The sequence below is a fragment of the Fundulus heteroclitus genome, chromosome 11 (genome assembly GCF_011125445.2).
Source record: "Fundulus heteroclitus isolate FHET01 chromosome 11, MU-UCD_Fhet_4.1, whole genome shotgun sequence".
NCBI lineage: Eukaryota > Metazoa > Chordata > Actinopteri > Cyprinodontiformes > Fundulidae > Fundulus > Fundulus heteroclitus.
The window spans coordinates 30196205-30340383 of record NC_046371.1 but is presented as its reverse complement, the minus strand read 5'-3'; the positions used below and the strand labels follow the sequence as shown (position 1 = coordinate 30340383).

At 40.7% G+C, this 144179-nt stretch overlaps 6 protein-coding genes across 8 annotated transcripts in view; 4 read left to right on the top strand and 2 right to left on the bottom strand.

Annotated features, from left to right (window-relative positions):
- The window catches only part of gabrb4 (gamma-aminobutyric acid type A receptor subunit beta4), a 116772-nt gene extending 91675 nt beyond the window's left edge, over positions 1 to 25097 (top strand). For both annotated transcript variants that reach the window (XM_036143366.1, XM_036143365.1), the window contains 6 exons: positions 12201 to 12283; positions 18911 to 19048; positions 19777 to 19929; positions 22597 to 22853; positions 23504 to 23593; positions 23905 to 25097. In XM_036143366.1, coding sequence (XP_035999259.1) covers positions 12201 to 12283; positions 18911 to 19048; positions 19777 to 19929; positions 22597 to 22853; positions 23504 to 23593; positions 23905 to 24258 — 1075 coding nt within the window. In that variant the 3' untranslated portion in view covers positions 24259 to 25097. The remainder of the gene's footprint in view (positions 1 to 12200; positions 12284 to 18910; positions 19049 to 19776; positions 19930 to 22596; positions 22854 to 23503; positions 23594 to 23904) is intronic.
- A 34373-nt stretch (positions 25098 to 59470) lies between these two features.
- Positions 59471 to 70333, bottom strand: tmlhe (trimethyllysine hydroxylase, epsilon). Of its 2 annotated transcripts, XM_036143364.1 has the most exons (8): positions 69944 to 70333; positions 69685 to 69861; positions 65535 to 65814; positions 65288 to 65407; positions 64651 to 64887; positions 64428 to 64566; positions 64145 to 64317; positions 59471 to 59784 (listed from the first exon to the last, which is right to left on the bottom strand). In XM_036143364.1, exons 1-7 carry the CDS (start codon positions 70089 to 70091, stop codon positions 64186 to 64188), a joined length of 1233 nt encoding a protein of 410 aa, XP_035999257.1. In that variant the 5' UTR covers positions 70092 to 70333; the 3' UTR covers positions 59471 to 59784; positions 64145 to 64185. The 2 variants fall into 2 exon arrangements, with proteins under 2 accessions (XP_035999257.1, XP_035999256.1); XM_036143363.1 differs by lacking the exon at positions 59471 to 59784 and having other exon boundaries at positions 64106 to 64317.
- Positions 70334 to 78114: 7781 nt separating this feature from the next.
- On the top strand, positions 78115 to 90244 carry mpp1 (membrane protein, palmitoylated 1). The gene is made up of 12 exons (XM_012871249.3): positions 78115 to 78476; positions 82524 to 82652; positions 82744 to 82822; positions 84556 to 84641; positions 84739 to 84807; positions 86947 to 87143; positions 87237 to 87340; positions 87418 to 87498; positions 87965 to 88045; positions 88144 to 88346; positions 88960 to 89034; positions 89505 to 90244. Exons 1-12 carry the CDS (start codon positions 78354 to 78356, stop codon positions 89679 to 89681), a joined length of 1404 nt encoding a protein of 467 aa, XP_012726703.1. The 5' UTR covers positions 78115 to 78353; the 3' UTR covers positions 89682 to 90244.
- A 3748-nt stretch (positions 90245 to 93992) lies between these two features.
- Positions 93993 to 104926, top strand: vamp2 (vesicle-associated membrane protein 2). The gene is made up of 5 exons (XM_012871262.3): positions 93993 to 94353; positions 99446 to 99551; positions 99748 to 99906; positions 100109 to 100160; positions 100252 to 104926. Coding segments are annotated over exons 1-5 (336 nt in total). The 5' UTR covers positions 93993 to 94351; the 3' UTR covers positions 100269 to 104926.
- A 4539-nt stretch (positions 104927 to 109465) lies between these two features.
- On the top strand, positions 109466 to 122719 carry pcolcea (procollagen C-endopeptidase enhancer a). Its single transcript, XM_012871269.3, has 9 exons — positions 109466 to 109629; positions 117594 to 117702; positions 117777 to 118035; positions 118772 to 118896; positions 119725 to 119861; positions 119940 to 120232; positions 120315 to 120392; positions 122092 to 122262; positions 122368 to 122719. The coding sequence occupies exons 1-9, from the start codon at positions 109541 to 109543 to the stop codon at positions 122496 to 122498; spliced, it is 1392 nt and encodes a 463-aa protein (XP_012726723.2). The 5' UTR covers positions 109466 to 109540; the 3' UTR covers positions 122499 to 122719.
- A 5172-nt stretch (positions 122720 to 127891) lies between these two features.
- Positions 127892 to 132374, bottom strand: tmem88a (transmembrane protein 88 a). Its single transcript, XM_012871202.3, has 3 exons — positions 131946 to 132374; positions 129591 to 129917; positions 127892 to 128692 (listed from the first exon to the last, which is right to left on the bottom strand). Exons 2-3 carry the CDS (start codon positions 129897 to 129899, stop codon positions 128405 to 128407), a joined length of 597 nt encoding a protein of 198 aa, XP_012726656.1. The 5' UTR covers positions 129900 to 129917; positions 131946 to 132374; the 3' UTR covers positions 127892 to 128404.
- Between the last annotated feature and the right edge of the window lie 11805 nt (positions 132375 to 144179).

The following is a 144179-nucleotide window of genomic DNA, read 5'->3' as shown; positions in this document are numbered from 1 at the left end:
TAGCAGAACTGGGTGGGGGGTGGGTTGTGGTACTTTGCATGTGCAGAACAATTTCAGTTTTAGCTTCCCTGTTAACAGTACAGCGCATCCACACCTGGCCAACATCCCTATTCCATCACTCAACAAAAAAGTTGATCAGCATTGTCGCCACGTACAGGCAGGAACATGTTTATACTCTTTGAACTTTTTCACATTTTTTTCATGGTTGCGTTTTATGTGGATTTTATGTGATAGATGGACACAAAGTAGTGCATACATGTGGAGTTGTTGGAAGAGAACAGTACACAGTTTTCAACATTTTTTTTGCATGTAAAAATCCAAAATGTGTGGCGTACATTCTTATTCAGCCCCCATTACTCTGATATCCCAAAATGGAGTGTGGTGCAACTAGTAGCTTTTAGAATCCATATCTCAGTACAAACCCAGCTGTTATGTCAAGGCCTTGGAGATTTGTTGGAGAATATTAGTCAAACAGCCTTATGAAGACCAAAGAACACAATGATGATTCCCAAATGGAACTTTCATGCAATACACCGTCCCCAAAGTAATTTATGTTCATAGTAGCATTATGAGTTGTGGATGCTTTTGCCCAGTAGAGGCAATGAAACTCATCAGAAATGATGGCACAATTGATCAAGTTAAATCAAGGGAAATCTGAGAAAAAATCATTTAAAGTCTGCAAAGGTCTTCTGGTAAAGGTTGGAGCTTCACCTTCCAGCAAACATTAAGAGCCACAGTGGAATAGTTTCAATCCAAGTTTATTCCTAGTTAGAATAACCCATTCCAAGTCCTGGACAAATCTGACAATGTATGACAGGGCTTGAATATTGCTCACCAGCCCATCTGACTGAGTTTGAGCCCATCTAGTGGACACATACCCCAACACATGCTGCTGTAATAAGTGCAGTGATAAGTAGAACACACACCACACTTTTCAGATGTCTTATTGCTAAAAACTTCATCCTTTTAATTCCACTTTATAACTGTGCCTTACTTTGTGCTGGCCAGACACATATAGCACAGCAATGCTTGTGGCTGCAACATGAACCAATTTTTAATAGCAGTGATACTCGTTTAACTGTCGTGTTAGCGTGTAGGCATTCTGCCACGATCATCAAAAATGTATTATTAGCTAAAATGACCACTTTTCTCTAATTGCATGTTATAGAATAGAAAGCATTGGCTTTATAAATAGACCGGCTATAGTTGCAGCAGAAACCAAGTGTAAGATATAATTATGTCGACAGGCTTTATGGGATGGAAAAATCCATCCCTCCTTAAATGATATTATGTTAGCTTCATGTAGATACCTGGGTGAAATTGATAAACTATCTATTATTCTTCATCTAATTAATCATAAATTGCAGTCCTGAATGTTTGTAGATATGAAAAACGACAAAATATAGTGCAATCAGTTGCTTTGGAGCAACTGTATTATTTGAAACAGACCGCCTCAACATTGCAGTTCAGCAAGCAGCGAATCTAGTTACATGAGATCAGCAGTTCCTATATATTATATTTGAGTTGTGAAGGGTTTTCTGTTTCTTAAAGGATTCCAGGAAATTAGTTTCCAGGGGATAAAAACAAGCTCTATATTAATGAGTAAATATCAAGAAGTTTAAACAGAACTCATTTCTGGTGATTGTTTCTCTGCAGTGATGGCGCACGGCAGATGACATCAAGCCCTTGGATCTGTCCTCCAGACCATTTTTTTGCACTGTTCTGTAATTAGCGGCAGCTCATAATCTACATCCAGTGGTGTACCAGGACCTTTTACAAGCCTCCTGCAAGCATATAATTAAAGCGCTTTGTTAAAATGTTTGACTTTGCTTGAGGGTTGTATGCAGATTCTTTTTTTTTTATTATCCAGAACAAAAGGCATATGTAACAATAGATGTTTGTAGCTTCAGTCTGGTTCATTTACATTTTGTGGGACTCAACTTTGACTATTTCACACAGTGTGGGATACATTTTAAGGCCGACTATTTAAATAAGTTCTCTCTGCACTGATGTGTCTGTGCACGGCAGAATGCAGACCGAGGACAATCACACCCACAATGAATCTCTTTGTGTGGTTCTTTGTTCAGTCACTGTGCAATGTTCTTGTTCGTTCGCTCATCTTTATTTTTAGCCTTTACATATCTAAAGACTCTTTATTGTGATTTTAACATGAGTTGTCCTGATCAACTATTTTTACTAGCCACAAAAAGCACAGTATATCAATTAAATATGAGAACTTCCAATTTATTTAACCTTTGTTTATACAGGTATTGTTATTGAGATCCAAAATCTCATTTTTAAAAGAGACATTTTTTTTAAAAACTACAAAGAAAATACAGTTTTACAAACACAGTAACAATACAAGTAATTAAAACATTCAACTCAATTAAATAAGATGATAAAATATGACTTAAAAACAAGAGCAAGCTGCAAAACACAATTTCTCTCTTTCTTTTTTTTTTTAAAAGAAATGATGATTCACATGGAAATAGTTTCCGATCCTGCTGTAGAGTATTCCATGTTTATGGGCAAAGTACGAAAATGATAAGTCCAAGATAATAATGGAGCAGGAAATTACAAGGCACATCAGCTTAAAAGTTAACAAAAGCAAATCTACCATTCCAGCTATTTTACAATTCAACAGGAGAAACAGTTCAAAATCCCCAAGAGATCAGCATTGGTTAAATTCTTCTACGTTCAGCTATATTCATTAGAACATGATCCAAACTAGTGCTGCACTGTAGCACTGTTGCGTTGTAGCAAGAAGGTCCTGGGTTCAACCCCTGGGTTCAGGCGGAGTCTGCATGTTCTCCCCGTGCATGCATGGGTTGTCTCTGGGTTAATTGGTCTCTAAATTGCCCTTAGCTGTGACAGTTTGGGCATGGTTGTTTTGTCCTGTGTGTCTGTATGTTGTCCTGTGATGGACTGACGAACACCCACTGGAGAGAGGCATTAGCCCTCGCTACCCTGCAAGGAAAAGCGTCTGTGGAAAATAATTAATCTAAACTATATTAAATGTTCTCAAAAGAAATATAATAAACCATTCTGGACCATATTACCACCACTCTTCAATAAGCTAACAAATGAACAGAAATCCGATTCTAAAGTACAATACAAGATGAATACAGCTGACATAGCAGCGATTCTTAAAATAAAGACCCGATGTAACCTTCTAGCTACTGTCCACTCTCCTTAATAAATACATATCTGAAAATCATTACCAAACCACTTAGAGCACAGATGAAGAAAAAAAAAAAAAAAAACGTTTCTGCACTAATTCACCCAGACCACTGGCTTGATTCAAAAATGACACCCAATTGACTGCACATATAAATTATTTAAATTAATTAATACATCTAAACTAAAACTGTAGTAGTTTCATTGGATGCAGAGAAAGCCTTTGACAAACTAAAGGGACCATTTTTACTCAAGATATTACAGAACATTGATTTGGAGAATTGTTCATTGGATGTATGAAACACTGTATATCTTACAGAGGGCCACAATACGTGCCAATGAAGTAATGTCATCTAGTTTCATACTCCACAGAGGAACCAGACAAGCATGCTCTCTTTTCTCCTGTTTAACAGCCCTTTTCATTAAACCACTTTAGCAATAAAGAAAATGATTAAAATGGAAGGAATTTGGGATAGACATATCAAACATAAAATCTGTTTGTATGCAGATGATAATGTGTTATTCTTACAAAATCTATATAATTCCCTTCAAGAAACTTCACCTGTTCTAGACATCAGCAACCAAAAAACTCTTCATCATTCTCAGCTGCAGAATCCCTGCTTCAACAACCCTCTGTTTGCTGAGCAGTGTTGCAAAACTCGAAAATTTCCCTGATAAATACAAAGAGCCACTCTTCGTTTCTTTATCACCAAGAAAACAATTGTTGTTAATTGGAAATCAAAGAAATTGTTACATATTAACATTTGGACTTTCTCACTGAATAAATTGATCTGAAAGACATCATTACTTTATCTATCAATGTTTGTAACACATTTTTAGAACCCGTTAAACTGAATGTAAACCTAAATGCCCTGTACAGTCAATAAAGCAAAGATGAATGTTTACATAGAAAAAAACGAATCCCGTACTTTTACGCACCGTTTTACTGCTATTGTTTTTAATCAGTTAATTAATTTATTGATTAAGTACCCTTAATAACCCTTTTTCAAAATCAGTTGGTGGAAAATGCCTGCAGATAATAGATTATTTCCTTCTCTCTCTCTCTTTTTCTCTCTCTCTCTCTCTCTCTCTCTCTCTCTCTCTCTCTCTCTCTCTCTCTCTCTCTCTCTCTCTCTCTCTCTCTCTCTCTCTGTTGACCAGTAAATTATATGTTCTTTTTACATTAGGAAACAAAAGATAAAACAAAGGATAAGAAGGGAAATCAAATTATGTATAATATAAATGCATGGTGGGAATTGTATCCAACTCTACTATTCATTTTTTAATGCATCACATAAGATGAGGGGTCCCATACGTTTAGCAACCTTTCAATGGCAACAAAATAACAGTACAGAGATGTCTGTGTTGGCCAATATAGTTGAGTAGTTGCCTCCGAATTGGGGGAAGGGCCAGGGTGTACCAACGGGTATCTTTGCTTCACCCTCTGCACCAAATAAGGCTTCCTCCGGAACCGACAGTCTCAAGTGGTTAAAGCATTTAATAACCACCCCCTCACCCCCACTATTAATGCACTTATTTATTTATTTATTTACCTCTACTTGTTCATTTATTTTTGCTACTCTGTAGCAATTACTTTGTAATTCTTATTTTTATTTTATATTTCCTATAATGATTTTTTTGGTCATTATTGCTTCAATTAAGGATGCTTTTTTCTGTCCTTGTTGTTGTAGTAGTAACCTAACCCTCACCCATAGTTTATTCCTGACTCTCCAAGCAACACACAAACCGAGCTTTTACATAGAAAATGAACTTCACTGGACCCTTTAACTTACTTGCAAACTTTTGCTTCTCATTTTGTCTGTTCGCCTCTTATTGGCCTTGGTTACCTCCCAATAAAAAAACTAATTTTTTTTTGTGGGACTCAACTTTGACTGTTTCACACAGTGTGTGATGCATTTTAAGGTCAGCTGTACAATGTCCCCGCTGCACTGATGAGTCTGTGCACGGCAGAATGCAAACCGAGGACAGTCATACCCACAATGAAACTCTTTGTGCGTTTCTTTGTTCCGTCACTATGAAATGTGCTAGTTCTTTTGTTTACCTTTATTTCTAGGCTCACCTTATCTAAAGGCAGACTCTTTATTGTGATTTTAACATCAGTTGCCTTAATCAAGCAGCTTTATTTTTGCATCCTTTTCAAATTTGAGCTGACATTCTCTCTTTTTCACAACTCTGTTCTACTTTTTTTATCTAACTGATCTGGCACTGAATAGTAATATTCTATAGTTTCTGTTTTTTTCCAGCAGTGTGTTTAGATTTATCTAACTGGCTCCAAAAGAAGACAAATTTACTCCACTGCTGTAAAATAACAGTTAAAAGCAATATCTTTCTGGGAGCCTGAAGGACTGCGTGTATTAAAACATGTGCAAACCAATTAGCGTATGCAATGCTTATATTTATACCAGGTGCAAAGCAGTTTGCGTGTGTAAAAAGAGAAAAGCAGGTGCAAATGTTTTTCCGTGTGTGCCGTTATGCAAGACAATTTGTAGGAGAATGATACGCAAATGGGAATTCTTAGCATCCTCAAAGGGATTATTGTCATAGAGACAGCAAGCTCACCTTTTATTCTACTACTCTATCTGTAATGCTATCACCAACGGCCGCAGGAAAGTTTTCAGTGAACAAAGGTTGGAGAAGATCGGCTCTGCTGTTAATTTGACATGGGTATTGTCATTGAAACACAAACCAATAGAATAATAATAAACAGGGGTATTTTAATGTCTATGTGTAAATCTGATTTGTCAGGTGTAATATTTTATTAACCTCAGAAAAGCTAAATATTAAGTTTTGTCTTTTGTTTTGTCGTTATGTAGTCAAACAGTATTTGCAGAACGTTTGAAAAGTGTGTTTTTCCTTTTATATTTTATAATAATAATTAATATGTTGTGATTTGGAGGTGTTTGGTTATGGTTTTGATTTAGATTCATGTTTTCCTTCTCTGTTATGTTCCAAGGGTCTTGCCATTCTCAGTTGTCAGTTTTGTCGTTGGGGTTTTGCCAGAAAAATAACTTCTTGTTTTAGAATTGTTAGATGCTTTTCCTTGCTACTGCATTTCTTCACTTTTCCCCTTCTAGTTAATTCTAGTTAAGTAAAAATCAGCTCCATTCATGGTTATTTCGGTCTGTCACTCTCTTCCATAGTCCCAGCCAATTTACTTAATTCAATCCACCTGTGCTGTGCTCATTATCTAGTATTTATGTCACCTGGGACTCTTTTTACCTTTTTTATACCTACCACCCACAGTCATGTTCTGCCAGATCGCCTGAAAGTCTTATGTGTGTAGACATCCAGCATTTAGTGCATCACCTGTTTTGACCAGTTTCTGTTTTTGGACTCCCTGTTTACCGTGGCCTTGTGGGATACCTAGCCCTTCTTATTTCTGGACATGACTTTGGGCTGCAGTCTGACCACGATTCTTGCCCAGCCTCTTTGTTCTTGTCTGCCTTCTTCTGCTTGTCTCTGTCATCATCATCATCTGGTCAACCTGTCTCAGGAATATCCTATCTTCTGTTATCACCTGTCTATGTAATATCATCTCTGCAATAAGCCGTTTAAAGATGCAAGACTATGTTCTGGGTCGAATACCGCGTTCAATTTGTATCAGTCAGAACATAATATTGTCTTCACTAAAATAAAAAGTTAAATAGCAGAATGCCTGTGCAAATTCTCAGTTTTTTGGGTCACTGCAACAGCAAATGGGCATAAATGGGAAGCAACTGGGCTTTCGCTCAGTTCTTTCTGAAAACCTTTCTACACCTATCCAGGAGTCTTTGTTAATTCTGATGGCTCACTGTTATTTTTAAAGGACATGGAGGCCCATCCTCCTAGGCACATTCTAAGTCAGATGCAAATCAATGCCCACCCGTCACTGTCCTGGGTCATTAGAAGCTATTGCTTGGTGTCAGTGGAGTACTTGGTCAACTGAATCATGGCGAGACTGCTGATGTTATCTCTTCAGAATGTGTTGGAGGGCTGAGCTGTAAACACTGGGGAGTTGGAATAGCAATATCCCCCCTCTGTTTAGTGATGACTTTTCTCTTTTGACCAACATGGCTTCTTTCACCTCTCTTTCAAACCATCTGTTCTCCCTGTCCAAAATCTGGACATCACTGTCTTCAAAAGTGTGCCTTATGTTCTTGAGATTCAAGTGGACTGCTGAATCTTGCCCTAAGCTGCTGGCCCTCCTGTGCTGTCCCATGCGTTCATGTAGTTGTTGTTTAGATTGTCCAATGTAGGAGTCAGAGCAGTCCTCGCTGCATTGGACTGCATATACAACGCCGCTCAGCTGTGGTTCGGGTGTTCTGTCTTCAGGATTAACCAGCCTTTCTCTGAGAGTGTTGTTACGTCTAAAATTTACTGGCATGTTGTGTTTGGAGAAAATTCTTCTGAGTTTCTCAGAAACTCCTGACACATGTTAAATGACAGTGTTCTTGTTTTCTCTGTTTCCTCTGTGTTCCATTCATTAATCGTAAATGAACATAAAGGAGCGCAAATTTTGGAATGTTGAGTGTGAAAAAGTTTTAACCTTTTTATATGAAAAATATGTAGGAATACAGATAGATGGAAGAGCAATGATGTGCAGATAGGTATAATCACCAGATAGCGTCTCCAAATCTGAAATTCCTTCATTACCCTAACATGTCTTTAAAAATATTGTTCTTGTGATCTGAGCCTTTATCTAAACTTATCAAAACAAATGATCATTAGGTGTTTGAGAACAACATTTAATATCAGTTAAACAAGTCCAGCGGTGTTAAAATGGTGGAGCTAGTAGTGCTACCTTGCCTGTGAAAAGACTCCTCTGACTCATCATTAGCAGACCGACGGAGCCTGTTTGATAGTGTACTGAGTCCTGAGAGTATTAGGAGCTTTGTTGAGCTAAGCTCTCACCAGATTGTGTTTTCTTTCTTTCTATTCCAGACTCGGCTCTCGTTTGTTCCTCTGTTTGTGAAGCCAAGTGCCTCTGATAGTACAATGATCTTCTTTGGTAGGGAAGCAACCACATAGAGATAAGTACAGGAGTAGACTGTGTGGGATTCAAACATATTGATAACACATAACAAAAAGTTCCCTGTCTATGATGTTATTTTTTTTTTATCAGGGTGCGATCTAAAGTTTCTTTTTAAATAATTGTTTTATGTTGGCTTAATGCTTGGTCAGAAATACCAGGAGTTTGCCTCTTGTGTAAAGTCTCTTGAATTTATCGAGCCAATATCCTAAATCACTTTTTCCTGCCTTTGTTAGGACTTAATATGTGTTAGTATATTTATGTGTTGTTTTTCATGAGACACATAAACAAATCACTCAAATAAGCTGAAATATTCAAAGAAATATGTGTCCTAAGCGTCAGACTGCTGTTCAGGTTTTAGGCTGCAGATCATCTCTGGTGGGACTGTAATTTGCTGACCTACATCTGCTGACAAGTCCAAACCCCAAACCCTCTCTGTGAGCCGTCCCAACTTGTGTCTGCTCAAGTGATGACTCTCTGCTGACTTGTTAACTGCCACATATAAAGTCAGTTTTATTTCTGGTGGGCTTTTGCCAAGGGATCAGGAATTCATCTCTGTCCGTTGCTTCAGGCAGCTGTCTTCCATACCGCTGCCGTCTTTCTCCTGCCTCGCTATATGAGGATACGAGGATTTGGGCCTTCAATCAACAGGGTGATGGTGTTTGAAATCATACACAAGGTCCTTCAGGGTTTAGGTTGAGTCCTGTTTTTTTTCCCTCTGGAGCTGCGTTTGTAGAGAGATTTGTGTCTTTACCACAGACAGTCTGTTTCATTTTAAGTGTATTTTCTTATCTGCACTGTATTGTACAAAATCATGACAAACAAGGATCTAGAAAGAGAATATTGGGAAATCTACCACACAACCAGACTGTGACGGCAGTTGAAAAAAAATTCTGATGAGTAGTGTTACAGATAGCAGTACGACTGAAAAACCTCAATGCAGAACTGAAAGTATTATTTTTTTACTGCACAACAATTGTTAACATGGCCTTTACAACATTTTCTGTCTTTGTGTGTGTTAGCTTGAAGTAACATTACCATGACAAGTTTTGTTTACCCTAAAGATGCCCATCTAAATGAAATGTTTCACATCATTAAACAAATTTTGATATCAGACAAAAAAAAAAAACCTGATGATGTAATTCAAATTTTAATTTTCAAATGGCAATCCAGTTGATTAAGGGAAACTTATTTTACAATGTGAAAAATTAATTGTCTCCTAAACCTAATAATTGGACGAGCCACCCATGATGCTGGAGATGATTATGCTGCAGCAGCAAGCTGTGCAGCCTGCCATCTTCCATCTACCATCTAACAGGGGTTACCATTAAAGTTTTATTTCAAGGTGGCACAGTGTGACACGTTCAAGTCCTGCATGATTCTGGAAACTGCACAGTGTGTGTCGGGGCGTAGAAATGGCTCTGTAACCTTTTCCAGACAAATTTGTACCAGCAGTGGGGCACACCCTGTGTGAGTCGCCTGTCCAATTCATTCAGTTAAGCCCATTTATAACTAATAAAGCAAACACTTTGTCAAACACAGTTGGGTGTTTATTTGGATTTGCATAGGTGTTGACTGCATCTACAGTAATTATACATTTGAGATTTTCTTTCAGATATTACATTGGATTCTTATCTCTATTTAAACAGATTATACTGACTGACACAGTGTTGTGGGAAGAAAAACATTTAACACTTTTATTGTAGGTTTCTGCTGTTTGTTTCTGGTAACCAAACCTTTGAAAATAAGAATTTTAGTTGTTGACTCACTAACATTACATATATATATATATATATATATATATATATATATATATATATATATATATATATATATATATATGTCATTCCAAGGCACTTTGCAAACATGTGTAATTCATACATAATTTGCATACAGTCTAGTTCTGTTGAAGTTGATTTGATTCAGATTGTTCACTTTAGTGAACAATCTTTGTACAACGTTTTTATCTAGCACATTTAGGTATTCCGGTGGATTTGGCACTTTTTGAAAGCCCCTAAAATGATAACTCAAGAATCAAGAGGCTTTTTTTTCCTTATGTGTTAGCATAGTGACATTTTTGATTAGGCAGACAATGCATTTACATTTGCTATCTTTATAATCTATTATCTAGGACTCCACGGTATTAGGAAAACATTGTTGATACGATTGCTGAATATTGCGATGACAATCCCAAATGCATCTAAGCAGTACTTTGCGATCCGGTTTTGCAAACCTTGATTTTGCAATGACAACTGTCATCTGATATATTGTATGGAAGATATTTCTTTTTAATCACACAGGGGCTTCTTTGTTATATCCCCAGTTAAATATTTGGTGCTAATTGATAAGGTTATCATTACAACAAAGAACATTTTGCTTAAACTAAGATCTTTTTTGTAGTCAAGTCAAAACTGATTCAAAAGCCTATCCGGCCCCTCATGCTGTCAGAGTCCCACACATGCCATCTCTCCGCTAACATGTTAAATTATATCTATCCTTCCTTCCAACAATTGGCCTGAAACCCTGATTGCCAAGTGACCCTTCTTATTAGTATAATCAGCCTTTATCTCGTCATGATGTGTAACAATAGTAGCTCTCAGCAGGGAAACACTGAGAGGCAGCAGGAGAGTGCAGTGCAGTAGAGCAGAACAGAATGCAGTTTGAGCAGCTTTGTGCTTGTGCAGCAGAATGCAGCTCATACCTGTCACACTTTTTTTGTTCATGCATTATTGTCTTTTGTCTTCATAGAGCATTTTTCTCATCATGGTCACAGAAGGCGTACATGCCTCTGCGTAAATCTGCCCGAATCGGTTTCAGCGGAACATATTTTGTTTTCCAATTACCTGCAGACAGAACTCTGGGCAAGCCACCGTGAACAATTTACCGACTCTGTATTCGAGCAATATATTTCCAAGGCAAACAGCTTATTATCTCCTGCATAAGTAATTCTAGGTATTGTACATGGCTGTGTACATTTGCTTACTGCAGCTCTGCAAAACCTTACAACCTTGCATTTGTGGCTAGCATGATTGATAATAAAACGCAAAACAAGTTGCTCCCTTTAAGGAGTGCCACTTTGTAAATTTATTTTTTTTAAATCACCTGTGCAAACGAAAAGGATGTGTGCTGTATCAAAACTTGGGCTCGGAACACGATGCTGGGGTTTTGACACGCGCACGATGAGAGTAAAATATAAGGGCTTTTTTGGGGTGGGGTGGGGCATAATTCATTCTTAAAGCAACTGCAAGAGCGGGCAGAAAGGTAATGAAAGCCAGTATGATGAACACATAGCAGCTGGCATCAACAGCAAAAATGTAATTGCTAAAATGTGCTGTACGGGTAAATGTCTCAGCTAAATGCAAAGGACCCCTATATGTGTAATTTGTAGCAAAAGCTGTTTTTTTCCCGGGCGGCTGGAAATTATTACTGACACTAATAAACTGCTATGCATACATCTTTTCTAACGCTACCTTGCAGAAAGCCGCTACTTGACAGTGGTAATAAATAACAGCTGTCAAGAATAAAAACTGAAGCAAAGCAATGTGAGATTTAAAGCGGTATATTTCCAGACGTTTTAAAAAAAATGCAAAATATTTGTCGTATGGACGAGAATTTAGAAATGTACAGATTATATATTTTTTTTATTTAAAGAGAAGAGAGGTGAGATCTCCTCTGACATGTTGATATCGGTGATGTCTCTTGGATTTAATGGACTTTAAAATAATGAAAACGTTTCCCAGCAACTCAAATCCATTCAAGGCTCTGTGATCATATTTCTATAGGCATTGAAGCTTACATGACCTGTTCCACTGCTGCAGAGACCTCTTTTTTTTTTTTCAACAAACAACATCAAAATCATTACCTTTGAGTCACATATGCACTGGTGTTTTTCTGGGTTTATGTTGCTGAAGATTTGTTTCTCCCTGCACCAAAAGGTGATATAATCACACTGTACATTGACCCGTGTCTTCATGTCTTTCTGCTCTGTCCTTAGAATAACAACTACTGCTGCCTGCATGATGGACTTAAGGAGGTACCCTCTTGATGAGCAGAACTGCACTCTGGAAATCGAAAGCTGTGAGTTTTGTAAATGAATGCATATCTCGCTTAACATTTTATCGCTTTGACCAAATTGATTTCTGCTTTCATTAACCCCTGAAAGCACATGACGTGATCAGGATGAAGCCATTCATTTCTGGCTGATCAATACCTTGAAGTCATTCTACGGTTTCAGGACATCAGTACATCCGTGTTTTGTTCATATGTGTCAGAAAATTTAAGGAAGAGATTCTTAAAATAGCTGGCATGTTTTCAAATGTGCAACATGCAGTGTATTAGATTTTACACAAGAAGTTCACATTGCCTGCGTGCAGACATTGATCCTCGCTGGGCGACTGACGACAATTTGGGGTCTTTGGACAGAATTCATAGCATTAAGCATCACTGATCATCTTGGATCAAAATGTGTTTTTCTACTTGTTGTATTAGTTACAAAATGCAAATGTTTTCATGCACCTTAACCCTTTCACATTTTGCCAGGTTACGGCCATGCGCTTCAATTTATTTAATTAGGATTTGATGTGATCAACCGACACAAAAGTGGTACATGATTGTTATCCATCCATCTATCCATTTTCCGAACCGCTTTATCCCTCATGGGGTCGCGGGGGTTGCTGGTGCCTATCTCCAACGTTCACTGGGCGAGAGGCGGGGTTCACCCTGGACAGGTCGCCAGTCTGTCGCAGATGATTGTTATGAGGAAAGAAAAAAAAAACACTACACTGGCTTTAATTTGGTTTCACGAATTAGAAACTTAAGAAGTGTGGTGAGCATTTGTTTGCTCTGGATACTGGTTTATTCTCTGCTGGACGGTGAATCTCTTCTCTATTCTTAAATGTTTTGTGGCGACCAACAAGTTTTGTTTTCAGTATTTCCTTGCATTTAGCACCTCCCATAAACTCTGAGCTTCTCTGTCCCACTTAAGAAACTCATCTTCAGAACATCATATTGCCCACAGCATGTTTAAAACAGGGAAAAGTCTGAGCAGTGTTTGGTTTTCGCATACAGGTCAGTTATTTCCAACCTGGTCTGCTTCAGCTCGGGAATCTTCTGCCACACGTTTGCTAGACTCTCCTGCATTACTTGTGGCCAACTGGACACAGGACTTATTTTTGCTCTCTTCCAGCCATGGCCTTGTTCTTCTCAAGTTTCCATAAAGGCCAAATTTATGGGCTGCATCACCTTTGGTTGCAATGTCCACAGATTTGTACGCACTTGGCTCTCTGTATCTGCAGCTCCTCCAGAGTTTCTTGGCTGGTTCTCTGAATAATGCTCTCCTCTCCCAGTCTTTCCGAGGGCTTCGCAGAACAGCTGTATTCATGATGAGATAAAACCACAAAGAATTTGACTGTTTACTAGGGGTGTCACAATACACATCATACCAAAACTATGTGTGCAGCCTTGTTGGATCAGTATCTTTATGTGCAAAACTATGTGATGCAATATTCTGTGGTGTAACTTTAAAAAGCACCACCAAAACAAAACACAGAGGACTCCCATCTATCACTAAGCTCTGCTGTTTGGGAACATTAAGGTTCCTCATGCAGCTACAGTTGGAGAGAGAAAGCTGGACCAAACTAAAACCTATGTCAGCGTACACACCTTCAAACAGCATTAGCAATAGCTCCCTCTACACTTGACAAAATTACTCACCTGAAACAACGTAAAGCGTTAGCATCACTGTTACTGGAGAAAAAAAAACAGCTAAAGTCCAAATCCGGCTGCCCGCATCATTCAACCAGCCCTGAAATACTTCACAACATATGGGATCCGACAACACATTGGTATTTTTGAGTTCCTCTGATCAGAGGGCAATTACCCGGAGCTGCCTTTATGGTGCAGTCAAATTTAGGTACATCTAAAACAAAAAAGAAACATGAAAATTGCGTAAAGGTGCAATATATTTGCTAGTAATTTCAGAAAATGAAACTGTTAATTTATAGGGATTCATTATACAGTAAAATATTTCATTTTATTTCTTGTAATTTTGATGACTATGGCTTACAGATAAACAAAACACAAAAATTCAGTTTCTCAGAAAATTTGAATATCACATTAGACCAACCAAAAAAGAATGTTTTAAGCACCAACATCATGTCCATTTCTATGCACTTGGTGGGGTCTCCTCACTGCATGAATGTGTCATGGCATAGAGGTGATCAACACGTGGCACTGCGTAGATGTAATGGAAGCCCAGATTGCTTTGATAGCTGCCTACAGCTCATCTGCTTTGTTTGGTCTGGTGTCTGTCATCTTCCTCTTGACAGCAGCTCATAGATTTTCCATGGGGTTCAGTTCAGGGGAGTTTGCTGACCTGTTAAGAACAGGAACACCTTGGCCATTGAACCGGCTTTTGGTACCTTTTGTAGTGTGGGCAGGTTCCAAGTACTGCTGGAAAATGAAATCAGCATCTCCATACAGCTTGTCTACAGAGGGAAGCACGAAGTACTTCTTGCTAGATGGCTGCATTGACTGTGGACCTAAGAAACCTTGGTGGACCAACACCAGCATATGACACGGTACCTCAAACCATCACTGACTGGAAACTTCCCAGTGGACTCCAAGCAACATGGATTCTGTGCTTCTTCACTCTTCCTCCAGACTCCAGGACCACGATTTTGAAATTAAATACAGAATTTACTTTAATCTGAAAACAAGACTTTGGACTACTGAGCAACAGTCCAGTTCCATGCGCAACACACTGCAAAAACGGATCTAAAAATAAGTAAAATTTGTGTATTTATCCTTGATTTGAGCAGGTAAATAAGATTATCTGCCAATGGAATGAGTATTTTGACCCCTAAAATAAGATAGACATACTGCACTTGAAATAAGATGATTGAGATGAATTGTTCCTATTTTAAGTGCAAAATTCTTATTCCATTGGCAAATCATCTTATTTACCTGCTCAAATCAAGGACAAATACATTTAAGAACATTTTACTTCTTTCTAGTTCCGTTTTTGCAGTGCAAGACGCTTGTAGTGCATGTCTGGTATTCCTCTGTGTGTAGTAATGCTTGATGCACTGACTCCACTCCTTGTGAAGCTCCCCGAAATTCTTCAATGTGTTCCACTTGACAATCCTCTCAAGGTTGTGGTTCTCCCTGTTGCCCCTTTTCCTGCCACATTTCTTCCTTCCACTCAATTTTCTGTTACTATGCTTGGATACAGAACTCTGTCAACAACCAGCTTCTCCAGTGATGACCTCTTGTAGCTAGCCCTCCTTGTGAAGGGTGTCGATGACTGTCTTCCGGACATCTGTCCAGTCAGCAGTCTTCCCCATGATTGTGTCGCATACTGACCCAGATGGAGAGACTGTTTAAAGGCTCAGGAAAATGTTGCAGGCTTTTTTGATTTGCCGATTAGGGTGTGATACAATGATAAACTTTTTCACTTTATTCCAATTATCTGGGTCAATATTGCACTTTTACATAATGTTGAATTTTTTTAGATGTACCTGTGCATCTTCTACACTGGATTTTATCAAAACATCGCCAAAGTGACTGAGAGCATTTTTATTCTTAAATTTCCTCATCATCTTATTAAAACATAAAATGACAACCACTTTCAAGTGGTATCCTTCTAATCCATCCATCCATCCATCCATCCATCCATCCATCCATCCATCCATCCATCCATCCATCCATCCATCCATCCATCCATCCATCCATCCATCCATCCATCCATCCATCCATTCCAGTGGCTATACCATCTTGTTCTTTATTAATAAACAACATAAATAAATAAAAAAATCAAACCAAATCTTCAATTCTATAATCACCACTTTGTGTTTGTTCTGATCAAAGGAACCGAAAACGTACCAAACAATGACTTTTTAAAATCAAAGTGCCTACCAAATCAAGATTTTTGCATACCTTTAAACCCATCCTGTTTACTAATTGGTTGACATGGAATTTTGTTGCACTGGGTTTTATTTTAGGATCACAAAGTAAAGGTAGTGTAATACAAATGTATTCCACACTTTCCATATTTTTAAATGTGAAAAATTTGGGAAACATGTCCATTTCATCCCACTTCCTAATCATGGATTGTTTTTTTTTTTTTGGTATGGCGTATACAGTAAATTTGTATTAGTGTTAAGTACAATTTTAGGTTGTAAAATGACAAGTTATGAAGAGGCTCAAGGTATACAGCAACTGTAAAAAAAAATATTTTCAAGAAAGTTTCAAAGTCAATATCTGTGGGGCTCGGTCAGTCCTAGTTTTACAAAAACCGAATTGAGACATTTAGAACTATTTTTAAAGTCTGATAAGCTAGAAATCTTATACCTTCATGCTAATGGATGAATCACTTAACAAGCCCCAGTGGTGCCAGGTGTCATTGGTGCCTGAAGCAAATGCAATGCAGCCTCTCTCGACACTGTACAGGGTTACTGTTAAATATTTATGAAATAATTCTCAATTCAGCCTACATTGCTATATTACTAGGTATATTCCTCTACAAATTTCAAATTCAGATGTGAAACATTGTATGGGTTAAAATGCTTGCTTCACATTTGCTAACTCAACATTGAGTTTTCCCAAACAGTAATCATATATTAATATTCGTTCAAAACAAATGGAGCCATGGTTTCTCTAAAGATGCCTGGTATTCCACATACACATAAAAAAAAAAACACCAAGTAATCATGCCTCCAGATACTTTCAGGTTAAGTTAGATAAATCATTATTCTCAAGAAGGAAAAAAAAAACTTGTTGTGTAATTAGAAATTGCATTTGTGTGATCATTTTCACTGATCACACCATCAGTCATGCAGACCTGCTCGATACATCATATTTCTTCTGGTACGAGCTGTTCAGCATAAGAACTGCAGAATGTTACCTCCAGGGCGCTGGAGTAAGCAATGAAATATAGACAGGCCATGAATTAAAAAGTTGCAAGAATATCTGCTGTTTATGCTCATGGAGTGCTTTGCACTAGTGACTCCTGTGCATTAACCATCAGTTTGATGGATTAGGCAGTCAGTTGCTTCAATTTCATGGACAATGTCACATTTTCTTACCCTATAACCTCCCGGAGAGATTTAATGGTAATGAATCCTGGTCCGGTAGTAAGTTTAATACCACCCAGGTCCGCATGTAGGGCTGCAGAATGTGAAATGTGGTAACACTTACCCCGATTGAGAAATAGCTCTGGAGCAAGTGCTTGCTAGCTTACGCCCATAAATCTACTCCTGTAGTCACTTTCAATTGCATTGCCAGTAGGGAATGCGTGGCAGCGTCATTGCATGTGACACATGTTAATGAATATTCATGCTGGTCGTAATACATGCAGTGATATAGCTTCATGAGAGTCTGGAGAGTGGAGCATGTAATTGTAGCCTGACAGATTTAGGTCTGAGCTTGACATGTTCTAGAAATTTGTTTGTGTTGGGTGGCCCATATATTGCTACACCCCTTGCACTGCAACTTTCCAACAGTTCTGAACATTTTACATGAAAATACATGTTAATTGCTATGAAAATAATATTAACGTGACATGATGGTTGAATAGTTTTTATTGTATGCCATAGATACAACTGTATTTAATTTAAATATTTTAGGAAACCATAATAGAGTGTGCATCTTGTTTGGTATTTTTGTATAGCAACGCTATTTCAGCAGAAATTATATTTCTAACTTTCAGGTTTGTTGATGGATACATGCATCCATCCATCCACCCCTACTTTCACTTCTCCTGGGCTGTGTAGGAGGTGGAACACCTGAAGCAGTCATATACAGTCATTCTTCCCAGTTACATCTTCCAAATTACTCAAATTGACTCCGAGACATTCCCAAGCCATTTATGAAACATACTTTCTGAAGCAAGTCTTGGCTCTGCTCCACTAGCATTTTTTGTCATGGGCGAACTGTTTTTTTCCATGACACGTAGGGGGTGGCACGAGCACTTTAAAAAAAAAGAAGAAGAAGAAATTTAAAATCATTTGTGCCACAAAAGCAGTTTTTTCATGATCTAGCACATCACTGTGAGAGGAATTGGCGAATTGGTGCCCCTTGCATCTACAGAACTTTAGAGGCTACTCCAACTCCTTTCTATGTGGCCTTGAGAGCAAGACCCTGAGATAATTGTTCTCTTCCTCTTGGGACAGCAGGACATTTTTAAGGTGACTGTTTTGCACTCTGCCACAGAATGCTCCAATGCTCAAGGTCCTCTTTGGAAACGGTCAACAGGAACAGGTGCAATGTTACGGGTACAACATTAGTACAACGTCGACAGTGATGGATCAAGACAATTCAAGCCAATGGGAGAGAAACTCTGAAAAAAAAAAAAAAAACACCCGAAGTGCTGAAAACGGTCATGCCATGCAGGTCAAATTTCTGTCTGTATCTGGAAGTGAGATAACTTACCATCACTTTTCAAAAGTTCTATATAACAAGTTGTTTTATCAGCCTATAATGTTAGTTGCAGCCAATAAGCCAAAGACCAGCAACCTATAACAATAAAAGAACCAGCGGTGCACCAATGCCTGTGGTATTGTAGATAATGAGCTAAGTTTACCATAGAGGCCTTTACTCTTCATTCATACTCTTGCAACAGATTGTTAAAGGAAACTTTGTTATGTCTTCATCAAAAATTAATTTCCTCTCTTCTTTCTCCTTCAATTTGTTTTGACTCCGACACAGATGGATATACAACAGATGACATCGTATTTTTTTGGCAAGGAGACGACAACGCCGTGACCGGGGTTGACAAGTTGGAGTTACCTCAGTTCTCCATTGTGGACATTCGCTTGGTCTCCAGGGAGGTCAGGTTTACTACAGGTAAGATCTAATCTGACTGACTGTCTGATTACACTAAAAAGATTGTCTAGCACTCCATAAACAACAATTTTATAGGTGCAGAATGCAGAATACTTAAAACTCCATACTTCTATTTGGCACAAGGAGCGGCGTGGGTGTCTTACTGCAGAATTTGCCCAGATTCCCTTTCTGTGTACAAATCCCGAATTGCTCCAGTGTGAAGGCGCGGACAGCAATCTTCCAGTTTTAAAATGCTCATTTGGTAATGTTTAGAGGACAGAGAAAGTGCAAAAGAAAAGCAGAAGCAGCTCACTGTGACAATTCTCAGAGGGATGCTGGAGCTGCCTGCTGAGATAGGGGCTTGCAGAAAAATGTGCCGTGTTTGCGACTTTCTGCCATGTTTAATTGGAATCGAACTTGTCCCTGGAAAGGAATCTATCGCTTTGGGGAAATTAAGTACTCCATCTGAACAAATGGAGAAATGACTATCCTGTGCGTTGTCAAAGTGCAGACTTTGGAACTCTTGACTTATGTCGACATTTCCCCGTTTTCTTTCTTTCTTTCTTTCTTTCTTTCTTTCTTTCTTTCTTTCTTTCTTTCTTTCTTTCTTTCTTTCTTTCTTTCTTTCTTTCTTTCTTTCTTTCTTTCTTTCTTTCTTTCTTTCTTTCTTTCTTTCTGTTTTAGTATAGCTATTTTTTCCTTTTGTCCTTGACTTTTCTGAGGTATCGCTCCATTCTATTTCCACACAGGTTCATATCCAAGGCTTTCATTGAGTTTCAGGATTAAGAGGAACATAGGCTATTTCATCTTGCAGACATACATGCCCTCCATCTTGATCACCATCCTCTCCTGGGTCTCCTTCTGGATCAATTATGATGCCTCTGCAGCTCGCGTGGCCCTCGGTAAGACACAGCCACTGCTACATTATTAAACTTCCTACTGCCCCCATATGAATCCACTCATTATCACAGAAACAAACAACACACAGCTGTCACACATGTGCAAACGTACCTGCACAAGTCTTCCACATTTATGAGGCACAAAATAAGCAAGTAAACTCCTGTAGCTGCAGGTTACAAGCAACTCCTGTTAATTTTGTTTCGCTATGTTTCTCATTTTGAATTTCCCTTGCTGCTGTTTGCTGCTGCCACAAATTGGCTTTTGTTTAAAAAAAAATAAAAAAAATAGGAACAGCGGGGATACAGTGTAATCCACACTAATATTGTACCTAATTTGGGCTGAGTAATAACCCTAAAAGGAACAACACTCGGTGATTTCATGTCTAATTGTTCGAATGTATTATTTGCATGTCAACAATGACAACTTCAGTTGCCAGTTTTAATAGTCGAAACTGCTAAAATTGAATCTGTAATTTCTCAGAAGCAAAAGCATCACGGTCTCCCGCTTGATTTATTTCTCTATTTATAGCTTTATATTTGTAATGCATGATAAAATGGAACAACATAAAGCAGGATTTTCTATAATACTACAGTAAATACTGGGTTGCTATCAAAAAAGATAAACCAGATTCTGAACTGTCCCCTGTATGTTAACAATTCAAAGGTACCGTGCCTGGATAAAGTGTCTGTATCCCTAGAACCGTTTTATATTTTGTCCCATTTTAACTTCAAATTTCCGCTTTTAATTGTTTTCCTTCAGCATGACCCTGTATTTACCTCCAACCTTCATGCTGTCAACTCTAACCAGAAGCTTCCCAGTAGCACAATGCTGCCACCACCATGTTTCACTGTGAGGATGGTGTGTTTTCCTCCCCACATGTTTTTCATGTTGGTTAAAAAGTTCAGTTTTGCGCTCTACTCACCAGACAACCCTCTTCCGCACATTTGCCGAACCCATTAGATTGTTTGTCGCAAACGTTAACTGCGAATTCTTTCAACAACGGCTTTTTACTTGTCATTCTTAGATAAAGATGAGATTTCTGAAGTGCACAGCTAATAGTTGTGCTGTTAGCACATTTTCCCACCTGAGCTGTGGATCTCTGCAACTCCTCCAAACTTCCAATGGAATTTTTCCTGTTTCCCTCTCAGTTCAGGTGGAAGGCCATGTCTTAGTAACTCTATTTTCAGTTATTTTATAAACCAGCCCTGCTTTAAACTTATCCACCTACTTACTACTGTTGTAAAGCAGTGCATTGCTTAACGCCCTGATTTGGACTTACGCAAATACGTTTTTTGGGGGTAGAGATGTTTTGGAGCACCTACCATTTAATGAAACAGATCAGTCATCAAGTTTGCAGCCCGTCAGAGTGGGGCCAAGATAATTATATTATATTTAAGATGACTTTATTGTCAAAAACTAGACCTTAACACGTTCTGCATACTTTGTTTTAAAGAAGCTATACAGTATAAAATACTGTAATTAAATCCAGATTTTAATATATATATATATATATATATATATATATATATATATATATATATATATATATATATATATATATATATATACTTATACTGCAGTTTTCATGCCAGTTCTTAAAATTACCTGCTTTTGTTTCTCTCAAACCTCCTTTTAAAGAGTGTCTGTCCTGTGAAAGTTATCTACTTAAAGTTCTACAACTCTAAGTAGTTTTAATGTTTTTATGGGGGATGAAATATGTTCAAAAAGCTCCCATCACTCTTGTCTTCAGGCATCTGCACTTGCAACTGGTTCATTTTAGAATTCATTTTAAAACCCTGACTTTAACTTTCAGGGCCCTGCATGGTCAAGCTCCTTTGTGTATTATATAATTTTTAAAAGGGTGGTGACATCACTGTATAAACTATTTCATGTACTGTAGCTGATATTGTTGCATATGTACAACTCAAAATAATTTCATGAGAAAAATAATGTAACTTTTTTGTAGGGGGTTGTTTTGACGGGCCAGATTTCCATCCTTAGGGTTTGGTGCGGTGATGATATGCAGCTTTACCTAGTTGACTTCACTCTGATTTGCTACAACCATATTTGGGAAACCGGTTAAACCCCCAAAACCTAAAGAAAAAAATCAATTTGCTGTCATGACCCCTTTAAAGCGACTTCAACTCAAACCCTTAGGTCCTTAAACCAACATTTGCAAGCCATCCTAAAGCCCAGATATAAATCGCTCTTTCCAGACTGTTGCATCTCGAGGTGTACAAGCTTCCACTATTTTTGCATTGTCAAGAGAGTCTGAACTCATTTAAAAAGCAGATGGAGACATTTAAACATGCTGTCCCTTCGTTCTTTTTTAAAATATTATTGTATTTGTTCATGATTATCTATATGAATGAATTTGTTTTAACTATTGTTTTAAATTTTAACCATATGCTTCTTTCTGTTTGAAGTAAATTATGATTTTTTATCTGGGAAGTCTCAAAAACGTACTTTGGTGAAATCTAAATGAAATAAAACTTCCAGAGTAGAATTTTTTTAAAATCTATATTGATAAATAAATAGAGAAAAATGTAGAGAAGTTATCAAAAGCAAATGAAAAGCTGAAGACATATGTGAAATGAAGATATAGATAGACAATGAACTCTATGAGCTCTGTGTCTAACGAAGATTTCTTTATATTTGTCTTTGCTAAGGTGTGACAACGGTGCTTACCATGACCACGATTAACACCCACCTTAGGGAGACCCTCCCAAAGATTCCCTACGTGAAAGCCATCGACGTCTACCTCATGGGCTGTTTTGTGTTCGTGTTCCTGGCCCTGCTTGAATATGCCTTTGTAAATTATGTGTTCTTTGGCCGGGGCCCCGCGCAGCAGAAGAAAATCAATGAGAGGCTGGGCAAAGTCAACAACGAGCGCACGAGATACGAAGAGAAGCGCCTGAGGGAACAGGTTTGCATCTTCCTTCTGCTGATTCGCGCTCTTTTTTTTTTTTTCTTACCTCTCAGAAATCACATGTGTGGAAAAGACTTGTTTTCTACCGGCCATAGTCATTTTCTGTAAAACCACTTGTACACAAAGTAATTCTCCACATGCTTACCGATGTCACCGCAGCGTAATATGCAGTCACCCACCATCGTCCATTGCTTCTCCCTCAAGCACTGACTGCTTTTTATCGAGCATAGACTTTCTCATTGAGATACCTATTCATCTAACTCAACAGTGGTGTAAACATTCTCATTTCTTATTTAGATTGTTGTCTATGTTGATGCTGTAGGCTTTATTCCCACTCACTCTGCTACCTTGTATTTAAAGACTTTTTTTTTTTTTAGAGCGAATCAAAGAAAGTGTGAAAACACAAAAAAAATTTACCGTTGGCAACTAGATCTTTTTCCCTAACCAGTTGCTGAAAGGGTGAGACGGAACGAAGCCCACCCACTGCATCTTTGGGTGTGAAGTACTAAATGTTATGCCTGTACAGAAAGTTCTTCCTGTTAACTCTCTGTTCTATATACTGTGCTATTTATGAGAAACTATGATGATCTGCCTGTATTCTAGAGTCCTTTTAATGTTCTTTTCATTTTTTTCTTTCACATTGCAAGGACTCCATTTCCGTGCCGTTTCAAACCAACACCTTCAGGTCATTTACACAGCGAAGAAATCTGTATCTCGAGGAACAAAGAAAAGTTGGGGTACATGTATTTAGCAATCATATCAGCTGTGGGCCAGCCAGTTTTATTATCAGTACTGTTCAGATTACTTGTCACTGTTCTAAAAGTAAAAGGAATCACTAATAAATGTCTATATAAAGAAGCTAACTATTTCTGTTGCATGCAAGGAATTACATTCCATATCATCCCTGCATTTTGCTTTAGCTTAACAGCTTAAAGGGTGGGAGGGGGGCTTAGAATGTCCTGTTAGATGTTTGCGGGGATTGTGGGGCTGCTGATTATCATTTTTGCACTCCTCCTTGACTTTGTGTGTCTTTGCTGTCGCCTCGCAGGTGGATGCTTACGGAAACATCCTCCTCACCACTCTGGACATGAACAATGAGGTGATGCCTTCCGACGTGGGGAGCAGCATCGGTGACTCTCGGAATTCCGTCATGTCCTTCGACAGCTCCGGGGTCCAGTTTAGGAAGCCCATGGCGCCGCGGGATGGCTACAGTCCCCACTCGCTGGACCGGAGCGCCATGCGGAGCCGGGCCAACTGTCGGCTACGACGACGCTCCTCGAAGCTCAAGTTGAAAATCCCAAACCTGTCAGATGTTAGCACCATTGACAAGTGGTCCCGGGTCATTTTCCCCATCACCTTTGGATTTTTCAACCTAATCTACTGGTTGTACTATGTGAATTGATGTGCATCCCACTAGGAATCATGGGCCATATTTTGAGAGCACATTAAATTGGCTTTGATACAGTTCCAAAATATGTATACACATATACAAGTTGAAAATATGTATATGCATATTTCCATATATTATATTTATATATACACGTGAAATCTGAAGGACCTTTCTGCTGTACAAAGTATTGCTAGGATGACTTGAATGTTAAAGAATACTTGTGCGAGAAGAACTTCAACGCTTTGAGTTTCTTTTTCCTCCTGAAACAAACATGAGATCCCCACCGGGGGGGTTTCAGAACTAAAGACTGCATGATATTTTTGCTAAAAAAAAGAAAAGCAAAAAAAAAAAAAGAAGAAAAAAAAAGGAAGCGAACGCTCTTGAGAGAGAAAAGATGTCTCAGAGTCCCATTGACCTTTTATTGATACTTATCGTACTCAGAAATCCTTATCTGCAGCTCGAGAAATCAGCGGTGGCTCGTCTGTCCAGGCACCGGCTCAGTGAGGTCATTGGAACCACCTTTGATCCCCGCCCCGACCCACCCTCCGCCATTACCCCACGGGATGACATGCACGGAAACCTCCGGTTCTACTATGTACAGCAAACCTGTTCTGATTATGTGTTGTTCCTTGGCTTTTTTTTAGAGCGAATATTGTTCACTATATCAGACATCAGGTCCGGACGAATGGTCTCAATTGGGTTGGCGTATGGATAGGATATGTGACCACTGCACTCGCAGCCAGAGTCAACTTCAACTTTCTTTTTTCTTTTTTCTTTTGTTTTCTTAGTTCCGCATCCTCGGAAAGGTGGGTTGTGGGTGGGACTGGGTGGGGGTTCTGGGTAGGGAAAAAAGGCTGGGGATTCTTTTTCATTCTAGTTACAAATCAACACTTCTTATTGTAGATATGATTTTGTCTTTAAAAAAAACTGTGATTTCAGAGAGTGTTAGAACATGTTCTAGTTCTAGGGCATTATGAGGTAAAAGAGTCAAAGGTATGCATTGCTGGTTTTGATTGTTTGAAAAAAAATATAAAACATATTATGTACATTTTAATCATTCGGTATTCTCATAAAAGTATACTTGTGCTTTTTTTCTTTCCTCCTAATGGTTGATTCACCTTCTCTTTAGACGCTGAGCTCATTGATGTCAGATCCTGCTTTGTATTTGCTACACAGAAATGGGAGGGGGGCGGGGTGTTACTCATTTAAAATTATTCCTCGGTGAGGATGTAAGATTATGTATATTCGAAAAGATCCAGCCACGGGTTTTCACCAATCGTCATTCAGTATATGGTATTTCATTTTGTTTACGCTGCCTTTTTTAGTGTTCGAGTCACAGTGTCCAAAGGCAAGAATATTTCGGATTCAGATAGTACCGGGCACAGAGGTGTACAGATGAGGGGGTTCATCATTGTAGCCTTATTCTACCACAACCCAAAACTGTTGCTAGAGGATCAGCAGGGACTTGTATTAGAATTATGTCTGAGCAACAGCCATGAATTGAGTCAAATGATGACCAAAAGGCCTGTTATACCTTGTACCTTTTCCTAACCTTTCATTTGTTTTGGTGTCTCAGTACTCAAAGTTTTTGGGTATGAAATGTTGGCCTCTCCTACCGAGAACGCGTCAGTTTGTACCGGCCAGGGGGCTCTTTATCAACGTATGATCTGTTCAACTCAGTCTTCAGTAGGAAAAATGTGGTTTCATGATTCCAACTAAAAATAAATACCAGAGGGAGGTCACTTAGGGTTGTTTAATCAGGGGTCATAATCTATCATAAATCCTAAGAGTCAACTGGTTCAGGGATCGGATCCAGAAAAGTTGGGAACAGCGTGCAATACAAAGTTTTCAGATAGTTGTATGCAATTGTTTTAAATTAGACGTGAAAGTTGGGGATTTCACAACAATTATCTCCATAATTAATGGGAGTTCTTACACTACAGCCCAAAACTATTCGTACACTGTCCAAACGTAGATATAAAATAGTTTTAATGCAGCCAAAAAGATAACAAGAAATAGGAAGAGAATCTCTCAAAAAAGTGACACAGTGTAAAATGAGTATAAATTAATAGAAAAAAAACCTTTTGTTTACATTTAACTAGAAATGGCATGCTGCAAATTGTTTCTAGCCTTCTCAACAATCAATGAAAAATCTTTATTTACATTACAGCTATCAAACCCTTCTTATGATTACCTACCAGCTTTCCTCTGGAATTTTTACAATTTACATTTGGTGATGAGCTCTGAGTCTTTAAGATGTGAAGGCCTCCTTGCCATCACTCTAATCTTCAGCTCGCTCCGTAGCTTCTCTATCAGATTCTGGCTGGACCACTGTGAAACATTGATATTTTTTCCAGTCAGAAGAAATTTGTTAAAGAAAAATATAACTTTAAGCCTAATTCTGTGAGGGGAACAAATAATTGTAGCTACAATGAAAAGTAAACTAATAATGCCATGGCGTAGGGTTAGGGTATTAAACGGTTTGTTTACAGGTACAAAATGGAGGTATGAATTGATGTAGGGTTGAACTGTTGCAGAGAGAATTTCTGTAGGATACTCTTGTGAGTTAAACCAGACTTGGCTGTGTAACGTTTTTTTTTAATTTACAATAAAAACAACAGAGGCAGCAAACACCACATTTTCTTTATGTCACCTGTACTTCAGTCGAAAAGCGAAAAATAAAGGCTTTCATCCAAATCTCAGTGGCATGGAGCATTTTCCCCCAGGTATGTACAAAGAGTAAGAGGAATTCAATCCTGGGAGAACAAGATAAAGATGTAAGAGCTGCAGATAAACAAGATGTGGATGGAGAAGCAGACATATCAATTTATCAACAGATAAATGCATTCTCCTCTGGAGCACAGGGTATGCTGAAGATTTCTTCAAAACGGAATTCTGATCAGAAACCAATGTGTCTACCTAAGTTATAGTGAAGTATGTGCAGTGTTGTGGACAGGGATGGGATATGGCTTTATTGGAATCCCTTTTTGGATTAATTTTATGCATTGACACATTTTCGAGCAGCATCTTAAATTGTTCCTCCATTGAACGTCCAAGGAATTTTCTTTGTACCTGCAATTAGCAAGTTTATGCCACTTTTTTAGAAAACGTTCGTTATGATTTTAAAAAAAAAGACACGCTTTCTCCAAGCAATAGGCAGATAATACTCATAAAGACTGAAGTAGGGAAATCAAAGTTAGATCCCAATGTGTAAAGTTGAAATGAAATGAACTTGAAAGCAGAAAGTCTTTGCCCAATGCCACATGTCCAAGCACTTTACTGATTTCACTCAACAATCTAACATCCCTGGTATAACTGTAAACTTCTCATGCAGACTTTAAAGCCACAACAAAACAGAGCCGTTGTCCTTTTATTCCCTTTATTCCTCTGGCCTGTTAAAATCTTTCCCCCATACCCCCCGCCCCCTTTTCCCTCCCTAAAACCAACCCACTGAGATCACATGGGGCATAAAAGCTTTACTCAGCCTCTTTCACATATGCAGTAGTACTCCCCGTCACCTGCAAACTCACTTCAGTGTTGCTGTTCCCCTTTAACTCAATATAGACATCCCTGTGATACGTATGCTGCAATTCTAACTTCTGGCTTACAGAAGTTTTCGTATGGGAGATGCTCAATTGGCATCATTACTAGATGTGGCTCTCTTTAAGCCAGCTACTTGTTGCAATCAGATTAACGAGTGAAAAGTGACTGTGTTTCCAAAGTATAGAATATGTCATAATCGGTACACTGTATAAATTGTTAGATGTGGGTAGCAGTTTTGAGTTAGGGGTCTTTCAGATGGGTACATTTTTGTTACAGTGGTACAAAAAATAGATGGCAAATTTATACAGTTTTGTTGTTTGTTTTATTTTGCATATCTCAATATTCAACTGTTAAAATGAAAACACGATGGATGAAGAGTTTAGATTCAAATTATAAGCCCAGAGAATATTATTTGTTCCACTGCAAACCAGGCAGATATGACTGAGTATGGCTGCCTACTCTGTTGTCTCAATGAGCTGAACTTATATACGCTTTTTCTAATGTAAACCGACTCAAGTATCAAACTCCTATTCAGGTTGGTGTTATTCCCAGAGCCGAATGCCTGTTCAGGTGTTGGTGTACTTTTTAGGTAGTACACCAAACACATATGGAGGGGAAAAACATTCTCACAGTGAATCTCGTTGCCATTAGTTTTAATCACTACATTTATTACCAGCTCTCTGGACATGAAATTAGCACCATCATCCCAAAGGCTGTGTGGACATTCTGTTCTGAAACTTTTTTATTTTCCAGATGTTTGGCTTATTTAGACAATGTTTTTTATTCTTTCCTTTGAATACTTAAGTTCAAGAAGTAGAGAAGGAGGGGAAAAAGTGTTGAACTGATTTCAATGTGAATTTTCTTGCCTCTTGTGTATATGTGTAATTACATGTGAATTGTACTGTAAATATGATATCTTTCACTTAATAGTTCTTAATGCATGAACAAAAACATGGCAGTTCTTAATACCAGCTAGCCTCACTGCTAATGGCATGGACAGCTTTTCTAGCATTGGCATACTTCTGCAAACGAAACCTTAACAAAAAAAAAAAGAGAGAGAGAGCGAGAGAGAGAGAAAAAAACCCAGAAAACATAAAGGAACACACGGTGTGAACAAAATAATGGAAAAATCATGACAGAGTTCTCTTGCGGTGATGGAGTTTCTAGTGGCTCAAGAGTAACGCTAATGCTAAAAGATGCAGTTGTGCACGTTCAGCTAATGGGAAAGTGACGTTCTGGTGGTTATGCTTTTTATATTTATCTGTTTAGTGTGACCTGAAGCTTTTCAGGAGATTCCAGCACAGTCTACCCACTGCACTTACCTCAGCCATTCGCAAACCACTCAGTTGTCCATGAGTTCACTCAGAAAATATTATCAACTAGCTAGCTTACAGTGGCCAGAGGAGCAGGGTTGCCTTAAGAAGACGAGTGGGATGTTGTTCTTTTTGTTTGTTTGTTTCCTGTTCCTCCACAAGAAAGTCAGGAGTGCCCTTGAGCAAGGCACTTTACTAATTGGCCAGGTGCAGGTGGTTGGAGTCTGTGCTGTTTTGTAGCAAACATCTTTAGCTATCTGCGAGCATGGCTAGCAAGGTCTGTGCTGGATTGTAGCAAACACTTTAGCCAATTTAGATAATGGTTAGCAAGTTGTAGCCGGAAGAAATAAATTGAAAAGTGTCCCTTTGTTCTGTAAGAGCGCAGAAATCTTAATATAAATAGTCGGACTAAGCCTTTTTATTTAACTGAAGTGCCCTAGCACTACATTTCATCTGTCAAATCACCAGAACAAAGCAAGGATTCTCCTTACTGTTGGATGAACTGTCGCTGGTGGATTCATTATTTTGTCCTCACCTTGTAGGTTTTGTTTTGCATGACCTGAGTTTTAAAAAAAAAATTGTTTATTTTCGTATATTTCTACTCTACACCATCAAGCTCATCGCCACAGCCAGGAATAAAAAAAAAAGAAAAAAGAAAGATCCAGTGTTTACATGCTCAAATTGCACTTGTTTTACAGCCAGCTCTATAAAATCTTGTGAAACAAACTGTTCATAAAGCTGCAGTACAAATGTCACAGTGGAGCGCACATTTTTTTTTCTTTTTTTTTTTTTGATGAATCGTAGATGTGTACTTCAACAAAAATGTATTTACTGTAAATCAGTTTGGGATAGATGCACCAAGTGCATGCTAGAGTTTTATCAGATTCAGCTTAAGCATCCCATCAAACACCCTTCAACTACAAAGGATGTAGAGGATGCTCTCCAAAAGCATCTTAACATATAAGCCATGTGATTGCACACTGAGTGGGTGTTCCCTGTATTCTCTCTTTGATAAGTTGCCTCTGGTTACGGCCTGCTGTCAATTACTGTATGAGGGTGACTTGCAAGACACTGTGCCGATTCCCAGTTTCCCACACGTCAATATACTGTACCCCCCTCTTTTTAAAACCCTCCCAGAAAGACTGTCTCATATTTAACCAGTAGGTAAAAAAATAGAAGCTTTTTCAACACTTGCAATTATTTGGCAATGAAAAGAAAGAAGCCCACAAGATCAACACCTTGTTTATTTTTCAGTCAGGATTAGTAAACTTTTTGGTTGATTTCTGTGTTCATTTCTGATTTGTTGTATTTGTAGCATTTGTTATGGATTGTTATCCTTACTGTTGTTGTTGTTTTATTTTCATAAGAAGGAAATGTAATTCATCTGATATATGATATGGCACTGGAAGTAAAAAATATTGCATTTGGTTTTCGTACTGTAATTGTTTTTGTTCACATTGGGCGCTTATTTGATTCAGTTGTTTAATACGGTGTTTGATTTCATTTGGGGTATCAGTACTCATGGGATCAACATTTGTGTAGTATGAAGTTGTATTTTTTTTGTCAGTGCAATTTAATGTTATGGTGTCAATCAGCTTTTTTAGGTGTTTGAACAAAACGTGTTTTTTACAAATACAAAGTGTTCAAGTATGTGGTATAAAAAGGGTTATCATTCAAACAACCAACTTTTTACAAATAAAGGCTTATACTGTAAAGCAAGCTATTGTCTTTTTCATTTGCCCTTTGTGGACTAATATATAGCATTTTCTTTTCAATTATACGTTTTTATTATTAGTTTTTTTTTATATTAGTCCCCAAAAGGTAAATCCCATGTGATGTTGCAGAAAGAGATGATGAAATCAGGTATTCACACAGCTATTCCCAGTTGATTGTTAGAGGTCTTGCCTCTTAGTAGGTGTCTCGGTTTTGATAAGGACCGTTAGATATAAAACAAGTCCCCTCCAAAAACAACAAACAGGGAATATTAAAGGTGTCACCTTCTAATTTGATTACAAAGCATTGCACATTTATAAAAAATATACCTCCTTTCATACCCTATTTTGTGAATAAAGACACAAGAGTGACTCCTGCTGATGAGTGTTATATTTGCCCCTTTCTTAGTTTAGGAACTTTTTCATCAGGATCATTTTTGATGTTAGAATATAAAACTATATTTTTAGTGCAGAAAAGCAGGTTTAGAGCAGTTTGATTCTGAATCTTCAAAGAACTCCAATAGTCATCTCTTTGGGCAGGGCTACTGAAACCCATTACTTTTTGTCTTCTGACTCAGGAGGTACTATTATGGATGCACATTTGGATCTTTCTTCAATATTTCCCGTGCTCTTTCTGTGTGACCCGTAGGAAATATTTAAATGCTGAAGGTGACTCTAACAGCCTCTAGCTCAAACATCCCCAACATCAGAACATTAATAATAGTCTGTGTTACTAATCAGCTCAATGACATGAAACATGTTTTATATATCACTCTTTCTTGATGAATAAGCAACTTTAACTGATTATATTGTTCAACATGCTTCAGAACAAAGAAGCTTTGAGGTAGTTTGAGTGCTTTTCCACAACTTTTATGTCTCATTAGACATGCAGACAGGATTACAAGCCCAACCCTAAAAATAAAATGGACCCACAACTTCTTATTCACGGATAGAGCGTCCTCCACATAAGATATTTGACTGTATACTTTCTATTTTTTAGGTTGATTAGAGCATCTAGGAACTTTAATAAATGGTAAAACTGTTAATTAATATTTCTCTGATGTTTGAAAACAGCATGATACAAAGGTTTATTCTTTAAGCCACTCTCCTAATGGGTGAAGACAAGGGAACATGGCAATCAAGTAAAGGCAGACATATGAAATGGCTACAAAGACCACTTATTTAGTATCTATACTAAGAACATTACTTAAAACAACTGGAACTGTGACAAGACAGACTGGACAGGCATTTAAAAGACAAAACAAAAAAAAAACTCTGAGCTTATTGTCAAAGCACGACAAACCTTTTCAGTGTGAGAACCGGACATTGCAAAAGGAGATGAACTAATGTATTACCTTACATCAAGACTTTAATACATCTTTTTAGGGATGCTATTATCTTTGGATGGCACCGAATACTACTTTATCAAGGCTCTGATTTCTTTAGGATGACCATTGCAAGTAAGCTCCATTGTTGTTGCTCATGTCTCTTCAAGAGAGATGGGTTAGGTACACTACAACGACATGCTTTCTTGTTGAAACATGGAATGCTGTTTAGCCTAGAACCTAGTTTCATAGAACCTTCTATTTTATCCTGGCCTTCAGCCATTTTCCACTGCTGAGTCAAAAACCAAGCCGCTTAAATTCATTGAGCAGCTCCTCTTACTGCAGCAGTGTCCAAACAGTCTGAACACACAGCTCCAGAAGGCAATTGGAAATTAAATCAAACCAATTCAGGATTATTCTCAGATTTTCTTGTATTTGTTATGGAGTAAAGGTTAAGTAAAATCTTTGCAAACTTTGTGGGAATGTGGGGCTAGATCAGATTTTTTAAATTACTGTACAGGATCTCTCTTGCGCAGACTTGATGGAGATCCAACCATTATAATAAAATGCGTAGACTTTTTTGCACTAAAACAAGCAGATTACGCTGTCGCATCAATTACATTTTATAGATGCAACCTTAAATACATTGTTACTGATACAAACTTCTGTATTTAGTTCTCTTTGGGGCGGGGGGTGGGGGGGGGACGCTGTTTGGGATTATTTAACATTTGACTATGATTAAACTCTGAAACTGAATTGAAAATTGTCAAACTCAAAGTTTAAATTATTAGTTCGATTTTTATTATCAAAGCCTGTTTGTCTCCTACTGAATTTAAACTCAAAATCAGTCAATGATACACAATCGCACAGAGCTGTGATTGTTTAAATTTGTGTCTTGGAACATATAGGCTGTCAAACCTTTTAACTTTGAGGCTTTGATGAGAGTGTCACTCTTACTGCCTCCATAGCAAGTAGAACAGGAAGTCTGCATTTAAGTTATTTTATTTAGGTATCATAATGTAAACTTTGAATATAATGCAGTCATACAGAAAATGACAATGAATCATTAATGATTTTTAAGCGAATGAGGTACCTGTAAAACTATCGACCGGCAAAAAGCGTTGCTTGAGCAAAAGTAAATCAAAAGGTAAAACAGCCCAGAGCTTAAAGTCAATAGGATGCTGTAGGGTGACTTGAAACAGAGACTGTACATACCCCACTCCTCCTGAAAGTGAAGAGTGGGGTAAACACTTTTCTCAGACTGATGTCAGAAGGGGTTCGATGGCTGCAAAAATGTCTCACTCACATTATTTCAGCTAAAGAACACTAGCTGTTAGGGGGTAGGGTGTGCTAGCCTTTTTCGGACCATAAGACGCACAGGATTATAAGGCACATTACATGTGTGTAATATCACTCCGTCCCTCCAGCAGGGTGACCAGACGTCCCCGATTTCCGGGGACAGTCCCTGTTTTGGATGTCCTGTCCCCGGCAAAAGCTGTCCCCGGAATTGTCCCCGATTTCAGTGTATCATGATGGAGTAGAAAAGTTAGCGCAATAAGAGGTATTTACCTAGTCCTGCCTCTGTCCCGCGTAGAAGAACTTTGCCAAAGGCACCTTCCCCACCCCGTCGGTGTTGCAGTTCGGACAAAACAAACCAACCCCCAGGCAGAGGTTCTGCGCTTAACAAAATCAGAGATGTCCCTGGTTTTCGTGTTTTATATTGAATTAACTTACTTGGTTTATTGTTGCTAGTTAGTAGTCCAGGTGCAGGTTGCCTTACATGAATGCACTTCTAGTTTCAACATTACAGTCAGGCAGTCTTGTAGATTGCTCAGGGGTCCAATCAGATAGTGATATAGTGCACCCTAATGCTCTGAATATCCATTGAGCAGAGCAGCTTTGTTGCTAACCAAAGTCGCACTTACACATTTTAACAGATTTTGGAGTGCATTGTACCATATACAATTGCTCAGTAAGCATAACGGTAATCATATATAAAACGCACCATACATTTTTGAAAAAATTAAAGGATTTTAAGTGTGCCCTATTATCAGAAAATATTGTACTTCTTTCCTAGAAAATGTTGTCTTTCGCTGTCATATTTAGGTAAGGATAGAAATGTTTGCAAAAATGGAATGGTTATGACGGGTTCATCGACAATGAAATGCAGGGAAAAAGGTATTCTGAGTTTTCAGCAGGATCCTGGTTCAGCACTGAGGGGGAGAGGTAAGCGTTACCATAAGAATACTGGAGTGTAGAATAATGATGAGATAGCAGATGGAAAATCCTTACTGTTAAATGAGATGGAGGAAGTCCAGGAGGAGGTGAGCATATTCCTAAAATCTACGTTTGGCAAGTGGAGGTGGCGATGTTGTCTTTTTGTTTTCTTTCTTCCTGGAGTGGCGTTTGGTGGAGCGGAGAGCATTGGAAGGTGGAAAGGAAGGTGACCGTGAGGGAGGTAGCTGCGGGATCCTAGCGGCTGCTATCAGGAGCAAGAAAGCAGAAAACAGGAAGGCAGGCACTCGAGTAGGAGTGTGGAAAGTTTCTCAAACATTGCACAGCTGAAAGTGAGGTGTTGGGTAAAAAACTTTTCTCAGACTGACATCAGAAGTGTCTCACTCACATTATGTCAGCTAAAGAACACTAGCTGTTAGAGGGTAGGGTGTCCTAATCTCTCCTTAGCTGTAAAATGTTTTGTTGTTGTTGACATCTTTCGTTTTCTGATCAAAACTGTCATGTTTGGGTAAGGACAGAAGAGTTTGTAAAAATGGGGTGGTTTTGACGGGTTCATTGACAATGAAATGCAGGGAAAAATGTCTTTTGGGTTTGAAAGAAGAACAGCAAGAAGGGCCTTGCGTAGCTTACTATGTTGTGGTTTCGGGATCCTGGGTCTGCTCTGAGGGAGGAATGCAGCAAATTGACTAGGAGTGTGGAAAGGTCCTGAAAAAGGAGAACAAACCTGGATTAGTTAGGTACACTGAGAACAAAAGCAACTCGTCCGGAGGTTAGACATGATTGCCACCATGTTTTTGGGCACATGAAAGCAAGTGACCTTCAACTTTTACATTCTCCATTGTGATCTGACTGTATAGCTGTCATATATAGTTTGTCTCAGCCGGTTTACTGTGGCTGTTGATGTCCATCTCCATCATGCTTGGCCTTCACCAGTCACCGTGACCTGTGTAATGATCTTCTGCTGACTTGTCCTCCCTCAGAAACGGTGCAGATTTAATGCACAGGCTTGTCTGTCCTAATTGATTTCTTTTAATTTACTTTCAGTCGACTCTACATTCGCTCCAGCTGCTGATTGCGCTGAGCTCACCTTGAGAGGGGAGAAGGTTTATAAATAAGCCCACTATGCAACGATGTGTAGAGATCACCTTTATGAAGCCAAGATTAACATATTACCTCTTCTAGCTCATCAGAGTATACTTATGTCCTTGGACAAACAACACCACAGCAACTGTTTAGTGAAGGAAAAATACTAAACAAACACTTTAGAGGAGAGATGCATTTTTTACTTGCAGGGATTTTCTGTTCTGTTTTTTTCTTTCAACGCTTAGCCTCCTTATGCACTGAAGTGCACAGCTACGCTGAGAGGACAGATTCAGAGCAGGTGAAGTAGCTCAGCAAAATGTTCCCTCCATTTCCGTGGTCTATTGTCAGCACTCCATATAAAAACATAAAATATTGAAAGGGTGCATTAACATGGGCCAGGAATTGATGGCTTTTCCAGTATGCTTGTGTGTGTATGCGGGGACGAATGTTGAATGGGGTGGGGGGGTGGGGGGGGGGGGGGCGTCAATAGTGGACAAAATGAGTTGCTAGCCTTTAAATCCTGGAACAATAAAAAAGAAAAATGTCATCAAACTAATTTATGTATATTATACATACATATTTGAATACGACTTGAGCTGATTTCTAGTCTTTAAATGTAGTGTCCCGATAGATGAGCAATTCCTGAAGCATGTCAAGCTAAGCTCCCCATAAGACACTCCAAAAAAACTTGCAAAGTTTTCTTTCATCCACATCACACTTTTATAGCAACTATAACATGTTAAGAAATACTTTTTTTTCCCTATTGTTGGGGGCAAGGGGTAGACACAAATTAGCAGATCCACCATCTTTGCTACCCCTGTTGTCAATATTTAACATTTAGTCTTGTCCAAAAGCATCTTACAGGATTGTAGCATACAGAGAGAGGAATCAATGATTATTCCCCAGTGCACAATCTCATCCAGAGTCCTGGTTTCAGTTCACTCTACCTGTTTTTCAAAGGTTTCAGGGCTCTGGACAGATATAACCATGGATGCATTTGGAACCATTTCTGTGTTGACTTGTTCCTATATTTTGTATTATCATTTTAAAAGACCAAGTTATGACATTTTCAGTTTTCAGATGGAGGCCCCAGGAGTTTTGTAAACATCTTTCACAGTATTATAGATCCTCCACCATAGTTAACAGTGAAGGGGTCAATAATTAACTTAAAGAGGTGTTTGTGTATATATTAAGTCTTTGTTGTGCAGCAATCTCAGCTGGAACAACCAGAATGGACACATGAACCAAGAACTTGAGGCTACTTTGAGGCTACTTTCCCTTTCTTCCTGCTTCTCGGTGAAGGCAGATGCTTTTCTTTTCTCTCCTCTCATCTTCTTTCGCCTCTCCCTCCGTCGCTTCCCTGCTTCCTTCTATCAATCTTTTTGGAGCCACTTTTGACAAATCTTCCAAACTATAAATTATGGATCTGGTAAGCTGGACTCTCAAAATAATTGATAAAAAATTTTCAACGAGAAGACTGGTCAAAAGGAGAGCCCCTGTGGAGAAGGGTATAACTGCAGAGCGTAAGAACGCCCCCACTGTCGGAACGCCCCCACTGTCGGAACGCCCACACTGTCGGAACGCCCACACGCCAACGCTGATTGGTTCGTTGATTTGCCCACTTCAATACATATGTTTTTTCCCTCCATCTCCTTCATTCAGCGGGACGGACGAAAAATGTCCGTCCCGCTGAAAAAATCCGTCCCGACGAAAAAAATCCCTATCGCAGGGTATTAGTTTTACCTAGGGACCACATGTAATTTGTAATAATAACGGCGTTGTATGCAGACAGATATTAACCGGCTCGCGGTGTCAGGAGAAAGCAACAGCGCGAGGACTATTATGACTATTATATGTAGTAGCCTACGATAGAATTCTGTCCTGTCAGGATAAGGGCTTCTACTGGAGAAACACCCCAAATATGCGACTGCATGTTCAAAAATAAAGCTAAAAAAAAAAAAACAAAAAAAAAAAACAAACAAACAACTCACGAAATTTACCAGCGACTGTAGAAAAAAAAAGAAAGCATACAGAGGCAGAGTTGACAGCGCTGCTTCTGTCACACAGCTGCAGCGCAGCGTATTGATTACATGTAATCACAGGTAAAAACCAGATCCGAGCGAGTAGGCGATTGGACATTTTGCTGCATGGAGCCAGGCAAAGTTGGAAAAAAAAAAATCCGCTTCCTAGCATAAAGCCTGAAAAAGAAGGACAAATATGCGTGTGGGGCATTCAAAATCCGGACTGTCACCTGCCTTTCAACGGACGAAAAGGTTCGGATGCTTTTGTGTAACTATGCAATATTTTTCAATGTATGGTTTGTTTAATAAAAAACAAGTGTCCTAGTGTCCTTTTATTTGCGCACCCATAAGCGGAGCAAAAATCGGGCATCCTCGGACGGAGCTCTGGAAGTTTGCTTACTTTCAATACAAATTCGAAATAATTTATTAAGTTAGACAATCATTTAATTCAATCAATTGGTCCTATGTAGCCCCTAAAGGGGTGACGTTTTCAGTCAGTTGATTTATCTGGAAAACGGGTGAGAATTCACCGGATTCAGTGTCTGAAAACATAAAGTACATTTTCCTGAATTGACTTGTATTGTGTCTGACTGCACCTTGGTCTGACCTAAGATGGCCGCTCTGTCGGAACGCCCCCACAGTCGGAACGCCCCCAGTCGGAACGCCCCCAGTCGGAACGCCCCCACAGCTCTGCAGTTACTCCTTACTGCCCCTGTGCCCGACAGGACATGTGCAACTGGATACACTGTGAAGGGAGGATAATGTGTCTGTCCATTTTGTCAGTCAAGGATGTTAAAAAATCTGTTCAAAATTGGATTTATGATAATGGGATTTCTGCTCTTTGGAGTTGCCGGTTACCTGGAGTATCAAGAAATTGTGAAAACGTCGGCAGCTGTTTCTGCCCATGTCAAGGCTGCCTGAATTATGTGAGTGATATGTCCACTACCAGCACTCAGACTGAAATGCTGTGTAAGCAGAACTGCAGGCCAGCTGCTGTTTTTGAACTTGCTGGCAGAATGTGAATGATCTTGGAGAAAGCTGGAAGCTGGACATTGGCAGAATGGCCACAATTTTGGCTGTTTGGAATCGCCATTGAGATGTACCAGTGAGACTTTAAGGCAGACAGAAAAACAAGAGTCTGCCTGTCCAAAACAAATGTTATTATCTAAACTGGCTCCTCTCCCATCTTAATTTCTCCTGGATGTTATGTAAACAAGACGCCCTGTGACATCTGACATATCTGACCTTGAAACAGATCGCACTGAACTGAATTGCCTGATAACGTTCCACCACTATTAAAGAGTAATGGCTGCAAGTGCTATCTGGGACAGTTCACAGACTAACACACACACACACACACAATTACATTAAAACACACAGGTACACATACACCACTTCTGCTGTGCTTTATTTCCTTACTATGCTGCGTTTTTTTAGATGAGTGTCAGAAAGGTCAGATCAGAGACCCAAAACTGTAGCTTGCTTATAATATTTAGTGATGAATGTATGAAAGATTTCTAGTCAAGGATTTATTTGGCTTATTCCTTTTCCTATGTATGTCTGTAATGTTTTTCTGTTCATGCACAGCACTTTGAATGTCTGTTTACTGAAAAGTGCTATATAAATAAACTTACCTTACCTTACTCTACGTTTTCTCTGCCATCCGATGTTACTCTCTGGAGTTCCCACTTACTATGGGTTGATTATGCCCATAACCACCTGTCATATCTCATCAGCTACTGGTCTGTTCCTATTCGAGTCATCCCTGGATTACCAACTACCTATTTTCCTTGCTGACAAAAAACAACATTTCTGTTACATGCATGTATTGTCAAATCAGACTCAGAGAACCTGACATAACACTGTTGTCACCCTAAAACTCACCATTGAAAAAAAATTCTATCTGACAAATTGTCTGACACCAGATGCAATCACCAAAGCAAACACAAATGCAGAATTGAACTGAATTGAATGGAAAAACCTGGTGCAAACAGTCACTGACGATTCTGGGCAGGCACTCTCTTGTGGTTCTTGGCAGGGTCCATGGTTTACTTGCTGACAGATCTCAAGAGCTTGGCAATAACTGTGGTCTAGAAAACTCTCTAGGTCGTTTCCAAAAAAACACAAGCCAATGAGGTGTCCATCAAGGGCAAAGCGAGACAGGGAAATTCAGAAAACAGGGAATTAGACCAAATTAGGCAAGGCAGGTAAGGAACACTGGAAATCTACAGTGAGGATCCCCAGCAAAGGCAGAGTAGGAGGTGACGGGAGTTAACTTTCTGGCTGAGTTCCGTAGGTGGGTCAGAAAGATAAACATGGACATATTAGTGTATTGCCAAAAAGCAAAACTGTAGTCTTATCTGATCAACTCCATATTTATTAAAAACACATCTATTCTCACGGTATTGGTGCGTTCACAAACACACAAGAATGCATCTTGTTCTATTCCCATCTCAGTCGTTTAGGTCAATCACATTGTAGTATTGTGGTTTAAGGCGGGACATACAGCTATGACGAAAGCAAGCACTGCTGAACCCACAGCCCAACCAAAATAAACATGATAGCGCAGGTGTCATGATCTTGGCACTAGTGCTGGTCTGATTCACCTTTTGACACACCTGTGCAGCTCTGCCCCGTTCTCATCATCCTTCACTTGATCCACTTGCACCTCTGGCTATATAAATAGCTTTCAAACCACTCACTGGTGCCAGATTAGTACAAGACACCGGTGAGTTTATTTCCAGCGTTTCTGTATCCTGCCTGCCTGCCGGTTTCTGATGTGTTTTTGCCTCCTGATTCTCTGAGCCTGCCTAACCCGTCGGACCTGACTGTTGTGCAATCTGGATATCTGACCTGCTTCTGTGCCCTGATTCTGCCCCTGGATTATTTTTTGGATTGTCTCTGGATTTCTGATCACTTGGCTCTGACCCTGGATCTGCTCTCGGATTTCTGAATCTGGTTATTCCCCCTGACCATCCTGCCTAATTCTGCTATCACAGTTCTGATCCTGTGCCTGTTTTTCAACCACTGGTGATTCACCCTCAACCTGCAACAGTTTATGTCTCAATAAACTGTTTTTTAACGCTATCTGATCTTGTCTGGCTGAATTCTGGGTCCTCTGTTTCCAGTAATTACAGAATAATCTGGCCAACAATGGACCAATTACCAGACTAGCAGTGCCGTGCAGGTGTGGAGGAATCCATTTCTCAGTTAGAATCTGCCGTTTGTGAGATTTTGAACCATCTACGTCACTGCTCTGGCTATTCTGACTCCAGCCACTAGAGAGCCTCGGTTATCCTTGCCTGATTTGTTCAGAAGCGATCCTGATCAGTGCCGAGTGTTCCTAACTCAATGTGAGATTTATTTTGAGTTGCAACCTTCCACTTATCCCACTGATCGCTGCACAGTGTGAGCTGTGGGGGGGAGCTGCACAGGTGTGTCAAATGGTAAATCAGACCAGCACTAGGGCCAAGATCATGACAGCAGGAGGATGCACATGTAGCTGCTGCTAACACATCTGTTATATCAGACTTCGCGATTGCTTCTTTGAAAGAAGAACAGCAAGAAGGGCCTTGCGTAGCTTACCATGTTGTGGTTTCACTGGCATGTACATTTGATATCTATGATTGGCTAAAACCAACCTTTGGTAGGCCGGCACTAGGTTTTGCTTCGCCCAATCGGCTTGGAAAGTTATGCCGAATGTCCTTCATATACCCGAAAGGATTCAGTTGGAGTAGTCAGAGTTTTATTAAAGCAACAGGTGTACATGGGTTGGCAACCGGCTAGCTCGTAATCAGGAAGTACCAGAAGAGAAAGGAACAGGTTAGTGGCTGCAGGATACAGTGGATGATTGTGTACACTGAGAGATAGCCACTAACTTTTCTTGAATCTGAGAGTTGGCACTGAATCCAAGTTGTGGGTCTGAGCAGCTTACTTGATTGAACTTGGCAGAAGAAGTAATGAGCCACTGACAGCAGCTTGAGGGTTATCCAGAAAACAGTCCAGGGTCCTATACAGAAGAGCAGAGGCAGGCGGAGGTACCTAAGGAGGAATCCGAGTGTCTTTGTCCAGAAAAAGTACAAATCCACAAACATACATGCACAGGCAGAAGTAACAAAGGGCTTGACAGACATGCTTGGTCAGAATACTTGCAAGGTTCATTGTCCAGAATTAGAAGGCCAAATGAGAGAGTCCGACAGGGGTGAGGCAAACAGTTAGGAATCCACAGACCAATCTGAGTGACACAAAGGAAGACCGTCAAGGAACACTGGAAGGTCTACTAACACAGATGTCTTTCAAGAATCTGGTGCTTACACACTGGGAGAGCCAGAAATATATAGAGCTCCTCCCAGGTGCAGCAGGTCTCAGTAATTAAAGCTACTTCAGGTGTAAACACTCAGAAATAGTTGCTAGGTTCAGCACAGGGAGCAAGGAGTGACGTCATGCACAGAGCCACAAAGTAACCAAAACAAACAGCCTACGGCTGTGACATTACAACCCCTTACCTTATTTCACTTCCAATCTTCCAGGCTTTACACCAGCCAAACCTTCAAGATATAAACATGTGTCACATTTGCCATTACATATGACAGCTAAACTATGTGCAAGTCAGTTTCCTGAAGTATTACATTAAATTAGTGGAAAAATGTTCTGCAATACATGCAACATCATGGTGGAACATTGACAAAGACTGCTGTTTGACAAACACTTTCAACCAGAAAACATGCTAGGAGAATGGCGGAAATGTGAGGAGCACTTACACGGCAAGTTACCATGATGAAGGCGTGACATCCATGTCGGTAGCAAGTGCTGAATAAAGGTCAGTTGATGTCTATACCTGCTAAATGTAATACGTGTACATTAAAAAAGTGTCTTAAAGTATGTGCTGTAAAATAAGTTCTGCCATTATAAATTGGAAATGAATTAATTAATTAAAATATAAATGGGTTTAAAATACTGAAATACAAACACCATGCCATGACATGGTCACATTTTATAAGGACAACAGTGCTGTGGATAACTCAAACAGATTTATTGCATTCATACTTACTTAATATAAACATATATCCATTTAATAATTTTAGATTTAGAGTGTTTTTCTCCCTGCACTGCGGTTAACATTCTTCTCTCAAGGTGACCACTTTGCCATGCAAAGATTCCTCATGGCAAAATGTTATTAACAAGGGAACTATCCTAGGATTTTATCAGATTCAAGAAAGATATTTATTCACAGTTTACCAGAAAAAAAAAAAACACTCAAAACACATCTCGCAGAGAACCCTGGTGTCATTTTATTTGGGGAGAACCCAGATGTAGAGGGGAGATGCATACAAAATATACCCATTCTTAGGGAGTCATCCAAAGGAAATGGATGACTCTAAAAGGAATCTGGCCTACCCAGCAGATATTGTCTTTTTAGGATGCCTATCTCCAACAGTCCTTGGGTGAGGGGCAGGTTACACACAGGACAGGTCAACAACATAGACACACAGCACAAATATCCATGCACATACACACTCATACCTGACGACCAATACTTGAGAGCCAAATTAAACTTGTTTCAGAGTGTGAGAGGAAGATGGAGTACTTGGCCAGAATGGCTGCACAGGACAGGCCGGGAATAGAACCCAAGACCTTGCTACACGGTAACAGTGCTATCAACTGCACCACTGTTGTAGGCTGTTGTGGAAATATTTGAGATGTCGCCGGTATAACTGGTTTAAAAGTAAAGTGCTTAAATATGTTGTTTAGATGTGTGCATTGGACAATATATTTTAACAGAAAATGACAAGCATAACAAACAAAAAACAGTGAAATGAGCTGGGTGCCAAATCTAGACCTCCTGTCAGAGTTCCTTTACCAGATGAGCTTCACGTCTGCACACAAGATAATATGCACATAATAAAAGGCCCGGACATGTGCACACAGCATTGTTTTATTGTTGTTGCTGCATCATTTTTTTCATGAAGGCCAGTTATACTATGTTGCTCATCTTAGACTTTTCTAGAAATTTTCTTTCTTCAACATATAATCTGCCATTACTGTTGATTACATGGAATTTTATCCACTACAGTAGCTGCAGTTCATACAGCACAATCCCCAGAATAAGTCAAATGCCATTAACTAACTATTCTCTCAACGCTGAGTCATCTTTGTGTTCAGACCACCTCGTTTACAAAGGTGCTGCTGCTGTATGAGAGTGGACAGTTCTGGTTGTAAGTCATCATTTGTACCAAACAACTGACATTTCACTTTTATGAAAACAGACGGAAACGTATTTGTAATACTGTAATTATGAGAGAGCATCCTGTTTTCAGCACACAGTTTTAATGTTTAACCAGACTGAAAATTTGTGATTCAGGTCAGATATATACCCAAATTGTTTCTATTTGTTGAATCCAAGGACAGCATCAGACTTTTTTAATAGAATTTTGTCTGTTAAGTTCACATACACTAATATTATTTTGTCTTTGTCATCTCAAACATGCTGTCGTTTGTGTAACAATATAGAAAAAAATCTTGAGAGTTTTATTTGTGGTTTATCATTAATCAAAATGTCTGGTTCTGCTGGCAAAAGACAAGTAAACTGTCTAATCTAAAGTAGAACACCAAGGGTAGAATATAAGGATTATATCAAACTGAATATAGTCCAAAGGAAAAACAGTTATTTGATAGTGGAAAAAATAACACCAACTTATTTACCTAACAAGCGATAATAGAATATTCAATATTTTCATACATACAATTCCATAACGTACCAAGTTTATACAAAGTGCACTATGTATCATAGTCCAGCTAAAGCGTGAGCAAGTTAGCTTGGCATCTGGGTACAGTATCAACAATTAGTGGCTGAGTCATAACCTGTAGAACGATCTGCATGATGTAGAAAGTTATCTTAATATCTTAGGACAGTATAAACGATTAATGGTTGGATCATGACCTGTGCAATAATTTGTATGATTTAAACATATATTATGTTTGTTGGGAGCAGCTAAGATTATACAGTCTGACTGCAGCAGGGAGGAACGATCGATGGAAGCACTCCTTAGAGCATTTGGGATGCAGCAGTCTGTTACTAAAGGAGCTCTCCTGTTCTGCCACTACTCCATGCATGGTGTGGGAGATAATGTCCATCAATTATGTGATTTTCCTCACAATCCTTTTGTCTCCCATCACCTGCATTGGGCCATTTGCTCTCGGCTACAGATACGCTGCTGCTCCAACAAATCGCACCATAGAAGATGGCTGATGCAACCACAGTGTCACGATTTGGGTTTTGTTTTGGTTTATGTTTGTTCTTTGCTTTATTTTGATCAGTTAACATCTGTTTCCAGTTCAGTTCTGTCTCCTCCCAGCAAGCTGCCAGCTCACACAATCTGTTTATCTGTCACCTCCCCGATCACCAGTTACCAGCCAATCAGATCTGCTCACTTGTCAACTTTTAGTCACTAACCAATCAGTTCAGTTCATTTCAGTTACCACCTCCCCTTTAAATATTTCCATCTGTCACTTGTGATTAGTCACTCCTGTTCACCTGCTCACTGCCCTCTATAGTCCTGCTACAAACCTCTTCAATCTGCCAGATCATTAATGAGCCTTTTGGAGAGTTTCTGTCCAGCTTTCTATTTTTGATTGATCCGGTTGACGGTAACCCAACTGCACCTTTTTGACTTCTGAGCCAGCCTGATTCCTTATTCTGATTTTCCTGCCCTGTCTGTCTGCCTACTCGTTTTTTCGACCTGGACCTGCCTTGTGATATTCTGAGTTTGCCTTACCCCGATCTGTACTTTTGCCTGCTTTTGGATTGCTTCTCGTGTACCAGATTTTTGACTGTTATTCTGACCACCGAGCCTGCTTGTCCCTGCATTGTCAAGAACACCTCCATTAAACCTTCTTTAATCATACCTCCTTTTTGTCTGGCTGAATACTGGGTCCTCTGTCTCTGGTTAATGACACACAGAAGGTCTTCAGTAGCGCCCCTTGCACTGGCTGCTCTGACCCTTCCTGTGAAGAGCATCAGTATTATGAGTCCAGTCCAGTTTATGGTTCAGGTGACTACCCGGGTTACTTATAAGACACCACTATCTCCACATTAGTTCCCAAGATGTTCACCTGTGGCAGTAGGATGGATCTGTGCCTCCAAAAGTCCACTACCAACTTCTTTGTTTTCCCTGCATTTGACATGAGGTGGTTCTGTTGGCACCAGTCTACAAGCTCTGGATCCGCTGTCTGTACTGTGACTCATCTTTGTCTCTAATGAGACCGACAATGACAGAGTCATCTGAGAACCTCTGCAGGTGGAAGCCTGGTGAACTGATAGACAAGTTAGCAGTGTATAAGATGAACAGAAATGGTACCAGCTCAGTTCCCTGTGGTGCTCCAGTGCTGCAGATCAGCTTGTCAGAGACACAGCTTTCTGTCCTCACATACTCCAGTCGACCAATAAGGTAGTCCAGTATCCACTGGGATAGATGGTGGTCCACTCCTGACTGTTCTAGCTTGTCCTTCAGGAGTCCTGGTTGGATGGTGATGAATGCACAGAAGAAATCAAAGAACATGATCCTTCCAAGATTCTCCAGATGAGCCAGAACTCGTGCAGCAGATAAATGATGGCATCATCCACCCCAATGCCAGGCTGGTTGGCAAACTGCAGGGGATCCAATGAAGACCTCACCAGGGGGCGAAGATGGTTGAGGAGTATATCCAAACTGCACGCCTAACATCTAAATACACTTGACATGTTCCATTCTCAGTTTCACACAGGATAAGAATTGGTGGTGCACCATCTCCAACCTACCTTTATTTTCTTGGTTAATAAGTAATTACTTCTTGTAAATGACCACACAATGCAAACGTGACGGGAGTTCAAAAATTCATAGTGTTAACATAAACTACGTTGTGTTCCCTCGCCCGGACACGGGTCACCGGGGCGCCACTCTGGAGCCAGGCCTGGAGGTGGGGCACGTTGGCGAAGACCTGGTGGCCGGGCTTTTGCCCATGGAGCACGGCCAGGCTCAGCCCGAAGAGGAAACATGGGTTCCCCCTTCCAATGGACTCACCACCTTTTGGAGGGGCCAAAGGGGTCCGATGCATTGTGTAACAGGTGGCAGTAGAGGGCGGGGACCTTGGTGTTCCGATCCTCGGCTGCAGAAGCTGGCTCTTGGGACGTGGAATGTCACCTCTCTGGTGGGGAAGGAGCTTGAGCTAGTGCGCAAGGTTGACAGGTTCCGACTAGAGATAGTCGGGCTCACCTCTACGCACGGCTCTGGCTCTGGAACCAGTCTCCTCGAGAGGGGTAGGACATTCTTCCACTCTGGAGTTGCCCCTGGTGAGAGGCGCCGAGCTGGGGTGGGCATACTTGTTGCCCCTCATCTCGGTGCCTGCACGTTGGGGTTCACCCCAGTGAAAGAGAGGGTGGCCACCCTCCGCATACCTGTGGGGGGACGGGTTCTGACTGTTGTTTGTGCTTATACGTCAAACAGCAGTTCAGATTACCCACCCTTTTTGGAGTCCTTGGAGGGGGTACTGGAGAATGCCCCTCCTGGGGACTTCCTTGTTCTTCTGGGGGACTTTAACGCTCACGTGGGCAATGACAGTGAGACCTGGAGAGGCGTGGTTGGGAGGAATGGCCCCCTGATCTGAACTCGAGTGGTGTTCTGTTGTTGGACTTCTGTGCTCGTCACGAATTGTCCATCACAAACACCATGTTCAAGCATAAGGGTGTCCACATATGCTCTTGGCACCAGGACACCCTAGGCCAAAGTTCGATGATCAACTTTGTTTTCGTTTCATCTGACCTGCGGCTGCATGTCTTGGACACTCGGGAGAAGAGACCACTACCTGGTGGTAAGCTGGCTCCGATGGTGGGAGAGGAAGCCGGTCAGACCTGGCAGGACCAAGCGTATTGTGAGGGTTTGTTGGGAAGATCTGGCAGAGTCCCCCATTAGATGAAGCTTTAACTCCCACCTCCGGAAAAGCTTTGAACACGTCCCGAGGGAGGCGGGGAACATTGAGTCTGAGTGGACCATGTTCCACGCCTCTATTGTTGAGGCGGCTAGTCTGAGCTGTGGCCGCAAGATTGTCGATGCATGTTGCGGCTGCAACACTCAAACACGCTGGTGGACACAAGCAGTGAGGGAAGCCGTCAAGCTGAAGAAGGGGTCCTACAGGGCTTTATTGGCCTGTTGGACTCCGGAAGCAGCTGATGTGTACCGGCTGTCGAAGTGGCCAGCGGCTCGGCTGGTCGCCGAGGCAAAAACTCGGGCATGGGAGGAGTTCGGAGAGGCCATGAAGAAAGACTTCCATACGGCTTTGAAGCAATTCTGGTCCCTCATCCGGCGTCTCAGGAGGGGGAAGCAGCGCAGTACCAACACTGTTTACAGTGGGGGTGGTGTGCTGCTGACCTCGACACGGGACGTCGTGCGTCGGTGGGCGGAATACTTCGAAGACCTCCTTAATCCCACCAACACGTCTTCCATTGAGGAAGCAGAGCCTGAGGACTCTGGGTCGGGTTCTCCCATCTCTGGTGCTGAGGTTGCAGAGGTTGTTTAAAAGCTCCTCGGTGGCAAGGCCCCGGGGGTGGATGAGATTCGCCCAAAGTACCTTAAGGCTCTGGATGTTGTGGGGCTGTGTTGGTTAACGCGGCTCTGCAGCATCGCGTGGACATCAGGGGCAGATCCCCTGGATTGGCAGACTGGGATGGTGGTCCTCCTATTCAAAAAGGGGGACCGGAGGGTGTGTTTCAACTACAGAGGAATCACACTCTTAAGCCTCCGTAGTAAGGTGTATTCAGGGGTTCTGGAAAGGAGGGTCCGTCAGATAGTCGAATCTCGGATTCAGGAAGAGCAGTATGGTTTTCGTCCTGGCTGTGGAACACTGGATCAACTCTACACCCTCAGCAGGATCCTGGAAGGGGCATGGGAGTTTGCCCAACCAGTCTACATGTGCTTTGTGGATCTGGAGAAGGCATTCGTCCGTGTCCCTCGAGGGATCCTGTGCGGGGTTCTCCGGGAGTATGGAATGCTGTATGGTCTCTGTATGACCGGTGTCAGAGTCTGGTCCGCATTGCCGGCGGTAAGTTGGACTCGTTTCCGGTGAGAGTTGGACTCCGCCAAGGTTGCCCTTTGTCACCAATTCTGTTCATAACTTTTATGGACAGAATTTCTAGGCGTAGCCAAGGTGTTGAGGGGATCCGTTTTGGTGGCCTTAGGATTGCATCTCTGCTTTTCGTGGATGATGTGGTCCTATTGGCTTCATCAGGGCGTGATCTACAGCTCTCACTACAGCGGTTCGCAGCCGAGTGTGAAGCGGCGTGATGAGAATCAGTGCCTCCAAATCCGAGACCATGGTCTTGAACCGGAAAAGGGTAGAGTGCCTCCTCCGAGTTGGGGAAGATGTGCTGCCCCCTAGTGGAGGAGTTCAAGTATCTTGGGGTCTTGTTCACGAATGAGGGGAAGATGGAGCGGGAGATAGACAGGCAGATTGGTGCGGCATCTGCTGTGAAGCGGGTGCTGTACCAATTCGTTGTGGTGAAGAGAGAGCTGAGCCAAAAGGCGAAGCTCTCGATTTACCGGTCGATCTACGTTCCTACCCTCATCTTTGGTCACAAGCTTTGTGTCGTGACCGAAAGAACAAGATCCCGGATACAAGCAGCCGAAATGAGTTTTCTCCGTAGTGTGTCTGGGTTCTCCCTTAGAGATAGGGTCAGGAGCTCAGTCATCCGGGGAGGACTCAGAGTAGAGTCGCTGCTCCTCCACGTCGAGAGGAGCCAGTTGAGGTGGCTCGGGCTAGGATGCCTCCCGAATGCCTTCCTGGTGAGGCGTTCCGGGCACGTCCCACCAGGAGGAGGGCCAGGGGAAGACCCAGGAGACACTGGAGGGACTATGTCTCTCGGCTGGCCTGGGAACGCCTTGGGATTCCCCTGGAGGAGCTGACCCAAGTGGCTGGAGAGACGGACGTCTGGGCCTCCCTACTGAAGCTGCTACCCCCGCAACCTGACCCCGGATAAGCAGAAGAAGAAGGATGGATGGATGGATGGATGGATGGATGGATGGATGGATGGATGGATGGATGGATGGATGGATGGATGGATGGATGGATGGATGGATGGATGGATGGAACATAAACTACTTTTCCCATTTCAAAAATTGGAGTGATTTCAATATTGCAGAAGTCCCCATTGGTGTTGGGCCTACTCAGAATAGCTATTAGCTTCCTACTACAACTGCAACTAATCTGGATTAGTGCACTCAAAAATATATAAACGCAACACATTTGGTTTTGATCCCATTTTTTTATGAGATGAACTCAAAAAATCTAAAACTTGTTCCACATACACAATATCACAATTTCCCTTAAACACTGTTCACAAACCAGTCTAAATATGTGATAGTGAGCACTTCTCCTTTGCTGAGATAATCCATCCCACCTCACAGGTGTACCATATCAAGATGCTGATTAGACACCATGGTTAGTGCATAGGTGTGCCTTAGGCTGCCCACAATAAAAGGCCACTCTGAAAGGTGCAGTTTTATCACACAACACAATGCCACAGATGTCACAAAATTTGAGGGAGCATGCAATTGGCATGCTGACAGCAGGAATGTCAACCAGACCTGTTGGTCGTGTGTTGAATGTCTGAGACCAGCCACTCGGACAGCTGCTGAAGTAATCAGTTTACATAACCAAAGAATTTCTGCACAAACTATCAGAAACCATCTCAGGGAAGCTCATCTGCATGCTCGTCGTCCTCATCGGGGTCTCCACCTGACTCCAGTTCGTCATCGTAACCGACTTGAGTGGGCAAATGTTCACATTCGCTGGCGTCTGGTATGTTGGAGAGGTGTTCTCTTCACAGATGAATCCCGGTTTATACTGTTCAGGGCAGATGGCAGACAATGTGTGTGGCATTGTGTGGGTAAGCGGTTTTCTGATGTCAATGTTGTGGATTGAGTGGCCCATGGTGGCGGTGGGGTTATGGTATGGGCAGGCGTCTGTTATGGACGAAGAACACAGGTGCATTTTATTGATGGAATTATAAATGCACAAAGATACCGTGACGAGGTCCTGAGGCCCATTGTTGTGCCATACATCCAAGCACATCACCTCATGTTGCAGCAGGATAATGCACAGCCCCATGTTGCAAGGATATGTACACAATTCTTGGAAGCTGAAAACGTCCCAGTTCTTGCGTGGCCAGCATACTCACCGCACATGTTACCCATTGAGCATGTTTGGGATGCTCTGGATCGGCGTATATGACAACGTGTACCAGTTCCTGCCAATATCCAGCAACTTCGGACAGCCATTGAAGAGGACTGGACCAACATTCCACAGGCCATAATTGACAACCTGATCAATTCTATGTGAAGGAGATGTGTTGCACTGCGCGAGGCACATGGTGGTCACAACAGATACTGATTGGTCCCCAGAACCCCCCCCCCACACACACACACACACACACACACACACACACACACCCCAATTAAACAAAACTGCACCTTTCAGAGTAGCCTTTTATTGTGGGCAGTCTAAGGCACACCTGTGCACTAATAATGGTGTTTAATTAGTATCTTGATATGGCACACCTGTGGGGTGGGATGGATTATTTCAGCAAAGGAGAAGTGCTCACTATCACAGATTTAGACTGGTTTGTAAGCAATATTTTAGGGAAATTGGGATATTGTGTATGTGGAAAAAGTTTTAGATGTTTGAGTTCATCTCATAAGAAATGGAAGCAAAACCAAAAGTGTTGCATTTATATTTTTGTTGAATGTACTAAATGATGATGCCATGAGAGTAATATACTGAAGGTAAGCTGTTATGTGTGTATATTAACAAAACTTTATTAAAGGCTTTACTTTGGTATTTTATTCAAATATTATCAGGTAATAGGTCTAGCGTTTTACAACCACCCTTAACCACCTGCTTTGCATCATATTTTGGCATCTCCGTGCTGACAAAAGGACATTATTAGAGAACAAAACACCATTAGACAGAATGGGTGTAAAAGTTAATATGTGGTGGAAAAGCAAAATGTTTCTGTGTGCCTGTCAGGGTCATCTGTGTTATGTGTCCTTTTTTTTACTGTCTGCACTTTGTGAAAGTTATAGCCTAAGTGCAACACTGACAGGCTGTCGATGAAGCTGTAACCTAATGTATTCCACTCCCATTCTCTGATCCCCCCTTTTTTTCTCTTCCTTTGCCAATTTGCGATACGTCACCCTTTTCAAGTGATCCACTTTCAAATTCGACGAGGACAAAATTAAAAGGAAATGTTGACTGTGAGTGCGTGAGTCCCATTTTCTGTTGGGTTTGTTTGTGCAATTGTGTCAATCTTTGCAAAAGCCCTGTGTCATACTTGGACTTGATGCCGATGTAAGATGATTGTTCAGTGTCACTGGGTTTGGCTTTTAGAGCAATGCAGAAAACAAATGGAATGCAAAGGAGACCTTTTCCTCAGCGCAAGTCAGATGATGTTTCACGTACAGTGTTTGTGCTGCTGCGTGTTCTTGTTCTCGCATATGATTTTGTTTTGTACTGTCACTATTTTTACTATTTTTATAAGTGCCCTGCTTGCTTAGTAGCTGTAGGGACATTATGTGAAGTCATGCTAAATGCCTGGCCTATATATTTTTTTTTCAAGGGGGAAAAGAGGGTGAGGAGAGTGTAGCTGAATCCGGAGTGTGGTGCCCATGGCTGTGTTGCTATCAGCAGCATTAAACTCTATAGCACACACATGCACACATAAAAATACACACACAAAATAAATCCTTAGCATCTAAAAGCCTGGCCTGCCATCCACTGGCTTTTGTCTGAATTGCGCCCCAGTCTTCCCAGCAGGAGAAAATACAGATTTACTGTTGTGATCGCAGCCCTAACAGCACCTAACGACTTGTTAGTTAAATATGTCTCCCGGGGATGTCCTGCTAAGGATTTTTTTTTCTTTTTTTTGGCTCTAATAATCAGAAACATTTTAAAATTGTAATTTACTGAAACCAAGACTCTGTCGCACATTATATTAAAATACACAATTTCTGTTCCCGAAAATACAGTATCTTTAATAAATATCTAACATTATATACACTACATTTCATGAATATTATAGGTCCTGCATATGGTTCATGGTTATTTCCCACTTATTCACCAATGGTTTTCCAGATGCTGCAGTATTTGTTCATATGGAGAGCAACGGATGCTTTGTCCAGACAGGACAGCCTTAGGTTTTAGAAAAATATACACTATATTTAGATTGACAAATACATTTACAGTCTTCCAAAAATCAGATCTTGCTCCTTCTGATGTCATACTGTACTGGTAGTCTATTGCCAGCATGTTCACTCTTTGTTTTGATATGACTGATTTGGCTAGTAAGATTTCTGCTTAGAAAACCTCTGCTTTAAATATCAAAAAATGTAATGACCTGTGTTTCATGTTTAAAATATTATCATACGATGAGGGATATTTGTCTGGGGATGACAGAGAGGACTAGATCCCATGACACAGACAGAGTGTGCATTGATGCGTCCTCTTCCCAAACAGTGAGTCCCCTTTAGAGGGTGGGGGGTGGCGGTGGCTGCACACCTGTTGGCAACTCCTCTCATCAGAAATATATGTTACCTTGTGGAAAAATCCACAAGGTAACATATATTTAGTTTCTGCTGCTCAGCTTAGCTTCATGCTCTCTGTACTTCCAGTTGCTGTTACTGATCCAACACTGCATTCCTTCAACAAACCTCTCTGCGACATATCTCCTTTGAGACGACCACATCATGGTCGTCCACTGCACCTCCAATGGTAAATGGCTTGTACTTGTATAGCGCTTTAACTAGTCTTGACGACCTCCAAAGCGCTTTACACTACAGTTCAGTCATTCACCCATACATTCACACCCTGACGGTGGTGAGCTATGCAAGTAATGACAGCTGCTGACCACCGCCAGCAGGCAATGCGGGTGAAGTGTCTTGCCCAAGGACACAACGACAGAGACGGTCAGTGTGGGTCAAACCGCCAATTGCAAGACGAACTCCCTAACCTCTGTGCCACGTCGCCCCGTGATATCCCCGATATCTCTAGCCTTCATGTGCCTGCTCTCTCAAGCACTCTATTTGTTCGTTCTAAGAATGAAATTCTTGCATAACCCACCCCAGGAACACAGACCTTCACCAATAATGTCCAACCATGGCTTTAATCTGGGTGTAACCTCTGCACTGTGGGTTGTGGGTTAGCAATAGCACATATAGCCACAGTACATATAACTGATAAAGAAACAAAAATAGTTCCTATAAATATAGAACATACTACTTATATGAATCAAATTTTCCAAGAATTAAATGTCCTTAAAATATATATCTCATCTATATCATCTTAAAATAACATCTACCACTCATCTGTGGGATCGCTGTTCCCCCCTTCAAAGCCATCCGTCCACCTCCAGACAGCAAGATTCTTTCTAGTAATTCCTGAAATATTCACTCCCTCGTCTACATCTGGCAAAATGCAACTTTTCCTCTCCATACCAGATGCTGCCAAACCACGGATCCAGCATCATCCCTCTGTCATGCGCAATTACTATGGAATCATGTGTAAATGAACCTCCTTGCCTTTTACCCTTTGCGTCCACCGTATGATTCTGCATTCGGGTTAGGACACTACTGCAAAACATGACACAGACAGGGGGCAGCAGCCAAAACAGTCTCTCTTTCACAGTTAGTGTCATTTTAAAGAGGAGAAAAACACGAAGAAAAAGTATTTGTTGGGCAGCTTTGCAAGTGGTACACATACAAATACAAACTTGGGAATGGATTGAGACATCTACAGAACAAACATTTGTTTTTAGAAAAAGAAGTGTCTGTGCTGTTGCTTGGATCAATGCCAATTTGGCAGAAATATGGCCCAACTCAACTGGCCATGAAATATGGATTTGATTTAACCATAAGACAATTTACCCTGTACAGCATCTTCATTTTAAATCTGTTATTTCCATATTGCTTTAGAGATAGGCAAAGGATGATTTTAAAGTTGCATTACCTAAGGTGACCATAATTTGATTTCCACAAAAGGGACACTTGGCCCACTTGTGAAGCACTTTTTAATGATACGTAAGGAAGACTGATGATTTAAACATATTTAAAGTATAACTTCCCTGTGTGGTTAGAAAGAATAGTTTAACAAACTTTAGATATCCTACAATAAATCAACAAGTGCAGAAATGACTTTTAAATCTCTGGAATTAACTATGTTAAATAATGAATCTTCTGTATTAGAAAATGAACCTGTAATAATAATAGCTCACTTTTTGAGTAGTACTGGATAAATAGATAAACAAAAAACTGACATAATGTTCTGAGAAAACAAATATTCAACTTGTTTTTCTTTCCAGTGTAATAACAATTAAAACTAGCAGCCTGACAAAGACATTTATTTCACAAACAAAAAGTCCATGTGCTGCAATCTTTAGTTTTCTTCTTCATCCTAAAGTGTTTCTCTCCATCCTATTTGTCTCTCCATCCATATGATACTGTAGAGCGGATAATAATGATCAGTTTTCAGGTGATCAACAAACAAGCATCAAAGTCATTGCAAAATAATGTCTTTGAAATTAAACTGCACAATGAACCAATCAATCCACACAATCCTCTTCAGGTGACTCAACAGAAGGAGACAGTTGCTGTCCTTGGTCCACTGGTTCTGTGTCAGTGAGAAACCCCTCTCAGTATTTGCATTATGTGAGGAAAGGGCAAAGACAAATTTTCAGTAATTCTGGGTAACGTGACATGCTTTAACCCTTTTCCACAAACTGTGTCAACTTGCACAGCCTTTTTGTCCTTTCCTGTGTCCATATGACCTATGAGATCTGTGGCACCTTTTCCTACACAGAAACACAAATGTCACCTTTGCACATGGTTCTCGTTGCCACCCATTTGTCACGAGCAGGATGGTATTAACGCACATATTCGTTGATCTTTGTCTTTAGCAGTCATAAACGTTTGAGCCTTTACCCAGTGTGGTCGATCTATCAGTTGTGTTTCAACCCTAAACTTCTGTTGCTGCATGGAAAGTTCTAAATAAAGGCCACAGCAAATCCTAAAACAAGTACAACAACATAAAAGAAAATGATTTGAATGTAAGCAGACATTTGCCAAATCTGCTACTGACAACCCACCAGGCCATGTTTGAAAAAAAAAAAATCTGAAATGGTGTTGAATAAAACAGTTGGCCTACATGGTGCATAGTTTTGTTCACATTATCCTCAGCCTTTGTCTGCTGTTCTCATTTGCGTTTACTTTGAGTTACAATTATCTGTTCTTATGTAAGTGGACAATTTTGCAGGGGAACATACTGTACACATGGGGAAGGAGGTCGCACAAATAAATTGGAAACCAAACCATGCATATATAGCCTTTAATTTATATTGTGCAGCCTCACACACAAAAAAAATATATAATAAAAAATAAAGGAAAAAATGACTTGCAATTTTAACCAACCTTTTTTACACAGCTTGAATCGTTTGTCCTGAATTGTTTGGCGTGTGAATAATTCGTGGTCTTCAGTCGGACTATTTTTCGTTTTTTCATCTCAGTTGAGAGATTGAACAACATATGACTACATGCATCAATTGTAAACATTTTTTTTTTTATTCCAAATGTGGTTTTTCTCATCGGTCATCAGGGAAAGAGCTACTGAACTGTCATCGGCTGGTCATGAGTCATGCTGTTACATTTATTTTAAGAACCAGACCCCCCCCCCACCCCCACCCGTTGTGTCGGTGTATTCAAATACACAGCTGCCAACACATGTTGTTTTGATCAGAGTCTGAAGACACCGAGGTCGTCTTCTTCCCCAACCTACAAGTGTCTTCCAGATAATGAGCTGCACACGCTTCCCTCCTCTTTACTACATGATCCTGCCGCCTCCCACCCTCCCTCCCTCACCCTTCCAGTCACCCCTGATCAACATTCTTCACATCCTTAATCACTTTTGTCAGCTTCTGGTAATTGCAGACAATTAATCATGTGTGATTCACCGTCTCTCCCCCTCTGTCACCGTCTGGCTGTACGCTGGGTGGGGCGAGAACGACAAAAGGTGAAAGTGCCTTTATTAAGAATGCTGCAGCACCAGGGAGTGAACTCCCCAGTGATAACACATGCTGCAGTGCTTTGGCTTTACTCTTCCTTGAGGCAAACGACAAAGGCCAGGTGGAGATTAAATTATATTAATTCGTTCTCTGGAGGCTCTGACCCAGAATGACTTACACGAGAAGGAGGATGAGCCGTTGTGAAGCTACTGCCAAAGACTAAAAAAAAACTACAACGCAGGTGGATGTGTGTTCTGGCGATGAGTTCTAGAATGTAAGGACTCTTGCTGTATATCAAGAAAAATGGACGTCTGGCCTGGCTAGCAGGGACAGAAATTGTATCTTTTTTTAATGATTTCTCCATCAGTACTGTTGTGTGTTTCTTCTCTCTGCTGGGCTTACTGGGAAACTCAGCAGAGAGATAGTTAGGTGAAATTTACTCCTGCTTTTACTCAAAATGTGCTTCCTGCAGTGCATGATTGTGCTTATTAGGATAAGATTTTATAATGTAGCCACTCGTTGGAAGACACTTTTGATTCCACTGCTGGTGCATACACGTGCACACACAGGAAAGCCAGGCATCGTTGTTTTTCAAGGTAGGATGAAAAAAAGAAGAAAATACACTTCTGGAGCAGAAGCTTAGTGTGGTTTTTAAAATCATACAATGTTTCTACAAGTAGCCTTAAAAAAACTTCTATACCTAAAAGTCTACATTTTATCAGGATTTCATTGACAGACTGAGAGACAGCAAACCTCCTCACTCATCTTTCCTCCCTCTCATGCTCCTTTTCAACTTTTTTAGCCCACTCATCTGACCCATCCAATTTTTAAAAAATCTTATGTCATCCTGTTCCTTTTCCTCATTTATCCTTTACAAGTTTTTTTTTTATCCCACTCATTTTTCTCATAGCTCTTTATGACACACTTTTGTTCATCTCTTCCTCATCCTTTTTAACTTGGGGATTATGGTGAATATCTTTGTCTTTTTGTACCCGCCTGGCTTCCTCTACTTTCTGTATGACCTCTTTTCATCTCCCTAATTTTCCTCATCCCTGTTTGTGATACTTTTTAGTTCCACCCATTCACCTTACAAATTCATCTCACTCTTTTTCTTTACACTAACTTTCCTCAAATCACTTTACAACTTCCCTTCTTCCCTCACCCTCCTCCTCATCTATCTTCATCACCCTTTTTCATCACACTTATCCTCCCCTCTTAACAGCATTTAGTATTTTAGCCCCACTCAAGAAAGTTTCAGAGATCTACAATGTGCTTATTCTAAACAAACGTGCCCTAAAATGCTATAAAATACATGTAAAACATCAAATTAATTAATGACTTTGTCCTTCCTTATTCCTACCAACAACTATTTCACTCATTATTTTTAAGTCCTTCTCTCTTTTTTCAAAAGGCCATATCATTTGCAAACTAGCCAACGATCATGAGACTCACCTGGACTAGCTAAACCTTGAGATCCATCCCTTTCCTTATCCTGTATCTTCTTGTAGTAACTTCTACAATCAGATTATTGTTGCTTGTACAAACAAACTTCAGGATATGCATTTAAACAAGTGTGCATGAGGGGATGACATGGAAGTGTTAAGTGTACTCATTTTCAGTAGCCCTCCCAATTAAATGTTCACCCGAGTCTCATCTAATGATACATCTGAGATAGATTTTATGTTATTTGCTAATCTTTCAGAAAAGACTAATATTCTGCACTCATATGAAAGCCAGACAGGAGCAAGAACATCCTGTAGATCACTTTTTAAAGGAACTTTTTATGTAGGAGACGATGGGGATGTATCAGAGGTTCTCGTCAACTTTTGTATTTTTTAGGGATGGACCTATAACATCATTAATGTCCTTGATGAGTTTAATCCAACAAGGTGGGTTTTTGTTTTTGTTATTTTTTTTTGGCTATGCTGTTTCATTGATTGTCTCTTTTGAAGTTTTATACTTCCAGACACTTGCAAAAGCCATTTAAAAATAATGATGAAATATAATAAACAAGTTGAAAAATTAACCAAATTTAAATTCTGCCAGTAAATGTTACCATGTAAACAGTGACATCGCTGGCAAGGACAAGATGCGTATTTGTGCTATTGGACCTCAACCATTCAGATAATGAAACCTGTTTGTGAAAAAGCTGCCGATAATTATCTTTAAATCAATTTGGTATTTTTTAAAGTAGGACAGTTTGCTGTTGCTTTAAAAGAAATTTTAAACACATGCAGACACACACACACACACACACCAGTTATTTTTACTGTTGTTGACCTTTGACCAAATAAATAATGGGCTTGATTAAAAACTGAAGATTTCATTCAAATGTTTTGGAGATTTGTATTTTTCTCTCCATGTTTCTTGTTGTGCTGTTTGTTACTTTACCAAAAATTGTAGTTCTGAATATAGGGAATTACATTCATCTGGAATCATCTCATTCACTCAGTTACCAGGACAACTTGGTGGGCAGGCCTCCGTATCCTCTGTAGTTACCATGGATACCGCAGCAGTCTCCTCATTGTCAGTGGAAATTAGAAGAGGTCCGTGACTGCATCTTTGAACCGCATACAGAATACACATCCGTGTCTGCTGCATGTAAACCACGCCGAGTGCCAGCCTAGTTGGGCGGGGGCTATTTGACTCCACTGAATATGATGCATGCTGTGAATATGCATGGTTGCTCTCTCGTGCTGATTAACATGGGATCCAGGATGACTTAATCCACTTACCCTTGCATTTAAATATGAGGCTAGTTCAGATAACGAGTGGTAAATCACGACTAAGAAAACATGTATATCAATTCTCTGCAGAATCATCAATATGGTGTTTGACAACAAATTGCAGCTGAAAGAAAAAAGATAGCTGGCAGAACAAGTTTGAATAACATTTTAATGGCTTTAAACTGTGAAAGGCAGACATGTAGCGTACAGATTTGCTTTCAGCTCAGGGGCAGAGTTGTAAGACTGCATTTTGAGCCCAATAATGGCTTATTTACACATGAAATGTACTTACATTAATTATACAAAAGGGGTTTGCTAGATCAAACTCAACCCTCCACTCAGATTTTGTCCCAACAGTGCCATTACTGCGACAGCTAATACAGACTGAACAGGGAACCCTTGCAGCTTTTTTTCCCTCTGTACACATATTTGCTTTGTGATTTGTTTACTCAGATTAAAATCAACCAGTGAGGCTTGGGGCTGATACTCGCTGTACCGAAGGAGCCTGGAAGGGAAAAGGACACAAGAAGAACCAAAATAAATAAATAACAAACCACTATTGCAAACTTTAATGAATTGTTTCTAAATCTGCATGTTTTGAGCCTTCACATCAGAGGTTCTGTCAGAGAAACCCGTTTCTTCTCACTGTTTGGTATAGAGTGATCTAGGCTAAAAAGCAAGACCTACATACATACATATGTAGTTGCATTTTGGGCTCTTAATAATGCATATGTACATTTTTTAGGGTGTAATGATTAGGCAACTAACAGCTTCAATGAAATAAAGAATTGGGTGCACAATATTGAATTTGTTTTGGGGGTCTCTTTTCAGACCTATACACACACCCACTCTAATATGTACTTACTGAATACAATGTTAATACATGTTCTTTGGCCAGTTTGAACTCGACCTCATGCTTCTGTAGCCATCAGTAAGCTGTTAGCAGAACTGGTAGAGTTCATTTCACTGGTTGTTTTCTGGCATAGACATGACTTAAGATTTTTGATTTAGTCTAGGATTAAAAGAAAAATCTGTTAGCCCATTTTAACAATTCCAAAATCGTGTCTGATGTGTGTTAGGCATCATTGTCCTGTTGAACAACACATTTGTCCCAGTTTCATCACTGAAATAAGGGAACTCAAAGTAAGTAAACGTTTCTTGAAATTTGTATTTTTCCTTGATTTGAGCAAGTAAATAAGACTATTTGCCAATGGAATGATTTTTTTTATCCCTAAATTAAGATCATTAGATATCCTGCACTTGAAATAAGATAATGGGGATGAATCGCTATTTTGAGTGCATAAATCTTATTCCATTGGCAGATAATCTTATTTACCTGCTCAAATCAAGGACAAATGCACTCATTTCAAGAAAGCTTTACTTACTTTTGGTTCACCTTTTGCAGTGCGACCATCTGACCCAAACTCTCACCCACGGATGAAAGAATATTGGTGAGGATGTTCAGCAAACAGCCCAGGAACTGCAACAGTCTCAAACCTGCCCTAGATAAGCTGGGGTTTGGGAAGCACCACACCCTACTCCAACACAAACACCTTCAATCCCAACTGGAATTTGCCCATATAGACAAGCCAACTGCCTTCTGGTCACAATTAACTAAAGAAGAAAGTTTAGAGGAGTCATAGTGAGGATTTTGAACCTGGGAACACAGTACCAACTGTCAAACATGGCAGTGGTAGCATCATGCTGAGGGTCTGCCAACATTGGTGGGTCATTTCAAACGTGGATGGAATGATTAAGTAGGAATGCCTTGAAATTCTTCGCCTCATGGCAAATTAACACTACTGGAACCTGGAGAATGTTGGGTATTTGATCAGGACAAGGATTCCAAACACACATTAGAACTGGTTTGGACATTGATAAAGCAGTGCTGCATTAAGTTTTTGGAATGTTCTGACCTAAACTACACTGAAAATGGACATATTATGCTTAAAAGCTGCTAAATATACTGGCACGAACCGAGTTAAATAAATAATACCATCCATTCCAGTAGCATTGTAAAATTTCCAACCAGAATTATGCTAGACGCTAATGCTAGGAACTAACTGTAAATTTCTGACAAGGTGAAATCTTCAGTAAATTAAATTCAAATGTGAGCACTCTTTTGTTGTTTCCAAAACTCATAAATGTTGAATAACTATTTCACCTGTAAAAAAAGAAAAAAAAGAATAATAAAAAAAAAGAAATCAGGGAATGATAGAAAGCCAAAACAAATAGGAGATTAATAGTCATGATGAGCGTATATAAAGATCTGATCAGCACTGCGTGTGTGTGTATTTTTAATAAAAAAGGACTAAGGTCAGCACTTTGTGAGTGCTAGTCCTAACCAGATTGTTTATATGCAGCACATTGTGTTCCTGATACATTCACTTCTTTTGAGTTCAACTCAAAGGTTCAATCTAAGATAACACCTAAGCCAAAGTTCTAGTTCTTGATACAAACTGGAAAAAACAAGAGAAACCAAAGCTAGGAAGAGTTTATTTTTTCAATTACACACACATACATACATACCTATATCTAAAATTGATTGATCGATCTAAAATCGATCGATCGCATAGATAGATAGATAGATAGATAGATAGATAGATAGATAGATAGATAGATAGATAGATAGATAGATAGATAGATAGATAGATAGATAGATAGATAGATGTGTGTGTGATTTTATAAATTATTTCTTTGTTTGTCCACTGGAGGGAGCCACAGCTTCCCTTGGTGACATTTCTATGGCAACCATATCTAGCTGGGACGGAAAGGCTGGACTGAGAACTGAAAGGACATCATCAGTGAAATTTCCAGGTCATTTTGAATCATTCTGTAACGTGGACCGTGCTCAGGAAACACGAGTTATCACGATGAAATGCAACTTCATTTTCACTTGGCCTTTTCAAACACAACTATTATCAGACCTTTTCTTACAGTTAATTTGTATTAGATTCCTTTCTCTTTTTTTGAGGCAACTATAAGTTGACATCCTGAAGGATTTGCAGGTGTTTCAATGTGACAGTTAACCATCACTGTGTCTAACGCTACTGTTGGGTAGCGTTAGACACAGCTTTGCAAAAGTAGTATCGCATTATGATCTGGGATTTTATGTGACAGAACAACAAAAAGGAATGCATAATAGTGAAGAAGAATTTGTCACAATTGATTAGGTGACTTATGGAGACAACTGTTTTTCTAATTACCAGCCCAAAGAAGGCTGAATCAACTTCCAAACTACTTTGTCTTAATCTATCTGACAGAATCCCAATAAACTATATTTAAGGTATTGGTTGCGACAAGATAAAATGTGAAAACTGCAAATACATTTGCAAGGCACTATAAACGCATCGCATCAGTCGGTTTAAATACAGTGTGCAGATTGTCTTTCATTCGCTTCTAAACATTCAGAAAAATCACTGCGGTTCATTTTATTGACTGAAACTTTTACCTCGAAAAAATCACTGTGCCATTGCTTTAATTAAAATTCATGTAAGTATCTGCAGATGGATATTTTCTATCAAAAAGGCGTACATTTATTTTCAACCTGGCAAAGAAGCATATTCAACAACTCCTTCTTTGGCCCAATTTAATAAATTAGCCTACTGCCCTGTGCCAATGTCAAAGCAAGTGACCATAAAATTAGAATGGATCTGGCAAAAGAGAGGGCAGCAAAGACATGTGCAATATGTTCCGTTTAACAGAGACCTATAAAGTAACTGCTGGATGTCTTTATGTAGCCAAGTAGTTAATTTACGACACAACTTTAGTTTAAAAAAAATAAATCTCACATTAGATAGCTTCTGTGGATGTAACTATTCATTATTCATTCTATAATATTGTTGCTTAAGAAGTAAAACAGTGATAGCTGTGGACTTTATCAGCTATGTATAAGTGAGCGTTGCCACTGTTCTTTGTATTGTAGGATGACAGAATGGTTTAGATCAGAATGGTTAAAGTGGCCCAGTTGAAGTCCTGACCCAAATCCAATTAGGAGTTCACTGCAAATTCATGGCAAGAACTGAAAAGCGATTTTCACCGATACCCTGCATAAAACCTGAATGAGCTTGGCTTATTTTCCTACATTTTAGCCTCTAGCTGTACAAAGCTGATGGGGCAAAACTCCAACATCATTTTAGCTGCAGTGAAAGGTGCTTCTGCACACCAGGGTTTCCCGCAGCGCTCTCTTGGCGAGGCGGCCGCCTCGCCAAACTCACGCTATCGCCTCGGCAACATTCCAAAAAAATTTAAAAATAAAAACACAACTCGATATGCTTGCATGTTTATTTGACAGTAACAGAAGTTTTTTGTTTGTTTGTGGTTGTTGTTGCTGTCGCGCGTGCATCTAGTGAATGGCAGGAAAAGAAACAGACGCTCCGCTCCTCCGGTGGTCCGCGCAAAGCTTGTAGAAATTCATGCCACAATGTTCAGATTTTCATTTGTGAATGCCTTTGAGAACCATGTATCCCTTTCCCTTCAGGTTTGATTTATCTAAAGAGGTATGTATACTCCTGCATCACACCGCTGTATGTAAATGATTCAAAGCGTAGGGAGCTGGTACATCTACAATGGGCACCGGAGGACCTCAGTGATGTCATCAAAAATGGGAGCTGCCCTTGATAAAGTGTGTACGGGTTAGCTTTGGCGCCTGGTTTTATCGTGCAACTGGCCAGCAGGCGTCCCAGCATCTCCCAGTGAGCAGATACACGTATCTGAAGCCCCACCCCCTGCAGTGTGCCCCCCTGCGTGGTACGATGCACAAGCCCTTCGAACATTTACTCACTCACTTCTTTTAAGGGTAATTAAATCATAAAAACCATTAAAGCTAGCAACAGTAAAACATTTTTTTATTAAATGTATATTACTGGTAGAGTGATGAGGCAGTGACATGACAGGACGGTTAGGTTCAGGCCTGTAGTCCGAAGCAGCGCGCAGTGCTGAGAACGTCGTCTCGGGTCAGATAGCATCCGCAAAGCTGCCTCAAGCCGCTGAACGCTTCCCTCCCATGCAGCACCCTCCAGTTGTCAATAAAGATCACCTCGTGAGAAAAAAGAAAAGCGAAAAAAACGTTAGATTCTACTCAGTTAGGTCGACCCTTTGAACATTTGCAGCACTTTATGTTCTTAGTCACGGCTCCGACTTTCTTACTTTCCCAGGAGTGAGTTTGACCCAGAGCTCGTTCTCGGGCCGCCTTAGCTCCGCGGTCAGCTCGCGGTGGGCTACATACCATCGGCGGACGGCGTCGTGGGGGATGGAGTTTATCACTGACCGGTCGTAGTTGTTATATCTGGGGTCGTTCGAACAGTGAGGAGTGAACGGTTCTGCTCAATGTCCAGCAGACAACATCGATTCGATCTCAGCGTCGGCATACCGTATCATGTACAGTTCATTGTTCCAAGGGTGGACGCTGAGCACGGGCCCGATGCCCACCATGTGGTTGCGGTGGCTGTCCGTGCTTTCGATGTACTCGTGCCTTACGGGCACGCGGCACATCAGCTCGAAGCTCTCGGGCGAACGCTGGCGAAGCTTCTCGGCCGCATGGAAGCCATCCACCAGCAGCGTCCTGCCTCCGGTCCCCTCATGTCTGAGGCAGTGAAACACCTGGATTCTGCAACAGCGGCCAAAACGACGCTTGTCAGAGATGAAAGAACAGCTTCCTTTACATAAACCACCCACTGGGGCTGGCCTTCTATCTCACAAGGAGTGCACAAAGAGTCTGGAAACGTTAGGAAAAAGTATGGAATTTGATTTTCATTTGATCTTCCAGGTCTGGAGAAATGAAATGGAAACAGAGAAAATAAATTGTGTATTTTGCCATACGTTATTCTCTATTTTATGGCCTATTTCCATCCATCCATCCCACTCCTTTCTTACAGTTTTTTTTATGTTCTATGATCAAAATGTGAATACTTCTTTATTAATAACACTGTACCCAAACTGCAGCTTTTTGGACATTTGCGTTTGGAAAAGTGCGAAGTTCTAAACACAAAAGACGTGCGGGTACCTACCCACATGGCTCCTGAAAGTAAGACGTGTCAGTGTGACGGTCCAGGGCCAGCTGGCTGTAGGCAGTGTCGCCTCTGGAGAAATCGGATGTAAAGCTCCACATTCTCCCATACGTCGTCTCCCTGATGAGAAAGAGAGAGAGAGAGGGCGGGGAGGCCGTTCATACTGCTCACGTGATAAAGAGATCTGTAACAACTAAAAAAAAAAAAAAATCGCGCAAAAAAAAAAAAAAGGAATCAGAATGGCTACCTGATGAGGCTGACCCTCCGCGTGACCTCCTCGGTGGCCTCCACTGTTGTCGGAACGTCGTCCACGAAGGCGATTCCGTACAGAAGGTAGTTCTGAAGGAACTTCTTTAGCTCGTCGTCGCAGCTCATGAACTTGTCCCACTTTGCCGGTGATAGGCTGGCGTTTTGGTAGACGTCAGCGTTCCACAGGACGCGCGGCTGCTCGGCGGCCTTCATCCTCCCTTCATAGCTGTGCTCAGCCAGCCAGCTGAGGCTGTACCTGGACACGTGGCCACCGGGCCCTGTACACACAGTGACGTGAAGGGTGCCATTACTTTCTTCGATGGGCTGTTAGATTTGGTTCTGAGCTGAGCTGTTGTCATTTGGTCTTTTTGATGGTTAGTGTTTGACAGCTTCCTTCGTAACTGCGTCTCTTCCTGGATCCTGACTCTGAGCAAAATGGAAATGATGCCCGCGATGAATCCTGAACTGGTGGGTATTTTATCTGAACGCACCGTGCCCATGGTGAATGAACCATGGCAGCAGCAGCAGCAGCTAGGAATGGACGATAATTCAATAACAATTTATATCGATCGATAGACGTATATTGATTATAGAAAAAAAGTGTCAATAAAAAGTTCAATAGAACAGTTTTCCTTCCTTTTGCATTCTATCCTATCATGTAGGTTAATATTGCAGTCACAACATCTTCCCAACCAATCACCAACGCAGACCCAAGAACCAAGCTCCGCCCCATTCAAAGAGTTCAGAGAGCACGCTTTATGCTGGTGAGAATTCTCAGTCATCCAGGTCATGGTCATTCCAAAAAAGTTAAAAAATAAAACAACTGGACTTTTTTTCCCCCCTGAAGTTTGAAGACTTTTCGCTTAAAGTATTGCTGGCAAAATATTGCCAGCAATACTGGCAATGGCAATACTATAAAGCTTGGAACTCCACACTACTCCAGACATTTTGAATTGAGAGAGCGTCCTGGATGGGAAGCAAAACTTCCAGTTGTTCTGTTTTTTAACTTTTTTGGAGAAAGCACAGTTCTTTTTCATTGTTTTAATACTTGCAAGTTTTGGTAAAAAGTTGGTTGAATAAAGGGTTGAGCTTGAATTCAGTACTTGCGTGTTCTTTATCTAGAAATAGGTCTCTAAGCAACAGCATAAAAAGGCTGCACTTAAAACATATGTTTTGAATTTGTTGATAATTATCGACATCGATCAATATGATTTCTATCTCATCGATGTTGCTTTTTATTCTATATCGTCCAGCCCTAGCAGCAGCATCCAGTGGCGGTGCCCTGGAAGGACAGAGGAGTTGGTCAGAAAACAATGCTTTGTTATATACTGTAAGTCATAACATCTAAGTGAAAAAAAATTCAGCCATTATTTTTGTCATGAAACAAATTCGTCCACCATATTAACAATATTGAGCTTTTATAGAAATAAAGCTGTAGGGAGCAGCCCTCGTCGATACAAACGCTCAGCTGACCTTGAACAAGCAGAGCTAACATGGGGAGACAGTTTTTTCTGTACGCCTTTAGGAGCATGTGCATCATCATCATCATCCTCCTCCTCCTCCTCCTCCTATGTCTCAGGGCTTGCACATACCCATTTGTCACTTTATGTAAGTTGTGATGCCCGCTCTTATGTGAGCATATTAAGGCTGGGAGAGACCCTGTTTGGACAAAAGCTGCAGGATCCCAGCAGGCCACAGCGGGGCACCATTCGGTCCTGGCGGCACTGAAGTCCCTGTGGTGCCATAAGACGCTTCCAGGGAAGGTATCTTCCTAAACAAATGTTTTACAAAGGGCAAAAGGTCCGGAAATAAAAGGACCCCGGCGCCATGCCGATTCAAGCTGTAAGATAACGCCTCCCGCTGACGCAAACCTCGCTCTGGCCTATTCCACTGCAGCCCAAATGAACTGCTCTGACCTCGACATGTCTTCATAAATACGGCCTTCTTTTCTGGTTTTACATCTCAGTGAGCTGAGCTGACTTAGTTTTCTTTTTATCAGATAGCACCTGACAATGAAGCACATCTTTATTGTCTGTCACTTTATTGTGAGAGAAGGTCAAAGATCATCACGTGCTGCATGCAATCCCCACTGTGCAGAACAGCACCAGTGTGGCCTCTCTCCCTATGGGATCTAATTTTTTTTAATAATCTGAGTTTCTCTCTCTAAAACAGGGGTGTCAAACTCATTCTGGTTGAGGGGCCGCATACAGCTTAATCTGATCTCAAGAGGGCCACACGAGTTAACTCATTGCAAGATTAAATAGAACTAATAAATGTGGACTTGTTGTTGATTTTTATATTAAGTTAATTTCACTTTTACACAATATATTATGAATAACCTCAGCGTTTTTAAGAAAAGTATGTGCAATTTCACCAATACTTTTACTCAGTTAAATATTTACTTGTGCATTATGCATAAGAACTGATCACAGTGATTATACAATGTTGAAAAACATTTATTCACATTTTTTGGAACTTAAAAACACTGTAATGCATGACAAAATACATCAAACAGATAAAAATTAAGAAATGATTTGAATTTTTCCACACCTGAAGCTTAATCTGCTAATTAAAACACAGCGCCCCTCGTGGACAATATAGGAACTGCATATTTTCAATTAAACGAAGTACATGTTTTTTTCAATAATTGTTTTATCATTCTCTTCCTTTTATCTTGTCCACTTGTGAAAGTCAAATCTGATGAGCTCTTTGTGGCATCTTATTGCCACATTGCCAGACAGGACACTGGAAATTTTTTTTTTTTTTTTTTTTTATAATGATAATGCATTTAGCCACAGGGCCGGACTAAATTGTTCGGCGGGCCGGATCCGGCCCGCGGGCCGTATGTTTGACAGCCCTGCTCTAAAAGAAAGAGTTGGGATTACCCCCAAGATGTTCATTTTAAAAGCATAGTGAAAAATGTGATTTCTGTTTTTAACTGTAGGACGTGTGTCGTTAAAAGCGGTTTCCCCAGTTAAAAGTGCTCGAACTCACGCTTGTCCATCCGCAGCTCATTTAGTCTGACACGGTGCATTTAGAAAGCCTGATTCTGCTGGAAGTTTTTCCTCCCTGTTAAAGGGGGGGTTTTCCTCTCCACTGTCGCTTCAATGCATGTTCTGTATTAGCGCTGAACGTTTTTGGAAAACAGTTTTTTTATCTTAATATTGCAATTTAATGCAATTTAATTTATCATGTCTTTTTAAACATATGCAAACAACAAATCAATCTGTTTCATCGCTGTGCAGATGAGGTGCTAAAAGACCCACTGCGTCTCAACTCGGAGCAGAAATGATTGCGTTCTGCCTACGATATATTTCAACCAAAATTGCGATTTGATTTTGACTTTTCTCTGCATTAACCACAAGCAACAAAAACGGCCTCTAGATCAAGAGGTTTGTAAACAAGGACTATTTAAAACAAGAACTTTTAATGTTTTTATTAATCAGAATATTATTCAAGAGAACAGGTTTTAATTGATCTGGACATCGATCCTTGTTGAACATAAAATGCAAAGTGTAACCAACAAGCAAGTCTATGTATTAAACTGATTGACCAGTACCTGACGCTATGGTGAGATTCCTGAAAGTTTCTGGTAACAGTATGATTATATAAGCTCTAAAACAACTAAACAAGTAATAAAATTAGATTATCTCACTGCTGCAAGCCCACTTTAAACATATTACTGACACCTAAAGGACGTTTCTGATTCACTAATTGTGACATTGCCAAAAATGCAGACCCCTGCGATTTGGATATTGCGTTTTTTTTTTTTTTTTTTTTTTTTTTTTTTATTATTATTATTATTGCAAATGCGATTAATTGTGCAGCCCTACTCAGTATGAGGGATTGCTGCAAAGCCACTAGCAATGCAAACTGTCCACTGTGGCTCTACGCTCTTCCAGAAGGAGTGAATGCTGCTTGTCAAGACTCGATGCAATCCACTGGGTTTCCTTAGATATGAAACTTTTTTTCATCAATCTGTATGATTTGATTGAATTTGACTTTGTAAAGTGCCTTGAGATGACATGTGTCGTGACTTGGCGCTATTTAAATAAAATTGAATTGATATTCAGAAATGCAGCCACGGGGTTCCACCGTGGTGAACCTCGTTCTGCTGAGATCTGTGCAGCATGCACGGGCTGACTCACAGGTGAGGACGAGCTGATCGCCTTCCACCGCGGAGCTCTCGGGGCGGACAGTGAGCTCTATGCTCCCGGTGTCCAGGCTCCTCTGGTGGGTTGCGGAGTTGTAAGAGGACGCTGAGCGGCAGTGGTCCCGCAGCCACACGTAGTCGAAGAGCACCGGCGTCCCCGCGTCGCTGATCTCTAGGGATTTCACATGAAGGTGGTGATGGAGAGATCGTTATGGGAGTGAGGCGAGCATCACCGTGGCTGTTATTAGACTCACCCAGACAGTCTTCGAGTAAGCGGCAAGTCACAGAAGCCGAGGAGCAGAGCTGCATGCGTCCCCATGACATGCGGGGCTCTGTGCGGGCACACAGCCGCTGAGCCTGCCTCAGGGAAGAGACAGCTGCTCTACGAAACGCGCTGAACATCACGGCTGAAAACACAACTAGCCTAGAGAGCTGACTAACTCAGTTAATCCGACTCCTTCCAGTTTCCGGACAGACTGACCGGCTCCAGTCAAACCTTATGAATCACAGTTAAACGAGTTATCTCATAAAAACATGTCAGAGTGACGTGAAAACCACATAAAAGTTTAATCATTACAACACTTGGGCTTAAATTTGCTGCTTTCGCTCAGACCATCACCATGTTCAGTTCGCACATGCGTAGATCGCACGACACCGCTCCCCCTTCCAGCAGCACCGGGGTTGCGCGAGCACGTCAACGCGGCCGCCATGTTGGAAAGGTGAACAATTAATGGTAGGGCTTTCCAAACACAGATTAAAGCACTATAAAGCTGTACACAGTTGGTCATATCACTGAGCAAATATTTGGCCGTTTGACCAAGTTACAGGTTTATTATAACATTATATAACAGTGTTTACTGGGGCATTTCATTTGTTACTCTCTCTCTCTCTCTCTCTCTCTCTCTCTCTCTCTCTCTCTCTCTCTCTCTCTCTCTCTCTCTCTCTCTCAGTAAATACAAATACAACCGTTATCATCTATTATTTTATTACAATTTTTATAGGATTACAGCAGTGGGGCCATCTGTTTGCTTTACAATAGGACCTAATTACAGATGGAACGCGAGATTAATATTTAACAATAACTAAGGCATAAAACATATTAAAAAAACATGTAAGAAAACATATTTAATAAAACATATTCAATTAAAAAAATTAGAACTGTATATGGAACTTAAACACAAAGCAGGTAATACGACAAGGAAAAGCATGGCAGCAGAAGAATCCAACAATGTAAAGGACTCAAATACTGAGGTTTGGAAGGAAGATGACAAAGAAATCAGATGAGCCAATCGGATTGATTGAGCTGCGGCTGACGAGGATGAGGCGATGAGACTAAGATTAGTGGAGCAGAAAATAAGGAAATACATTTGAAACCTAAGTACAGAGGAATGAACTATTAAGGGAACGTCTAACAAATAATTATGAACACCGAATATGGCAAGACATAAATAAACAACAACCAATAAAAACCATAACCTAACGGCCAGGGATCATAATAGCGTAATAGCGTGGAACTATGTTTGAGAATTAAATGACTTTGTGTAATAAGCTGATATAATTTTGAAACTGCTCCGGGCGAATTTTACTTAATCTAAAAACTTCTTAATACTCTTCATAGGTTTACCTTCTTTAGTTTGGTTAAGAACTGATGGCAAGGTCAGTGTTTCAGAGAGGCTGTTTCTCAATTGAACGTAACTTAGCAACACCAGTCATCATGAAATAAATTGAAACGTATCATTTTGTAAGTTTGCACTGGATGGAATTTATTTTTTATTTAAAATAAGTTGTTTTAGGTACAAACCCCCCAAAATAAAGGTAGAATTCCCTACATATAAATGTTTACAATGTAGAAACATTTTTATATAATGCTGGACCAAGGTTGTATGGGGCCTAAACAGAATTTGATTTGCAGCCCCATCTCCTGTTAAAAGAACATCCCCAACCCCTGACTGGGGTCAAATACAGATCTGGTGGAATCTGGGACAACGAAGATTATTGTTTGTTGTTTTGCAAAGTAACTTAACCATTCCTTTAAATCTGAAAATGCCAACATGTTAAAAAAAATAGTTTATCTGTGCTGAATCATTCAAACCAAATTTAATAGTATTCACATTTCATTAAAAAAAAAAAAAATTAAAATCGAAAAACTTTACATTAATGGACTGTATTCAAATTCAATCATTTCTGGTAGGTCCCTGATGGTTTGAATGAACCAAGCAGCTGCTTAGTTCATGTTTGTTTTGGGCTGGCTCTGATTTTATATAATAATAATAATAATAATAATAATAATAATAATAATAATAATAATAATAATAATAATAATAATAATAATAATTATTATTATTATTATTATTATTATTATTATTATTATTATTTATTTATTTATTTATTTATTTTATTTAGTAGTAGTAGTAGTATTGGCATACACAGCTGCATCTCAAGAAACTAAAATACCACTGAGATACTAATATATTTGAGTTAGCAAATTCTTATATTTAAAGACATATAAAGCATGTAATGTTCTAATTTTCAGATAAACAAAAAAATGCAGTGCTTTTTATTAGCCGAAATAAAAGGCATAATCTCGAAACACACAACTCCCTGAGATTACTTCATGTATATAACATGTAAGTTTCACTTTTTGTGTTGATGAAATAAATTATTATTTTAAGTTTATAATGTCATTTATTAAAACACAACTGTATGCCTATTAAAACATATAAATGATTAAAAACATCAGTTCTGTTAAGAAGCACGATATACCAATCGTTTTCCTAAAATGAATCTGCTGGGTTCTTGGTTGTTTGCTTGTTTTGCTTTTTTCCTTTTACTGACAATTCAGCATTGGAGCCAAAAGCAGATTCCTTTTGGCCTGTAGTCCCAGGCTATGAAATTGAGCTCATGAGCTGAAAGGATAGATAAGCAGTAAAGCATTTAAGTCAGGGCTGGAGACTTCAAGGGACTGATCAGGAAGAGATGTGACGTTAGGTTAGTTACCAGCTGAGTTGATTTCATGATGTGCTCATATAGACCACAGTCACAGCAGATAACTGGATTAGTCTCCTGAGCAGTTTTTGAAGAGCGTGAAAGGCAGCCAGCTTAAAAAGGCTCTGAAACGGCTGCTGCCGCCTTGCATGATTGTTTGTTTCTGTATCTAAATGATTTGATTTTCTCCGCAGAAACCAAAACGTGTAACAAAGAGATTTGAGCAGTGAAAACAGGATTTGTGTATCTTCAGTGATTTGCATTGGACGCACCAATTAAGATTATATTGGCAGGCTGGTGGGGGTGGGGGGGTGTTCCCCATGTGCTCAATAGCTCCCTCTGGAGTTGCTTATAGAGGTTGACATCCTGGATTCATCAGCTGGACCAAGAGTGTTTTTTTTTTCTCCTTACCTTCTTAGACTGTACTGTTGCGGAAACAAAGTTAAAGAAAGTGAAATGGCATGTTTTTTCTGCGCATCTCTTCTCAATCATTGCCTTTCACTTAGTGTGTGTAACAGACAAACGTAAACAACTCGTGCTGATTTGGGACAGGAATCAATAACTTCACCTCCATTTGTCTGTGCCTTTCTTTGTACTTAACATGTCTCGTTTGACTTTAAAGTAGACACTTTGCATTAAATATAAAGTCCAGCTCACTCGTGACCAGATTTGTGCTTCAGACCACGGTGCCTTGAAATTTCGGTCTGAGGTCATCTGTGACACACCAACACAAAGCAACGCATAATTGTACGGCGGAATGAAAATGTTTTATATTAACAATTACAAATCGGTAGAGATGGGCAGGTATTTGCACTCAGTCCCTTTGCTCTAATACCCCCAAATAAAGTTCAGTGCCACCAATTGCAGTGCCTGTAACGTGAAAAAAATGTGTGTGTGTATGTGTGTGTGTGTGGAGGGGGGGAATCAAAGATTACCTACTAGGACCAACTGTCTGTAATTTATTTTCCATACATTTCCAACTTTTCTGTGAAGGTCTTAGATGTTTTTTTTTTGTTTTTTTTGGCAAACAATGGTAACCAAACAGCATAATGAATACCAGGGTACGGCAGACAGGTCAAGGCTAAAGCAGCTTTGTGAGGACATTTAATGAAGCATTAGGTTATGAAACAATACCCCAGTCATTTGAACAGCTCACAGATGCTCTGTCCAATCAGTTATCCAAAAATTAAGAGTTTTTCACAACTGTAAACCCAGTAAGATGTGGCCACCCACCTAAACTGACATGCTAAACAAGGAGATCATTAATCATCAGAATCAGGCTACAAACCCACGCTACCTTGGGAGGAGCTACAGAAAGTAGCAGCTTAGGTGGGAGAATCTGTTGATAGGATTGCTATAGGTCAGCACTCTGGCGTTTATGGAGGAGTTATGAGAAGAAAGCGAAGAAAGCCTTGCTTTTGCAGTTTTCCACAACTCATGCAGGCGACACAAGGGATTCCCACACATGTGGGAAAATCTATAGAAAAGAAGACTATTAGTTGTGTTTTCAATAAACTTGGCCTTAATGCAAGAGTGACAAAAAAAAAGCCCTTTCTGATAAATAAATAAAAAAAACAAGAATTATTGTGTTGGGATTATTAAAGTATGTCTGATTCTGATTCTGAAGAAGTCCACTTTATAATTGGCCTGAAACCACATGAGGCACAGCAAACATATTGAAGAAGGTCCTCTGGTCAGATGAGACCGACTTTTTGTCATATATGTAAAATATGTGTGGGCCAGAACTACCACTGCACATAAACTTTAACAAACCATCACCTGGCAGCATCCTTCCAGAGGATGCTGGTTGGCATTGATGACAGGACGCATGGAGCTAAAAACAGGGGATTCCTGGAAGAAAGCCATTTGGAGGCCACAAAAGACTTGAGACTGGAGCAGATCCTGCAGGACACCGACTCAAAACTCTCTCTCTCCAGACCTACATTGGAATGGTTTAGATCAAAGCGCACAGTATTATTACGTTACAATGGCTCAGTCAAAGTCCAGACCTAAATCCAATTTGGAATCTGTGACAAGACCTGAAGGTTTTCTGTAGATAGATGCTGTCTATCCCTCCATTCCGACTAAGCTTGAGCTATTTCGAAGAATCGAAGAAGACAGATCAAACACATAAAGATGAATCTACAGTCAGATGTGTAAAGTTGACGGAGATATCCGCCACTCAATTCCAAGGGTATCAGAGTAAAGGGGGCTGAACACAAGTGCAAATCACACTTTCTGAATATTTGTTGTCTGAGAAAGATTTCAACATCCCTATATTAGTGAATGTGTGTGTGTGTGTGTGTGTGTGTGTGTGTGTGTGTGTGTGTGTGTGTGTGTGTGTGTGTGTGTGGGGTGGGGGGGGGGACCTCATTGGTGTAAGTATAGCCTCCTCAGTTATGAACCAATGGGTGTTGTTGAGATAAAGAGCAAAGGGTAAACGGTACATAGCTCAGAGATTATTATCGGATTGAATGGGCGTGGTGTTCAGCACAAACTCTCTTCAATACAGATTTGCACTTCATGAACCTTGGCAAGCGGAAACATTACTGTCTTAAAGGACAGTCAACTTTAAAAAAAAATCTAATGAAAAAAACAGCGCTGCTGCTTTTATTTCTACGCGTCCCAGCCCGCTGCCCTGGTGTCTGTTGTGCTCATGTTGTGTAAGCTCCCCACTGCAGCTGGGTGCTCTTTCTGGGATCACCGTGTTCTTAAGGACGGCGTTGTTGTGCTTCCTTGTGCGCAAGCAGCCCTTCTGAAAACGCTGCGGTGACGGCGCATTCAAAACGGTCGGAAATTTGGCCACCTCAGAAACAAACGACAGTGGGTTCAGTTAGACTGCCTGCGAACTCATTTAGCTGACTATATCTCAACGATATATGTGTGAATTATTTGGTTTCATCCGAACTTATATGAAAAAATAACATAACAAAAAAGAAACAGATGTTCACTAAATATACCAAGTGGCTGAATTGTTTGAAGAAGCAGGCCAGATCCCACTATGGAATTGTACCTACTTAAAAGTGTGAGTACGCTTAAGGAATCTTACATGGATTGAATGAGGTTGTCTCACCTATAGTGGCCCTTACATTTCTTTACCTTATCTTTTTACCAAAATATGATTATTATTGTTATCACTACTACTACTAATAATAATAATAATAATAATGCAATGTGCCTGATATTACTTTTAACCAGCCAACAATCTGTCATAAATATGTTTAAATTCATCACTGGTTCATAAGAAGCTGTAAAATAATTATACTAATGCAATTGGGCAACATGAAGAAAAAGGTGTGCTACATCCTGATTTAGTCCCATGGTTCTCAAACTCTGGTACCAGTTAATAGAGTTAAGTGCCACTGGTGGTGCTTGTGCTTTTGTTAGTGGTACAAAGAAAAACCTTTTTGGGGTAATTGCCTTTGAGGCAAAAATGTATAAATGAACAGTGATACAGCACTATTAACCACCAACACCCAAGAAGATGAATTGTTCAGATATATTGGTGCTCATATTTGCCTTATTTAAAACTCCTCCAAAGAGAAGTGAGGATGAACAAGTGTTGTTGGCTCCTTATGCTGTGTAAAATATACATCTGAAGTCAAATCTTGGATTTGTGCATTACATCAAACACAACCTAAGCATATTCCAGATCTTAATTTGAAAACCAGTGGAATTTGCTGATTAACATGCTCAGTGATCAGACTAACTACTATCGACAGTACAAGCCAAGGACAATCTATTTATAAGAATTTTGAACTTTCAATTTTCTACAGCAACTTCTTTCCTGAAGGAGCCTGTATAGTTTTGTGTGTATCTCCTGTTTAATCTTATACGCATACTATCTTTCATTATCTGTCACTCATTCTAGGTACTGTTTCTGTCACGATTTGTTCTAATGAACCCAAATATAACCACACACTGAGCTTCGTTTTAGAGAGTTTATTGAAGCAGGAGTGAGTTGGGGAAGATGAAAACCAGAGTCTTACTGAGCTGGAGCAGGTGGAAACTGAGAGCAGGAGCAGGAGGACCGGAGGGAGCTGTAGAACAGTGGGTGCTGCGCTGCTGAGACAGGAAGCCTTCAGAGCAGGTGGGGGAGTTTGTGGAACGCAGTAACTGCAGTAAATCCGGCAGCACAGCAGGGAGAGTTCTTGGAGGTGCAGGGGCGGCAGACGTGGGAAACTCAGGCAGGCAGACGTGGGAAATCATCTGACTGGCTGACAAGGGAAAGTCGAAGCTTTGACAGACATACGTGGGAAAATCTCTGTCTGACAGGCGTGGAAAGGTTCTTCTTCTTCTTCTTTTTGTTTTATGGCGGTTGGCAAACAACTTTCAGGTGCATTACCGCCACCTTCTGGACTGGAGTATGAACCAGATGTCTAATCCCTATAATCTCCCTATTAGACCTGTTTTCCTAAGAAACCTAAACACAGATTTAAAAACCACATCTCCAGAAGATTTTTGTAGCAGATCTCTAATATTTAATTTAACTTTATTCCTATTTAACTCTTCTACTAATTCCTCTCTTTCTAGATTATATTTATTACATTCCATAAAAATATGTATAACTGGGCGTGGAAAGGTTGTCGACGATCCGGCGATAAGGAGTGGAGTGGAGACTGGAGTGAGTTTATATAGGGAGGCTTGCAGGTGGAATGAGTCCAGGATGATTGAAGGTTGAACAGGTGTGGATGATTAGGCAAAGTGGAGACAGAGCTGGGCGGGAGATGGAAGGTGCTGGAAAGGCTCAGGGTGCAGCAGGCAGAATTGCACCCTGACAGTTTCCACCCACTCATATATACATGACATCAATATAATAAAACTTCTAAAATTGTACTGTGGTTTGGGTGCACCCCTGCATCAAACCTAGAAATGCAATTAACATGGGGTCAATATGCAACACGTGGAAAAATCCTTTGTGGCCACCATTTTCTATCCATTTAATACCCAGATGGGCCTCATATGTGAATGTTGGCTTGGAAGTTTTATATGCAAGTCACCCATATTGGATTTGGAGGTCAGAGTTGGTAGGAAACCTCAGATTTTCCCCAACTTCAAGGGACCGTTTTGTTACTATTTCCCACTTTAAAACTTGGACACGTGAACACCTGAGAAAAACTGGGATGCAATTCTCACATTTAAATTGAATAACTTAAACCCGCTTAAACTGGATATCTTTGATTAATCACATTGTTTTCTCTCTTTGTTTACTTCGCATAACACATTGACTTAAAGGACCAATGGTTTTGCCATTCTAAAATGTCTATATAGTGTAGCAGTACTTAGAAAATTATTATTTACTGTAACGGTACTTGGTTTTGAAGCATTTTAGCGCAACAGGTTAATCTATTTCCCCACACATGTTAGTATTAGTCTCGGGTCATATATTTTCCGAGCTGAGAAGCGGTACCTTAACGCAGCACGAGCCTGACGCTCTGAGTGCAGCAGCTGCAGCGCAGCAGCGGCGGAGGCAGCGGCAGTCAGTTGTGTTTACTTGCTTCGTCAGCGGCTGTTATCTCGTGTTCTTCACTCGCTGCTGATTGAAACCTCGGACTTTTACCTCAGACTGTGACTTATCAGCAGTTTCATCAAGCCTCCCGTGGACATTGGTCGGGGGCAAGTCGGGTTCACATTCTTTTTTTTTTTCCTCCTTTTTTTTTTTTTAGCCAACAGGAGAAGATGACGTTAAAATCCAATAAAAACGAACCTGCCCTCATACTAGAGCCGGTGAACAGCGTCCGGACAGCCCTTTCTGATCTGTACCTGGAGCAGCTCCTTCAAAACAAACCAAAGTCTGACAAGGTAAGATGTCTGCCTTATTTACTCTGTCATCGCCCCCAAATTTTATTTAGAAATGTTTACTTCCGGGTATAGCAGATTTATGGGGTGCTCGTTATTATTTAATGCAGTATTACAAATTAAATCAAATAAAAATAGTCTGTCTGAGAATAGCAGCGTTCACGGCAGCTGAGTGGGATCACCATCCCTCTGAAGAACTTGTGTCTTTTGTCTAATCAGCAGGTCTTTGTCAGCAGTCGCTGCACTTTTTCAGTCTGACAGCCTTTTTTTTTAGACTCCAGAAGACACCAGATTGTTGATTTCACTTCTGCATTTCACTCCAAAATACGTGCAAATACAGCTGACGACTGGGTAACTCTGGCCGCAATCACAGGACTGAGATTCTGCAGCTGACTAAACTGTTGCATGCCTGCTGAACGTTTCCAGTAAGCCCAAACAGGCCTGCCTCTACTCATCTGCTTTACTATTGTCACTCATGTTTTGCACCGTTTGCTACCCGATTGGGTTTTTTGTTTTGCTCGGTTCTGCGCAGCTTGTTACGCAACTTACTTTTCCCACAGCCTTGGATCAGGGATTAGTTTCAGCAATCAGGTAAAGCCAGGCTATCAGGTTGTTCATTTAATAAAGCTGCCCAGTCAACCTTGTTGTCCTTTATGTTTTTGCTTTATAAAAACTGGGGATTTGCCTAAATAAGATGTCAATAACGCAGATGGAGGGAAAAAAAACAATTCTGGGTTTTGGAAATAACCAGTCCGGGAACTGTGGGGGTCCCAGAATGTCTTTCTCTAAAACTTCAATGGTAAGTCCCGGTGAGATAGTGAGGGAATGGGGAAGAGAGGAAACTTCTTTCCTCATATCAGCAGTTTGCAGCTCCCATCTCACCGCTGTGTCCTTGTGACCGGTGCTGATTTGTTAAATCAGTGTCTCGCAGTGAGGTCACTTCGTGTTAACGCTGGAAACTGGGAAGAGGGGATGCCTGTTATTAAATAAGGAAACTCTTTATCTTAGTGTCAAGGATGTGTCCTCTTCTGCTCTGTGTATGTGAATTTTGTCAGCATTTGGCGCCCAGATGAACAGCCAGTTGTGGAGAAAGCACAGCTTCGCTTGAAGCACTCGTTCCACTATCACAAACCGTTGAAGTCACATGACTGAAGGAAAGATTGCCATCAAACAGAGCAAAGCGAGAACTGAAAGTCCTGCTTTGAACATCAACAACCCTTCAGGCTGTTGTTTGTAAGAAATTTAAATTTTTGTCTTTTTGTTTAAACTAATTTTGGTCCATATAGTGATCCCAACTGTATTTACTTCAAGATATAAACTGAAAACAGTTCCACTCTGAGCTGCAGATTAGCTAGCTAAATAGTTCCGGGATCAAAGCAGCCTCTGACAGAACTGGTCGGTCAGAGACAGATGGAGAGCTGGACAGAAAAACCCTGCCTTGACCGAAAACGTACGACTTTCAGCTTGGTTGGCCCCGACCATTGGCAGCCCAGTCGGAAACTGAAAAAGCCAATCTTTCTACGTTCAGTGAATGCACTGTGTCTAACTACTACAGCATTGTGTGGACAGCACTCTTTGGTGCGGACGCCGCTGCAGAGCAATAACCAGCATCAAGGAGTTGCTTTAATCCAACCATCCGGTAGAGATGTAAGGCTGCAAAAGAGTAAGAGAGAGCAAAACTTATAGCAGATAACAGGAAGGCTGAAGAGAGTATGGCAAAAAGGCTTTGGTCTATCATTTTGAAGTTTCAGCCTCTGTCTATCCTGGAACAGGCAGGGTTTGGAAGTGCTGGTAGATTTTTGTGAATCTAAGAATTGAGTAAATGACCATAACAATGCAACTGATTAACTGTAAACTGCTGTTTACTGTTAGTTATGCTATCCACTGTAATTGCTAATTTAAAACGATGAAGGCTATTTGACTTTTATCCATTATCATTCAGACTTTGCTTTAAAATACTGATAAAACCTTTTTTTTTTAGAAGTTCTGCTGTCTTACACTAGAAAAATATTTCCAATGATGCCAAACTCAACAAGGCTGTCTTGTTGTCCCAAATCTTCCCCTCTCAAGGCTTTTATTCCTGTATCTCTGTGCCCAAAAACTGGCCTTCGAGTTTCTACAAGGATTTCGTCAACCTTACTTATCTGTTTTTGAAAAATGGTAAACACAAATGTCTTTTTTAATGAATTTCAATATAGATACCAATGTTTTAAGCAGTTAAAGTTTCAAATCTTGAAAGTCTTGTTACTAGGGAAAGTACCAGACTAGAGTTCTCCCTGATTTTGGAGCTGGGGAACTAAGCACTAGCCATCGTCCACCTGTTGCTTTGCACTTCTGACCAGCTGGCTGCAAGACAGCTGTTGTTTTCACCATTATTAGACAAACATTCAAAACAAAAAAATGATTACATGATCCAACTTCTTTCCGTCTAAAACAAACAAAAAAACAACTGCCTATACGTGCTGCTAATAAAATAGTATAACGCTGATTATTACTGTTGTGATAATGCCATAACATTAATTCATTCTTATTTCAATTTGGACAAACTGGCTTAAGAAAAAGTACAAAACAAGAGCTGGCGAAATTTAGTGTTAGTTGTCCACTGCTTATTGCCAGGATTATTCCCCTTTTAATTACATATTAAACTAGCTAGCCTTGGCGGCTAAATAGTCAGGCTATCTGCTCAGGTGGCTAGCCTGCAGTCAGACACATCGCACATAGCTTGCCCACTGTACTTTTAAAACATTAAGACTATCTTTCAGTTTCCACACATTCACTGTTTCCACACAGCCAGTGGGCATTTCGATTGTTGCAACGGCTTTCTCTGGCATCTTATTAAAAAGCATCATGATGTTATGATGAACCGCACCGTTAAGAACCTCAGTCTACCTACCTTGACGGTTTGGAACTGGCTCCACGCTTGCTTCCTACCCGTTCACAGCTCATAGGGCCCTTGTCGACGTCCTGAGTAAGAGCAGTGCATTGGAAGGTCTTGTTGGACCAATCACACAGCTTAGTCTGAGTTAGGACATACTTTGGTTGGGTAACTTGTTTATGCTGTTCAGTTAGCGCCGGCTGCTTTGGGTGTTTTTAACCCTCGGGGGGGGGGGAAACAAAGCGAGCGCGGAGGACTTTCAGAGTTTAAGCCCTTCAGGATGTTTACTACGGCACAGAGGATGTAACTTCATCTGTTAAGCGGCGGATCCTTTCCTGCACAGTTGTGACGCAGGACGGCACCAGGCTAGTATAAATAACTGTCCCGCTGCGCTTGCAAACGGCCCCCCCTGGCTGCTCCGTACTCCGGCTCGATCAACAATGCAGGAGAACTCCTTCGCCTTCAGTTCAGGATGCGTCCAGAGGAGGCGTGGCGGAGCGATAGCGATATTTATTGGTTTATTGTAGAAGTTGGATTCAGACGATATCCGTTCTGCTGAGGTGGCGCTGATGTGCCGTTCTAATGCGGACACGTTGTGCTGACGATGCAGGAGTCCCAGGTGATCGAGTTTAGTGATTCATTTGGAAGCTTTTTGATACTGCAAAGCTCTGCTGCACTTTACACCCTTTGGGATATGCACGTGTATCTTATCTTGCATCCGGAGCTTTTTATGGGTTCCCTCAGTCGTTCCTAGAAGGATCTTAACACTGGGTGTTGATGTGGACTATCTTTATTCACTTGAGGAAATTAGAATGAAGCAGCTTTACTTGGGTGCTAAAAAAACATGAAAATACAAGATCCTGATTTTTTTTTTTTTGTCCTTTTAATTCTTCTGTCCACTCTGACTACCTGATGGTTGTAACCATGACCACATCAAGCTGGTGGGGGGAGCAGATGACAGGAGGTGCTTAATCAGGTGTTCCAACACCAGGTTAATATTCAACCATGAACACACACCGAAGCTACAAATGAAACGCAGCCGTTTGGATGCACAACTGTAATCGTTGTCGCTGTTGGGTCGGATCGTAAACACTTTAGGTTTTGGTTCATTTTTATGTCCGAGCCAACGGGAGTCCGCTAACGCGTTCTCTGTTTTCATGTCTGTATCCCAACAGGTGGCTATGCAAACCTTTGAGAACAGAGGAGCTGAGCTCTACACCAATGGCTTCGCCGGACACATGAACGGCTCAGAGCAACCCAGGATGAAAGAAGTGGCCTTTGAGAAGAATCCGTCGGAGCCGATGGTATGCTGCCGGCCTGGCAGACTGACAGCCCGCTTCCTGACTGGATGTGGATCGCTGATTCCTCCTTGTTGTCTGCGTTGCTTGTCTGCAGGGCGTCACTCTGAAGTTGAACGAAAAACAGGGGTGCACGGTGGCCAGGATATTGCACGGGGGGATGATCCACAGACACGGTGACTTTTCTCTTTAGGATGTGTGTCAAGTGACGTTGTGGGATGATTAAAGGATCCCAGTTCCTGTCAGACATGTGCATGCCCTCATCATGAATGCTAGACTACCTTTAGACTTCTGATTATACATTTAAACCATATATATTCAGGGTTGAATGATTATGCAACATACAGCTTGAGTTTTTTTCGATTTAAAAAAAAAAAAACGTGTGTGCACGGTTACATTTATAGAGGATTTCTTCTTTAACTGACAATGTCAAAATTATACACAAAGGCTCCAATATATAACCCTTTTTAAAGCCATCAACATGCTTCTGGGATAATTCCACGGGATGTCTGGCCAGTTATTGGAAATGGTATAACTTATAAGAATTGGTTGGTCTGTCAACATGGAGGCAAAGCTTAAACGTAGATCAGAAAGCTACTTTAGACCTGACATCGGGGTTAATATTGGCCTGTTTTCTTCATTCCCAAACCCGTTTTGATGTGTTTTGGGGGAACCATTAGACTTGAGTTGAAAGGAAATTTGTGAGGAAGTGTAGAAGTTATCCCAAGTTCTCTGAATGTCCCAGAACGCCTCTAACAGAGTGCTGGAACACCAAAGTCACTGGGATCTGAGAGAGTGCTCCCTATCCTATAAACTCAAAGTGCAGCTACCCGCATGGACAGGCCAGAAGCGTGCTGGAAATGATTTATGGTCACAGGCAGCAAAGAATGAGCGTTTGGGCCACATTGACATGGAGCATGTTTGGAGGAAATCCACCTTTCAGACCTCAGAGCACTTTATTGACTCTCAGGCATGGCTGTAGCAGCATCATGCTGCGGGGCCGTTTCACAGCTTATGATGCCGATGGATTCAACAAAGATTATGGAATAATGAAGACGTTCAGATGTTTCAGCCTCATCTCATATTAACAATCACCCAGTTAATATTTGGACACGACTAGATGCTCCAACTGCTGTACAACATTTAAAAAATACAAATATCGTTGAACATTACGATGATGATGTCAGTTCAGATATATGCCTTCTCTCTGCTTTCACTCATCTGGGCTTCCATCACTCTGTGACCTTTAGCATTTTGAGCAATGTCACTTGTGTCAGGGATGAGCATCTGCTGCTGGGAGACTCTGTCCACATGACTAAACATTGCATCAACATGTAAAATGTAAATTCATAACACTCAGAATATGTTGGCCAGCAGTCACTGTGGTCCAAACTGTCCTTTGCCGTATGAATGTTGCACATACTGATCTTACAATGACAATATATTCACAGTAAATTGTGCTGCCGTAACTGTGATCCAAAATCCACATGGAAATTAATAAAAAAAACAAAAACAAACAAAAAAAAACATTGGAATGAATAAAGCTGGCTAACTTCTGGAAATGCCCAGACCTCATCCTTATTAAAAATGCATGAAGTTTGCTTAAAACCAGAACTGGGCCAGGAAACTCAACTTATCTGCAACTTGCTCAGGGGGACTTTTCCAAATATTTGTCAGGCTCTACTAAATTTTTAAGCCTTGAATTTCGACCCTGTGTAGATTAGAGGAAATTCGCCATAAATACAATACAAACCTGTGTGCCCATTTTTTTAAATCTTAATCTTAAATGCATCATTAAAAGCCGAAGTTAATAAGATATTCATGTTGATGATGATTATATGTAAACCTCTGACTGGCGGTCAGAGACTTAGCAGGAATACTAAGAGCATGTTTGGATTCTTCTTTGCAGGCTCCATACACGAAGGAGACGAAATAGCAGAAATCAATGGGAAAAGCGTGACAAACCATACTGTAGATCAGCTCCAAAAAATCCTGGTGAGTTGAAAACCGGCGACTGGTTGCGCAGCTTCTCATTTCGACTCTCATCGCTTGGTTACTCAAGTCTCCAAAACTCCTCGGCCTCCCCCCGCAGAAAGAAACCAGCGGCGTAGTCACAATGAAGATCATCCCCAAGATGCAGGGTCGATCCAGAGCCTGCGAGGTATTAACGTCGGCATGCTCACCTCAGCCTTGGAATATTTGCTTCTTTTAGGAGATGAGCGTAATTCTGTTCTCTTCACCTTTTTCTTGTTTGAAATTATTTTGTTTAGGTGAAGCTTCTCTTAGTCAGTGAGCAAATCAGGTGACTATGGAATTAGCTCTCCCTGAAGGACAAATCCCAACCATTAGTTGTAGTTTTCTAATATGACCGATGATTGAAACGCACTAATAGTGGGTTTCATACTGCCATCTACTGGACACAGCATGCTATTCAGGCATCCAGCCTCCTGCAAAGAAAATGGCTGCTTTTGCTTCACAAAGCAATGAGCCAGGGCTTGTGACATGCTGCCCTCTGTTCTAATTTCAAGTGAAACTGGACGTTTTTACACGACTAAATTGTAAAAGTAATCTTTATTCATCTTTACGTCAAACTTTGGAATTGCTGTGATCAGTGATGACAACCTCACTTCCAGTTTGTAGACGATTAGTGGGTTTAGTTGGACTTTCCTTGCTTTAACGATTAAGAACATTGATGAAGTGATCCAGCACACTTCATTGTATTAAGATTTTAAGCATATAGTGGGGGGGTCTGTGTGCTGTGAAAGTGTAATGTGTCTCGCTAGATCCCAAATGCACAGCCCCATCCACACTTATTGACACCCTTGCTATAGAATGTAAAAGGTACAGCTGCACAGTGTAATTTTCTAACAATTATTTCTTGAACACTGAAGTGAATATTCTCTAATTAAAGGTCAGCCTTTTCTAAATACATCAGGGGGCGATTTTGTGATAAAAGATGACATTATTTCAAGGCTTCTTACACATCTGTAGCTGGGTTGTCAAAAATTAAAGATGATGTTGTACATTTTCAAATAAATTGGGACTCTTAAAAAAAAAAAAAAGATTGAAGTCATTTAGGTGCAGAATGATTTATTTTAGGGTTTCAGAGCCCAGAAATCCAGCTGTAATACTTCTGCTGTTTTTTAAAAGTGATCCAAATGGTTCATTGGCAAAGCTTTTCCAAGAACAGAGTATGCCCAACCAGTTATTTTTTAAGCGATGGTAGTTTATCAATCACTGTTGGGATAATATTTTTAGTTTGCACATAGTTGCAAATGTACGGAGCCCCTAAAAGGACATGGAGGAAAAAAAAAACTATTGCGAGATCTCGCAAAAGATTTTCCTACGTCAGCGAACTGGAAGTAAAACAAATGACCTGATCCACACTCATTACTGGTTAGTCACCACATAGTTGTTTTCCAACCGCCATTAAATAGAAAAAGAAGTTGTAAACAGACACAAAACAATGGAGGCGCAAACACGTTATCCATGGGAGAAGTTTATTGATTTCTATTTTAGTACTGGCCTGACATATAAAGACATTAAATCCGTACTTAGCTGCAGACATGGACTTGACATTAGTGAGAGACATTTTAAAAGATTAAAAGAAAAAGTTTTCCTACGTCGGTGAACCGGACGTAAAACAAACACACAACAGCGGAGGTGCAAAGTCAAAAGGATAAAACCATAGACATAATATAAGAGTAGACCCCGCACTGACTGTCGTGGTGCAGGAATTACGGCCGCCATCTTGGGGCGGTTGACCTGCTACCCTAACCTGCTGATTCAAGCTGAACACACTAATGATACCTCAGCACTGGGCGGCGTATTTTTGTTTAAATCGACGGACTATTGACATCAGGGCTCCAGGGCTAACTTTTCACAAGTAAGATTAAAAGATATCGTTTATATTATAATGTTATTTTTCTAAGACAGAGAGATACAGGTCTACACGTCCAAGTTTTTGTGATTTAGTCTCTCCAAACTTGCATCTACTCCGTGAAGGCATCAGACCTTTAGACATTGGTGAATAATATATTCACCAATGTGTGTATATATATATATATATATATATATATATATATATATATATATATATATATATATATATATATATATATATATATATATATATATATATGAAAACCTTTTGCGAGATCTCGCAAAAACATTGCGAAATCTCGCAATAGTTTTTTTTTCCTCCATGTCCCTTTAGGGGCTCCGTACAAAACGTTAAAAAAAAAAAAAAAACTCCTTACTGCATCAGATTGACCAGATCTGCTCTGATCCTAATCTGCAGATGTACATGAGGGCTCAGTTCGACTACGACCCTTCCAAGGACGACCTGATCCCGTGCAAAGAGGCCGGCTTAAAGTTTCAGACCGGCGACATCATTCACATCATCAACAAGCAGGATCCAAACTGGTGGCAGGGGCGAGTGGAGAAGAGCGATGTTGACTTTGCCGGACTCATACCCTCTCCAGAGCTCCAAGAATGGTAAACAACGAACGAGCCTCCTGCGGAGCGAAGGACGCACGCTGTCAAATTCCACAGATACCGGCTTGATCTGTGTGTTTTTTTTCGTTGCAGGAGGGTGGCCAGTAAAAGCAAGGCCAAACAGGGCAGTCAGTCCTGCAGCCCGTTTGGAAAGAAAAAGAAGTGCAAAGACAAATACCTAGCCAAACACAGCTCCAGTGGGTGTAGTTTTACACGTCTTCTCACTAACACTCTGTTGTGAGCCTGTCTAAACAAACCGACTCTGCTCTTGCAGTTTTTGACCAGCTGGACGTGATATCTTATGAGGAGGTAGTGAGGCTCCCTGCTTTCAACCGGAAAACTCTGGTGCTCATTGGTAAGCTTCATTGCTCTATGATGTCTTCACTGCAAAAAGGGAACTAAAAGTAAGCAACATTTTCTTAAAATTAGTATATTTTTACTTGATTTGAGAAGCTAAATAAGACTATTTGCCAATGGAATTTCTACCCCTAAAATAACATAGACATCCGGCACTTGAAATAAGATGATGGAAATGAATTGTTCTTATTTTAAGTGCAAAATACTTATTCAATTGGCAAATAGTCTGATTTACAATCTCAAATCACTGAAAAATACACTAATTTCAAGAGGATTTTACCTACTTTTAGTTCCCCTGTTGCAGTGTTTAGATGATAATTTTCAGGAACTCCATCTCCAAGTCCATGTATACAAAATAAATTTATGCCTAGAACTAAATTTCTTAACCATATTTAATATTCAAGTTAATCTTTGACTAATATGTTCCTCAGAGGTGTTATTTTGAGATTTCTGCTCTCTCCTAGGGGCACCTGGTGTTGGAAGGAGCCACATAAAAAATGCTCTTCTCACAAGATACCCCAAGAAGTTTTCCTACCCTGCACCACGTGAGTAGAAGGCTGTTTACTTGTTTTTGTTGTCCTCACTCATCTCGTCGGGCAGTTTTGCCCACGTTGACATCCTCTTTAACTTTGAATCCGCACAGACACCACCAGACCCCCGCGTAAGGACGAGGAGAACGGCGAGGAGTATTATTTCATCTCTAACGAAGACATGACCAAGTGCATCTCCAAAAACGAGCTGCTGGAGTACGGCAGCTTCCAGGGATTCATGTTCGGAACCAAGTTCGAGACCATCCACAAGATCCACGAGCAGGGCAAAGTTGCTGTGCTGGACATAGAACCACAGGTCAGCGCTCACAGTGTTTCGGACTCCTAACTTTTTAGGTCTGGCAGGTAGCCCTTGTAGATATACGCACAACAGCCTTAATGTAAAAATGGTCGTTATGGACACATGGTGACCCCAAAATGATTTGCTGCAGTTCTCCCCCTAAAATCATTCTTTTTTTCTTAATAGTGACCCCCCCCCCCATCCCCATATATACATGTGCTGAGATTAAAAGTATTGCCTTACATTTTTATTGCGAGATTATACTTGTGAAAAAAATATATGATACTTTTTGAAATCTTTTTACACACCTTTATTGGGGCTTCCAATAAATGTGGATGGCCCTGTATTACACCAATGGGGCAATTCTAACATTACAAGTTAAATTAAACTTGTACTGACAGTTCAGTACAAATAATATAAATGCAGAAAATAAACATGTATGATACTACTAAGAGATTCCTCTGGAAACCGTAATAATGGGATCAGGACTTTTAAAAATGGAAAAGACGAGCTACACAACACGGTTGCTGCTGATCTTTTCTTAGTCAGTTTAAAAATCTAAGATTGTAGTTTTTCTTCTAATAACGCTGTTTCAAACCACCTGCCTATTGAATGCTAATTCCTCTTTCAGACCCTGAAGCTTGTTCGGACTGCAGATTTTGCTCCTCTGGTGGTGTTCATCGCTCCTACCAACACAGCGACACAGGTTCGACATCTCCATGCTAAAAAAAACAAAACACACAGTGCCTTTTAAAAGTGTTTAAATTTAGTGGTCTTTTTTGCCTTTGGTCTCGCTATAACCTCAAAGGCCAATTTGGATTTTATGTGGTGCACCATCACCATTGGGTTAGGGTTAGGCTCTTGGTGTATTTTGTTTAGGTGTATCAGAGTAAAGGGAGGTTGAAGGCGCCACAAAACTTTTTAGATTTTCTTCTTGTAATGAAATGGAAAAAAAACCTCATGGGCTTCTTTTTGTTCATCTATTACAGAAACAAATAAAATGCTGTGGTTCTAACGCAACGTTTGAAAAATTGTAATGGAGAGTGAATACTTTTATAAGGCACTGTAGCTTTGTTTCGAAAACTGAGAACAATACATGAAGAACAAAACAACAACTATAATCCAGTGTTTCTTCCTTTTGATTTTCCTTTTTTCATTTTTATCATTTTTTTGTAGACGGAAAACCTTCAGATGATCCAGAAAGAGTCGGATGCCATTTTGAGCACATACGGACACTTCTTTGACGTGGTTCTCGTCAACAATGACGTGGACGAAAGCGTGAAAGGGGTGGAGGAGGCCATGGAGCAGGCCACCTCCACCCCGCAGTGGGTGCCTATATCGTGGGTCTACTAAAGGCTGTCCGACAGCAGTTTGAATCGGTTCCCGTGTGTTGAAAGGCAGTGCAATATCACTCTTTACACCAAACCTCCAAGTTAGCAGCACGTTTGATTACTTTGGATTGTTGTTTGCACACAAAAAAAAAAAAAGCAATATGTAGAAAGGATAATCTCAGAAGGGTTGGAACCTAACAAAGGGTGTTCTAAACATCTCCAGGTTTTAGGTGCTGCACACCTCCTATGAGTGCTGACGGATTATCAAATGCAAAACAGGACCTCAACTGTGGAAAAAAAAAAAGAAATGCTTTTAAATAACTAGAAATTGTCACGTGAAAACATCACGTTGAATGATCCTCTTTTCTGATCCCATTAGATTGACCCATGACATGAAGATTCTGAGACTACTTGCTTGTTCTGTCTGTGTAACTCCATATATCTACAGCACAAAACCTTCTAGTCAACCACTGACGACCTCATTGGGCTTTAGAATGGATTTTTTTCTCCATACGGTATACCTCATGGGGGTACTGTAAAAGCACTTTGCAGTTAAAATAAAATAAACCCATATATCACTCCTAACCCTGTTGAAGCTTTGTTTTTGATAATTTTCTCTTTCTCTTGTTAAACCTGCTATCAATAAATTCTGGAGACTCATCTGAAGAAAACACACATTTTGACTTTACTTTTCTGACCATTGTGTTGAGAATAATAGCAGTATGTTCTAAAAAGTGATTTAAAGCTTAAAATCCTGACAATAGCTCGTATTTCCAAGGCACTTGGAAATCTTCACATTTTATTCTAGAGTTAAAGATGAAGAACAGTTCATCATATTTGTTGTCGGTCTTCAGAAAGTGAAGAAATGAAATGGGCTGTTAAATTGTAGCGCTGTCTGTCTTTTTCTTTACAAACTCATACATTTACTGTACAGTCTGCAAAATGTGAGGATTTGGGTGTCCTGTAAAGCAGTGAACTAATAGAACCACTGTTTCTGAGAACTTCTTTACGTCTGTGATGCATGGAGTGGACCGACTTCAGGCACCTGTTAACAGCTATTCCAGCCCAGGGCAACTGGAATAAATTCCATGAGTCTCCATTATTATTATTATTATTTTCTTTTGGGGCGTCTTCACCAGAAATGCCGGGCTTGATTTAAAACCACAAGATTTCTATTGGACTAAGGTCTGGCTATTGGACCGTTCACTCCAGAATATTTAGGTTTTTTTTGGTCTGGTACCTGATAACTTACTGGTGTATTCAGGTCGGTTGTCATCTTGTTGCCACCCGTTTGTTCATACAATTCACAAACTCACTGATTAAAATCCACAATGCTGTTATTCTGAGCTTGTCCATTTTAGTTAAAGATTTGGCTCCACAGACTCCACAGCAGGCAGGCCATGACTGCTGGATCTGTTTTTCTATTACCTTACTACACCTACTAGTGCATTCTTTTCCTTATTCCAGTTTCTACACCAACTGATTGATCTGATCAGTCATGTTGCACAGCTGTATTTGCTGCCTGAGTGAGGCACTTTAAATGATCTAGATGTCATAATCACCTTCCACAATGAAGTTTCATGGGGGGGAAAAGCAGACGTAGCAATGGTTTATGTATAGTAGGATTTATTGTAAACGCGACCGATGGGAACTCATGACTTGGAAGTGTAATGTGCATTGGAAAAAGAAGTAATCTGCTTGTTAGAGATAGCCAGTGTTTTAATACTTTAATCGCAGGATTGAGGATGATTAATTATCAAACCCATAAACTAATCATCTTCCTCTGCCTCATTACAATTCCTCCCTCATCCACGGTGCTGGCAAAATAATCCCAGGTTGCACATGACCAGAGGTTTAATCTCAAGACGTTTTGATCTGAGATTGATGGTAAAATGAAAAATAAATAAATAAAAAAATCAATGTTGGATAACCTGCCATACAACTGGACTGAAAACAAAGCAATGGTGATGCTGGGGTTGCCCGTCAAGTATTTTTTGTCTTTTTTTTTTTTTTTCTACGAATGTTCATAATAAAGTTAGTTCACTTGTGTTTATAGTGTCGAGTGAGTTTTACTTGCTTTTTTTTTCTTTCAGATCATCAGACAGGAACACTGTAGAGATACAAAAACAAATGTTCTATTGTATTATTAGGCTGCAGTAGCATCAATTTTCATTTAATTTACAAAAATGTACCATTCTATCCTCCTCTCGGGTTTTACGGCATGCATTCCTACAGTAACTATCATTTTTTGTATCAATCATCTGGGTTAGTTTATGGGGGGGGGGGTGGGTACCAAAAGTTGGAGTGTTGTGGCAAATGACCATCACATGACAGTTCCTAGGGCAACGTGCCCTTTTTCTTGGAGCCACACTCAGTGACGCAAAGCTGTCCTCTGGTGCCACCATCTGGTGGAATTAAAAGAATCACCGAAACTCGCTGAACGGTGTCGTGACAAATCCCTCAAAAAGTAGTTTTCAGTGATGCTGTCCCTCTCGGGAAATAATGCGACATTAAAGATGCTCAGCGCCTGGTGACACAAGACCTCAGACGGCTAATGTCACTTTTTAATCAGATGAGCGGCTCACTGACACATTGTTATATACACATCAAAGCACTCGAAAGGCCTTCAGATGCTGTCTTGATTCATTCAATTAATTGTAAGGTTAAATGAGTGTAAAGATGTAGCATCATTTGCCAAATAAGCATCTATGACGTAATGAAAAACCACAAATATGGCATGACTGGATAATTTCCTGAAAAGCTTGTAACTTCTTGAACTGTTCAATAAATCTGGACAGTTTACACTTAAGCACAAAAGAACACCACCGGTCTGTGTTAAATCGTGACATTGGGGCTCATTAGCCAGAGAGAAGCCGGAATCTTCAACCCATTTCAGAGGTTTTTCATTTTAACCTGGCCGGATTTTTGAACACACTGCTTGGAGCATGAACTGGAAGCTGCTGGAACGGCAAAATCCCTGTCTGTAGTCAAGCTTGTTTACCATGAACATGGACTGTGACCAAGAAGAAGACCCTAGCTCCAAAGCCAGCACCTACAAGGCTGATATAAATTAGCAGCTGACCAAATGAACAAATGTTGTCTAAAGACAATAAAAGGACAAAGATTGGGCTTTTTTGGTAAAGAAGAGGTTTTCAAACCTATAAGAACTCTGTGCAAACTGCTGAGGATGGTGGTGGTGGTGGTGGCTTTAGGTTGATGGCCACTTTTGCTGCCGGTAGTACTAGTGCGTTGCACAAAGTAGCTTAAATAATGAAAATATATAGGATCATCTCCTGACTCTTCAACTGTACATCATGTCAGCAGCTAGATGCTTGAAACATGTCAATGATCCGAAACGCATGTCCCCGCTGGAGTGTGGAAGAATGAAGCAAGCTCTTACTCGAGCCCCGGCAGCTATTTAATTTTTTAATCAGAATCAAGAAGCTGGGGCCGTGTCAAAATACGAAGCAATTTCCATGAACCCTTGTTGTTGGCTCCAGAATGCACGTTTTTAATGCTGATTTTATCCCTAATTCATCCAGGAGATTGTGGGTGGAAGTATCTTCTAATCTTCCCAGAAGCCAAAAAATTAAGAATCTCCTAAGAGAGCGAGAGTGTTTAAAAATGCATGTTTATATATATATATATATATATATATATATATATATATATATATATATATATATATATATATATATATATATATATATATATATATATACTGACACTGATCTCTGAAATCTTCTTTGCCATCCAACTCTGAAATGAGAAACCATTACAGAGCATTGCTATTAAAAGCAATATGCATTTTTTTTTTTTATAACTTCCTTTATCTAATCCAGGTTTTGCGGCAGTTCTAGCAAAGTAATTGTCAAGTCTGAAGCTGGAGGACGGGTCCAAACTTGGAACATCCGGTCATTACATTTATTAAACATGTCCAAAGTGTGTCGGATTAAATGTAGTCCGTCAGACTAAATATAACAGTGATCCATCTATAAGGACCCTGTCAGGTAATTATCGCTCATGTAGTTTTACGCACCAGCATGTCCAACATTCATGTTTACTATGAATGATGACAGGCCCCCACTGCGAGCCTCGCCACACCCCCTCTCCGAGAACGCCATTTTGTTGACACACAGTCTTGGAATCAACATTAGCTCTTTTTAAGAAGCTTTGAGCCCTGATCCAAGCATGACATGTGTGGTCTTTGAAGGGCACGCATGGAGACACCCAGATTCTGCATCAGAGGGTCAAAAACAGCGCTCTCCGGGGTGGTAAAGCGGCTTGTGTGAAGTGCAAGCCACCCATTTCAACATGAAACTCACTGCTGCTGACGTCACCGAGCCATCTTTGTGCACCTAATCCAGGCGGCTGTTTATTACACCTTCATTACCGCACAGACCCGGGCTCTACTGACAGCCTGCAGGTGCCGCATCGCCACAAACCAGGAAGGAAACCAGACAAGGGGGGAGCGAAATAAATAAACAGGGTTTTTTGTAGCGCGGGGGACACATTTCGGTGCTCCTCGTAGGGATATATAGGCAGGGAAGCGCCACAATAACCAACCAAAGGCTGCCAGAGGGTAGAGAGGAGCGCACAAGGCAATCCACATCCATCTGCCAGCCACTTAGTGCGCTCTAACATCTCCAGTCCGGATTTCAGCGCATCTGCCGAGCTAATACCGCCAGGAAAATGTAAGTCCAGCATCATTGTCCTGCTCCTTTTTTTTTTTTTTCTCAAAACGGAATCCCGAACTCGACACAATTCCGTCCTCACGACCGACACCGAGGGGCTATTTTAATGATTTGCGGGCGCCTCGAGTCGCCCCCTGCCACTTCGCCGCTGGGTCACGTACCATTTCCCCCCCCGCTTGTCACGGTGTTAATAGTCGAGCATTGTCGGAGGGATTTAATTTCCAGAACCTGCTAACGTGAGCCGAACGTGAGCGCAGACGCTAACGACTCGGCCTAACCTTGGGGCGGGCGGAAGCACCAGCTTCATCTTTTTAGTGCCATCATTAGGGGTTTAATGTTCGCTTTTGACACGAGCGAAGCTGCTTGTTTATCTGTCGTTTTTGTCGTCCGGTGGATTCTCGCTCGCGCCAGTACGCGCGCACGCACACATCTATCTGTCCAGTTTGGACTGGTTTGAAATGAAAAGGACACCTGTCTGTGAAATCACCCACCCCATCACCTCATTCCAATTGTACATGAATATTTATAAAAACACACACATTGTCTACCGGGGACATTTTTTTTTTTTTTTTTTTTTTGTTTTATTAATGAACACGTTCTGGACTTCTTTTTAGTCTTACAGAACAGCAGGTGACGAATTAAGCTAATTCTAGCAGCAGCAAGGACACAGAGCTGAACAAACCCTCGCCGTTTCAGCCGCGTCAGTCTCTCGATGTAGCAAAGCGTCGACATTTGCTGACGAAAACGCCTGATGAGCGCTTATTTTTTTTGTTGTTGCCAGAACTTATAGCCTTGAATTTGGTTTAGGCCTAGCGTCCGTGGTATTTTCGCAATCTACAGCGGAGGGGGTGGGGATAGCCTTAGCCTCCTACTGTATGTCGTCGATTGTCATGCGAGGGCGGACAGCTACATTTCTGTCCACAATTCATCTTCCTCGTGTCACCTTTGTTAGATAATACAAACTAAATATATTCACGGACGTGTTCTGTTACCTGCTCGGTAATTGGGATGGACATTTATGTGAAAGGGGAGCTAAAGAAAAGGTAGCCATGACAGCTCGGCCTGACGTTGAAACATGACGTTTAAATTGCCTCGTGCCAGCAACATATCCTCCACCCTTGGAATCACTCTTTGCAAGTTTTCCTCTGCACTGTGTCGCTTACATTTGAGGCCAAATTGGAAAACGTGCACAACAGAGAACAATCCGGCTCCCACGTCCTGAACGTGATAATATTTAAAAGAAATGATCAGTCACTTGTGGAGTCATTGCAGTTTTATAAGCCATGATGGTGGACCTTCATGTATGAACAAAGTCGTGTAACATCAAACTTAAAGAGACAGAGAGGCCTAGATCAGACGGCTGCTGATGTCGGATGCTGAGGCGCTGTCCAGTGCTGAAATGTCACTGTCCGGGGCTGAAAAATCAAACGGCATGCATTTCCAGTCTCAACGTTTCATTTCATTAATCATTCATCAAGCACAGTTAAAAACAACTTCAATCGCATTAAACTAATGTGCCAGAGAACCATAAACTACTCAGTTAAACAAAAATATTAAGCTGAACTGAAATAGTTTCTTAAGGACCGGCTAAATGTTTATGCAAGGTCACGACCATATTTCGTTTCAGTTGATTGTATTGTGTTATTGTGACAATTTGTCAGCATTGTTGGGTCTTAGTGTTATGGTTTTACTTTGATTTACATTTGAATTGCCTGATATTTGTTGTTTGTTTCCAACAAAAAGCCCATGTGAAGACAGGCATTGCAAATTGGCCTAAATAGAAATGTATAAATCACTTCTACCTAAACAACTAAACTGTTGATAAAAATTTAACCTAGAAAATGCTAAAACAAGAACAGAGAACAAAACACATATAAATAAATATAATAATAAGTACACATTATAAGTAAATATTATATTTCAAATAATCAAACTCAATTATAAAACAGCCTACCTCATTTAACCTTGGAGAAACATTTACAAACATATGTGTTTTAAAAAGTAATACATAGATAGTTCGTCGTCCTTGGAATAGTTTTCTTGAAATGGGAGCCTGTTCCAGAGCTTTGGGGCTACAGCTAAAAAGGTTTTATCTCTTTTGGTTGTATTTCCTTTGGTTTTTAGTGTGCTCAGAGAAACCTGTAAAAGTAAATGGTTTTGGAAATCTCAAAGTTCTGGTAAGCATTAGAATGATAAAAGATATTCAAGATGCTCTGGTGCCAGTCAATGAAGACTCTTGAATTCCAATAATAATCTTTTAAAGCAATTCCGAAATAGATGGGACAACATCTAAAATCAGGATAATGGTGTCTCAACCTTTAGTGGAGTAAGAAGGTGAGCGACTTCACTGAAAATGAGCAGTAAAGGCTGATCCAGCTCAATATACAAAGACAGTAATCCAAGCATGAGGAGATTAAGGTGTTGATCGGTTTTCAGAGAATATGTCACCAAGATAGCTTTGAAAATCACATGTAAAACAATGACATAACATTTTGTGACTAATGAGTAAAGTGGTAGCAAACAGAATGAAAAAGATGGGATGCTTAAATAGAACCCCGAGGTATTCCACAGTTTGTCTGTACGTCCGTCCCTCCTTCCGTCTTCCACCTATGACTGCTTTGAGGATCCATCAGTGTTACAGCAGTCCCCTTTTGAAGTCACAGTGGGGAACAGCTATATTAATAAGCACTTTCTCAAAACAGGGTTGAATATATTTAGCATTCACAGCAAATCTCACATTAGCAGTGGGCTGTAGAATCGTGTAAAAACCCCACCTTCCACATTTGTCATTTCAGCTGCATTTGTCAGATCACATTCCCTTTAGCATTCTGTTGTTGTTGTTTTTTTCTGTTGTCAGAGTCGTGTCATGGCAGACACAAAAGAGGGTTTTTTTTTTGTACATAGTCTGTCTATATTCTGACATGACCTTAATCAGAATAATGCAAAAAGACTCACCTGAGTGTAGCATCTTGAAACAAAACAGAAAGTTTGCATTAATGTTGCACAAAGCAAGCACAGTGGCTGGCTCCACCTGGCAGGATTGAAACACAGCTGGCAGTTTTCACAGGATGCAGAAGCTGATGAGAAACCTTGCTGCTGCATTGGCAAGTTGACCCGGTGTTAGTTAGGAGGCGATGACAGCACGAACGTCTGCACACATTTGCGCCTTTGTTAGGGTACTCGTTGCTAGCAGGTGCAAAGAAAAAGCACACAGTAACTACACAGATGTCTAAGCTTTATTTGTCAAACTGTAAATTTTAGTCTTATATGAGGGGACAGTTGATCCTCTAAAAAATAAACAGACCTTAGAATAATGTGTAGGGTGTCTGACTGCTTGGGATGAGACTGACTTCGAGCAACAACAGGCCAACTATTCCAAAGGATTTGTTGTTGTTAGAGGATTAGTGATGTGTTAGAGGGGTGACCTTTGTACAGCATTGTGTCTCCACATGTGCATTCTTGGAGATGCAGCTCAGTTAACCCTAAGTTAAATTCCCCAACCATAGGTTTTTATTGAACCATACTTAACATTTGGGCTTAGTGAATAAAACGGACAAATAACAGTAAGCTTGCCAAGTCACCGAAATACACAAAGTAGTAAACTAAGTTCAATTTCTTTTTTTTTTTATGTTTTAGAATGGCATCTTGCTTAAATCATAATCTTTATTTGATAGCTATGCCAACAAATATAAATTAAAAATATTACAGAAAGTTATTTAAAGTGTTGTCAATAGGTATGTTGTCTTATCATGATGTAACATTTTATACTCTGTGTTGACTGACTGACCAGAGGACAAAGATATGCTTAAATATGTAAAAGAGCAAATAAATAAATAAATACAATTTAATGACATGCAGTGGCAGTCAATTATTCTCTTATATTAACACAAATTCAAACTCAGGTGTTATTTCAATAGTTTACACAAGATTATTGATCTGTTGTGACAATGCACAATTTTAAACGGTTTGAACAGTAACAGTCTGTGTTTTAATCTGGGTTCTGATATGCATCAAAAGGACGTACATGTGATTCTGATTTGTAAAGTTCTAACAATGAAAGCCAATGAACACCAGTGCATTAATTAGGATTTTCCAGGCAAATCCCAAGTGAGTTTAACTCAAGTTCAAAGGACGATAAAACCAAGTAATTAATTTAACATGAAAGAAAAACATCCTACAAATTCCCAGATTATGGGAATAGTTCTGAATCCAATAGAAAACGAAGGAATTACAAAATGTTCCCAATTCAACCATTAAAGCTCGTGTTCCTGACCTCTGTCGGATCTTTACTGAGATCAAAACAAAGTCTGTTGGTTGGTTTACTCTATTATTTTGTTTTGCATTGCTGCAGGCTCTATAACTCCATTCTTCATCACACTGGATCTTCTGGAACTTCTGAAAATACCACCAACTAATTTGATTCAAAAAATGAGATTACTCCTCCTTCTAGTTTTTTTCCCACATTAAAGCTGTTTTTGTTTTTCCAGAGTAAAGTTCTACGCTCTGAACCGTTTAAAGCAGCCGATAATAAGCAGTGAAGCACACTCTTTTTATTGTCCTCCCATAGGTCCCTGCTTGAATTTTGACATCTCGGTTTATCCATCAACAAAAATCAGAACTACAGTAACTTAAATCTATACCAGCATGGCACTCCTGTTGTAATAAACAGCTGGAGTGCCATGGTGACACAGAAGCAGGACACTGAATGGTGCCAGAGACTACTCACGTCATCTGAGTGAAGTTTTGAAACTACTGACATCAAACGGTACAGCAACATGAAAACTAGAACTTCTAAACTGCTACAAGCTGTTAAACTGCTCGACTGCTGTTAACATTATGCATTTTACACAATTGCTCTCATTTTACATGGTTTGTCTGTTTGAGTATTTATCTGTCTGTGCTTTCTCCTGTCGATTTCCTAGCGATTTCTTTATTTTTCTTCTTTTTTATCATGTATATGTATCTAGGAAACACTGTCCCTGGTTCATCTATGCTCCTCCATTGCAATAAAAAGCCCATTAATTGAATTTGAACTTGAATGTTGTGTGATCTGCTGACAATGTGTCTACGTTTGTGTTTTTTAAACCATCAGGTCTGCCCCAGCCGCTGGAGCCCCTGCGCCAGAGGGAGGGAATCAGGCCCCTCCCAACCTCACCAGCAACCGCCGTCTGCAGCAGACACAGGCGCAGGTGGATGAGGTAAGTGAAGCTTATTTTTCCTCCTCAACCATTTCTAAAAAAAAAAAAAAAAAAGTAAGCACACACAAAAAGAAAAGTCAAAGCGCTTTATCATAATCCAGATCTTTCAGACTTCCTCCAGACTCGTGTCGTCCCTTCACATCTGGTCGTCCCGTCTGGATCTCCGACTGATGCTTTGCTGCGTTTCTCTCCTCAGGTGGTGGATATCATGCGTGTAAACGTGGACAAGGTTCTGGAGCGTGATCAGAAGCTGTCAGAGCTGGACGACAGGGCCGATGCCCTGCAGGCTGGAGCTTCTCAGTTTGAGACTAGCGCTGCAAAACTGAAGAATAAGTACTGGTGGAAGAATGCCAAGGTGAGGACACGCCGGCATGCATACTCAGTTGCAATATTAAGGTTTCCGCGGTTGTTTAAGGGGCTGATATATGATTTTATTTGCTTCAAATGGAATTACACTATGTATGAACAATGGTTTTATTAGCATTATTTTTAACACAACTTTTTTTTTTTTGCTTTCCTAACTAATGTTTCTTTTCCTGAAAATTTGCGGACTGCAGATGATGATTATCCTGGGTGTGATATGTGTGATTGTCCTCATTGTCATTATTGGTAAGAATCCTTTTTTTCCCTTTGTACACTACTTCTAAAGGACATCTTTTTCTCATCCTGTAACACTTTGTTCCACTCTGCCTTCCTACAGTGTACTTCAGCACCTAAGAAGAGTCGCTCCTACCCCAGTCTGACCCAAGCTTCCTTACTACAGAAGAAAAAAACCCTCTAATTGATGACAAAATTAACCACAAATGAATTGATTTATTGTATGTACGTATATTTCCCCCCCAAGCTAGCCTCGATATAACACCCCTAAACCCTTCAGGGCCCCGTGGCTCCCCCCACCCCTGCCCCTCCTTACTTCCACAGCCTCGCCTCTGGATCCCTGTCGATATTTGTCCTGTGAGTGTGTGGCCCTGTCTTCTCTGGGTACTCTTGGCTTTTCCAACCTTGCCACACTGGGAACCAAAGCCCCATGTGACGATGCAACAACAGAAACCGATACAACAATTGGCGATACTTGTTACAAAGCTGATATATAGAGTTATTTGTAGAGTTTTATTCTGATATATATATCTGATATACTGTTTTGTAGATGTGCGTGCGTGTGTGTGCGTGTGCATTTTGTACTTTTTATTTTTTGTATTAATTTGACGTATGCTTTAGCGTTGACTACTGCCTATTAACGAAAGTGTGCATCTTGCCTGCTCTCATCAGCCCCACCCACCCCTTTATTTTCCTTGCTTTTGTCGTACGCCTCCATGAAACGTCTACCTGCATTTCTCTTGAAAGGCAGACCAACTCGGAGCTATTCACGATCTTCCCAAGGCTTTTCCTTTTTCAGCTCTGGACTTCTATAGGTTTACCCCAGCAAAAAAAAAAAAAAAAAGAAAAAAGAATAGGTCTAGTTTTTGTTTCTCATGTGGATTTTTGCTACGGTTGTTGTTCACTCAATGATGTTGGTCAAAATGGTAAAACAGTGCATGACTTGTGTAGCTAATCCATAGTGATCATTACCTCCAACGCTGTCCAACGTACCTCCCTTTATCAGAGAGCGATTCTTAAACAACGACCGTCCAAAGTGTCTTTCGGCGCCATCTTGTTTCTCAGCATGCTTCCCTCGGAGAACTTTAAACTGCCATAGTACGGTCGGACCGATGTCTGTAGGAGTTTTTTTTTTTTTTTTTTTTTTTTTTATTTAACGATTACGTAGTGTCTTATTTCGAAAACATTCCTTCATTGCAGTCTAGTGCGGATTCTCTTACTGTAGCACATGGAAGTGTGAGTACCTTAAAAAAATGCAAGTGATGAAACTTGTCTCAGTTATAACAGTCATGCAAACAACAGGAGACAGTTAGTATAGCGACTTGGTGTAAGGGTACATGTTGTTGCATGGACTGGATTGTCCTACTGATTTTCTTTCCTATGATATTAGTGATGATACCTTAACTTTACGCTTTCACACAATAAATGGTGGAGATGCATTCATATCTGATAGGTGATTTTGGCTTGGAAATGTATTCTAGCTTTCGGAGGGATAGGGTGATTCTGTCGCAGGGAAGTGATTCCATGAGACAGACGCTGCACTGGTCTGCTCCCTGTCAGGACACTCAAAGGCCTTGGTTCACAGTTGTTTTGTTAACTTACAGTGCAGCGCTCCCCCTCGCATTTGCGTGGGAGGAGAGGCCGACTGTGGGAATCCGTTCAAAATTTGCACAAACGTCCTTGTTTTTGATGGAGCCGCAGCGCTGTCCAACAGCCCGGCCAAAGGGAACACCGATGCAGCAGAGCCTCTCTACATTAAGAGCACATTTAAATCATAAAAAATAGCGTAAACGCCAGACAAAGGAAGACAATGGCACCTAGGCAGAAAACCTCGAAGCATTAGCTCAAAATGAAACAAAAAAAATAATAATCGTAGCATTCCTAAGATGAGTGTTTTGCTAGCGCCGTGGTTCTGTCTTAGTGATCTTCTAGTTAAGGCCTTTTTTTTTTTCTTTTTTTAAATATAATAGACTCTATTTTTTATCATAGTATATTTTTGTGTGAAACAGAAGAAGCAACGAGGATGCGAACCGTTAAGAGCGAAGCTCCTCTTTGCTTCTGTCTGGTGTGTTTTTTGTAGTTCAGCTCTGCGTTACACACTGCCAAGCATTAAAGGAAAACAGTTATTTTCCTTGTTGCGGTTATTTCTTTCATTTGTGCACTCACTGGGTTGGTGTTAAACTATTTTCAATCCACTTTTTTATTAATGTTATTATCGTGGCATGTCCTGATGTGCATGATTGTGACTACTTGATGGGTAAAGGAGCAGGGCTAATACAAGGCACTTGATTTTTTTTTTTTTTAACAAATTTCCAATGCTGTGTGCTGCACATGTGCTATAGAGGGGAAGTGTCAGAAATTCCTGAAGCTACAAAGGCATTTGAGAGAAAAAAAAAAAAAACACACACAGCACATTTTCTCTCAACCACAGAAGAATGTCGCTTCCTAAAATTTCAATGCGGTTGCAGTAAAATCCAAACTCTAAAATTGTTGTTGGGTAAATCTGTTAAAAGTTAGGCAATTAAGGTTTTTAAGTGTGCTGGCATGCATTGGGAAGGAAAGTAAAACCTATGTTGTGGACTGGAGTTCCAAAAACAGCTGTGCAAAAATAAAAAGCCTTTGTGACCCTGTTTCTTTTACCCTCCCGTCAGCTACGTGGAGTAACCCACCCACCTTTCCCAGCTCCTACTGTGTATGTGTGTGTGTGCATGTGTGTATTACAGTAGCTCCGCCTTGGGAGTAACCCCCCCCCCCCCACCTTCCCATTTATCCCGACGGATTTAGGCCGCTTAACTCTCAGGGTGAGGGCATGTCAGTTTTCCTTCGCCTCTGAAGTACACAAGCGACGAGGCTGCAGGTCTGCTAGCCTTAAAAAAAAATAAAAAATAAAAAATTCTGCTTCTTGTTGCTCCTCCAAAAAAAGAGCAAAAGTAAAAACGACCAAAGACCAAATTTCCGAGCTAACGCTGCCTATACTCACCACAAGCAGGCGGAGGGAAGCAGGTTACCCGAGCTGTCCTGGTCAGATTTAAATTGCTTCTATCTTAGGGACATATTAGCTGTCATACACTATTTATAGGGTCAAGTTTGGCTTGTGACTGTGCCACCCTGACATATGCAAGGTAAACGTCGAATAGAAACTCCCCTGCCATGTGGATCCAGGTTCGAGGAGCTTCTTTTAATCTGTACAAAGTTAGTGGACACACAGTCTTGCAACTAATTATAGCACAAGTCTTTTTCTCTCTTTTTTTTCTGTCTCCGTAGTGCTGCCAGGTTTCAAAATGTCTAAACTAACTATAGATATTAGAAAACCGTGAAAAATGTTTTCCCCCAAAAAACAAAGCAAAACCTACATTGTTTAGTATTGTGATATGGGGGGGTGTTTTGGGGGGTAGGGGGTCCTATATCCTCAGGTTTAAGTTGTTTGCAATTTACCAAAATACACAGGAGGACAAAAAAAAATAATAGCAAACTGTAAAATTGGATTCTTTTGGCAATATTAAGCGATTGGAGGGTTACAAATGTTGTCCTTTTAGCCATTTGTACAGGACATAACCACACAGTGGGCTCTGAAGTGAAATAACACTGCTGATTGGGGTAGGACTCATGTGTTCTCCATAAATCCAACTGTTGTCCTGTGAGTGCTCAACCAGTTTGGTCACAATGGTGAAAATGAAGTGAGTGCTCTCTCTATCTCTTTCTTTTTTTTTCTGTTTATTTATTGCTTTTACTCTCTGTATGAGAAACCTCGCCTGGAAATGTTTTTAACACAGTGGTACTTTTCTTTCTTTTTCTTCGGATGCGATTCCTTTTACGTTTCGGCGGGATGACCGAGTGGGAGAACACGAGCACGCGTCGGCCTCGGGAAGCCTTCAGTGATCTCAACGCTGCGTTCAGGTCTTTGGCGGAGCGTCTGATGAGTGTTGTTGGAAAGCCATCAGAAAGAGAGATGGTTTTAAAAGAAGACGCGCACAAGTGTATAGAAATGCACGCGCGTTTATCGGAGTAAGAGCTGAACGCGGCAACAGGAGGGAACCTTTTGAGTCACTGAATGTTTTCCAGGCGGCTATAGATATATTAAATGTTTTATTTGGGAACCAAATGTACTTTTTTTTTATTATTCTGCATCTAAGTAACAACTCCAGATGTCACTGAATTGTTTGTTTGTCAGCACTGATGGGTCATGCTAAAGAAAAGCGGGAAGTTGATGAGAGAAGTATTTTTGTGTGAAGGATTCTACAGTTTACATCAGATTGCTGTTTGTGTCGATGAGTTAGATTTGTTTAAATTGGTTCATTTGTAAGGGATGGGTTCTTTCTGTTTTCTCCTTGGGAAGCAGGATCACAGGGACGAAGGCGCACGTTGCCCCTGCCCGTCCGGCCTCACAGGAGGGACGGGGCTGGAGGATCACGGGCAATGTGATCGGTGGGATTTTCTTTTCTTTGTTCTTTCTGCTTTTATTTATCGGTAGATGTAATGTGCCGTCCTTTGGTTTGGGATTAGAGTCTGAACAAGGTCGATTCAACGCAAAGGAGAGGAGACTGAGTGGGAAAAGTACATGAAATAATTGTAGTGTAAATCTATCAATGTCTTATTATATTGATGAACATCATGAAATATATGTATATTGGAGAAAAAAGAAAAAAACAGTATCTATGACAAATTGTACTTTTGTGTGTGTTTCACGTGCTTTGTGGGTGTGCAGCAAGGAGGCAATGTCATTTGGACTCCCGTTCTGGGACCTGTGTGAATAAGCATAAATTTACTACCAATACAGAGATTGACCTTTTCTCTAATTGATCCCTATTATGTGTTAAGTGTGCCAAAACAAATACATGGAGACCTGGAGCCATAAAACTGCACGTTTCTGCATTCGTCCAGAGTCCTTGTGTACAGTATGTTACCATCACACAACAGACACACACAAGACTTAGGCCCAGACAGACAAGCAACAAGTAAAAAAAAAAACAAGAGCAGCTTCAAAACAGTTTTTTCAAAGAATCTAAAAAGGAACTAGGGCTGGGCAATATATTGAGATTTTAAAAATATTTATATTTTTTTAAAAAGAGATATAGGATGAGACAATATTTTTAATATTTTTGAGATGGTCTATGTTGCATTATAATTATACTTTTACGTGTTCCAGTAGGTTATTTTTCAGCTGTCTGTCACATTTCAGCCTAAAAAATATTGATATTATTTTTGGTCCATATTTCTCAGCCCTAAAGGGAACATAATGCAATGAAAGCGCAAAACAAGGTTTGTACAGCAACATAACACCACCAGTATTGCCCATCAAGACTCTCTTCTGTATGTTTTCTTTTGAAAGTGACAGATATTTACAATTTCTTCCTAAAGAAATGTCTCAGTCAGCAAAAACGGCAACAGTGCTGAGAGCCTCGTGTCTTCTAACGTTTCAATAAGGTTTCTTTGACTGCACTAATACTCAGTGACTAGTGTCTCTGTAGCTCTTCCCCACACCAAGAGCTGTAATTAGAACAGGTCAAATTACACAGATAGACAGGAAGCTGAAAGAACCCAATGCAGTTTCTCTCTCACAGTGGATGTCCTTGTTAAAGGTGCTTATAGATTGGTAGGGAAACCCCAAATTGATAAACAAAATTATGTAAATGGCCCAAAAAGAAAGTTTTAAAAGCCATTCACATGATAATAGTGATTTTTTTTTTAAATCTGACAATCCAAAATAGCACACACACACACACACACACACAGCTCATTGATATGATCCATGTGTATCAGAGCTGCACGATATGAGGAAAAATACAGCTGTGATTATGTCTGCATTCGTTTTATTTATTTTTTTCCACAGGCCCACATCTTCCTCACCTCCCTTTTTTTTATTCTGCAAGACATTCGTATCACTTTTTGTGAGCTGTAGTTTATAGGTGACCAAAACCTGCATCAGTGTTGGCCATCGAGAGCGGTTAAAGTCTTGCCAAATAAATTATAATAATTATTGTTGGCGTGACAGCATAGCAATTGAAGTGTTTAAACAATACTGATCATTTGGGATTTGCGTAATGCTGTCACGTAACACGATGACTCTGCTCAGATGGACGGTAGATAAACTTTCCTTGTTTCTGATTTATAAGAAATAATAAACAACATATGTTTTTTTTTTTAACGTACTGTTGTTCTCTGCAGCGGAACAGCTGGTACTGCATGCAGCGGCTTTTATATTGAAACTCCCGTGCCGCAACCGCTGACGTACTAGAACTTCCTGTTTTTTTTTTTTTTTGTTTTTTTTTTTTTTGTTTTTTCATTCTTTAGCGCCGTCTCTGCTAATTTGACTTTATTTATTCGATGCAGATTTGCACGAACAGACCATGCAAAGATTGGTGCTAAGCGGCAAATAAGTCGGGTCTCCTATCCCACTCATAACCAGAGAGACCATGAGCGCACCGGCATGCCTTGCTGAAGCGGCTTCGTGAGGTGTAGTTTTCAATCTTCACCACCAGGTGTCACCCTAACAACTGAGCATGACGTGCGCCGTGAATCCGCTGGCACGAAGCGGACAGAGCCGGATTCCATCTGGACACATCCTTGAAATGTCAACCTGCTGCTGTGACGGACAGTACAAAAGGGACACAGAAGACTTTAGTATTAGCCATATAAACTTTCACCCTCTATCTATGTTGATAAGTGCCCCTTAATAAGTTGCATAAACCATATTTATTATATAGGTTCTACATTTCCCTGTAGTGGACCCAGCCAGGCCCGTATTAAGACAATGTGGTGAAATAAAAAAATGTTGAAATAAAAAAAATCTTTATTTATTTATCTATTATTATTGTGACATCAGTGTTCACAAAACGAATAATGCATGGTCTTTCAAAAATTTCAAGTAAATAATATAACAATTTATGAAAAATATATTTTTAAAGCATGTGTCATGTGGTGCCCCCCCCCCCACACACACACACACCCCCAAGGTTGGTGCCCCTGGGCACTGGCCCACTGGCCTTTATGGATAATCCGGCCCTGGACCCAGCTTTAAGCATAGTTCAACAATTTTCAAGAGGGCGGTGGTGGTTTATATTCGCTGACATTATGTGTTCCAAAACCAGTAAAAATTTATTTTTTAACATCATCTCTACTTTGTGCCAAAGTTTCAACCATGTTGATGTTTAGGCAAGTTGAATATAGAGTGAATATAGAGGTATACCCTCATAACTTCATAATGAAACAGACCCACAGCATGATGCTACCACCACTACCAATTTTAACAGTTGATAAGTTGAATTCAGTTTACCTTGACGCTTTCAAAAAAAAGAAAAAAAAAAAAGAAAAAAAATCATCATTGTGGCCATTAAATTCCTTTCCTCTTTGGCCATTAAACCTTTTTCTAGAACACATTTGCCTTATCTGTGAGGAGGGCTGCACATTTCCGTCGGGTTTGAAGGTCTCGAGAACCCTAAATTGGATCAGATAGTTAAATGGTTGGACACAACAGGACGATGATCCAAAACACAAATTACAACAACATTTTGGAAAAACAGTGTTTCTTTTCCAGACGTAACTTCTGTGCTTCTGCATTCGCTTATTGGTGAGACTTTTCCTGTTCTGCCAAAAAACAACAAACGAAACAAAAGAAGGAAAAAAAAAATAAATAAAAAAAACTAATTGGATAATAAGGCTCTAACTGTAGAGAGTAGGTTTAAGACAAACCACAACTGCAGGAAGCAGACGTGCCAACTACTACAGGAAAATGACTAGGTTGGATCTGATTCAGATGCTTTCTCAGAACAACTGGCATTCTGTGTTGGACAATCTCTCACTCAACCAGAACCTTTTTTCCCCTTTTTTCCCCTTTTTCTTCATAAAGATGGGTTATGAAAGGCTGGGACGATGAACTGGCATGAATATGTGGAGAGTATAAACAGTTGCAGAGACATGAACATGACCTCACTCCTGGGGGGTTCAGTCAAAACCAGCTTCTCTCCTTGTTAATCTGTCCTTCTGTCAGATTGCTTCAGGCTTGTTTTCCATTTGGCTGATAACCAGCCCCTCCCCCCCCCCCTTCCTCCCTCTCCTCTGCCTTCACCACACTCCTCTGCTTCCCCACTGGCCTGAACTCCCACATCTATTCCTTTTGGACTCTCTGCAAGGAATGCGGGGTCCAGCTCGGAGGGTTCATTAGAAGTTATTGCGGGAAACCTACGGTCTTGGCTCCGATCGCTGCTCCCACACACCAGTGACTGAGCAGTTGTGTGGACACTCACTCCCCCGCCCCCCCACCAGCAGAACACACTCCTGCATTCCTACTCCTGCTGATCTCCATCAAGACTTTGGGTTTATGCAAACATCGATGGACCGGGGGGGTTCTCATTTCTCCACCCCCCAGAGTTCCCCAAAAGCGCTAAAGTATTCAAGTCTTTCCATTTGTCAGAAATTTGAGGTTGTTTTTTGTTTTATTTATGGTTGAAGCTGCTTTGTACTCGGAATTCATTCCGTCCAGTTAGCTGAGTGATTAAAAGTGACTTTTTTTTAACTATCCCTGAACAAATGGCCCTTCCACAGGCCTCTGTAATGTAGGCCAGAGGTTTTCCCCATTCCCAGAAGTTAAAAGACGAAGATTATCCCACCCCTCTGTGGGGTGTTATTTTTGTCTTGCTGGATTGCGGGGCACTCTTGACGTTGTGGAGCCGAAGGACCCCACGGAGCTTCAGGAAGTAACAGTTAAAGGCAAATGACTCTTCGTTTTTACCCTTTTCATGGGACTTTGTGGGAGTTTTGTTTTACCAAGACGGCCACAGTTTTGATTTTATGTCTAAATAGCTCCATGTTTCGTTGATAAAAGGTCTCACCTCTGGTCTCCTGTGGAATGCAAAGATTTATTACCCTACTTGTTAAGATCCCACACACAGCCTCCGGCTCCATCTCCACCTCTGCCTCTCTTCTACTGACAGGCTACTACAGACGGAGTTATTTCACCTTTCTAAATGAACTTTCCAGTACGTTAAAAGCTTTTAAGAATTAGTGCAGCCAATCATTATCTGCAGTAAAGGATTCATCCTTCTTAGATGTCCACACCATAAAGTAAACCCATTTTTTTTCCTAAGAGAAACATCTGGCTTCTGTTAAGATCTACCCTCCTTTAGCTGCTAACGTCATTCCCCCTCATGGCTCTTTCTGCCTGCTATTAGGTTCCCTTCAGGATCTTTGTTCATGACTTTATCCATTTTTGAATTCCACAACCCCCCCCCCCCCAACCTCTGCTGATTCCTCTCCACTCACTCATTCATTCTCTCCGCCTCCCCCAACTGAACAGCCTTCTTCTCCCTCCTCCCCTCTTTCCTCACCTCCTGTGTCCTGTTCCCCTCTCCCTCTGCTGCAACATTCTGCTCTGCTTTCTGTGCAAGATTTGTATCATGATGCGTGTGGACTGCATCTGGGGGCACCTTTTGCTCCTTTCTTTGAGTTTGGGATGGATAAAGGCTCAGGAGACCAATTACAGCAGGTAAGCTGTAGGATCTGGTTATAAAGGCACTGAAAGGGATTTCACCCATGTGTTCTTATTTGTAAGATTATATGTACATTTGAGATTGTCATTTGGGTTTGGACTGCAAACACTGATTTTAATTATTGTTATTTTTGTTTCTTTGCGTTTCATTGATGGACTTTGAGTCAGGCTGGAGGGTAAACTTGGTTCGGATTGGCACAGCTGCCACAGATGTTACTGCTTATGGCTTTGTCAGAGGGGTAAATCAGAGAAACTTGGCGCTTATGCTGGAAAATATGGACTCATGCAGCAGCCACTGAACTTCACTGGGGGTCCAAAGTGTGAGTGAGAACTGTGCAAAAACCTCCAGCTATGCAACGGCTTCATCGTTACAGAGATACAGCAATTCTCTTGGCTTGGACCTGATCCCAGCTGGCGACAGTTGGAACAAGGAAACATTTCCATTCCAGAGACTGAGATCTGACCTCGAGTGAGCTCACTCAGAGCCTGGAATGCAGCTAATTAATCACATCATCCCTAGATGTCTTGACTTGTCAGTCTGCTGGAAAATTAGCTTGTCAGTTTTATACTAGACCTCAGCTATTGCTGTATATGCACATTTTACATTCTGTTGCTTTCCAAATGTTGGTGGCTGCCATTCAGGGTATCCTTGCTAATGCCAGCATCCAGAGCATCCGTGCTGGTGGGAAAAACAAGACAAAATCACACACACACACACACATATACATATATATATATATATATATATATATATATATATATATATATATATATATATATATATATATATATATATACATACATTTTGTGTGTGTGCACATGTTTGAATTTCGCTCTAGCTTTGATTACAACACCCTCACTCAAGCGCTTCGATTTCAACACATTTTCCATGGCGTCATTCTGAACTGATTTATTTTCAGCAGGAGTCACAATAACAAATACAATTAACAAAGATTCTGTACACATGTTGGGAGAATTGGACCAGTACATCGGATCATTCCCATCCTAGCCCAAAGACTCTCGCCAACAAACCGTATCATGATGACCGAGGCACACCGCAGATAGGTCAGAGATAATTGTGGAGAAGCTTAGCTAAAACAAGGGTTAGGATATAAAACATCATATCAAAGATAGGGGTGAGTGTATCATGCTTTAGGATGCTTTGTTTTCAGCAGAAACAATGAAGCTGGTCAGAACTGATGGGAAGATGAATGAGTCAATATACAGGACTGTCCTGGAAGAAAACCTGTAGGATGCTTCGAGAGACTTGAAACTGTTGTGCAGGGCTCAACTTCCATTAGGAGAACAACCCTAAACATACAGTCAAAGCCACCATGGCTTACATCAGAGAAGTTTCATGAACTGAAATGTTCCAGTAAAATTCCAAACCTAAAGCTCGTTGATCTGTATCAAGACTTTAAAAACTAATGTTTATAGATGTTGTCCAGCCAGTCTGAATGAGCTCAAAGTATTTTGCAAATCAGTCTGTAGATGTGCAAAGATAGTAGACACATCTTCTCTGTAAAGACTTTGTAAACCACATGTTCTTTTCCCTCTACTTCACAATCATGCACTACTGTTTTTCGTAAATTCCATAAATATCCTAAAACAACACATATAAATCTGTGGTGGTAATGTCATTAAAACTGTAAAATAAATCCTGTTTGCAAGTGATGTCTAAAGGATCAACGAGCCACAGTGTGAGCCCAGAAACCCCCGGCTCTTGTTTTGACTGCCTGAACGGTGATTAGACTCATGGAGGCGACCTCAGATCATCACACTGCTCTACCAGAAATGTAGAGTCAGCCCTGAGTAGAACAGGGGCATCACTACATCCCATCAAAACAGGATACATCTGGACTTAGCAGACCCATTGACCTTTACTGCTCCAGAGACCCCTTTTTATGGTTCATAACAAGTTGAGGTCTTTATTCACATCTTCCCTAACAAAGGGTCTAATAAATTATTTATTACCCAATAAAATTGTGAAAAAATATGAAGAAAAGATTCCAAGTTAGTTTTTCCACCTATTTTTCACATATATTTCCTAACATGTCATACAGAAACTGCATAATTTAACTAATATCTGTGCACGATTTTTTACTGGAATGCTGCGTGAAACCCCCATGGAGGCTGAAGGAGCTGGTGCAGTGAGCCAAAATTCAAGTCCAGACTTGTTTAGAATTTGCTCTATGTCATTCCCTTTTGCTCTATTACCTGTGTCCAATTGACATTTGAAATAAAGCTCTCCACAACCTGAGGCAAGAGATAAGTTACCGCAGCTACTGGAGGATGATCAGTAAGTTGTCTAATTTAATTGTTAAAAAAATAATGAAAAAAAGAGAGTAAATAAAACAATTATATTTAGTAGCTGAACTTTAAATAGACTGCACTTATATATATATAGCGCTTTTCCAGTCATACTGACCACTCAATGCGTTGTACACTAGAGCCACATTCACCCAATCGCACTCACTAACGCGCACACATGTATACACCGATACGCAGCACGGAAGGCAACTTGAGGATTAAGTGCCTTGCCCATGGGCACATTGACATGTTACAAGGGGAAGTTGGAATTGAACCCACAACCTTCCAATTGCAAGAGGACTAGTCAATCCATCGAGGCACAGTTACCGCTTTCTGGTTTGGTAAAGCATGCTTAAGACACATGTAATTCCATAGTCATGATTTTTGACAACATTTCACGTTTTTTTTTTAATAAAAAATCACCAAAAAACACAATATCAATAACTACCCAAAAAATAATAATAAAAAAACTCACAATTATTTCTTTGTTCCACATCCTCTTGGCTTTTTTAAGCAATAAATGCATCCTCTTTCTCAAACATGACTTGGATCAGTGGGGTGAATCCTTTTTTTATTTCTACTTTATCTGACAAAAAGAAGTGTCATTAATGTTGTTTCAGTCCTTCAAGCAACGCCTTACATAGTTAGACTTTTCAACTGTTAGATATATTTTTTTCAATATGTGTCACTTTATGTTTGTAACTAAGTAAAGCAACTGACCAAACATCCTGAAGTGATCCCATATTTAAAAGAAAAATTCAATATGCCAACAAACAGCAGACAGCAAATTCTCTTACATTTTCTTCGCTTTTTAACAGAAAGCACATCAGAGAAAGAAGGCCACAACCCTCCATTCGCCTCTGGAGGTTTAAACTAAATGCCTAACACACAGATAGTATATGAAAATCAGAATCAGTAAAATCACAAGTGGAGTGCAGACAGAACACTAGTGTGGCAGGCAGTACTTTTTGCCAATCAGACAAGGTCCAGAAGCAGCGTATGTTGATTAATCAGATTCACAATGTGTGGGGTGTTCGTTTTTTTTTTTTTTACCAATTATCTTTACACATTGCTCATTCGCATGAACATAGAACACACACAATCTAACCATAGAACATGAAGACAAAAACAAATAAGAAAAAAAAAGCATACGGTCTCTTTCACAAGACAGTGTATTTGAAGGCGACAAAGTTTATGACACTATGGTGTAAAGAATCACAGCTCTGCTGTTATGATACTTCACGTAACGTACGTTTTTTATGTTGTGTAAATGTACCTCGGACCGGTACAGTGATCCGAGGTACATTTACACAGTACTGGTCCGTTGTGGTGAAGAGAGTGCTGAGACAAAAGGCGAAGCTCTCGATTTACCGGTCGATCTACGCTCCTACCCTCATCTATGGTCACGAGCTTTGGGTCGTGACCGAAAGAACGAGATCCCGGATATAAGCGGCTGAAATGAGTTTTCTCTGTAGTGTGTCTGGGCTCTCCCTTAGAGATAGGGTGAGGAGCTCAGTCATCCGGGGAGGACTCAGAGTAGAGCCGCTGCTCCTCCATGTCGAGAGGAGCCAGTTGAGGTGGCTCGGGCATCTGGTCAGGATGCCTCCTGGACGTCTCCCTGGTGAGGTGTTCCGGGCACGTCCCACCGGGAGGAGGCCCAGGGGGAGACCCAGGACACGCTGGAGGGACTATGTCTCCCGGCTGGCCTGGGAACGCCTTGGGATTCCTCCTGAGGAGCTGGCCCAAGTGGCTGGAAAGAGGGACGTCTGAGCCTCCCTACTGAAGCTGCTACCCCCGCGACCCGACCCCGGATAAGCGGAAGAAAACGGACGGGTAAATGTACCTGTCTACAGTGCTTTAAAAAAGTGTTACTGTCTAATTAAATTATTTCCCTCTATTTTGTCACATTACAGCAAATAATAGAAATGTATTATATTGGGTTTTTATGTGACAGACCATGACAAAGTACTTTATACCCTTGGGTGAAAAGTTAGTTCAAACTGGATGAACAGTCTGCAAATATCGATGTCTGATGTTCGATGATTCTCAGTTAGATGTGGGTCTTCACATTGACTAGTCCATTATATGAAATTAATTTACTTTGATCTAAGCCCTTCATTGAAGCTCTGGCTCAATGTTCAGAGTTGTTATCCAACTGAAAGGTGAACCTCTGCCCCTGTCTGAAGTCTTTTGTAGCCTCTTACAGGTTTCTTGTTCTGGGTGGCGGTTCTATCCAGAGCCGCCTTAGTCTGGTCCCAATCTTTTTGCAGGCCTTGGGGTGACTCTTGACCAAGGGCAAGATGGTATCTGGAAAGGTCTACAGCAGGAGGGCATGCTGGTACCACAAGGAGGCTTCAAATGGAGTTCATCTGGTGGCAGCGGAGATGTAACTGTTGTGAGTGTACTCTACCCAGATGAGGTATTGACTCTAGCAAGCTGGGCAGTCCTCACAGAGACAGAGAGGTGTTCTTGAGTTCCTGGTTCATCCGCTCACGTTGGCCATTGGTTTGAAACTATTTCAGATGGTATGTCATTTAGTCGACAGTGGTGAGGATGAACTCTTGGATGGAGGAAGACCGGTGATGAAAACCCAGGTCGGTTGGGAGTGGCTAGAGGTTATAAGAGATCGGATGAAGGTTCGCAGATGGGACAGGCAGCAACAAATTCCATGATGTCTGATGAGGGATGGCCACCAGACGCATCGATGGATGAGGCATTAGAGCAGATTGTACTGCGATGATCTAGGAAATTGAAATAATGTGCCCACTGAACGATATGGGATCTGATGTATGAGGGAATATAGCCACTGCCGGGTGGTCCTCCCCCAGGATCTGACTCATCAACGAAGGCATGCAGAAAGGGCTCGATGACTCAATATGGAAATTCCTTCAGTTAATATGAGAGCGATGGTATCCTAGGACAATGTCAGACACATAAGTGAGAAAAACAAAAAAATGTGGTTTGTTTGTGGTGGTTGCCAGAAATGCTGAGATGAATGGGTTCAGGTTACGGATGATAGATTGACGTGAGTCATCAAGCACAGTGATTTTTATAGCAGAAGTAAGTGTGATATGGGAATGTTTAATTTAGAGACTAATTGTGAACTGATGAGATTTTGCTCACCAAATGCTCATAGTCACCAATACCATTGATGACTATAGTGGTGTTCAACAGTAATCGAGGGATTTTGCTTTCATGAACTGCGCCCACCAGGACTCCCTGAACTTCTGGTGGGCATTGTCTTTTGGGCCTTGTGGCATGACAGAGTTTAAAATGACCAGGCTGACTGCAACAGAGGCATAACTTGGCTGTAAGGCTCTTCTCACTGGACAGCCAGGTTGTACCTATTTGCATTCTCTCTAAGACCTTAGACCCATCTTTAAACTTCTTCACAACTACCCTGACCTGTCTGCTGTGTTCCTTGGTCTACATGATGGTATTTGTTCTCTAATGTTCTCCAGCAAATCTTGGAGGCCCCTTGGATTAATACAAAGATCACATTATACACAGACAGACTCTTTAACATTTAGGTAACTCTGAGAGTAATTAGTTGCACTACATTTTATACAGGGGTTGCCAGAATAAAAGGGGCAGAAATACTTTGGCAGGTTACACTTTTCAGATTTGGATTCTTAATTAAGTCTTCAAAACTGTGTATCATGTCCCTTCCACTTCCCAATTGTTTTTGCTACATTGTGTTGACCTATATAACATCTTAGAATTAATAGATGTTATATTGATAGATATCACATCCGGTGAACACTGGACCAGCTCTATACCCTCAGCAGGATTCTGGAGGGGGCATGGGAGTTTGCCCAACCAGTCTACATGTGCTTTGTGGATCTGGAGAAGGCATTCGACCGTGTCCCCCGAGGGATCCTGTGGGGGGTACTCCGGGAGTATGGAGTACCGGACCCTTTAATAAGGGCTGTCAGGTCTCTGTACGACCGGTGTCAGAGTCTGGTCCGCATTGCCGGCAGTAAGTTGGACTCGTTTCCAGTGAGAGTTGGACTCCGCCAAGGTTTCCCTTTGTCCCCAATTCTGTTCATAACTTTTATGGACAGAATTTCGAGGCGCAGCCAAGGTGTTGAGGGGATCCGTTTTAGTGGATTTAGGATTGCGTCTCTGCTATTTGCGGATGACGTGGTCCTATTGGCTTCATCAGGGCGTGATCTACAGCTCTCACTGGAGCGGTTCGCAGCCGAGTGCGAAGGGGCCAGGATGAAAATCAGTGCCTCCAAATCCGAGACTATGGTCTTGAACCGGAAAAGGGTACAGTGCCTTCTCCGGGTTGAGGAGGATGTGCTGCCCCTAGTGGAGGAGTTCAAGTATCTTGGGGTCTTGTTCACGAATGAGGGGACGATGGAGCGGGAGATCGACAGGCAGATTGGTGCAGCGTCTGCTGTGAAGCGGGCGCTGTACCAATCCGTTGTGGTGAAGAGAGAGCTGAGCCAAAAGGCGAAGCTCTCGATTTACTCGTCGATCTACGTTCCTACCCTCATCTATGGTCACGAGCTCTGGGTCGTGACCGAAAGAACGAGATCCCGGATACAAGCGGCTGAAATGAGTTTTCTCCGTGGTGTGTCTGGGCTCTCCCTTAGAGATAGGGTGAGGAGCTCAGTTATCCAGGGAGGACTCAGAGTAGAGCCGCTGCTCCTCCATGTCGAGAAGAGCCAGTTGAGGTGGCTCGGGCATCTGGTCAGGATGCCTCCTGGACGCCTCCCTGGTGAGGTGTTCCGGGCACGTCCCACCGGGAGGAGGCCCAGGGGAAGACCCAGGACACGCTGGAGGGACTGTGTCTCTTGGCTGGCCTGGGAACGCCTTGGGATTCCTCCGGAGGAGCTGGCCCAAGTGGCCGGAGAGAGGGACGTCTGGGCCTCCCTACTGAAGCTGCTGCCCCCACGACCCGACCCCGGATAAGCGGAAGAAGACGGACGGAGGAACGGATATTGATAGATGTGATAAAATGTGTAAAAGTTCTAAATATATGAATACTTTAAAGGCACGTTATATAGAAGGAAGTAATTACATGCAGTTAACATGAAATCCTTAACTGTTTCTTGTCTCACTGCTTCACATTCCTAACAAACACGCTGTGTTTTCAGTAGGAAAATAAAGTTATGCTGAGGAAAAATTATTCATTCATGCAACACATTCTTCACCGGACTCTTAAAATGATTTGTTTTTGCATGTCCTATGAAACTATTCTAAATATGTGTGTAAACATATACTGTCTGTGTTGAGGGCTTGAGTTTGACATCTTCCATTTTATTTTATCCCAAAGGAATGCCTCTTTATTTTGCACCAATGACAGAAAACTCCCTTTATCTCCAATCTTCACAAAGTACAGTGTCAGCAACTCCTCGATTATAAAATGAACTGAATTCCTTTTGAAAATTATTAAAAACAAACCAGATGTGGGAGTGTGAGTAAAGAAATTTTAACATGACTTTTTACATAATCTTCCCCTGTCTTGAACTTGGATGTGTTTTTTCCTTGTATTTGAAATGCAGATTTTAATGGGAAGAAATTAGAAGCAAAGTAAAAACACAGTCTTTCTCCAAAGCAAACTGATGGTTACTTTAGCTTTAATATGTATAAAGACCTCCCATTCTGCCCGCTTCACTGTCCCGCTGACTTTTTCGTCGCAGGCCTGTGTTCCACTGCGGAGGAGATCTGATTGCAGATTCAGGTTTTGTTGGCAGCGAGGGATTCCCCAGCAACTACAAACCCAACACCAAATGCACCTGGCGGATCACTGTGAGTGACTTTCCGCACACTTGCTCATTCCAGACTAACTCCTCTTATTCACAAATGATCTGTCTGTTTTCCAGGTTCCCGAGGGAAAAGTGGTCACGCTTTCCTTCCGCATCTTTGACCTGGAGGCTGACTCACAGTGTCGCTATGACTATCTTGATATTTACAATGGCCATTCAAACTTGGTGCAAAAACTGGGTCGCTTCTGTGGAACTTTCCGGCCTGGAGCTCAGATATCAACCACAAACACCATGATGCTGGAGATGGTGGCTGACGGAGAGACCCAGACCAGAGGGTTTTTGGCCTATTTCAGTGGAACAAAACCTTATGCAAATGGTATGTGGTTAAATGTTGGGAGGGTTGAGGATTTTTTTATTTTTTTTTTACACAAACAAATCTTTTTTTTATCAATGGAGTTATTAGAGAAAAGGAAAGTCAGGATAAAAACACAATCATTAAAAACAAAGTATTTTTTCAAATTATTATCAATATGAAATAGTTACACCCTGAATGAGAAAAACATTTGGAGAGCTCGTATGGAGATAAAATACAAACAGATGAAATAAAACAACAAACAAACAGGGGAATTGGTGGTTATTAAGTGTAATTTATTAATACAAGTTTGTCCTTAATTTTTGTCAAATCAAGGACAAAAACACTATATTTAAGAACATTTTGCTTATTTTTAGATCTGTTTTTGCAGTGTACGCCCAAAGGCAGTGTAGCTTCTGAGGATAATGAAAGACTTGTGAAACTTGCCAGGACAAACACCTTTTTACAAATGGTCGGCCATGATGGTGGAAGGGTGATCTTGATGCAAAAACAATTGAGCGCAAATTTTACACACCTGAAGTAAGGCTTTATGGAAGAGAGTGCTCAAATTCCTCCAGAACAGTTGCATTTAAACAATACCAGTCTGATCTGAAAAAAGGGCCAGCGACCAACAGGCCATCTAAGAATTGTTTTAATAATTATAATTTTATATATCACATGATACACAATCAACATCTAATCTAACAGTTACATTATCACTGAGCACATGTCACCCTCAGCGTCTTGTGAATTGTTTCAGATGAGCAGTTTTGCGGGGGGAAGATGACAAAATCCCAGGGAGAGATCAAGACGCCCAACTGGCCTGACAGGAAGTACCCACCAGGAACCAGCTGCTCCTGGCTCATCACTGTGGAACCTGACAGGGTGAGTGGCTCATTCATTCACAGTGGGCAGTTATTGCTTCTGTCTTCACATGACTAATCTCTTAAAATCTCAGAGTTGTATGTGAACCTGAGCAGAATTGAACGTGGGAGTATATAAGTATAGGCTACACGTGATGGTAACAGTTAAGAAGAAGTGATCAACTTGGGAAATTTGCTGATTTCCTCCCAACTGCTACTTTAAAGTCCAATATGGCCATACCAGGTGCATAAATAGCATCTTTGTTTCTTTTCTGATGGTTTCCACATCATAAAATTGGGGAAACACAATTTTTACATGGTAAAACATTGGCTTGAGAAAATGTTGTTTTATGGTTTAAATGCAGACATGTGGTGAAAATTACTTTCTCAACTGGTGTTGCTAGTCCCATTCATTTAATTTATATTCATGTACAACACTTTGAATTGTCTTGTCACTGAAATGTGCAATACAAAAAACTTTCCTTGCCTTCATTTGGTCTTTCCTAATGGTCACTGCATACAACAATTAGCAAATCTCAGAAATATTCAGAATTGCAGCTGGAAGACAGATTTAACTTCAATCCCAGACCCGTGTTATGTAGAAGACTGACAGCAGCGTATATCTGTGATAATCCAAGCTCTAATGGTGCCCCCCTATGGATCTAGGTCAGTTCTGAATATATATTGCGCTTTTCTTGCCGTACCGAAAGAGCAGAGTACTTTATGCTAGAACCACATTCATACTCACAAACACACTCACATCTTATGGTGTTAGGGAAACCAACATCTTTCAATTAACAAGCGGTTGAGCCACATTGCTCTGATGTTTCTGTTTGTTTCTGGTTGCCAGGTGATCCAGGTGAAGTTTGACAAATTTGTTCTGGAGCCTGACACCTACTGCCGGTTTGACTATGTCGCCTTCTTTAACGGTGGAGAGAGAGATAACTCGCGCCTGATTGGAAAATACTGTGGTGATCAGAACCCTCAGTAAGACACCATACTTTAATGTCTGGACTTTAACGTTACAAAACTGTATTCCTAATCTTTGCTCCATCCCCTGTCCAGGCCTATTATCACCAGTGGCAACGAGCTGCTGGTCCAGTTCGTGTCTGACCTCAGTGTGACATCCGACGGGTTTTTTGGTCACTATATCAGTATCCCCCGCGGTTCTCAACCCTCAACTGACGCCTCAGGACCCAATGCCTCCTCAGAACGCGCAGTTAAACCTGCTGAACCTAAACGGCCCGTTGTCACTGCGCGACCGACCGTCCCAACCACCACCACCCCCAAATATGTGCCACCTCCTCCAGCCAGACCAACAACAGGAGGCGTCACAGGCCCAAATCGCAAGAGGCCCGGTGAGTGAAAATGTGTGCACACGGTTCTCAAGTTCCCAATACTAGATCTAATTCACTCTTCACGTTTTCTTTGAATTTCTAGCTCCTCCAAATCCAGCATGTGCCAGAGGCAATAAAGGCAACAGAAACGTCAGGGCCAGTTTCTGCTCGAGTGAATTTGGTACGTTTTCTGCTGGTGTCACATGATCACAGACAGTACCCTTTTAGGTTATTAGCACTATTTGTAAAGACGTTTTAAAAAGTTTTGAACAACAAACACGTATACATTCCTTGAAAACAAATGCATTCATCATTATTTATTCCTTACTTTTTTTTTTTAGATATATGAGCCTTTCTGGGAAATTTTAATTGGTTGTCCATTACTTTCTGATTCTTTCGGGTGTATTTCTAACATATAAAGCCTTAGACGCTCACCAGCGCAAAACTGCGCCAATTGGCATCTTAGAGTCACCAGGTCTCCCTAACGAACAATTGGGCTCTTCCTAAAGGCCACCTGGTTGTTTAGAGGAAGCCTTTCCTCTCCTACCATCACAAACATAAATGTTTAGACTCAGCTAAATGCTACAGAGACTTCAACGGCAACTGTGTGATTTGTTCCGATGAGAACAAGCCTGAGCTCTTCAGCAAGCAGTAGCGGTTTCTGGTATAGGAAGTATGGCTCTTCCCCAAGACCCCTCTGTGTTCGGGGTTTGACATAATTGTGTAAAAAGGTCAGTTTCATCCGAAGTAGTTTGGTATTGCTTTTTACCATGCCCAGTAAGTGAAAAGTAGGGTAGGCACCAACTAGTGTTTTCCACAGTGTTAATATTATAAGTAAACATGGGCGTACACTACTGATGCTTGATGATGCTGATGTCCATATCTTATTTAAGTTTCCTAATAAGGTCAAAGTTATAGTTTCACCGTAAATGTCAAACACTGGACTAGATTAGTTTATTAGCAGTTAGAACAGTGTCACTAAAAGGAGATTCTTGAATACACAGAGATTCAATAAATCCTAATCGTGTTGATAAAAAGAATAAAAAAAAAACATTTTCTGCTTGTTGATATAAAGGCAAACCTACATTTAGTAAAGCATGAAAACTACAATTTATAAACAGGTCAGACTTATGTGAATTACTCCTCACTGATCACAGGTACTTCAGAATGTTATGACTTGTAAACCGACAAAGAAATATTGTTCTCCTAAAAACAAAAAAAGTTAAATTCAATAAATCTCAAGTGCGATTCTCAGAGGCAGAAGGGGAGGGTTGCCCGGGGCAACGTCACGCAAGAGCTGTCAGGAACAAATACAACCGAAGAGGAACTTTGTGGGAAAGTTTTTCATAGTTACTGTTAAGTATGATGGAGGGCTTGTGATGTGCCTCTACTAAATTTGGTCAAATAAACATAAAAATGGTTAATCAAATAAAAAAACACTTTTTTCAATGAATGTATCAGTCCACGGATGTAATTCTTACAGAACGCAGGTGCAGTGAGCTAATTGGAGAAGTCCCTTGGAAGAGACCCAGGATTCTGTATTATAGAGAAATTGTAGCAAGAGGAACGGGCATATATCCCCCTTTCTGAGTCCACCAATCATGTGAAGGTGTGGTCCTATTGGCAAAACAGTATTCGTAAAAATCTTTTGCATCGGGGCGACAAACATCGTGAAACTTGAAAGGTTCCCCCCCCCCACGACTGAATAAGTGTGCTCAAACTAAAGGTTGACTTTTTAAAAATTTTCAGCGTGAGGTAATGTTCCTTCGAAGTATTTTTTTTTTTTTTACTATCTTGCCAAGGGTGCCAATACGTGTGGAGGGCAGTGTATGTTCTAACGAGGATGATGTGTTTTAATGGGACACTCCTTCATTTTTCAGTGATAACTGGAAAGGTAACCTCCATGGCCCCAGGCCCCCGAGGCAGTCTTTCCATTAACATCTCCCTCATCAAGGCCTACAAATCAGGACGCCTGACCATTACACAGGTTGGAGAGACCATGGCAGTGAAGCTGGTGTCACAGGACAGAAGGTGTCCCATGATTCGGCGAGGTAAGAGTTGGTTGAATTCATCAAAACGAAAAGTCTTCAGGATCTCTGTATGCAATAACAAATAAATATTTATGCCAGAATCGTTTATCTCACCTGTTCTGTTAGGTGTCAAGTACATCCTCATGGGTCAGGTGGATGAAGATGGACGTGGCACTTTGGTACCTAGTGCATTCACTTCTCCGTACAAAGCCGTGCACCACAAACTTTTGGAGAAGCTCAACAGCCAAGCGTGTTAAATCCAAAACTGCTGCCCTGGCCTGAAAATTAAATCTACAATCTCACTAAAATGAAGACACTGCAAAGTGAATCATAGACATATAAGGACACAATATAACAAAACAGTTTGACTTTATTTTATATATGACTTTAAATGTTATATTGTGAAACACACACTAAACTTTGTATTTGTAATGTATGTACATATCTAAAAAATAAAGGTTTTATATCACTTTTAAAAGGTCTTAGCATTAAACCATTATTTCTCTGCTAAGGTAAATATTTTGTTTCCACCTTGTGGACATCAAGGGTAATGCTCATGATTTGTTGTTCTTGTACTTATTAAATGAACTATTTCAGTAAGATTAAATATATATTTATATTTATAAATCTATATTATACATTTATATTTAAAATATGAATATTTTATGACAGGGAAATAATCAGTATTGCTCTAAAAATAGTTCTTATGTTATACCCTTTTAAAAGCTGTGGGGGAAAACATGCTCTGTGGAGACCTAATCCCACAAGGCATCTGGCACAAATAACAGACTTTCCTGAACATCACTATTAAAGGGCATAGTCACGTAATATGACTCCCCAAACGTCTATACTAGTGGTTCATTCTGGTTGCATATTAAGGTTTTCGAATTGAATCATCGCACCCTGTTGGCTTATTATATTTATGTTTGGGTTTTAAACTTTGCTCTGTTTGTTAGTAAACAAAGTGATTTTGTGAATATGTACCATAACAAGACTATGTGACCATAAGTACGATACTCCGCATGTTAGCAATGAGTAAAGAAGGAGAAGCAATGGAGCTGAGTGATTCAGTGCAAAAAGGAAGAGGTTAAGTATCGCTAACCCCGCAGATTGGTTTGGTCTTTGACCGCGATGAGCTGTCACTTTACTGCGAGGTATTGCAGGACGGTGTACTGGCGCTTATATTAGCTGCGTCAATAGTCACCAGCTAGCTTTCTGATGATGACTATCCATCATCAGTGCCATTGTACTGCCAGCAGATGGCCCAACAATGGTAATGTCTGCTGATTGTGTCAAGTGTACTAACTAATTAAACACTATCAGGATGAATGCTTTATTATTTTATTTGAAGATTAATATATGTTTTTTTTCTTTTCATTGTCAAAATACGTGACTAGGACCCTTTAAAGGAGAATAGAGTAAGTTCCAGGACTTTTACAGACATCTGCCCCTGTTGTTGACAAGTTGAAATGTAGAGGAAAAGCATCTGCAGTTGCGGCTGCAGATGCTTGCTAAACAAAGAGATACATTTAACAATGTATTCCTTTATTTAGCAAACAGGGGCCTCGGGAGTGCATAGGGGAATCATGCACAACCACAACAGTTTGCTGCCTCTTTGTGCTGGTCACCAGCCCGGTCACACACTGCTGTGGGATGACATCCCATTCCTTCACCAGTCAGCCTGTGTGGTGGTGTTGGGCACTCTGACATGAACTTCATGCCCAAGCTGATCCCATGAGTGTTCAGCTAGGTTTTAGCTTTGGGCTCAGGGGAGATCGTTCCGTTATATACTCCCAATTTGTGGGTGTGTTGCCTGATAAACCCAACACTGTGGGGCCTAGAACTGACATAGAGGATAGAGTTCAGTCCCTAAGGGCGCGTTCACATTGGTGCGACAAAGTTTCCACTTTTGCTTGCTGTCGCTTGCCTGACATTAACGCCGGCCGTTAGCACAGCATGCTACAGTAATTGCACAGCGGGCGGCCAATCAGAAATGTAGCAGTACAATGGCGCTATCTAGTGACGCTTTCACTTCCCACCCATTCCAGCCTCCTCACTCACTCCTCTCCAGATGTGCTCCTTTCTGGACTTGTCTCAGTAGTAATCATTGGTTCAGTCATACAACCCAGGCAGACTACCATTATCCATTTTTCTTCCATGTTGAATGAAAACCACTTAGTATCCGCTGTGGTCCTTCACCCCACTTCACAGCCATATTCAGTTCCTGATTGGTTGTCATGGCGTGACAAGACACAAAAGTTCAGCTTTTTCAACTCCAACAACTGTCCATTGCAGGTTTCATGTCGCTCTGGTTTCACTTTAATCGCCAAAATCTTGTGTTTTCCGTCGTTAGAATTGCCTCTGTTGCCTCGCTTAGCGTCGCTTTGCGTCACATCGCTCCGGTGTGACACCTGTGCATAGAGATATCCTGTAGATCTGTCACTTGGCCTGCCACATTGGCGCTCAGTGTGAACGCCCCTTTAGAAAGGAGATGTGGGATTGTGTTTCATAATCTCAATTTACCATCTGTCTGACTTTAGATTTCCTCCAATGATTACAAGCTTGGTTTTTCCAGTGAGGGAGGTACATCTTCATCCCAATATCTCTACCAAAAGATGCTTGGCATTTGCAGAAAATATGTGGAAAGTTTTTCCTTCTGCTGCTAAGCCACAAATGCCTTTTCCACAAATGTGGCACTGTTTTCTATCAGTTTTAGATTTATGGCTAAGTAGCATTGTTGCAAGAAAGAAACTATGTCAAGTCAAGAGGGATCATATTTCTCCAATTTTAGCTTCCCTTCATTGGCTTCCTGTTAAATCAAGAATAGAATTTAAAATTCTTCTTCTAACGTATAAAGCCCTTAATAATCAAGCTCCATCATATATCAGAGCTCTGATTACCCCGTATGTTCCTAACAGAGCACTTCGCTCTCAGACTGCAGGTCTGCTGGTGGTTCCTAGAGTCTCTAAAAGTAGAATGGGAGGCAGATCCTTTAGCTATCAGGCTCCTCTCCTGTGGAACCAACTCCCAGTTTTGGTCCGTGAGGCAGACACCCTGTCTACTTTTAAGACTAGGCTTAAAACTTTTCTTTTTGACAAAAATTATAACTAGTGACTCATGTTACTCTCAGCTACCTTTATAGTTTTACTGCTATAGGCTTAGGTTACTGGAGTATATCAGGATCTAATTTTCTCACTATATTGAGTTCTACTGTTCTTCAATTATGCATTATGTGTTGTCATTTCTGCTTTAACTTTCTGTTCTCTCTCTTTTCTCTTCATAGTAGGTACACCTGGTCTGGCGTTCTGTTAACTTTGACATCATCCAGAGAAGACGACTCACCTGCTACTACCATCTAATGTAGAACAGATTACTAGATCAATGTGTGCTTCTGTGCTTTTTTGTCTCTCTTGTTGTGTCTCTGTTCTGTCTTCTGTAACCCCAGTCGGTCGAGGCAGATGACCGTTCATACTGAGCCCGGTTCTGCCGGAGGTTTTTTTTTTCCCGTTAATGGGTGGTTTTTCTTCCCACTGTCGCTTCATGCTTGCTCAGTATGAGGGATTGCAGCAAAGCCATGTACAATGCAGATGACTCTTCCTGTGGCTCTACGGTTCCCCAGGAGTGAATGCTGCTTGTCGGGACTTTGATGCAATCAACTGGTTTCCTTATATAGGAAATTTTTGACCAATCTGTATAATCTGACCCAATCTGTATAATATGATTGAACTTGACTTTGTAAAGTGCCTTGAGATGACATGTTTCATGATTTGGCGCTATATAAATAAAATTGAATTGAATTGAATTTTTGTGTTCGTTAAATGGAGCGGAAAAATAAAAAAGAAAGAAAGGGGAGCAGTGAGGTAGAGGCTGAAGGAGAAACAAGCACTGGCTGCTGCTGCATCAAAGTGCACTAAACTAATAAAGGAGCAGGTAGGCTAAGATATAAACACTAGTGGTGGCAAATAGTGAAAAGGCCAGAAGCCAGTTTATTAAGGAGGTGAGTCTCACTGTGAGGACCAAGGGTCAAAACTGACTCAATTAAACAAATGGTATTGACATTTTTAAAATATGGTTAACAAAGAGCCAATGGAAAATAACTTCAATGCTAAAATGTCCTTGAATTCTAATTTAGGGTACCCTGCATAAAGTAAAATTCTAAATTCTAAAAATATTGAAATCCTTGTTATATTATTGCATTTTACTTTGTTTAACACGGTAAAATGCTGCAATAGCTCCTGCTGACATGAATGTTGTGAAAAGCTCTGCAATAAGGAGTCAGAGCGGGAAGCTTCAGGTAAGAGCACAAAACACACCTGTAGGTTCTAAGGTTATGCTGGTGGTGACGTGGCCTGGGGTGGTATGAAATTCCCGGCCTGAGTCATTGTCCCAGTCTGCCCCCGGGTAAGTATGGGGTATCCTTACTGATCAGACTTGTTCAGGACCTACTGTGTGTAATGTTAGGTACTTGTTTATGGCTAAGTAGCATATACTTCTTACAGTATATTTATGATCATATTGGGTTGCTATTGCCTCTAATAAAAATTTGTCCTCTGCGAAAAACTATGCACAAATATCTGCCCAAAATGAGTTAAAGAGATCACAGCACTATACCAGCAGCTCAAGACATCTGAATGCATACAGGGGGAGAGATTTTTTTATGTCTGTTTGTTTGTTTTATTTCATCCTTTAAAGCAGTTTTTAGAAATGTCTCCCCAGGCTTTCTGAAGACCTTTTAAATTTATTATTATGTTTTTATTCGTTTTTACATTTTTGGCAGCTCAACTCAGCTTCTTGATTTTGTGGTCCAGAGCACATTTCTTTCTTGATATGCAGTAAATTGTCTCAGCTCATTTACCATTACCAGAATTTGTAATGGTATAACTGAGACCCTGCAAGGCAATCATGATGTATAACCAGTTGTGTGGTTTCTTTGTGGGGAAAAAAAATTATTTACGGGTTATTTCACTATGGATTGATATTAAAACAGTTTCTGATTTCTGTTTGGAATTGAATGCCACGGCTTGTCATATACAATGCTTGGCAAAAGTATTTACATCCCTTAAACATTTTACAATTTTCCCATATTACAACTACAAACGTCAATGTTGTATTACATTGTGTGAGAGAAACATGAAAGAATAAGTCCTTTTATGATTAATATTTTAACAATTATTATTATTATTTGCTTTGTTTTTTGTTAAAAAAATAACAAAATTATAGTTTATTTGACATTAGAGAAGCAACTGAGGGTCATGGTAACTCTGCAGGAGAGGCATAGATCCGTAGATCAAGCAGTGGGACTATTAAGGAGCAAATATGTAGAAGAAGGTGGACCAGTAGAATATAAATAAAACTTTACTTCTTGGCCAACATGTAAAACAGACTGTGTACTAGAAAACCAACAATGCGCATTACCACAAACACACCACACCAATGTCAAACTTGGTGGTGGCATCAGAGCACTGTAGGAAAGATTTTCATCTTTAAGAAAATATGAGCCTGGTAGGCCTAATTCAAATGCACACCACATTTTTCCTTCTGAATTTTGCTATTGCCATAGTTTGTCATGGAGATGTTGTTATTGCCTTTATGTTTGTTAAATTTGGTCATTTTTAATGTAGTTCAGTGGGAATAAAGAAAACAAGAATCATTGAGATTATAGGTTATTTAAGTAATTGTCATTCTTTTCTAGCTTTAACATTAGACACGTTTTGTTTTATAACCTGGGACGTTTTGCCTGGTCAAACCCATGACCTAACCCTGTTGTGTAAAATTACCAGAGGACTGGATTGGTCCATATGACACTGATCCTGTCAAAAGTAACACAAACATGTTATTTTTGACCCGAGCAGTTTATAGCACACACTAAAAAGGCATGCTGTATTTGATTTGGTTACGTTCCTTTGGACCTTGTTAAGAGAAGCATTCACATTCAATTTGCAGGCCTTCACATTTAAACTTCTGTGTAAAATTCAGCAGTTAAATGCTCATTTTATTGTAAAACAGGTATAAAAACGTTATCCACAAACAGCATACTAAAGCCACATTGACCATACAAAAAGCCTCCACTCAACAAAAGCAAACAATCAATACAAATGATGAGATTTTTGGGGGTATTCAGTTAGACTATCACACAATTACATAACTGAACCATATTCCTCTCCTAAACCCAAACGCTGCCCTTCCCATCCCTTTCCTTTCCTTCCTTTTGGCCACAGCAGCTTCCAGCGCTGGGCCCCCGTTGGCGCGAGGTTGGCAGGTTCTTATAGACGGCACGGCTGTAGGGAATGAAGCACATGCCGAGCTGGAGGTGCCGAGCCAGGCGGCAGTAGGCGGCGAGTGCCAGCACCAGCAGGGGGGTCAACAGCAGGAAGCCCACCACCAGCAGAGCCACACAGCTGGTGTCGTCCAGCAGGTCCGAGCAGTACACGGATGTTCCGTGGGGCTGCACCTGGAGGAGTAACAGAGGGAGAGATGAGGAGTGGATGAAGGGCAACGAATGTGTACCTCACTCTGTCAGTGCAAAATGTAAGTGAATCCGCTGGAATTTTTTATTTTTTTTACCCCTGTGAGGGATTTACCCCCTCACTAACAAATAATGTAAACAGGCATTTGTTGTTTTTTAAAGTAATTGAGTATTTGGGGGAAGGTGTAAGTTTATTTGTAACTTTATGAACTTTGTTGTTCTCACCATTTTCTTTTCTTTGAGGTCACCTGGTCAGGGGTTGCCATGGAAGCGCGCCCATGAGCAGTGCTAATAAGGACCTGGTGTTGTCAATCAGCCTCATGAGGGAAAATCCATTTTGATTGAGATGGAGGGGAGATGTTTTGGTTTTTGTCTAGGATTTGAAGTATTGTTTTGATTTGTTGAAGTTGAATGTACATTGTTTTTTTGTTTTTCCTCTAGAGGTTTTAATTAAGTTTGTTTCCTAAATAGAAATTGTAAATGTTGTAAAGGGTTTCACCCCTGCTATTTTTTAGTTGGTACAGGCTGGTGCTTTAAGAGCTGGGTTGTTCCAATATGGGAGAGTCTGTTTTTTTTTGTTTGTCCTGCACTGTTGGAGAAAGTGGAATCCCTGCTCCTCTGCTGTTTAATTCCCTAAGGTTTTTGCTTTGGCATGCAAATCCTTACAACCCCACATTGCACTGTGCAAAGAAACATGAGATGCTTGTCACAGCTGCAAAAAGTTAAAGTTAAGCTCCAGAAAAGTTCCAATGTGATTTGAGAAAACAGTGTCAAATCCCTGGAAAAACAGCTCCCCGCTTTTCTCCGCGCCGCGTCTGGCCGCATCGGTCCAAGACAACTTCAACAGATTACTGCAAACAGCGCTTTTAATTCAAACCCTTACTGTGGAATGGCAGAGGAAGCCAAAGATGATCATGGCCAGAGCAGGGGTTAGGATGACGCCGAAGATTATGCTGGCCAGCCCGCCGTTGATGAGCGCAATGATGAGATTCTGTGCGGTCACGAGCACGGAGCAGGCCCAGCAGTCCAGGGAACCCCTCAGCTCCAGGGGGCCATCCGCGGCTTCGCTGCCGCCCAAGGAGTAAGGAGGCGGCACCACGACCCCTGACCCCGCTCTGGAGGAGGAGCGCGCCTCAGAGTGGCCGTGATCAGACAGCGTCTTCTCCAGCGTCCCGTTCCGTGACAGACTCATTGTCTCTGCCTGTGTGTCCTGCAGGAAAAACAATCAGCGTCAGCCCAGTTCAGTCTATAAGTGCACAACATTATGGGGATTATTGTTTTGCTGTTATTGTATTGCAGTTGGAAATTAGACTTCTTTTAAATTACAGTGCCTTCCAAAAGTATTTGTACCCCTTGAAGCCAAAGGGGTAGAAGAAAGTCCAGTTTATATATATATATATATATATATATATATATATATATATATATATATATATATATATATGTGTGTGTGTGTGTGTGTGTTTCCATATTCGATTATGGTCTCTGAGCACCATCCTCCCAATTGGGGAGCCTCAAGCTCCAGTCCTTGAGGACCAGCATTCAGTACCTGCTTTAAAACACCTCAATCAAATATTTATCACCAGGACTCCATAGAACTTCATGTTTTATACTGAGAGGACAGTTCCTGGGGATTGAGATCCTGTAAACACGCTCTCCCATCTGAGCTGTGGATCTTCGCAGCTCTTCTATAGTAGTCATGGGCCTGTTTTTCTAATTAATGCTCGCCTTGGTGAGCTCGTCTTGGCCTTTCTGATGCCGTTTGCTCACCAACGTTCTTTGGCGAGCCTTTGACACCTTCACAGAACATTGGGAATTATACTGAGATTAACTGACATACAGGCAATCGCGTAAAGTAACCAGATTTTGTTCAGATGTATGACAGTACAGGGGTTAGATACAAATAGAATCCAAACCCTTCTGATTTCTTTTTATAAGAAAATATGGACTGGATGTATTTTTTTCCTTCAACTTCACTGGAATTCCTGCTCGTAAAGTGAAAAAGTGTGGAAATATTCAATGAATATCAAAACGTTAGCTGAGCAATCAGTGCCTGTAAACCCATGTTGGGTTTCCTCTTGTCCTCACTGGCCTCTAATGTTACCGATTCCCAACAACCATGGATAACACGGAGAGCACCGATGAATGGCTGAGCCATTAAGTAATGGTTTCTTAAATAGCGTGATGAAATGTGTGGAAAGTCAACACAGATAAATGCACGGTGCTCTACGTGGAGGAAATGGGCTCCGATGACTCCACCCACCCCAAGCTTCAGGATAAGCATCACCCAGAACAATGAGCCACAAGCAACAATAACAGCACATACCAATCATTAGATCAGTGTTAATGGTGATAACCGCATGGAAGCTTTCTGTTCGATTATTTCTCTGTTCATCTACACATTTTGTGTCTTCCAAATGAAGTCAGACTAAAAGCAAGTTGAACCATTTTACTATAAGTTTAACAAGGCGTTTAAATCTTGCATTCAATGGAGTCCCCGACCATCTGATTTACAGTAAAATCAGTCATTGTTTATTTCAATTTCAATTCATAATCTCTGCTGCTCCTGACAAACTCAATAAGTGTTTACAAGTACGGTAATGGTTATTGTCTCTCAACTGCTTCTGTCTATTTGCCCACTTTTTAGCTTCTCAGCTGGTGATTGTTTGTACATTCATGCAAATGAAGGTTTTTTTTACATGGTTTTATAATCGACAGCTGTTTTTCTTCTTTTTTTTATTTGAATATTTAATATTTATCTGAATCTTCCTTATTATTTATTAATAGTTGCAAAGTATTTCCACCCCCTGGTGAGAAGTCTTTCTCATCTGCTGTACAGCTTGACTTTAAATTTAGCATTTTTCTTGTTAATTAATCTTGTGTGTAAGTCTGGTGTCTTCTGTCTACTTATTTCTACCACTGTTATGCCCAAGTTTCCCCATTATGGGACAATAAAGAGGTATTTCTATGCTAAAACACCCTAGTTTGATTGAAACTTTGGAGTCCTTACGGTGAAATTAAAATCTCTGGCAATCCAAAAGCATAAAGAGCATTGCGTTGCTTTTAAACACTGCTGCTCATCTTAAAAAAAAAACAAAAACAAACATTAAATCTTCCAAAAACGTTTCACACACTTTCACTGTTTTGATGTCATCATTAGAGGAGCTGCTTTATCTCCAAAATATTTTCTTAAAAAGAACTCATAAAGAAGAAATGATCACATCCCATCTGTACTCACCGTACGGCAACCCGACACTCGGTGCTCCTGCAGTTCACGGCGACAGCAGATGTTGAGAATTTCAAGAATTTCCTCCCGATTTATACCTTCTTTCTCCAAAACTCGAGGGTGTTCACCAAAGTGAAGGTTGAGTTTCTACTCCCACCCAAGTCCTGACTCCTTTTTTTTTTGTCTTTTTACCTCAACTAACATTTACCAATTGCTCAAAAAAAATTGTTAGATTCTGCCTTAGAGTTCTTAGAGTGACTCAGAAAAAAACTCTGAATAGTTGGAGCAAAGTGTGCTTTCCCACCAGCTTCAGCGCTTCCTTCCCTGACATGCTGTTTCCTCACTCTGACTCCGGTTTAAGATGCGATATGAGTCGGGGAGCCTGTATCCTGTGTTGCCTTACATGCAAATGCTGTGTGAGAGCAGGCTGGACTGTGTTAAAGGCTGCAGTAGGAGCTAAGGTGGAGTAGGGGGGTAGGGGGTGTCTGTGATAACCCCTGGAACCAGGGGGAGGGAGTAAATGTGTTTATTTGGATAGATTAGAGAAGTCAAAGTAAGCTGCCCAACACATGACACCTTACACTCCCTCTGAGCACTTTCTCCTTTCTTCTGTCAGATACCGATAAGGCTGCCATGGAAATGCAACAACCCTGCAGGATTTTTTGTTTTGCTTTTCGTGCAAAAAGCATAAGAGTGCACGTTTTCTGTTTCTAAATTCACTGTGGTGGAAGATGCAATAACGGCTTTGCAACAACATCCTGCTCTGCAAAGAAGAAGGTAGAGGGCCATGCCAGACTGGCTACAGATGTATTTCAGAGGCAGGCATGAGAGAGAGATTTGGCCCCTGACCCCATGATGAAAAACAGATCGCCGCTTTCAGCAAATACAAGGAAATGAGGATGGGGGAGAACTCTGGCTAATTTGGTTGATGGGGGTGGGGGGGGAAGTCATCAAGGGGCTGATAAGAAATCAGGGGGGGCTCAGTTCAAAGCATAAAACTAGTAATTCAGTTTTTTTTTCACTCAGTTTAGAGATCTTAGATTATTTATTTTTTTACAGGGACAATTATGTAAAGACCCCGGGGAGAATAAGAATGTTTGCTTTAATAGTACAGTGAGGGATGATAAAAAAGAGACCATGACATTAAGGCTGCAGGAATGGGATGTTGGAGCAGCATGTGGATTGGCTGTCAACAATGCCACAGAGTGTGCTGTTTGTATGAGGATGTCAGTCTCTGAGTGAGCTGGTAGAGGAAGAGACGTCTTCCTGTCCTTGGATTCGGGATATCCGCAGCTTTGTCCTCACTCCATGTCCACTTTGTGATGCCGATGTGTCTGCAGGTTTGTTAAACTCATGTCCTCTTACATGGAATTGTGAGAAAGGAAGAGGTGACCCCCTCATTCCCCGTGGAGCTATAAACATTCTGCATCATTGCTGGTATACAGGCTATTTTAGCTATTTTAGTTCTCTGCCCCGCTGATTAGCAATGTTAAGGTGGTATATACTGAGACCGTCTGAGTAAGCGATCAATATTAATACAAGTTCTCAGTTTTGCTTGGATAATTTTTTTTTTTGCAATATTTTATTGTCAGATTATTTCAACATGAAACATTCCAAGCCATTTCCAAACCCACACTCAATAATAATAAATAATAAAAAAAAACAGTCAATGTATGTAAATCTATGCAGAGTTCAGCGAAGGTACAGGTATAGTGCCCATATACATATAAGTCAAGTTAAGCTGCCAAATCTTAGTAAATGTTTTAAAGTCATTCCTGAGAGGGTAGGTTATCCTTTACTGTGCAACACAACTATTCATCTTTAAGGTCTATTGAGAAATCAGGAGTTACGAGTCAGACTTCCGTGCGGTGACTGTACATTTTCTGGCAACACACAAAGCCAATCCCAGGACCGTCGTTTTTTTTTTTGTTTTTTTACCGTGTGAGTGAAGTCCCCTAACAAATATGTTTAAGGGTCTGATGGCACTTTTAGTCCTAAAGGTTCTGACAAAATCTTTGAAAGGTCATACCACAATGTGTTTGCCTTTGTACAAGACCATGTAGCCTACTGTGCAAGAAGGAACCCTCTTCTATGCCACATCTAAAGCATGGACTAGATAACTCAGGCTTCTATTTATGTAATTTTTGTGGCAAATTTCAGTTTGAGGGAGCAAATGATGATATACTGCTAAAAAATAAAGAGAACACTAACATAACACATCCTAGATCTGGATGAATGAAATATTCCTATTAAATACTCTGTTCTATACATGGTGGAATGTGCTAGCAACACAATCACACATAAATTGTCAATGAAAATTTAATTTATTAACCCATGGAGGTCTGGATTTGGAGCCGCTCAAAATTAAAGTGGAAAAACACACTACAGGAGGATCCAACTTTGGTGTTATGTCCTTAAAACAAGTCAAAATGAGGCTCAGTAGCGTGTGTGGCCTCCACGTGCCTGTATGACCTCCCTACAACATCTGGGCATGCTCCTGATGAGGTGGTGGATGGTCTCCTGAGGGATGTCCTCCTAGACCTAGACTAATGCATCTGCCAACTCCTGGACAGTCTGTGGTACAATGTGGCATTGGTGGATGAAGTGAGACATGATGTCCCAGATGTGCTCAATTAGATTTAGGTCTGGGGAAACGGGCAGGCCAGTCCATGGCATCAGTGCCTTCATCTTACAGGAACTGCTGACAGACTCCAACCACATGAGGTCTAGCATTGTCTTGCATTAGGAGGGACCCAGGGCCAACTGCGCCAGCATATGGTCTCACAATGGGTCTGAGGATCTCATCTCTGTACCTAATGGCAGTCGGACTACCTCTGGCGAGCACATGGAGGGTTGTGCGGGCCTCAAAGAAATGCCACCCCACACCATTGCTGACCCACTGCTAAAGCGGTCATGCCAGAGGACGTTGCAGGCTGCAGAACATTCTCCACAGCGTCTTCAGACTCTGTCACATGTGGTCAGTGTGAGCCTGCTTTCATCTGTGAAGAGCACAGGGCGCCAGTGGTGAATTTGCCAATCTTGGTGTTCTCTGGCAAATGCCAAACGTCCTGCACGGTGTTGGGCTGTAAGCATAACCCCCACCTGTGGTTGTCGGGTCCTCACGCCGTCTCATGCTACAACTAGAGTGAATCACTGCCAGCATTCAATAGTGACCAAAACATCAGCCAGAAAGCAGAGGAACTGAAAAGTGGTCACCACCTGCAGAACCACTCTTTTATTGGGGGAGGGGGGGGTGGTCTTAGCAAATTGCCTCTAGTTTCCACCTGGTGTCTATTCCATTTGAACAACAGCAGGTGAAACTGATTGTAAATCAGTGTTGCTTCTAAAGGTGACAGTTTGATTTCACAGATGTGTGACTGATTTGGAGTTACATTGTTTTGCCTTCATTTTTTTGAGCAGTATATATTAGTCTATCTGCATTTAAACATTTTTTATATGATTCAAACCATCATTCTGGATCGATTGTTACGTACATTTAGAAGCGCCTTCGTCCCTAAAATCAGACGTTTGGGCACATTTTTGGTTTCTGTGATTCGTTAAATGCATTGATCCAAATGCACTTTTTTTTTCCTGTTAATATATGTGTTCGAAAAATTTAACATTAATATCATATTTGGCTGGTTTTGTTGATTAAATGACTTTGGACATTAATTTGAAAGTAATACGTATCAATATTGGAGTCAAATCAAGCTGAGCTATCTCAAGAATCGTATCGAATCAGCTCATCCTAGATGATACCCAGCCCTATATTTTACGTTGTCACTTGGTGCAGATGGCTCTGCAATGCGAATGTGGAGAATGTGGAGGTACGCCACTGTGGAGGCGTACCTCCACAGTGGAAAAGTTGGCACGGTGTAAATAAATAGTAACATCAATTACCTGGTTTTCATGAAAGCTGATGTCCAAAAACAAGTCCAACGTTCACTCTGCATGGATCCTGACTACATCAACCAGCGCTACAGAGACGGCCGGAGTGCTATTGTGTTGCGATTCCAGACCTCCTTCAGTCACGCAGCTGTGATCTTATGGAAGGTAGGCTAAGACAAGTGAAACAACAGCGGGCTGTTCTCACAACAAATGATAGGAGCAAACCTGCTGGAAATGCTGGAATTCCGTTACTAAACAGATTCGCTCCGCTCCAAAATGTGATCCAGGAGGATCTTGACATCAATCAGAGGTATGTCAACGACTTTCGTTCTAAAACATCAGAGAAAATGGTCCTCGGCCACAGGGCCGGCCACAGGGCCGAGGACCGTGATATTATGCAATGGATCTGGAAGTGGGATTAAACATTTCTGTAACAAGAAAAACACAGAGGTGTTGAATTATAACGATAGGAACTGTGGCCTGGTGTCTGATCTATCAGACATCCTTCCAAGGATCTTGAAATAACACTTGACCTTGGAAAAACTCATAATACAAGCTGAAGCCCTTGGCGACGTCACCCGAATAAAAAAATCCGAAGTATTGAAAGAGGATTACATTCGTCTGTTGAACTCAGTTGATGGCCTTAATGTCAAGGTGTTTCTCAGCGGCCCTCGTATAGAACAAAGTATTTAAGATTGGCCTACAGATGACATCCTTTCCACATAGCAATTCTGCTGTGACTAAACCAGCATTTTCCAAAGGCCTCAGAGCCTCAGATTCTCCTCCTCTACGTATCACAGAACATTCTGGTACTGAGGACTTCCAGATTACTTCGCTGTGATACAGATCGGGCCCTGGCCGCACGTTTATCAGACATGACAGTTTCCAGCATCAGCTTGGGCCTTTTGCCGGAGATTAAGGAATATCTGTGATGATACGTGGCAGAAATAGGAAAAACAAAAGGATAAATAGAAACAAATACTTAAAAGTCATAAACTGTCAGATGCAACCTGTCACAGAGACATCATCAACCACTAAGTCATATAAACTGGCTTTTTTAAACATTAGATTTCTGTCAGGAAAATCCCTTTTAATTAATGACTTCATTATTGACAATAATCTTGATGTAATGTTTTTAACAGAAACATGGTTACATGAATCTAATGAAGAAGTTATTCTGTTGGAGTTGACACCTCCAAACTACGATTTTCTTTGTGAGAGCAGACAGCAAAGGAAAGGCCGAGGAGTGGCAACATTGTTTAATGATTCACTAAAGTGTAAAAAGGTGTTTTTGGGAAAATTCGACTCTTTTGAACATTTGGCTCTCCAGGTAAAGAGCCCGGTACGAACTATGTTTCTGAATGTTTACAGGCCTCCTAAGGCCACATCAAAATTTTTTGAGGATTTTAGGGACCTCTTGTCTGTGATATGTGTTGATTATGACTGTTTAATTATTGTGGGAGACTTCAACTTTCACGTCAACAACCCTGAAGACAGAAGTGCCAAAGAACTGTGTGACACACTTAGAAACTTTGGTTTAACTCAACATGTTAAACAGGCAACGCACATACAGGGACATATTTTAGACTTGATCATCACTAAAGGTCTAAAGATTTCACAGGTCAATGTAACTGATGTTGCCCTATCTGATCACTTTTCTGTTACCTTTTAAAGCATCATTTCCAGTGACTCATTTAGCCAAAGGGACATCGTAAGAAAACACACCTTTAAGGACAATGCCACGGAAACCTTTATTCAAGCTTACTCTGCTATTTCAACCTTGGGCTGCAACTCAGTAGATGAGTTAGTAGATAACTTTCTTTCTAAAGTCTCAGACATCATTGACTGCATTGCTCCAGTCAAAGTGAAAGTTCTTTCCGGGAAGAAAAGATCTCCTTGGAGAAATGCTCCAGCAGTTAGAGGTGAAAAAAGGGAATGTTGAAAAGCTGAACGCAGGTGGAGAAAGAACAGACTGCAGGTTCACTATGACATCTACAAAGAGAGACTTTACAGATATAACTTACAATTGAAAAATGCAAGGGAATCTTTCTTCTCTGAGATCATTAAGAAAAACATTAATAATGCTCGTGTCCTATTTGCCACAGTCGACAGGTTAACAAATCTTCCTGTGTCCGTGACTTCCGAACTCCACTCCACCAGGGCCTGTAATGAATTTGCTAACTTCTTTAATGAGAAAATCCTAAAAATTAGAGGACCACTTTGTACTTCCATATCAACACCAGAACCAATGCTGTATTCAGCTGGAACTACTTCTGACAAAATGTCCCAATTCAGCCAAATAAACCACAAAAGCTTAGAGCAGATCATTCAGCAGCTAAGTTCCTCCTCCTGCTGCCTTGATGTTCTACCCACAGCTTTTTTAAGAAATTTTTACTTGTCATAGCGTATGATTTGACTCAGAGAATAAACATGTCCCTTCTGTCAGGTGTTTTCCCCCAGTCCCTAAAAACAGCAATTATCAAACCACTGCTAAAAAAGAACAATTTAGACAAACTTCTACTCCAGAACTACAGGCCCATCTCAAACCTCCCCTTTATCAGTAATATTATTGAAAAAGCTGTGTTTCAACAATTAAACATCTTCTTAACAACGACCAGCTGCTTTGATGTTTTCCAGTCTGGTTTCCTCACCACAGTACAGAGACCTTATCAAGGTGTTTAATGACATCCATATAAATACAGACTGTGGAAGAACCACCGTGCTGGTTCTATTGGACCTCAGAGCAGCATTTGATACTGTTGATCACTGCATTCTGTTAGAACGCCTGGAGAACTGGGTCGGCCTCTCTGGTACAGCTCTCCACTGGTTTAAATCCTACTTAAAGGACAGGGAATTTTTTGTATCAGTAGGTAACTTTACATCAGAGATGACAAAAATCACACGCGGGGTTCCACAAGGGTCCATCCTGGGTCCCCTCCTTTTCAATATCTACATGCTCCCTCTAGCCCAGATAATAAGAAATAACAACATCAACTACCATAACTATGCAGACGACACACAGCTCTACATCTACATGTCACCAGGTGACTATGAACCTGTTCAAGTGCTGAGTAAATGCCTAGAAGAAATCAATGCCTGGATGTGTCAAAACTTTCTTCAATTGAATAAAAACAAAACTGAAGTAATAATCTTTGGACAAATAGAGGAGAGATCAAAAGTTAGCACACAGCTTCAGTCACTTCAGCTAAAAACCACTGATCAGGCCCGAAATCTGGAAGTTGTGATGGACTCAGACCTGAACCTCCAAAAGCATCTAAAGACAATTACAAGGTCGGCTTTCTATCACCTGAGAAACATTTCCAGGATTAAAGGACTAATGTCTCAGAAGGATCTGGAAAAACTAATCTATGCGTTTATATTTAGTAGAATTGATTACTGCAATGGTGTTTTCACAGGCCTGCCTAAAAAGTGGATCAGACAGCTGCAGCTGATCCAGAACGCTGCTGCCTGCGTCCTCACTAACACTAAAAAAGTAGAACACATAACCCCAGTTCTAAAGTCATTACACTGGCTCCCTGTATCTCAGAGAATAGACTTTAAAATACTTCTGTTAGTCTATAAATCCCTAAATGGCTTAGCACCTAAATACATTACAGACTTGTTATCAGTGTATCAACCCTCCAGACCACTCAGGTCTTCTGGCTCCAGCCTACTCTGCATACCTAGAACCAGAACCAGACACGGAGAAGCAGCATTTAGTTCCTATGCTCCACTTATCTGGAACAAACTTCCAGAAAACTGTAAAAGGGCGGAAAGCCTGAGTTCTTTTAAATCAAGATTTAAAACACATTTGTTTAAAATTGCCTTTGACTGTTGTAGTTAAACTGTTTTACTGTTTTTAATGTTCTTTTTTGTTTCTACATTCTATCCCTACTTACTTTTATTCTGTTTTATTTTCCTATATTTTAATCATGTACACCACTTTGCATTGTCTCTGTCCTGAATTGTGCTATATAAATAAATTTGCCTTGCCTTGCCTTGCCTAATGAATCGTCTGATTCAAAGACATGCTAGCTGTTGCCTCGTTGTGATTAAATTGCTGGTCAGTTAATTTTACAAAGATAGCGATGCTACAGTTTTGGGACTGAACTGATGTTATAATTGGATGTCAAAACGTTCAAACCACTGGCTTGAAGTTTGATATTACCAATCTGGTGTGGTCTCAAAGCTCTTCGTGCAAGCTTGTCATGTTAAAATGTAAGTTACCTTTAGAATTAAGCTGTAACTTTATTTCTATTTTATTTGTTAGGGTATCAGTGTTAAAGAGCTTGGGGTGAAGGAAGTAGGATGCCTCATATCCACAGCTCCTGTATACGGTCAGTGATTGAAACACTCCTGCTCCACATAAACCTATGTTTTATACCAGTTATTATGACAACCTCTAACTGTTGTACAAACGACCCCGGTCTTCCTCGAAGTTATAATGACGAGTAATTTGGTACGAAGTCTCGTCGCATTTGCGGCTTTTCAGCTAGCTAGCCAGTGACAGGAAGTGACCGACTGGACGTCTCGCACAAAAAAACTTAACTCACCGTGTCCATATTTCCGTTGAATGTTAGGTGGAATTAGAAAAAAGATCTATCCTAGTGTGTGACTTATGTTTGTTGGATAAAAAATTAATAATCTATAAATTGGTGATTAATATGCCTCCATACATCTGTTAAATGTATCTTCCATACATGATAAAGTAGTGATGGCTGACTTAGTTTTAGAGATAGAGGATGCAGATGTATCCCGGACTGGGTCTAAACACAAATTTAAGTCTCCCCCAATGAGAATATTTTATGGCCTCTTGATATTTTAAGAAAGATGTCCTGAATAAAAAAGGCATCATCATAATTGAGGCATAGATTTAAAAAGGTCCTACATTATAAGCAAATTTGAGAGTTTACTAATATAAATTCAATTCAATTTTATTTATATAGCACCAGTTCATGAAAAATGTCATCTCAAAGCACTTTCCAAAGTCAAATTCAATCAGATTATACAGATTGGGTCAGATTATACAGATTGGTCAAAAAACAGAGCAGAGACACAGTAAGAGAGACAGAAAGCACACATTGATACAGGAATCTTTTCTACGTTATATGGTAATAGTGGATGATCTGCCTCCCCTGGATGATGTAACAGCTAACAGAATGCCAGACCAGGTGTACCTACTATGAAGATAAAAAGAGAGAGAACAAAAAGTTAAACGCTGAAATGACAACAAGCAATGCAAATTGGAACAGTAGGAGAACTCAGCAGAGTGAGAGAAATCAACTCTGATGTCCTCCAGCAGCCTAAACCTATAGCAGCATAACTACAGAGATAGCTCAGGGTAACCTAAGCCACTAACTACAAGCTTTGTCAAAAAGGAAGGTTTTAAGCTTAGTCTTAAAAGTAGACAGGGTGTCTGCCTCACAGACCAAAACTGGGAGTTGGTTCCACAGGAGAGGAGCCTGATAACTAAAAGATCTGCCTCCCATTCTACTTTTAGAATGGGAGGCTCTAGGAAGCGGCCTAATGGATCAGTAATCATCTGGATATTGAAGAGAATGTTTTTGCTTATTGATATAGCAACTGACCGCGCTTTTGAACTAGAGGATGAAAAAGCACTTGGCCTATCATGCATGACCATGCATGGCCAAGTACTCATGCATGGCAAGATGAGTCTCCTGGACAAATGCAATATCTGCTTTAATCTTTTTTTAAATATGTCAATACCCGTTTCCTTTTATCGTGTTTTTTGGACTATAAGGCACACCGAATTATAAGGCGCACCATGAATTCATGTGTTTATGTGTGTCTTTGTCCACATATAAGACGCACAGGATTATAAAGCGCATTACATATTCTTCCGAAGTGTGTAATATCACTCTGCCACTCCGGTAGGGTGACCAGGTGCCCCCAATTTCCGGGGATAGACCCTGCTTTGGATGACCTGTCTCCGGCAAAAGCTTTCCCCGGAAATGTTCCCTATTTCAGTGTATCACGATGGAGTAAAAAAAATTTGCAACAGGAGGTATTTACCCAGTCCTGCCTCTGTCCCGACGTAGTAGAGCTTTGCCGAACGCACCTTCGTCGTCCCCCGTCGGCGTTGCAGACAAAACAAACCAACCCCCATGCAGAGATTCTGTGCAAAACGTCCCCAGTTTTCATTACAGAAATCAAATCTGGTCACCTTAAGGAGGAAATACACTGGCCTTGTAACATAAATGACGTGGCTTACGGGCATGTGTTTAAAAGGTGACAGCTGGAGATAGGCACCAGCACCCCTTGTGACCCCACAAGGGACAGACGTGTTAAGAAAATGGATGGACGGATGGATGGATGGATAAAATAACCTATTCTTTGATCACCTAAAAGTCCATGTCTTGACCATATCTGATTAGAAATTGCATATTTTAGTTTGGATGTTTTCCCGTTTATTCCCTGCTAAACAGGAGCATATACGCATCTGAAATTAGAACTTCAATCTAATTTAGCCATCGTGTAGCATTATGCTTCTGGTGTACAATTACTGTTTGATTAAAATGAAAAGCTAACCTAATGGTAGGATGTGCGTATGCTGCTTTGCTGCACTTTGCAACCCGTCCCTCTCCTGAGAGGGAGAGCTATACGAGTAGTTGGACTACACTACCCTGTTTGTAACATAAGGCCAAAACAAATTTAACTTTTATATTGAACTACCTTACTAGGTTTATTGTTGCTAGCACGTACTCCGGGCCCGGGCTGCCTTACATGAATGCACTTCTAGTTTCGACATTACAGTCAGGCAGTCTTGGAGACAGCCCAGGGGGCTGATCAGGTAGTGACACAATGTACCGTAATACTCCGAATGTCGATCAAGCGGCTTTGTTGCTTACCAATGTCGCACTTACATATTTTAACAGATTTTTGAGCGCATTGTACTACATAAAATCGGTCAGAGAGCACAACTTTAATCAAATATAAGGTGCACCGGATTATGAGGGTGCACCGGATTATAAGGCGCACCATCAAATTTTGAGAAAATTTTAAGATTTTAAGTGCACCTTATAGTCCGAAAAAAACGGTAACTGGCCCATTCAAACCATTAAAGTTAAGATTAACAACTCCGTTCATGTAGAAAATAGAACATTAAACATAGCCCTGCCCTGCAGTTTCTCATTATTAAACTTAGGCAAAAATGCCTCTCCTGAAAAACCATATAATGTCAAGAAAGGAAAACCTAAATAATATCTCTCAACTAAATGGATCAAGTTGTAAGACAATATTAGCAGAAAATTAGCAGAAACATATTGGAAGGCCAAGTAAAGGAAAATTCTTCAACTGCAAAAGTTACTGACCGGTCCAGTAGAGCCACCTAGTGGCCGTCAGCTGCAGTATGACACCAGACAAATGCAAAGACTTGCTTGGGAAACTTAAACTCAATGCTCATCTAAAACAATAATGCATAACACTTACTATCCAGAGGACATTGTGTTAAATTTCCCCTGACTTTTGATCACTGGCAGCATGAGCTGGTGTGGGTTTGGTGGCTAATAATCCCTGTAAGAGCATGAATGAATGAATAAATGCTAAAACAAACATAATTCATAAATAAAAGCAAATAGAATACAAAATACTGCATATATTAATGCATGCTGTGCAATGAAGACGTATGCTCTGAGTCTATTATTTACCTTTAGGTGGCGTAGTATAGTGTGTATATATAAAGGCGAAGGAATGAGTTAATGGAATATCTGCGTTGTTATGGTTTTCTGAAGAACTTCACGGCTGCTAACAGGAATCGGTTCCTGTGGCGTTCTTTCCTGCACCCTGGAGGAATCAGCCTGTGGCGTGGCCGAAGGTGCTACCCCTGCAACATGTTGAAAACTACCGAGCTCAGTCACCAGGCTTCCTGGAGCATAAAATGCCAAAACCTCTGGATGAAAGGCTCTTTTATGGGCAGCTCCAGATAAATGCTCATAAGAATTAGGCTTTTAATCGATCACAGAAATTTAAATCAAGAATATGTTTGATTTCTATTCGTACACCTGCATGTGACCTGCTAAGGTTGATTTATTTTTTTGAGAACTTTCAAGAGACATTTGATTTTTTTAATTAAAGGTATTTAGCATTAGGTAGCATTATGATGTTGAAGGTCTTAATTCCATGTTTTATATGGGATTTAAAAAACTAAACAAGTAGAAGACACTAAATTGAGAAAGATAAGATTTAAAGGGCCACTCATAATAATAAGAACTGTGCTAATGTGTTTCATTGAATTATATATAATTATTAGAATTAATCAAAATAATCTACATGGTTTCTAGGTTAGACAAACCAAACAATGGTATATGTCTCAGTCTAATCTGTACTGTCTCACAATTA

Excerpts from the sequence above, each read along its gene's own strand:
- tmlhe (XM_036143364.1), bottom strand. The coding sequence starts at position 70,091 with ATGTTCAGCGCGTTTCGTAGAGCAGCTGTCTCTTCCCTGAGGCAGGCT. Across the intron at positions 64,567-64,650 it reads AATGAACTGTACATGATACG|ATATAACAACTACGACCGGT; the intron begins GTATGCCGACGC and ends GAACGACCCCAG. Across the intron at positions 64,318-64,427 it reads TCAAACTCACTCCTGGGAAA|GTGATCTTTATTGACAACTG; the intron begins GTAAGAAAGTCG and ends TTTTCTCACGAG.
- mpp1 (XM_012871249.3), top strand. The coding sequence starts at position 78,354 with ATGACGTTAAAATCCAATAAAAACGAACCTGCCCTCATACTAGAGCCG. Across the intron at positions 78,477-82,523 it reads ACAAACCAAAGTCTGACAAG|GTGGCTATGCAAACCTTTGA; the intron begins GTAAGATGTCTG and ends GTATCCCAACAG. Across the intron at positions 82,653-82,743 it reads AGAATCCGTCGGAGCCGATG|GGCGTCACTCTGAAGTTGAA; the intron begins GTATGCTGCCGG and ends GCTTGTCTGCAG.
- vamp2 (XM_012871262.3), top strand. Across the intron at positions 99,552-99,747 it reads CACAGGCGCAGGTGGATGAG|GTGGTGGATATCATGCGTGT; the intron begins GTAAGTGAAGCT and ends TTCTCTCCTCAG. Across the intron at positions 99,907-100,108 it reads ACTGGTGGAAGAATGCCAAG|ATGATGATTATCCTGGGTGT; the intron begins GTGAGGACACGC and ends TGCGGACTGCAG.
- pcolcea (XM_012871269.3), top strand. The coding sequence starts at position 109,541 with ATGATGCGTGTGGACTGCATCTGGGGGCACCTTTTGCTCCTTTCTTTG. Across the intron at positions 118,897-119,724 it reads TCACTGTGGAACCTGACAGG|GTGATCCAGGTGAAGTTTGA; the intron begins GTGAGTGGCTCA and ends TCTGGTTGCCAG. Across the intron at positions 122,263-122,367 it reads GTGTCCCATGATTCGGCGAG|GTGTCAAGTACATCCTCATG; the intron begins GTAAGAGTTGGT and ends CTGTTCTGTTAG.
- tmem88a (XM_012871202.3), bottom strand. The coding sequence starts at position 129,899 with ATGAGTCTGTCACGGAACGGGACGCTGGAGAAGACGCTGTCTGATCAC. Across the intron at positions 128,693-129,590 it reads GCTTCCTCTGCCATTCCACA|GTGCAGCCCCACGGAACATC; the intron begins GTAAGGGTTTGA and ends TTACTCCTCCAG.